The 138391-nt window shown below is 53.4% G+C and overlaps 5 protein-coding genes across 8 annotated transcripts; 1 reads left to right on the top strand and 4 right to left on the bottom strand.

The window, feature by feature from the left end:
- Nucleotides 1-532: 532 nt before the first annotated feature.
- On the bottom strand, nt 533-17574 carry STRA6 (signaling receptor and transporter of retinol STRA6). 2 transcript variants are annotated; one of them, XM_069866470.1, is made up of 18 exons: nt 17190-17574; nt 12472-12806; nt 10252-10330; nt 9219-9304; nt 8919-9058; nt 8604-8770; nt 8315-8440; nt 7381-7448; nt 7178-7254; nt 6369-6430; nt 5915-6095; nt 4958-5033; nt 4750-4883; nt 3397-3514; nt 3095-3196; nt 2104-2267; nt 1457-1594; nt 533-1117 (listed from the first exon to the last, which is right to left on the bottom strand). In XM_069866470.1, exons 2-18 carry the CDS (start codon nt 12600-12602, stop codon nt 939-941), a joined length of 2028 nt encoding a protein of 675 aa, XP_069722571.1. In that variant the 5' UTR covers nt 12603-12806; nt 17190-17574; the 3' UTR covers nt 533-938. The 2 variants fall into 2 exon arrangements, with proteins under 2 accessions (XP_069722571.1, XP_069722572.1); XM_069866471.1 differs by having other exon boundaries at nt 12472-12685.
- Nucleotides 17575-23452: 5878 nt separating this feature from the next.
- CCDC33 (coiled-coil domain containing 33) lies at nt 23453-74112 on the top strand. The gene is given in 24 exon segments (XM_069867044.1): nt 23453-23762; nt 24613-25073; nt 25939-26121; nt 38826-38989; nt 43926-44056; nt 46432-46541; nt 47327-47428; nt 47607-47698; nt 48851-48971; nt 52901-53030; nt 53138-53259; nt 54520-54591; nt 59761-59886; nt 70200-70306; nt 70621-70774; nt 71670-71865; nt 71978-72066; nt 72287-72418; nt 72623-72695; nt 72943-73064; nt 73294-73373; nt 73443-73763; nt 73853-73991; nt 73993-74112. Coding segments are annotated over 24 exon segments (3657 nt in total).
- Nucleotides 74113-74188: 76 nt separating this feature from the next.
- CYP11A1 (cytochrome P450 family 11 subfamily A member 1) lies at nt 74189-78723 on the bottom strand. Its single transcript, XM_069866758.1, has 9 exons — nt 78388-78723; nt 77718-77873; nt 77324-77523; nt 76143-76346; nt 75471-75631; nt 75227-75393; nt 75002-75080; nt 74633-74824; nt 74189-74542 (listed from the first exon to the last, which is right to left on the bottom strand). Exons 1-9 carry the CDS (start codon nt 78645-78647, stop codon nt 74420-74422), a joined length of 1542 nt encoding a protein of 513 aa, XP_069722859.1. The 5' UTR covers nt 78648-78723; the 3' UTR covers nt 74189-74419.
- An 8934-nt stretch (nt 78724-87657) lies between these two features.
- SEMA7A (semaphorin 7A (JohnMiltonHagen blood group)) lies at nt 87658-126901 on the bottom strand. Of its 3 annotated transcripts, none has more exons than XM_069866708.1 (14): nt 125719-126901; nt 100210-100343; nt 98980-99030; nt 98616-98711; nt 98158-98242; nt 97494-97604; nt 96115-96254; nt 95572-95750; nt 95256-95364; nt 94113-94311; nt 91990-92105; nt 91078-91229; nt 90062-90129; nt 87658-89649 (listed from the first exon to the last, which is right to left on the bottom strand). In XM_069866708.1, exons 1-14 carry the CDS (start codon nt 125741-125743, stop codon nt 89300-89302), a joined length of 1815 nt encoding a protein of 604 aa, XP_069722809.1. In that variant the 5' UTR covers nt 125744-126901; the 3' UTR covers nt 87658-89299. The 3 variants fall into 3 exon arrangements, with proteins under 3 accessions (XP_069722809.1, XP_069722807.1, XP_069722808.1); XM_069866706.1 differs by lacking the exon at nt 125719-126901 and adding an exon at nt 116229-116395; XM_069866707.1 differs by lacking the exon at nt 125719-126901 and adding an exon at nt 116229-116395 and having other exon boundaries at nt 87658-89646.
- Nucleotides 126902-131026: 4125 nt separating this feature from the next.
- UBL7 (ubiquitin like 7) lies at nt 131027-138012 on the bottom strand. The gene is made up of 10 exons (XM_069866719.1): nt 137779-138012; nt 137013-137132; nt 136279-136361; nt 136073-136157; nt 135350-135407; nt 134590-134723; nt 133947-133996; nt 133080-133247; nt 132720-132842; nt 131027-132389 (listed from the first exon to the last, which is right to left on the bottom strand). The coding sequence occupies exons 1-10, from the start codon at nt 137960-137962 to the stop codon at nt 132252-132254; spliced, it is 1143 nt and encodes a 380-aa protein (XP_069722820.1). The 5' UTR covers nt 137963-138012; the 3' UTR covers nt 131027-132251.
- Nucleotides 138013-138391: the final 379 nt, after the last annotated feature.

Below are 138391 nucleotides of genomic sequence, written 5' to 3'. Positions count from 1 at the left end.
TGAGCAAGGTCAGTCCCAACCATCACTCAGAGACACAGCTACGATGGTCCTCAGGTCCTTCCTGCCAGGTCTGGCTTATTTGGGAACAGCCAAGAGACCAGGCACACCCCCAGTGTAGGAATGAGGTATGCGGTTTATTAACCTTTCCCGGCTTGGCATGTCCAAGTGAGGTGTAAAACTGCTTTCTATAGATTCAAGCTCAGCTCTTGGAGGGTCACTGGCCCTGGGGAACCACTGGCTTTACCCAAAACAGAGTGGCAGCAGGAGGTACCAAGGGGATGGGAGTTAGAGGGAAATAAATGGCTCTGCAGCCTCATGACCCAGAGCAGACGGGGATTTCAGCCTTCACAAAATTGGGGAAAGAAAACTCCTAGGGTTAGGTGCAGTGCCTGAGGAGAGCCAGGATCAGACATGAAAGAGAGAAGCTGGGATGGGACTGGCAGCGGGGACCTTCTGCGCAGGGAGATCACGCTAAGAGGCAGGTAGTTCCTCATACTCAGTCTGGCTGAGGATCCCTACACCTCACCCCCCTTCTCCCTGTTTCCTTACTGCCCTGGCACCAGGTACTCGTTTGCCTGGCCACGTGGGAAAGGCAAACCTTGAGAACTGGTGGGCTCATTGCAGCAGTGACTCTTAAGAAGGTATTTCTGAGATGCTCGAGGGCTTTAGCTTGGCTCATCAACCGCTCTCTATTGAAGTCAGGCTTGGAGGTGATCCATTTGCCTCGGCTGTGTCTTCACCTCTGGACCATGGTAGTGGCCCAGCACAGACCTAGAACTAAAAACCAGCCCCTATCACCACTGGAGAGGGATCAGAGGCTGGAGAGGAGCAAGAGGTGCCCAAAACTCCTGCCAGCACAGGAGGAGAGTCAATGGGAGACAGGGATGGGATGGGAGTGTGTGTAGGAGGCAGAGAGAGGTGGGGGGCTGTTCTGGAGGTCAGGGCTTTGGGGGGCTGAGCTGGGTGCCGTTGGCCGTGGGGTCGCAGAGGGCTGTTTTCCGGCAAGCAGTCAGTGAGGGGTTGTTGAGGAGGGTGTAGGCCAGACACCACCGGGCTCGGCTCTGCTTGAACCTGGTTCTGCTTGGCGGTGCCTTCTTGGACTGCATCAGCTGGATGCCTGAAAGGAGATGGGAAGAGGGAACTATTTCAGCCCCATGTCCCCATCACCAGAGCTGCCTAGGTGGCACCTACACCCTGGGGTGAAAGCAGATGAGACTCATCCTGCCCTTGCATGGGCAGAGGAATGGGAGCAGCTCTTGGGATGGAGACATTCATGCACCAAAGGAGGTGGCATAAAAGCAGAGGAAGCAGCAGAACCACAACCCTCAAGCAGTCCCTTTACCCCAAGGCACCAACAGCACCTCTAGAGGAGCAGCAAACCCACAGAGGAGACCTCGATGCCACCCCACAGCAACGGCCATGCATCCTCCCCAACCTGGCAGTGAGAATGTCTCACCTTCTTCCACATTGCTGGCCTGCAGCCCAGGTGGCCCCTCTGGCTTGGTGAGCTGGAGGAGCAGCAAGCAGAAGGCTTTCATCACTGGGTGGGACTGGCTGACCTCGATTTTCAGATAGTGGCAGTAAGCGTGGTAGCCTGGGGGAACACAACCCACAGTAAACGTGTGTGCTAGGGCCAGTCTCCATGGCTCCCCCATCCCTCCTGCCCTAGAGCAAAGGGTACGGTTATTTGCCAGGCTTCATCTCTGCTTTGCCAGAGCAGCTCTGCCTCCAGAGCTGGGGATGAGCTCCTCTCCCAAAATTCCAGCAGGTAAAGCAGAGAAAGGGCTGAGCTCTCCTGCCTTTAGCACAGGAAAGATGAGGGTCCGCTGCTCATGGACAGCTGTGGCCACTGGTGAAGCCCACAGACCCCCAGCTAGGGCATCATCTGCCTTTGGGGATGGATGGAAAAGTGGGACCAAGTAGGTGTCAGGAGGAGCCACTTGCTCCTGTTGTCCTACCTGTTTCTGAATACAGAGCATGAAGACCTGAAGCCACCCTCACTATCAGCAGCTCCCAGTGATCCTTTGGCCAGAAGCTTGATGGCGAGAGGAGGGACCCCATGCTCATGGAGGTGCTGCAGTGGGACCCAATCCTGTATCCTACCTGGGTCAAAGGTCTCCACACCGCGGTTCAGCAGGCTGATATCCAGCTGGCAGAAGTGGATGGCATTATAAAGGCCAGAAATGACCATCCTCCACACCCCAGCCAGGACACCCACTAGGACATTGATGGGGAACAGCAGGTAGGTGACTATGTAGAGAGCTCGCCTGTGGGTGGAGGAGGAGGAGTAAGGAACACAAACACCACAGGACAGGAAGCACGGCCCTTCTCTGCCACAGAAACCTCTTGCCAAAATAAGCCTCTCACCCTTCCCTCCCTCCTCAGCAGACACAGTCCCTCTTTGAGGTGTCTCCATCCCATGGAGGGAAGCCAACACCCTTCAGGGTTCTTGGAGAGGAGAGCACCTGGTGCACCATCAGGACTTCAAAGTTTGGCCTCCAGCAGTCAGAGAGTCTCCGTTTCTGCTTGGAGGCTTAGAAACCAGACAAAACATGAGCATAGTGGTTTAGGATGAAGGACATCAGCTCCAGTGGAGGTCAGAAGAGCCTACAGTAGCCTCCTCACAATGCTGGGCAAGCGATGGTGGTGATGGAAATGCCTTGGTTGGACAGAGCATCTAGATCCATCTTTCACCCTGGTCTTCAACTTAAGGAGGCAACTTAGGCAGTGACACCATGTATGAGTGAAGGAGCATATCATCCTCTGGCAGTGTCTGAACCAGTTCAGCCAATCCTGAAGGATATGGGCCTCCTCTGAGGCTTGCAAACGGGTTTGTGGAGCAGGGAACAGACCCTGCCAGCTTCACCCCACCAAAATCATCACTGTAAACAGACCATGGCCCTCTAAAGCATCTGAAGAAACCTCTCTGGGAGCATGAAGCCACTTAAACCCCTCAGGCCCACAGGCTTCCCCCATAGGTCGTGGCACAGAAGGCACCAAGACAGCAGGGGCACATTGTAAACCCAACACAGTCCCAGGGTCTTGAACCTCAGGAGGGTCAGCTCTGCCCCAAGGGCCCTCCACATCCCGATACCTGTTGGTGAGCTCCTTCCGCAGGGGATGCTGCTCCAGGAATTGGTAGTGAGCTGCTAAATGCTGCACAATGACAGCAACAACCAGGGTCAACCAGAAGGGCCTGGATGGGAGGGAGGGAAGAGGCAGATTGGATACCAGGAAGGTCTTAAATATGAGACACCATCCCAGGCAGCAGAAACCTCTAGCCAAGCTGAAAGACCTCGCAACAGACCCACCCCTTGACCAAGTACTCCAAACCACACCATGGCCACGGCATCCCCTTGGGTTTTCCATCCCTCTCTGAGGGCTGCAAGCACTCACCACATGTTCTGGATGATTTTGAAGAGGTATGAGCTTGTGCCAGACTGGAGCGGGATTACGAAGAGGAAGGCAAATGCCACCGAGCAGATGAAAAAAATCACTTGCTGGATGAGAAGACCTGGGAAGGAGATATGTGGAGAGAAACCATGGTGGGGGAGAATGGAGAAGTGATTCTTGTCTTTGCTCTTATGCCCCAAACCCGTGCTCATTGCTGAGTGTGTCTTTCATTTTAATCCCTTAAAAAGCCTGAGACATCCTTACCTGCCTCCCCCACTCTGAACACAATGCTCCATACGGAATTTAATTACAAGTTCAGCATTTCTTGTCACTCCCCACATCATCCCCACAGAGAAGAGTCATCACTTGGGGCTGCAACTACGATGCCTCATCATAAAAATCAGCCTGAGCTCTGATTTCTAATCATAAATCACACCGAGATCAGCAGCAGCTGTAGTTCCTTGTGCTTCATCTCCACTGCTTTGCTTTAATGACTTGAAAAGCAAGATTTTTAAGCAGGAGGTAGATCCACGGCAGCACGACAAGATGCAGCTGGCTCTGCTGGGGATGCATCAAGGACTCGGTGGCCAAAACAAAGTCTCCCCAGAGCCTTCTCTTCTCCAGGCTCAACAACCCCAACTTTCTCAGCCTGTCCTCAGATGGAAGGTGTTCTAGCCCTCAGACCATCTTCGTGGTCTCCTCTGGACTCACTCCAACAGATCCATATCCTTCCTGTGCCGATCTCTGCAATCTGCCTGCAGAATAGGTCTCCTTTCCCGAGGGATGGTCACTAACCTCGTGGTTGTCACCCTGCCCTCACATCACCCCACTGCCCTCAGCTTGGCTCTCACCACAGACGCTGCCCAGAGTCACCTCTGATGGGGCAGGGAGGCCTTAAAAATGTCTCCATGCCATGCTGGGGTGAGAATTTCTACCCTCTTTGATGTCCTCCACCTATCTGTGTGACAGCCAGTCCTCCCAGCTAGGGAGACCCAGCCTGTGTTGGGGAAGATGCACCATGAGGAGCACCCAGGATGTGAAGACCGGGACTGGAGGAGACAGACGGTCCTTAGCACGAGATGCTGCGACAGCTTCTCAAATCAAAATACTTGGGCTTGAGCCAAAACGAGTCACCATTCCCCCATCCCCCTTTATTTCTGTCTAACCATTTGGTGTTCAGCATGGTCCTTCCTGCAAGGACAGATTGTGTTTGGGGAAAGAAGAACAAAAGCCTCGCAGCCACCCCTTTGTATAAAGGGGCAAATAAGGGTGAAGAGATGCTTAAATCTGAGGTAGACTGTGCAAGGTGGGGGTCCACCACCCATCCACCCCATTCTGCTCCTCAGCACCCTTTACCTAGGCAGGCAAAAGCTGTTTGGAAGCTGGCAAAGCTCATCCAGCAGACGATGGCTTGTCGGGATGGGCGGAGGATATGGGCTTTGTAGAAAACATCTAGCACGGCCCCTTGGTAGAGCGACTTCAGGTTGTTCCTGGGGAGAGAGACCAGCTTGCACCCCAGCTCGGTGGCAGGGTCAAGGCTGGAGGAACGGGTACCATCCTGTACCTGTGCATCACCAGCGTCCTCAGCAGCATGGCGCAGGTCAGCAGGCAGCACAGCACCAGCGAGCAGATGTAGCAGACTGCAGAGGAGCAGGAGGAGACAGATGGGTCAGAGGTGCCATCAGCCCCAGCACAGAATTTTATTGTTATCTCAGGAGCATTGTCAGGGCGGGGCTGACTTATGGGGCTGCATGGATGTGCTCCAAACGGGGCACTGTGCCTCAGTTTCCCTCCTGCCCCTTTCTGATAAAGAGAGACCCTTCTCCATCTCACAGGTGGGCTTAAGCTAGTGAGAAAGTGAATGGGAAGGGGAATGACAAGCAGCCAAAAGAAATACAAGCAGCAAGGCTTGCTCGGCGCTGGATAAATCGTTGAGCAAGCTGTGATAAGCAGGCAGTGCGATGGAGAGAGGCTGGGAAGATGCCTTCAGAAAAGGGAGTGAAGCAAGACGGGGGGAAGGAGAGATAGAGATGTTGGAAAAACAGGGTATGAGACGGGCTTGGTGACTCTGAACAAGCCATAGAAAGGACGCCTCTTGGCTGGTGGTACCCCAAGGTAGTGCTGTGGAGGGAGGGGGACACCTCAGCCTTCCCTGTGCCCCCCATCCAGGGATTTCAATTGTCCCGGGCATGGGGGACCAGGGGCCATCTGCTCAATTCCAGCACATATCAAAGCCCACGGCCGCAGGGCAGCATCTGCAGTGCGGTGCTGCCGACTCTCCCTGTCTCACCGCCTTGGCACGTGGCAGCTGCTTGGAGATGCCTGGCACAGCACCAGGCTCACGCATCCACCTTACATGTCTGCATGGTTGCAGCTTCGGCAGCTGGTTTTTAAGTCCCCATGGAAGCTGCCCTGTGAACAACCAGTTTCCTGGACCATCCTCCAGGCTAGAAATCTTTTTGATAAGTTCTGAAATCCTCCAAAAATCAACTATGGATGCAGAATCTGTCTGGGAACCCACCTTCCAGGGACCACAGGTAGTACTTGACGGTGTTGAGCTCCTTCTCCATGTCACCCGGGACAGCTGGATTCTCTGAGGGCACCAAGCCAAACTGGACCAACAATACCACAACGTCCTTCGTCATTCCTGCCCGCACAATCTGGATGGTGGGGATGACAGCTACCAGGAGCAGCAGGGCAACCTGTGAGGGAATGGTGCCACGTGAGCCCCGAGTCATGGTATCCCCACTGCTGAGCCATTGCCTTGGCTTAGACTTAAATCTGGCTGAGCCTAGGAAGCACATGGCTGGTTACTGCAGCTCAGGCAAGGGATGGTAATACCTTGAGGCACGCTAATGCCACCCCTGGAATCAAAATCGTGGTGTGGCAATGACCTTCGGGCTCCTCTGCCTTGAGAGGAAACACCCAAGAAGGCAGGGAGAGGATTCTGCTTGGCATTTAACCATCAGCATCACCTGGTAGACACCAATCACAGCCATGGTTATGGACAGGACGAGCTTCAGCGGGATCCGGAAATCTGTAAGGCAGAATTGGAGGGGTGGATCAGAGAGGAGCTGGGATGTGGGATCACGGGAGAGGAGTGGAGCAGGCTACGGGTCCACCCAACCCAATTGTGCCATAGCAAATACCCAGGGGAGCGCACTGGAACAGGGTGGTCAAGTATTAACTGGGATTTCCTCAGGGAAATCCTGCAAAGATATATAGCTGGGAGTGGTTTCTTTGTACTTGGGCTGGGTGGGTTTCCTTCCTTTTGGTCCTCCTTTCCCTCAAGCCCATGAAACCTTGTGCACCCACAGCACCAAATCCCAGCAGCTGGCTACCTGCCACCTGGGGAGTCACATCCTTTGGGGTGCACATCCCAGGACAGCCCCCGCTTCTTCCATGGGCAGAGGGGGTGAGGAGTAGTCCCCCATTCCTGGGATGCTAGGAATTTTATCCACTTCTTGTAGATTTTATTCCCTTTGCGTAAATTTATCGAGCATCAGATTGCAAATATTAGCACAACCCACGCCTGAACCTCGCTGGCTCAGCCCACCCGCATCCCCACGGAGGAGGGGGAGGTCCAGCTCCCCATCCCAAACCGCAACAGTTTGTGATAAGCTGAGGCGTCGCACGTGCGGCGGGCGGCAGCTGCCACGGCACAGATGCTTTGGGAAAGGAGCCAAGAAAGGCATTTGCTCTTCTCCCTGGGGAAGGGGAGGCAGCCTGCTCGCTGAGCTGCTGCCACAGCCAAGAGCACAGCCCGTGCCTGCCCGCAGCCTACCTTCCTCGGGAGCGTAGATGTAGGAACGCAAATAGGTCTGGACCCTTGAAAGTAGGCTCTCTTCTATCTTAGTGGAGCTGGAGGAGGAAGGAGAGGGTGAAAAGCGTGTTCTTTGGGAGCAAGGAGCCAATCTGCCCCCACTGCAAGCACTGGGCGCAGATGCTTGCTGGTCAGACAGAGCTATAGGAAGGTGTCTTCCTTACCTCCCCTTTTGCAAGCGTTTGGACAGGACAGCCTTTAAGTATTTCTTGTAATAACCTCTTCCTGCAACCTTAAGGAAAGCAGCAATAAGTTGCCTGCTTTGAGCATAGGGACGCGCTCAGGCAATCAGGCAGGGAGAGGTGACTCTGTCTTCTGGGAGACTCTCAACATAGCATCTGCATCCTACCCAGCAGCTGCCTCCTTGCCCTGCTGCCCACGGGCACTCGCCCATCACTAGCGCGGTGCCCCACAACACCCTCCAGACAGGACATGGGTGCTGGGCTCCCAGCCCTTGGGTGGATAATGAAAGGATCAGAGCAATGCTGGCAGCAAATCTTCTGGCACCCCAAGGGTGGTGATAAATCTGACGTGTTCCCATCAACAAAGCAGCCTGAAACTAGGCACACGGGTAGGAGAGCTGAAGCCCCTCATTCCCACCAGCCAGCTCCTTTCAAGAGGCCGGGGGTCACTTCAGTCCACGATTGGGCTGACCGCCTTTTTTTTTTTTTTTGGCTAAGTAGGTTTTCCCTCCTCTCTTCCCAACAAAGCCCATCGTTTCCCAAAGGGCTGGGGATTATCCAGCCTGCTGGGAAAACAAGGTGACCCCAGTCCCAGCCTGAATGGGACGCATTGATGCCTTAAGCCTCTTGTACTAAGAAGTTTACTCCAAAGATGGATTTTTCACTCCCTCTCTAAATCCAGCAAGATAAACAGGGCTGCGACCCATGCCGTCAGAGGGATGGAGTGGAGGCAGCTCCAGTGTCAGAGCGAAGTTGGGAACACGTGCCCTGGGAACACCCCAGTTCTGCCAGTCCCCCAGCCAGATGGGGGAGAGCATGGGCAGAGATGGGCAGGAGAGCTCCCAAAAACGTCTTGGTCCATCAAGAGTTCCTCCCACACTACCACCCCACAAGTCACCCCACGGATCTTCATTACCTCTTTATCCAAGGTCTCTTCCTGCCCAGTGAAGCTCCTGATGAGTAGGGTTGGATACCAAAGGCTTAAAAGCACAAGGCAGAGGATGATGGGGATGTAAGAAAGCAGGGAGTAGTACCTGTATATCTGGGGAGAAGCAGAGTTGTCACACATGAGACAGACCCCATTTAGGGTCTAGTCCTGGGCAAGTGACGCCTTGATGTCACTATAAGGAGATGGTGAGAAAGCCATCTCCAGCCCCCGGCCACACCAGCCTCCTCACTCCTTCCCCAGGTGGTGGGACACGTACCTTCGGTGACTGGGGACAATCCACCTTCTGCCAGATGTGGATCACGCAGTGGCACCAGGAGAGCAGGCAGCCCAGGAGGTAGCTGACCCTGTGCCGGACGGTGGCACAGGCAATCAGGGGGTAGTAAAAGGCAGGGTAGTAGAGCAAAGCCAGGATCTTCCAGTACTCTAGATGGGACGATGGGAAGAGAGAAGGGAAAGTAAAGCAGGCAAGAGAAGGTGGCACTCGGTATGGACCAGGGTGAAGAGGCTGCTCAGTGTGGTCCTGTGTGGGGAAGAGTGTGGTGCCCACAGGCCAGGACGGTGCTCAACTTACCCCGAGAGCTCTGGGAGGAGTGAGTGATGAGTGGCAGAGGGTCCTTGTCCAAGACCAGCACACACAGCGAGGAGAACAATATGCCGAACACTGCAGCCACCAGCCCTCGGTTGCCTTCCTCCTCCAGAAAGTTGGCTGGACTGCAGACCAAGGAAGGAATGAGCCTGACACCAGCTCGCTCTGTCCCCACCATCCTCTAGCCCAGAGCTGGTTTATCCCATGTTGCACCTCAGCATCCCTCCACCCACTTGGATGCAGGCTGAGAGGGACCCTGAAGACTGGGGTGGAGGGCCAGGGTACCTGAGCAGTCCTGGGACACCGTTCCAGCAGCTTTGGTAGAGACGCCTGCGTTTCACCAGCAAGGACAAGCCCACGAGCACAGCCAACTGCCAGAAACCCAATCAAGGGAGCAGTAAATACATGGGGGGTGACTGGGTGGGGGGCTCAGACATGCTGCTGTGGGATAGGAGTCTCCACAGAGACACCATCTCCACCTAAGACTTAAATTCAGACACAGCTGAGGCAGGGACACGTGCCTTTAAACTGCTCTGAGGGATTACGAGATTTAAACATCTCAGAGGGACCATGCTGGAAAAAATAAAAATAAATCATAGAATCACAGAATGGTTTGGACAAGAAGAGACCTTAAAGCCCATCCAGTTCCAGCCCCCTGTCATGGGCAAGGACACCTCCCACTGGACTCAGACAGCCCCATCCAGCCTGGCCTTGAACAGCTCCAGGGACTGGGAAGCCACAACTTCCCTGGGCAACCTGGGCCAGGGCCTCCCCACCCTCATCGTGAAAAATTTCTTTCTAATTTCTAATCTAAATCTTCCCCTGTCCAATTTAAAGCTATTCCCCTCATCCTATCACTCTATACCCATGCAAAAAGTCCCTCCCCAGCTCTCCTGAAGCTCCTTTCAGTACTAGAAGCTGCTCTAAGGTCTCCCTGGAGCCTTCTCTTCTCAAGGTTGAAGAACCTCAACTCTCTCAGCCTATCCTTGTATGAGAGGTGCTCCAGCCCTTGGATCATCTCCATGGCCTCCTCTGGACTCGCTCCAACAGCTCCATGTCCTTCCTGTGCTGAGGACTCCAGGCCTGAACACAGGGCTCCAGGTGAGGTCTCATGAGAGCAGAACATAGGCATAAAACAGTATCTCATGCAAGATGCGCAAGTCCCTTGCTAGAACATCCCAGCTGAAACCTCACTCCAGCTCAAGCTGAAAAGCCCAGATCTGCTATTTGGGAATGGATGGGCAAGACCTGAGTTGTAGAACAGCAAATATGATGTTAGGGCAAATATCCCACCCCACAGGACTTGGCAGGTACTTACAGAGATGGGTGCCATGCAGATGTGATACAGTCTGGGAGAAATGGTGGGGTCGCAGTCTGGGATTACACTGGGTAACATGCTGGGAAGTGGGGAAAAACATCAGATGCGGTTGTATTCAGTTCACAAAAGGCAAAGCAAAGACAGGATGATGCCCATGTACACGGTGGCAGCAGAGATTCCAGTCTGACACTGGGAAGAGACAAACCTCCAAAGAGCAGGGCTACGCAACCATCAATAACCAAGGATGAAGTCACCCTCACGAGACAACTTTATGTTCAAGTGAGAGAGATAACACCCAGGAGCGGCCCCAAGCTGATCTCCACAGGGGCTGGGAGACCTCCCTGCATGTACAGACGTGCCAAGGCTGAGCAGGGGATCAGCAATGAAGGGTGAACCCCCGCTTTACCTCTTTTACACCCGTATCTGTCCTGGGTCAGTCTTTTTGAGGGGTGCAGCCTGCAAAGCAGCAGCTCCACTTGCTGCCTAAGGCACTGCACTTATGTAATGCCAGCTGGGAGGCTGAAGACCCCTTGCAGGGTGTTTCGATGCCTCTCTCATGAAGGAGGGATCAGCCCCAGAGCTGGGGGGACACCGGAGTTGATCGCTGCCCGGGGTAGGTGCGTGCAGGATGGGATCCCAGAGACACATCCCCCAGCCAGCCAAAGCCAGCCAGGCAGGCGTGCCAGGCTTCACATTATTTATTCACTCTCTGGCCTCCTTTGCATCCCTTAATCTCTGCTTCACCGCAGCCCTCCTCCTCTCGCCAAGGCCAGGCGCAATCATACCCAGCCACTTGCATCCAACCCCAGGCAGCAAATCCCTGTGCCAGGGAGCTGAAATCCCTGAGCCCCAGAACTCGCAGGGGGAGGAAGGTCACATCAGCCCTCGTGCCCTCCCAAACCCCACAGCACCAGTGCAGTGGGCAGAGATGGGAGCTGCAGAGCTCCCATGAGCAAGGCTGCTGGGAAGGGTCTGATAGTGAAATCAGGATTTCTTGGGCGTCACATATCCAAAGGTGTCACAACCCTGCCAGAACAAGACCAGCTGCCATTAGCAAAGTTCTGGGTTTTGCCTTATTTTTTATCTCCCAACAGCTGGCCTTAGATAGACCAGAAAACTCCCATTGATCAAAAATGTCCAGACTCTAGAAATCCAGGAAAATCACCCATGTGGCTGAGAGACCAGGGAGACCAAAACCCTTTTTGGTATCACCAGGGCTTCAGCATCTAAAGCCAGAGCATCCAGGAGCCGTCAAATGGACAATACCCCCCCGGCACGGTGCTGCCTCCATCCCTTCACCAACCATGGCTTGCTGCAAAGGAGGACACCCAAGAAACACTTCAAAGGTTTTTAGCAGAGCTTTGGGTCATGCAGGTGGAGGTTTGCCTGGGCAAACGAGGGCAGGGCAAGCAGATTTCAAAGGCTGTTTCACAATGCAGAAGATTAAGGATGAAGAGGAACCCTTTGGGTTGGTCCACCACCGGGATCTCTTCCTGCTTACCCTCAGGATTAGGTATCAGTCAACTTAGTGGCATAAAACCCACCCACAGGGAACTAAGTCAACAGAGGGACAATAGGTGTTGATCCGTGGGCCTTGGGACGCCCAGCTTCAAGCCTTGTGGGACAACTTGGATAAATTGCCGTGTCACTCTGTGCCTCAGTTTCCCCTCCCTATAGCACTTCTCTTGCCCTCAGGAATGACGTTCAGCTAGGAGGGCATGAAGTGCTAGGTCCTGTCCCTGGAGCACACGCAGCCCATGCAGCGCTGCTCTGGGGGAGTCCATTCTGATAAAGAGCTGATCTTTATGAATGGAGAGGGACTAGGCTTTAAAATCCACTTACAGACTAATTTGGGAGAGAAGAAAGCAGGCAACCACACCTCCATGCATGCCCAGGGATGTTATTTGGCAAAGGATCAAAGGGCTTCAGAAGGGTCAGGGCAGCAGTTTAACACCATGAACTTGACTTTGTATTTTGGAGGCAGTTAAGCAAAATAAAGTGCATTTAGCAGAGGTGTCTGCTGCAGGATTTACTCCAACTCTTGCCAGAAGCACCCTAAAGAAATGAAGCATTTTTAGGGGACAAACCAAGCAGTTTTAAATCACCTCAGGGGACATTGCCCTACAGAAAGGGGATGGAGCAGCTAGGCAGGAGGCTTGCAGCTGCCCAGGGCGACCCCAGGAGGGACAGGGAGACACATCAGCAAGTCTGGACACTTACTCATCCTGTGGTGCGGATGGCTCCATGGTTTCATAGATGTACCAGTCAGAAGCAAGATCATCATCGGTGAAAAAGCTGTTGTCCAGCGGAGCATTGTGCATCCCACCAGAGCTGTTGGCTGCTACAGCCATCTCTTTCCTCTCTCCGTGGGCTGCGGAGAGATGGTGAGAGGCAGCAAGCAAACAGGCTTTCCCAAGGTGAGTCCTCCTGGGCTCTTGGAAATGCAGAGATGGAGGCGACGAGGAAGAGGTTTTATCTTCTCGGGTCAATCCCACAGCCGGGGGTGACTGGGAGTTTTCAAAATCCAGCGGTTCCTCCAAGGATCCAGCTTTTATCTGGACTCGGGAGGAGGGAAAAGGGATGAACACCCCCCTGCCCTGCACAACACGAGTGCTCAGGGCACACCTAGTCGTCCTCCGGCCGCTCCCTGCCCACTGCGGGATGCTGATAGACTCGGAGCCTTTGTTTGGGTTGTTTAACAGTTTTTACGCCAATGACTCGAAAACCAGCACAAGGGTCAAGTTTTGGGCTCGGCAGCACGGGCTGGTTGGCAAAGCAGGGATGAGACCTCACTGCAGCTGGGGAGCCCGTGACCTATGTCCCCAGTGTCCCTCTGTGCCACCAGATGCCCCACACAGCTTCCAGCTTCCCCCAGCCCCAGAAGAAAACCTCAGCCCCTCTCCTTTTGTAGCAATAAAAAGGAAGAAGGATTTGTCATGGTGCCAGACTCAACAAGCTATCCTTTCTCCTTCTCCTCATTATCTCTTGATGACTTTGGCCCAGACAGCCCCACACCCTCCATTGCTGTCCTGGAGCTCCATTGCAGAAGCTGTGACATGCTTCTACCATCACTATCAGAAAGGCATTGCCCAAAGACATCACTAAATGCCAGGAAGCCTCCAAGCCCCAGGAACTAGTCCAGGTCCTGGGGACACCTCATCCCACAGCTCAGGGGCATCACCAAACCCCTCCAGGCTGCACAATGGCTCCAAGGTGACAGGCTGGAAATGGATGACTGAGCCGGCAGCTGTGCTTGGGGCTGATGTTTGTACAGCTGGTGTTCACCCTCATGATGGATCTAGCACACCAGCTTCAAAGAGATTCCCCAAATGAGGTCTGTGATCCTGCTGGCAGTCGTGTCCCTAGACAGACAAGTGGCGCTTGCCACCACGGCCGTGCTGCTCCGTGGCCTGATGTTCTGCTGGATGTCACAGCCCCAGCCAGATTTTGGTTCCCTCCAGGGACTTTCTTTAGATGAGACCTGGGTCTTCCACTTCCCTTCCCAGAGGATCAAAACTCAGATCATCCCACCCCAGCGTTTGGTCCACATCAAAGTGCTGACACTATCACACTCCCTACAAGCACAGGCTCCAGCAGAGGAAGGACAGACCCCACCAGCCCTGAGCGAGGAACCCACTCAGGCAGATCCCAGAGCATGTCCTCAATCCACACAGCGTGTGTCCCATCGGCTCTCCAGCCATCTCTTGTTTTCGCCTGAGCAGAGAAGCAGCTCTGACCTCACCTCCCAGGAATGTAGCACTCAGTAAAAAGGTAGAAAGAGCCTGTAAAGTTCAGGGCAGTGCACACACACATCTACAAGTCCCTTTCCTCTCCTGTAGGGTCACCAAGGCTGGCAGGACTTGGAAGTTGGGGTTGGTGTTTAGGCAGTTAAAGCGAGCCCTGCCAGCCCTGGCATGGGGCAGCGTCCTGCTGGCGATGCTGTTTCTCCCACCATAAAGCATTTGGATGAAGAGTCAGCTCCAAAAGCCACCATGAGACTGCCTGTGCCCCTCTCACCTCCCCGTGGCGTCACTCAATGAAGTGCAACAAGCAGAAAGCAAGGTCAAGCTACCTGCCAGCCCAGCAGCACTGCCCCATGCCACCCACCTCCAAACAAGGCAGCAGATGCCACTTTGCTAACGCTCTGGTTTTTGGCTGCCTGGGGACACGGTGGCCTCTGAAGAGCAGGAAGGAAAGAAGAGAAAACCTCAGCCAGAGGCACATAAGGGAGCCCCACTGGGCAAGTTACAGCCTGAATTTGCGCTGGGCAGCAACATCACAAGACGGAGCTGACAAGCTCTCTGGGTGGCACGTCAGCTCCACCTTCCAGCACATCCTTGTGTCCTCTTCCAGCACACCCTCGATCAGAGGATCACACACACACAGCTCCTGGGGCTTTGCTGCCTGTCTCTCAATGGGTATGGGACTAAGGTTGGTCAACAACGTCCCAGCACCAGATGATGTTCAAATCCTCCAGCCCAACTTGCTGCTCACCATGAGATGGATGTTCTCCTGCTTCAGGGGAAGTTCCTCTTTCATGGCCCACCAAGCAGGGCGGCAATATCTTGGTCATCATCCACAAAAAACAAGTGTCTGGAGAAAGGAGGAGGTGCTTCAGAGCCTCCAACCTATCTGCTGGACACTATCAGGCAAGGCATGGCAGCACAAGGCTGAATAAGTGATGATGTGATGTAGGGACATCCAAGGCTAGACCCCAAAGGGTCCCCTATAAACCCAGCCAAGAGGGCTGGTGCTGGAGGAGGGACCTCACTGCAGATGGGAAGAAGCTTGTGATGAGGGTCTTCAGCCTCACCACAGCACAGGGAAGAGTTAAACCCCCTAATCCTGCCCAGGCTGCAGAGCCCGGTGACCTGGAGAAGGAGAGGCAGGTATGCCAAAACCTCAGCAGGATCAGCATCCCCAGCCAGGGCAAGGACACCGCTCTCCACCCTGCTCTGCAGGTGCTGGCTCCTGTGGCCAGGCTGAGCCAGGAGCTCCCTGGCTCCGCAGCCTCTTTCTTGATGCCCTGTGTTTCCCCGAAACCTGATCTCTTTGCTTCTCTGCGTAACCTCTGCCGAAACAGGCTGGGCCTTTGATCGCAGCAGCCTCGCCTGAGATTGATGGCTTCAATAAAGCTCCTTCATATTCCTCATTTCCCACTATCCATCACTCTCTGGGGAGCTTTTGCATCCCACCACTCTGAATTAAACTGGGGGAAGAAGAGGGGAGCCATAAGGGAATTACCCCCCCTTCCCTCCTCCCATGAAGCCTAATGGTGATGCCTTATGTACAGCTTTTAATAAAAATGATAAAGATCTCGTTTCACAACTGTTCAGGGAGCTCTTGGGCTGGAATAAGGAGGGGAAGAGTTGTTTAAGCGACATCTCCTCTAATTCAATTGGCATTCAGGAGCTGTGCTGGTGGCTGCTCTGCTGGTCCCCATGAAGCAGGTGACACAGGGATGGCCTTGGAGGACATCAGCAAAGAGAGGAGCTGGTGGTCCAGCTCATGAGATGCTCATTCCCCAAACTGGATTGAGAGGCTTCAGTTGATGCTTGGAGAGACAAGGCCCAGTCTCACATCAGCACAAGCTGAGCCAGATGACTTCAGATCCCAAAGTCCACAAAAATGAGATGAGAAGGGTTGATTTTCAGGCACTTCTGTTCAGCTGGAAAGGGCAAAGGGACGGTTGGTCCCATTCCTTCCCTCCACTGGTGACTTTGGAGCCCTTCAAGCACCAAAGATGCCCTTACCCACAGCTTTTTGAAGACTTCTATCATCTTTCTGGACATGCAGAGGTTTTTTGAGCATGAAGACCTCATGCTGTCCCCAAGTTCCCCAAACACAAGCGTCAAGGAGCTCACACCCTGGCTCTGGACTATCCAGTCAGTGGCTGGAGCCACTGGGAAGTCACTGCTCACCCTTCCCCCAGGACAGGCTCAACTTCAGGGGACTGAGGCCACCGAACTCATTGCACTGGTGAGTTGATGCAGGAAGCCTGGTGGCTGATGAACTCACTGCGCTCCAGCCTACAGCTCTCCCCATCCTCTTGGGAAAGCCCCTGCCCTGGGCAGGGAAAGGTCTGGAGGAAGTTTTTCATCCCATTCAGCCATCCCTCTCCGACAGCTTTTTCCTCCCTTCTCCCATCTCAGACATAGAGAAACCAGTTCTCATCCGAAACAGCCCCCTTTCTCCCCTAAATCTCTTCTTCACCCCAACCTCCACTACCCAGAAGAGAGCCCAGGAGCCTCGCCAGCTCCTCACAAAGCCTTTTCTCTGTAAAGCTGGAGCCTGCAGATAATAAATCCATCACAGAGATCATAAACACATCAGCAAGGCAAAGGAGAAGCGTCTTTTGCATTTTAAAAGCAAAGGCAGCTTAAACACTTAAGCCACGGAGGCTATTTAAGGTTATTTTTAGGCTCTTGATATCCCCCCCCTTCCTTCATTTCCAAGCGAAGGCAGCAGCACCTGCTGCACACAAACCCCCTCCACAAGGCAGCAAAGGGGGAAAGTCAGGAGTTTGCAGGATTGCACCAAAACCTGCTGACAAAGTCGTACATCAGCACGGAAAGAAGTGCCTGGGAGGGGTTCAGGGCAGAGCATCCCATAAACTCAGCTCCTCCGGTGCTGAGGGGGACAGTGAGCAACTCCTAGGAAAAAGCTTCCCTGAAGTAGGAGGAAAAATCCCTGCTTAAGAGCAGAGCTGGGATTCTGGGGGACTCCTGCACCTCCAGGGCAGGATTTGTCCCACCGTAAGGAAAGAGGTCGCAGAAAGATTCTTGCGTTTACAACCAACTCCACGGGTTCGTTCAGCCCGGCTTCCCCCGCCTTGCCAAGTTTGCAAGAAGTGATGACAAAAAAAAGGGAAAAAAAAAAAAAGAAAAAAAAAGGAGGGAGGGAAAGGAGACAAAAAATAGTAGTAAAAAAAAAGTTACCTTCTTCCAACCAGCAACCTCCCTGCAAGGCACTCAAAGGCTTGGCTCGACGGGAGAAGCGTAGCCTTGCTAAGCTGGGTCTAAAGCATCTGTTGGAGAGATCCTGGCGTGGATGCAGCCGTGCAAGCTTCAAGGCAAAGTTCAGAGCACCGGCAAGCGAGCGGAGGCTCGCGGTGGCTCTGGGAACTTTATCCCCTCCATCGCCAGGAGGCCTTGGCTGGGGGCCACCCTGGGGTTTAGAAAATCAAAAACAACCAACCCCGTGCTCCGTTCTCCCTTCGATTAGGCAGATCTTTTCGGGAGAGGAGGCAGCTCGACCCAGCCCCCTTCTTCCCCAGCTCTCCGCTGGTTGAAGCTGGGTTTTAGCTTCTCTCTCCACCCTCCCCGTGCTGAGATTTAGGGGGCAGCCCGGGGACCAAGATGCTGCTGTGTCCCCGCCCCGGGATGCGAACATCTCAGCTTCTTCCTGGGGTGAATCAAAGGGGCAGCTCTTTGCTGGTGTAAATGAGTCGAGCCCAATCTTTTGCACAAATCGTAGAATTATAGAATAACCAGGTTGGAAGAGACCCACTGGATCATCGAGTCCAACCATTCCATGTATATGTCTGTACATTTAACAAGGACGTGAGAGTAGATCAGAAGGACTGTTCCATTTAAACTGTCACAGACAGTGTTCCCATACAGAAATATATTAATTATCCCCCACATCTTGCAGGTTTCTTTGGTTCTGCCTTCACCTGGTGCAACTTGGGAAGGATTTGAAAGCTTTGGCACAAGCTTGGGGACAAGCTGGGTCTGGGGACACAACCACCAGAGAATCCTCCCTTCAGCCCCTTGGAGATGGCCAGATCCTGCTTCGGGCTTACACAGCAACAGTCCCACAGCAGTAGGAAACAGCCTGGAGAAGGTGGGAAAGAGATGCACAATATCTAGGCGTGCGAATTATGGGATAATTCGCCACAGGGATGAGGGCAGGGGGCAACCAGCCCTGATGGGAGCAGGGGGCTGGGAGGAACAGGCAGCTCTGCCACGCTGCCCTTACCACAAAATCACTAGGTTGGAAAAGACCCTCTGGATCATCGAGTCCAACCATTCCCATCAATCACTAAACCATGTCCCTCAGTGCCTCGTCCACTCATCCCTTAAACATCTCCAGGGAAAGTGACTCAACCCCCTCCCTGGGCAGCCTGTTCCAGTGCCCAATGACCCTTTCCATGAAAAATATTTTCCTGATGTTCAGCCTAAACCTCCCCTGGCGGAGCTTGAGGCCATTCCCTCTTGTCCTGTTGAACTTATCCAACTGCTTCTGGGCCAGCACCTCCTTCCCACCAGCTTACATATAGTCCAGAAGACAGCAGCTTACAAAAAAGAGGCTCTAATCCAGACAAATACACACGTGACAGCAAGTGAAGCAAAGGAAAATTAATCAAGGTTGAAGATTTAGCTTAATTTTTAGCCAAAACCTTGCGGCAATGCTGAACAAAGCGATCTTCGGGGATGTTTTTTCCCTCCTTGGGACTGTCTTTAAATGAGAAATGCTGTTTGTTCCCAAATGTGATTCCTGGGAGAGCTGAAGGACCGTGAAAGGGCTGACAGGGAGCGAAAAGGCTAAAATTCAGAGTCACAAGGCTTTTTTTCCTCCCTCCTAGACAAAAATAATCTGGCGATGTCCATCCTGAGGTGATTCTGCTCATCTGCTCTGGTGAGACTCACCCGGAGTCCTGGGTTCAGTTCTGGAGTCCTCAGCATAGGAAGGACACGGAGCTGTTTGAGACAGTCCAGAGAAGGGCCACAAGTCCCCTCCCTCACCCAGCTAGTAACGTTTCTGATGCAGCCCAGGACACCGTTGGCTTTCTGGGCTTCAGGCACGCATTGCTGGCTCAGGTCGAGCTTCTCATCCAGCAGCACCAGATGAAACTCCGCAGCCACAAAGAGCAAATCATTGCCTCTCCCCACACCCACAGGGACCCGTTCCTAGCGGAAAGGACTTTTACATGGAAGAACAGAGTTAAGGACAGCAGGAAGCCACCTTTGGCCAAAACATCCAGGTCTCATCATGAATACACAGCTTTCCAGACCCAGATCCTGAGCTCATCGTGCAGACAGACCTCCAGCCATCAAAGGCCACTTTTCATTGTACAGAACAAAACCCACAGCCTGCCAAAATAAAAAGACCTCACAGCATTCTATGAATCAACTTCATTCCCAGTAGAGCTGTGGACAACTGGTATTTAGCTTTGTGAGGGCAAGGAAGGATCCCCAGCCCCAAATTTGGTTCCTGATGCCACGTGAACACAATGTAGGTGGCACCTTCAGACCTGGTACAGGTGCCACTGGTACAGCTGAGAAAATGCTGCATGAATGAACAGTGGTTTAGATTAGATTATGCAAAAATTAGTCTTTGATGATGCTGTCATCAACAGTGCCTTCATAATGTGTTTGCACAAGGGCAGGGAGGAAATTAAACAGGCTTGTTAAGGATGAAATAGTTCCCATTTTCCTGCGTTAGAGCCTAATTGAGACAGAGACTTTCAGGAGCATTTGGGAGCTGAAAACCGGAGCATTTGGGAGCTGAAAGCCAGATCATCAAACACACACCAGTTTGACCACTGCAATTCCTCCTGCTGTTGTGCCCCAGGGTGGCAGAACCCAGCTCAGGGTCCCCCCCAGGGGAATGGGGGTGCAAGGCAGGGCTAGAGCGAGGCCCAGAAGTACAACGATGCCATCTCCAGAAGATATTAGCAGCCCAGACTGCCATTTCATAGAATCACACTCTCAATTCAAGCCATCCTTGTGCTCTCAGATATGAGATACGTCGCTTCAACATATCTCTGCTTTGGGAACAGCCTCCAGCCGTCAGGGGAAAGAACCACCAATACCTCCAATAGCGTTAAAAGCATTTATACTCTCCGACCTCTCAAGGAAGAAACCCAGCCATAAGCATTCCCGAGCACCCTGGAGACATTAGTGCTTTTCCCAACAAGCTTGACGGGAAGAGGAATGACTCCTGGTTTCTCCATTTCAACAGCTCAAGTTTAGCACCATACAAAGTACCCTTTTCTTCTGCTTTAAACCCAACACAATGCCCAAATCTCCCCAAATCATGACTCGTTTCCCTCCAGTCCTCATCCTGCCCTCCGCAGCATCCAGACCATGGCAGGAGATAAAATGCATAAGCCAAGGCTGCATTTGGGGTCAGTATTTCAAGCTAAGACTCCAACCTGTATTTTTCTCTCCCAAACAGAAACTGGGGAAAGACCAGGAGGGCACAACTGGCATCCCTGAAAGTAGCAATGAGCTGTGTGACAGCCCAGAAAGCCAACCCTATCCTGGGCTGGATCACAAGTGTGACCAGCAAGGCAAGAGGGGATTCTACCCCTCTGCTCTGGTGAGACCTCACCTGGAGGCGTGCGTTCAGTTCTAGAGTCCTCAGCACAGCAAGGACATGGAGCTGTTAGAGTGAGTCCAAAGATGATCTGAGGGCTGAAGCACCTGACATCTGAGGACAGGCTGAGAGACTTTGGGTTGTTCAGCCTGGAAAAGAGAAGGCTCCGGGGAGACCTCAGAGCAGCTTCTAGTACTGAAAGGGGCTCCAGGAAGGCTGGGCAGGGGCTCTTGATCTGGGAGTGTAGGAATAGGATGAGGGGGAAGGGTTTTCAACTGGAAGAGGGAAAATTGAGATGAGATCTTGGGAAGAAATGTTTTTCTGTGAGACTGGGGAGGCCCTGGCCCTGGTTGCCCAGGGAAGCTGTGGCTGTCCCATCCCTGGAGGTGTTCAAGGCCAGGTTGGATGGCTCTTGAAGCCCCTGATGCAGTGGGAGGTGTCACTGCCCATGGCAGGGGGTGGAACTGGATGGGCTTTGAGGTCCCTTCCAACCCAAACCGTTCAGTGTTTCTATGATTTTTAGTGAGTCCATTCATGGCCCATGCACCCTTCCAAAGGGATTCTTGGAGACTGTGATTTCGGTACAGGTCTCAGCCGGCTACTTTGCAGATCCCTGTGCTGCTCCTGTGCTCTCTCCCACGGTAGAAAACGCACAAGTCATATGCCGCAGGGTCTCAGATGCTGCATTATCCCCCAACCCGCTCCCCCTTAGGATATCCTTGTTGTTTCAAGCTTGCACCAGCGTGAAGAGACTGGAATGTGGCTTTTTCGATGGAGTGCAGAGCTGTCTTAGAGAAGGGCCATCTGGTAGCCCAGCTCTGGCTCACATTTCACTGGAAACATCCTGAAAGCTGTGGGAATGCACTATTCTCAGCGATGATGGGGAATAAGATATGACAGAGGGCTCCTGCTGAGGATCAGACAATGCTGTTCCACCTCCCTGCCCACCCCAGGTCACCAAAACCCTTGAGGTCAGTCCTGAAATATCCATGGTGGGACTAATTCCGGATGTTCAGCTGGCTTGGCAGCAGGTTTAGCAGGCAGGGGGCTCAGCTCCAGTTGCACCAGCCAGAAACTGGCATTCCTGTGTGGGAAAGAACAGCCCATGTAACGCTGAGTTGGAGGAGAGCAGATCTGGACTGAAACCCCTTCGGTTCAGGGCATCACCCCCAAAAGGCTTCCAGTCCACATGCAGGCACCCCAACAGCCCCAGTTTCCCTTCTGCAGCCTGACCGTGACTCTCAAGGCATCCCCAGCCCTCACTGCAGCAGCAAGATCCCAGAGCTGGATCGATTCCCATGTGCCCAGAGCCCAGTGAGCTCCTAGGCAGGCTGCAAGCAGAACTCCAAGCCAGGCACAGAGAGAGTCATTGCAATTGTTAGTTTTCATAGAACAGTTCAGGCTGGTAGGAACCTCAAAGCCCATCCAGTTCCTGGCCCCTACCATGGGCAGGGACGCCTCCCCCTGGATCAGGGGCTCCAAGCCCCATCCAACCTGGCCTTGGACACCTCCAAGGATGGGGCAGCCACAGCTTCCCTGGGAACGTGGGCCAGGGCCTCCCCAACCTCGCAGAAAAACATTTCTTCCTAAGATCTCATCTAAATCTCCCCTCTTTCAGCTGAAAGCTATTCCCCTTCATCCTACCCCTGCAGTCTCTGATCAAGAGCTCCTTCTGGGCTTTTCTGGAGCCCCTTTCAGTACTAGAAGCTGCTCTAAGTTTTCCCTGGAGCCTTCTCTTTTCCAGGCTGAACAACCTCAACTCTCCCAGCCTGTCCTTATACAGGAGGTGCCCCAGCCCTCAGATCATCTTTGTGGCCTCCTCTGGACTCACTCCAACAGCTCCATGTCTTTGCTGTGCTGAGGACTCCAGAACTGGATGGAGGTGAGGTCCACACCCAAACAGAGCGGAGGGCAGAATCCCCCCTCTCCATGCTGGTCCCACAGCTTTGGATGCAGCCCAGGACACAGTTGGCTTTGCACAGAGTTTTGTTGTGACACTTCAAGTTATGGGTCAGTTTCCATCTTGGGCTTTTCTGCAGAAGTACCAGGCATGAGGATTAAGTGGGTGAATGTCCCCAATCCCTTTTGGCCACAGGCAGGCACTACTGCCCTGGCTCATCCCGTTCCTCTCCCCTATCTTGCCCAGACTCACAGGGAGTCACTTCCATGAGCAAATCCAGATAAAAACATGCCTTAGAGACAAATCAGGTTTAGTTGCATGATCTCATCAGTGGAGGATTCAGCAAAGAGCCCATGGGTGCAGGAGAAACATGATTGTCCCATGAGTTCCAGCAGCACATGGGAGCAGCTGGCATGGCTCACACCATCCTCAGCTCACCGGGATCTCTTGGAGGCTCCGCAACATCCAGAAACTCGCTTTGTGGTGAATCACCCAAAGCAGAGGGCTCAAGGAGACATCAGGTCCCCAGTGCAGAGATGTACACACGCCTGTGTTGCATCGTTTGATATCACCCTGGATATCCCGGGCTGTTTGCTGGAAGGCAGCCACTGTTTCGCATCTAGTTACCTGGTTTCCCAGCAAACAAACTGGAGTTCAAAGCCCCTGTCCCTGCCATTGCACAGGAGCAGGAAAGCTCTCAGCATCTCCCTGAGGCACTGAAGGATGCTTTTTCAGGTACAGGGATTGCTTTTCTTTTTTTGCTGCCTTTGAAAACTGCCTGCAGAGATGTGAAGGCAACACATACCCAGGGGCACCCTCAGGCGCTTTCTTGCTGGAGAGGGGAAAGGGAGAGTGGGAGCAGAGCTGGCTCAGCTCAGAAACCTGCCACAGGCTGCCAGGAGAGCTTGTTCTGTGGCAGAGTTCTACAAGGTCCCTGCTATCAAGGTGGGTTCAACCACAGATCCCATCTCTGGCCCGATGGCAGGCAAAGCAGGGGAGCCCCGCATTCCCCTGACCCTGCAGCGCTCCCGGCTGAAGGCTGAGAAGAAGACCCTGGATTTTGAGTTTGAGGTGGTGAGTGTCCAGTTTAACCGGCCAGGCCGCTATGCCCTACGGCTCACTGTGGAGAACCCGCTGCTGCAGGACTCTGGCAGTGGCATCCAGCTCCGCATTAACAACGGGGAGGTCATCCAGAGCAGCACTGGCACCACCGACACGATCGAGCAGAGCTACCTCAACCAGATCTACTGCTTCCAGAGGAGGAAATTCACCTTTACCTTGCCCAGAGGTAAGCTGGAAAGCTGCCTGGCAGAAAAGGACATGGGGGTGCTGGTCGACAGTGGCTGAGCACGAGCCAGCAGTGGCCCAGGTGGGCAAGGAGGCCAACAGCATCCTGGCTTGGATCTGCCATGGGGTGGCCAGCAGGAGCAGGGCAGGGATTGTCCCCCTGTGCTCAGTGCTGGTGAGGCTGCACCTCGAGTCATGGGTTCAGCTTGGGGCTCCTCAGTCCAAGAAGGATATTGAGAGGCTGGGGCGCATCCAGAGAAGGGAACAGAGCTGGGGAAGGGTCTGGAGCCCAGGGGTTCTGGGAGCAGCTGAGGGACGTGGGGCTGTTTAGCCTGGAGAAGAGGAGGCTGAGAGGAGACCTCATCGCTCTCTGCAGCTCCCGGAATGGAGGTTGTAGCGAGGTGGATGCTGGTCTCTTCTCCCAAGAAGGGATAGGATGAGATGGAATGGCCTCAAGTTGCAACAGGAGAGGCTTAGATTGGATATTAGGAAAAATGTCTTTACTGACAGTGATGTAGCATTAGAAGAGGCTGTGCAGTGCAGTGATGGGGTTACCTACCCTGCAGGGGTTCAAGAAGTGTGTAGATGTGGCACTTCAGGACATGATTTAGTGGGCACGGTGTTGTTGGGCTGACAGTTGGTCTGGAAGAGATTAGAGGTCTTTTCCAACCATAACAGTTCTATGATTCTAACATCCCTACCCAAGATCTAGATGTGTCCAGGCTGGATAACCCATTGCTAGTGTTCATAGAGCAAAGCTAACCAGATTGCTAGTGGATGAGCCCAGGAAGATGCTCCTGGGACCACCAGCACTTGTAAGCAAGGCTTCACTTCCCCTCCATGCCCAGCAGGTTTCTGCAAGAACGACAAGAACCATGATGTGCGGCTCCACGTCGAGGCCCTGCACTTCCCAGGGAGAGCACAGAGGATTCGCAGGAACAAGCGGGTCGGTGAAGCCTTCTTTGCCATCTATCCCCGCACCAACCAGCCTCGGATGAAGCTCTCTGCGGGGAGGGATGAGGACTGGTACCGCTACAGCGCCGTGATGGCTTTGCTGCGGGTGGGCAGCGAGCAGCCAGCAATGCACTGTGGCCGGTTGGCTTTTGCTGCGTCCCTACACGAGCACCGGCCGCCCACCACACTGGTTTCACCACCCCCGCTCTCCCCCAGCGCCTGCGAGGAGGATCGGCGAGCAGCAGGCACAGCCACAGCATCCCCAGCCCTGGGCATCCCCGTCCCCAGCCGTTCATTCCACACACCCGAGTCCGCTTACCACTCGCTGCCCACCGAGGGCCGTGCCTGCTCCCCTGAGGTGAGGGAGCCCAAAGCTGGGGGTCAGAGGTCCTGCACTTCAGCAAAATGAGACCAACCCAGGCTGCTTAAGACAGTATTTGGCCCTAGGGTAGCTAGATAGCTCTACAGAGACATCAGATGGAATAGAGGAAAAAGGTAGAAGGTCTTCATGGCTTTCAGGAGTGTTTTTGGTAAACAGCACATCCTTGCCTCAGTTTCCCCTTCCTCATGTGCTAGCGTTGCTATGTAGAAGACCTACAGCTTGACCCAGAACCCACTCACAGTACTAGGAGCAAGACCACAACCTCCAGTCCATCTACTTATCCTACCTAGAGCCCCCTCACCTTCCTTACTGGTGCAGGACAATCCCTCCAGCAGAGACGCCAGGGAGGGTGAAGCAGTCTAGCAGCACCCTGCTGCTCCCTGTCTCAGGATTTTAAGGGCTGGGAGGAGCCAGTCCCCATCAGAAGCAGCTGCGAGCTGGGCAGGTGCTCCCTACAAAGGGTGGAGGGAAGGCTAAGCTGCTAAAAAACTTATTAATAAGATACCTTTTAAAATAAGAATAAGTTTGTTCCTCTCTTCTCCCACTGAAGAAACTGGGGCTGTGGAGGAGCAAACCCTAAGGAGGTATAGGGTGGGCTGTTGTGTTTCTAAGTCTAAAACAAACCTTGGTGGGGTGGTTGTGGCTGTTTTAAGAGAGGGGTTTATTTCTTGCAAAAGTTCAGTGCTTGAAGGCTGAGGTCTTGAGCCCAAGTTTTGGAAGATGGAGCTGGGATGCAGAGCAATCTGCCTAGGATGTGGGGGAAGATGGAATGTGGGACTCTGGGGGGAAAGGGGTGTTGGAGCCTAAAGCTGGGCTTTCAAACTGCTTCTCTTGCTCCCAGAGGCTTCGGGCTGACCCTGCGCTCAGCTCCTCCCCGGAGCTCCTGGGTGACTCAGCAGATGAGCATCCTTCCTCCTCCTCCTCTTCTTCCTCAGTGCCTGCCCCAAGGCCACTGCTGAGCTGCAGCAGCTTCCACCTCTCCTCCCCAAACTCCAGCCCGGATCTGGCCCCCTCACCGACACAGGTAAGTGCAGCTGGTGGAGAAGACATCATCCTAAACTAATAACAAAATGCTATTACTTGTAGTATCTTCCTATTAGAGCTTTACAGGGCTGGAGAGGAGATGGAGGGATGCAAGGGGACATGGCCACCTCCATCCTACCTCCAGCTCAGCTTGGGTACCAGTTCTTGCTTCCAGGATGCTGCTTGACCAGCCTAATTGTGGGATGGGGGAAAGAGACATCAAACTTCGCGCGTCTAGTACCAAAAGGCAGCCCTGCAAGCTGGCTGCCCCAGGCAGTGGATGATGTCACCTAGGAGCTCTTAAAATGCCAACTGTGGGTATCTGAGGCTGAAGCATCTTAAATATTTCATCTTACAGCTCAAGTCTGGACTTCTAAAACCTGCAGAAACCATAGGGCAGGGCAAACAGTCTGGGAAGCTGCTTTTCTCTTTCTTGTTATGCTAAAAGCTGTCTAAATAAAGGGGGGGGAAAGCCAGCCCTTACCCCAGGGGCTCTGTTTCCTGCATCTCGCTGTAAGAATAACATGACTGTTGATGAAGATGTTCTGTGCTGCTTTCAGAGATGTCTCATACACCTGTGAAAACATTGCTTGAGAAAGCTGGATTACAGCACCAGAGATGGGATTATCTCATCCCCAGGCATCCTCTGGGCTCTCTTCTCCTTCCAGGAAGTCCCTCGTGTCCTCTAGCCGGGGTGATGGGAGGTCTGGAGTTGGTGGGCTTGATGGCAAGGTCGTCTGCAGCCTCTGGGCCACCAAGAAATGCTGCTGGCTCATGGATTGGGCTGGCAGCCCTTACTCAGCCCCCTAGCTAAGAGTTTCTGCAGCGGAAAGGTGACAAGGGACTCTGCAGGTGTGGTTTATGCCTGTGGTGTTATCACCAGGATGTCCTGTATGCTGGCCCCTTGATTCTTGGTCCTGGTGATTCCATTGGTGTGGCTGTATGGTAAAAATTGGGCTGACATCCCTCTCCCCTGTGGCATAGTTGCACGGGGGCTACCTACTGCTGTAGGATGCCTTCATGCCTTGGCTCTTTCCCTTGTCCAGGGTAAATGTGTCACTGATGGCTTTGGAGCACTTAATCCATGTATTTTATGGGAGTTATGGGGTACTCAAGCCCCGCTGAGCTGCTCAGCCCCTCCCCAGGGCAGCCGCCTGCCTCTTGCACTGCAGGCAGGATGCTGCACATTGCAAACCTTCAGGATCCTGAACCAGCTCCTAGCCCTTTGCTTCGCTTGGTCTCTCTTGATTTTTCAAGTAGCTGTGCTATCCCCACCCTGATCAGCTGAAAATTTACTGGCCAGAAATGCTTATTAACAAGCCCTGATTGAGTTTGCTCAGCAAATGTCTCAACGTAAACTCTTTCAAGCTGCGGAAATCGATAGCAATCAGCTGGGATGTGGAGAGGGATGCTGCAGAGCTGGGCCAGGGGCGTAAAGCGAGGCATTAACAAATGCAATTTTGCTTCTGGGCCCCCAGAGGGAATGCAATAAATCACCTGCTGCTGATGTCACCTGGCAAGTATTTGCCAGGATGGGCTTTATTTAAAAATTAAAAGCTGAGAGGTGGGAGTATGTTGGCTCCCTGCCCTCCTAGGAGGGCTGGAGTGATGGAAAATGTGTTGGAGGATGGTTGAGCTGTGCTGGGTTATAGGGAAAGGGTGTAGGCCAGGTGGAGCTGGGAGGGAGTTCTACTTTCCAAAAGGCCTCCTGGGATGCTGCAGCCTAGAGCAAGCCGATGCGATGCGAGTTGCTTGTTAGTCTGCAGAGGGTTTGGCTCTTGGTGGTCCAAACCTTTGCATCTTGAAGCTGATCCTGCTGTGCCTGGAAAAGGTGAATCCTAAACTGAAGATTGAGAGCCTAAGTATCTTCCTAAGTATCTTTAGTGTTTGGTAGGAACGGTTGGACTCGGTGATCCGGTGGGTCTCTTCCAACCTGGTTATTCTGTGATTCTGTGTGATTCCTAGATTTAAGCAGGACTTGGGTGATCAGTAGTTTGTGGAGTCACTGACATTGGGACATGGAGAGGGGCAGATTCAGGTGGGTCCCATCGCAGGGCTGCTGCCTGGACCAGTGTCCTGAGCAATCTGGATGCCGGCATATGGCATCTGTTTGCTTTCCCAAATGGCAAAGACATGCAGGCGCATCCCAGTGGGGGACAAGCTCCTTGACTCGGCCTCCATGCTGCGCATCTCGTCTGCAGGACAGGAGGAGTGATGGATGGGTGCCGAGCTCCACCCAAAAGGCCAAGGCACAGGGATAATGATTTTTCTCATCTCACCGCAACCTGCAGATAATGTATTCCTAGGCACGAAGAGGGAGGCTCTGCTGGCTTTTCAAATGCCTCATGCATGTTGCAGAGCAAGACGGCTCCCTAACTGCCCCAAGACCTGCGCACAGCACTGAGCAGGCTGACATCAAGCCATGGATGATCTCTCAGTCACTAGGATGGCTGAGGCTGAGCCTTGGACCCAAGGATATCTCATCCCTCAGGGGTGGGGACTGGGCTTGTCAGGACCCTTGGGGACTTTGCAGCAGAGCATGGGACTTAGTCAAGGGGAAATCTCCCCCAGATCAGCAGAAGTCAGTCCCTTCCTGGGGCAACCATCCCCGTTTCCCTGGTGTTGAGGGGAAGGAGCCAGCTTTTAGCGATCCCCTTGGCAGCTGGACTTGGTTGCAAGCCCACAGAAGATGGTTTGTTTCCAGTCTCCCTGGACCAGCTGGCAGCAAGGCACCCATCCCAAAACAGCAATCTGTTGCTGTCAGGGTACAAGGAATCACAGCCTTTCCGTATCAAACAAATGGGTTTGCACACAGCGTGTATTCCCACTCTGTCTTGCTTATTTACCAGGATACAGGGGGTGTCAGGCAGCTGGGTGAGATGCAGCTGGTGCTTCCCATGGTAACCGCACCCCATCCACTCGTGCAAGGCCAGCTGTGACTTGTGGAGATCCAACAGGTCCTAAAAATTGGACCAAACCTGCTCCTGGCTTGGATTCCCCACGGAGCAAAACTGCTTCCCTAGCAAAGTGTGCATGGATGCAAAGAGACGTGGTGTAACAGGAATCACAGGGATGAGCAAAGGCAGTCCCTAGGAATAAGGCTTCTTTTTTTTGGGGGGGGGGGGGGGGGGGCAAGGATTCAGGCTGGGGCTGCCTTAATACATGCAGAGGGTATCTCAGAAGTCATTTCCCCACCAATCAGGTATGTTTGGCACATTGTGAGCTGCAGGACCTTGCTGGCTCTGGTGCTTTTCAGTGGGGGGCAGACCCTATCGCTGGCCTCTCCTGAATGCTCCAAATTAAACCCAGACCTGCTTGCAGGGCTGTTTCAACCATCTGGCTGTACTGAGGGGCTGGGGAATGGTTTGGGGCTGCAATCTTGCATTTCTGCCTGTTTGCAGTTGGAGGGGGAGCAGGGGTAAGGCATGGACGCTTGTGTTGGGATGCAGACGCTTGTGTTGGGATGCAGATGCTCACGCCGGGATGCGATTACCCTCACCATGTACCCCATCTTGCTGAGCAATGATGGTGGATAAAAGCTTCTGTCTTCCCATCACCGAAGCAGCGGGGCTGGGGCAGAGGTCTCTGTTAGCGGGTGATGGATGACGTGTGTCTTCCATTTGCTCCCTGGCTGGCTCATCCATCAGCCAGCCCGATGACAGTGGCCATCACAGGGAGCATGGCAGGGGTCCAGCCTGCTGCCCTGACACTGGGGTGAGGGGCTGGACCCGCCTCGACTCGCTGAAAGCCCAATGAGGCTGAAAAACAAACTTTGTTGTCAGGGCTCGCCCCAGGATGCAGGAGAGATGAATAACGCTGCTCTGGCAAGCAATTTGTAGGGCTTTGAAAAGCTGTCAGCCCAGGGAGGAGCGCGCCTTGACAGGTTCATCAGAGACTTCGCCTTCCTCTAGCAGCGCCCCAGCTCTCAGCATCCCTTGATCATCCCCACTCTGTGCCAGAAGAAGCTGGGAGCAAAAGGGGATCTGAGGCAAATAGCTTTGGAGCGCTGCTTGCATAGCTCTCTTGCACTGAAAGATGGGGAGGGGATTTTGAGTGTGAAAATGCGTGTTCCTACTGATGTATTGCAGGGGAACAATATCAATATCATAATCATCATATCATCAGGTAGCGGCCCTGAAGAGAAGGAGATGAGATCCTGGTTGATGAGAAGCTCAGCATGAGCTGTCAATGTGCGCTCACAGCCCAGAAACAAACCGCGTCCTGGGCTGCATCCGAAGCCGTGGGACCAGTAGGGAGGGAGAGGGGATTCTGCTCCTCTGCAGAGGAGACCTCACCTGGAGCCCTGCGTTCAGTTCTGGAGTCCTCAGCACAGGAAGGACATGAAGCTGTTGGAGTGAGTCCAGAGGAGGCCACAACAATGATCCAAGGGCTGGAGCACCTTCCATATGAGGACAGGCTGAGACAGTTGGGGTTGTTCAGCCTGGAAAAGAGAAGGCTCCGGGGAGAACTTGGAGCAGCTTCCAGTAATGAAAGAGGCTCCAGGAGGGCTGGGAGGGGCTCTTGATCAGGGAGGACAGGGATAGGATGAGGAGGAATGGCTTTCAGCTGAAAGAGGGGAAATTGAGATGAGATCTTAGGAAGAAATGTTTTCCTGTGAGACTGGGGAGGCCCTGGCCCAGGTTGCCCAGGGAAGTTGTGGCTGCCCCATCCCTGGAGGTGTTCAAGGCCAGGTTGGATGGGGCTTGAAGCCCCTGATCCAGGGGGAGGTGTCCCTGCCCATGGCAGGGGGTTGGAACTGGATGAGCTTTAAGGTCCCTTCTGACCCAAACCATGATTCTATGATAACACTGGTGAGCTGAGGCTGCTCAACTTTGTTCAGAAGTCCCGTTCTCCACATTCCTTTCCCTGCCCAGGTCGAGATCTTGCGTGGAAATGTGCTGGCGCACAGTGACAGTTCATATTTTCAAGCTAAAATGGAGAAAAATCTTCTAGGATGGAGAGAACAGATCCTCAAGAGGTTTTCCCAAGCTGCTTGTTGATTGGCTCATTGGTAAACCATAAACTCTTTGGATGCTCAGAGGAAAATGCAGGCAGGGGGAGCGGCTGCGAGCTTTAATTCCTGCAATTTAAGTCATCATGTCCCTTTAAGTGTCAAAGAACTGCCTTGATGAGAAAAGCAAATGGGGTTAAAAAGAGAAAATTGCTCCATTTTAAGAGGTGGGGGGGGAGGAAATTGCACTGTTGCCACTGATAAATATAGAAAGTGTAAAATTCTCCCAATCGAGCAGACGAGGCAATGCTGTGCTGCCAGCCCATTTAATTATTTGACAGGTGAATTGGGAGTTTGCTACATAAATGGAAGGCAAATGAATTTGGCAATTTTTAGCTCAAAGGGATTCCTGGCCAGTGGCAATGGGACTCCCCAGGGAAACTGGCTCGGAATCAGCAACCCTGTGTGGTGATGGGGAGAGCATCCTTCCTCCTGGCGCCCCAGAACCACCCTGTGATCTCTAATGAGCTCCCGCAGGGTTCCCTCAAGGAAACAACTTGCTTAAAAATAAGAATATATCAAGCTCAGCCCCGATCTAAGATAAAAATCCCCCATCCTTGCTGCTGGCTTGGAAATGGGAGCAGAGTGGCGGCGTCTGCCTGCAGCACTGGGGGCTGCGGGAGCGGTGGGGAGAGCTGAGGCTGGCAGGATGAAATGATGAATAAAACAGTGTTTGCTTTACTGCATCGCTTTTCTTCCTCTTGCTTTTGTTTCTCTGGGGATCTTGTAAAGGGTTTTAACCGCTCGGGTGCTTTTCCGTGGGTTTTAACCTGCTGTAGGAAGGTGTTGGGAAATACCCTTTGTAATACAGTGGGGTTGGCTTTGAAATCGAGCTTGGACTGCCTTGGGCCAGCAGCAGAGCCCAACTTCTCCAACCATATGGCTGTTTATCTTAGGGCTGTGTTTTCAGCAGCGCTTGCCAGAGTCTAGAGCCTTTGCCGTGGCGGGGAGGATGTGCTTGCTAGATCCTAGAAATGGAACCTGCGTGCACTCTGGTTCCTTTCATGTGGGAATCTGATTGCTGGTTGAGGTTTAGGCTGAACATTAGGAAAAAAATTTTAACGGAAAGGGTCATTGGGCACTGGCAGAGGCTGCCCAGGGAGGGGGTTGAGTCACCTTCCCTGGAGGTGTTTAAGGGACGGGTGGGCGAAGGGCTGAGGGACATGGTTTAGTGTTTGATAGGAATGGTTGGACTTGATGATCCGGTGGGTCTTTTCCAACCTGGTGATTCTATGATTCTATGATTCTGTTCTTTGTCTTATGGACCCATCTCATCATGGTCTAGAGGGAGCTGACCCTGTCTATGTCAGGGGAATTGGAAGTGAATGATCTTTATGGTCCCTTCCAATCCAAACCATTCTATGAGCCCCATTTCAGTACTGGAAGCTGCTCCAAGTTGTCCCTGGAGCCTTGTCTTCTCCAGGCTGAACAACTCCAACTCTCTCAGCCTGTCCTCAGCTGGGAGATGCTCCAGCCCTAACACCCAGCCTAATACGTCACCTCAATCTCCCCTCTTTCAGTTTAAAACTGCTCCCCTTTGTCCCTTTGCTTTAGAGGGGCAGCATCCTGCTGCAATCCCTGCTTGAAGGACCATGGTGCTGGGGACGCCCATCAGCACAGCTCAGTGCTCCTCTCCCACAGGTGGGAGCAGGGGTCAGAGGAAAAGGAGTGCTGATACTGGTTTAATCTTCCTTTTAAATGTAATTGCGTTTGGTCGGCTCTCCCAAGCCTGTTCCGGGAGATGCATTTTTTCCCAGCTAGATTGCTTTCCTTGTTTTGCTCATTGGAGACAGGCCGGGGCCTGTGTCATGCCAGCTATGCATTAATAGAGCCTCAAATGAGATTTCACAGCCTCAAATCTGATTAGCAACGAGGCTCCGGTTGCTTTGAAAAGCAGAGCAGACAGCCGAGGAGCCGTGGTGCTTGGGCTGGGGGGGTGCAAACTCACATGGATGAGGGATGTCATGCTGGACCCAACAGCCTGGGCTTGTGGGGACCAATGTGGAGCAGTAGACGCAGCGACACCATGCATTGTACTGCTGGGATGCATCTCCCACCCCCAGAAAAACCTAAATTCAGAGGTTAAACTGTGTGTTCAGTTCTGGGCCCCTCACCACAAGAAGGATGTTGAGGCTCTGGAGCGAGTCCAGAGAAGAGCAACAAAGCTGGTGAGGGGGCTGGAGAACAGGCCTTACGAGGAGCGGCTGAGAGAGCTGGGGGTGTTTAGCCTGGAGAAGAGGAGGCTGAGGGGAGACCTCATTGCTCTCTCCAACTCCCTGAAAGGAGGTTGTGGAGAGGAGGGTGCTGGCCTCTTCTCCCAAATGACAGAGGACAGGACGAGAGGGAATGGCCTCAAGCTCCATCAGGGGAGGTTTAGGCTGAACATTAGGAAAAAAATTTTCACGGAAAGGGTCATTGGGCACTGGCAGAGGCTGCCCAGGGAGGGGGCTGAGTCACCTTCCCTGGAGGTGTCTAAGGGACGGGTGGGCAAGGTGCTGAGGGACATGGTTTAGTGATTGATAGGAATGGTTGGACTCAACGATCCGGTGAGTCTTTTCCAACCTGGCAATTCTATGATTCTATGATTGTCCCTCACGCAGCACATTGGGAGAAAGCTGGGCGAAACAGTTTTATACTCCCACTGAGCCCTTGCAGGGCTGGTTGTGGCCTCTGTGTCCACAATTCACCTCATTCTGCTGCCTGATGATGTGCAAAATCCCTCTCCATGTCACAGTTCCCCCTGACCAGAGGTGGATGCTTCCTCACTGCCTGTGATGGGGCCGATCAGCTGTTAGCTGGCTGCTCACTCCCATCATCAGGAGACACTTTGCAGTGTCCTGGGGGTTCTTGTGTTCTCACATCCCGGAGCCCTGAGGTCCAGCCCTGAGAGGTGGCTGGATCTTCTAGGAAGTCCAAAGGGACACCCGGGGGTCCAGCATGCTCAGGCTTTGGGATGTCCTGGCCGTGTTCAGACCCCCAGTGGCACAGTGGTGGAGGTTTAACCTGTGGCCTGATCCTGCTGCTTGTTTAAAGCCAAGTTGCACTTTATTTTCCATCCTCTCAGCTACCAGGGGAAGGGAAGCAGCTTGCCGGTGTTTAGCTGCTGTAAGGAGGCTTGAAAGGAGCCTGGGGAGACATCACATAGGAAAACTCACACCAGCCCCAGTCCATCTTCGCTCATGGAACCTACTATTATTTTATGAAGTCTCAGGAGGAGGATAAAGCTGACACATTCCCAACAGCCTCTCATAAATTGCCAAGGGCAGGGAGGAGCTCAGGGCTGCGAGTGCTCCCAATATAGAGGAGTGGATCTTTGCTCCTGCAGCAGCATCTCTCCTGGCTTTCCCAGGGGCTGAGGGGCTTGTGGGGCTCACTACAAAGGACCAGGAGGGCTCTAGTCCTTACATGGTAGGGTAGGAGGTGGTGTCTTCTGCAGAGCAGCAGTGCATTGTCCTGGGGAGCACTGACAGGGCTGTGTTTGGGGCTGAGGGGTGAACGCTGCAGGTGTACAGCCCCAGGTGCTCACCTCCCACCTTGTGGTGTCCAACACTCAGGAGAAATCAGAATTCAAGGAGCATCCTGCAAGCACCGACCTTCTGCAAACGGGAGAATGCAGCTGTGGTCTCCAGCTGTGGAAAGGTGCTGAGCTGGGATGGAGGAGCCCCTGCAGTGCCATGGCTTGAGGTCCCAGCTGGCTCCCAGCCCGGACTGTCCTCCCCAAACTAAACACGGGGCTCTTGAGGCTATTTATGTCTTGTCAACCCACAGCCAGAAGCAATTTAATCTTGGCTGAGCGTTGCTGTAGAGGAGCTGCCTGGCCCCCGATGTTTCTTCCAAGATGATAAAGAGTTGATAGGAAAACAAATTACGATGATGGCAGCTCAGGCAACATTAATCAACCTCCCAGCAACATCGCAGTGTGAATAATTAATAATCACGGTTAAGGATGCTTTAAGGGCAGCTTGCGGTTAAGGTGCTGGATAGGGTAGTGGATTGCAGGAGGTGCTTGAGATGCTCTGCAGGAGCTGGTGATGCTCTAAGGAACCTGAGCATGTTTTAACCATGGTGTCCCCAGCCAAGACCCTTGGGGACAAAGGGACTTTATTTTTTTTTCTCCACCTCCACAAGCTACAGGTTGCAGACCCCTGGGTGAGAGCACTTGGCTTGGCAGAGAGAGAGAAGTTTTGCTTCCCACTGAGCAAGAGAGATGAAAAACAAGCGTGGGTTTTACCTGGAATCACAGGCACCCTCCTTTCTGGAAGAAATACTGAATTTCCTCCTGGCTTTGAATAGGGACTAGGTTGGTTTTTTTTTTTTTTGGTAGTTAGTCACAGCTTTGACGAGGATTTCAGGTACAGGTTGTCTACAAAGCTTGGCATTGTTCATGTCTGCTATTTTTAAGATGTTTTGTTCTCCTGCTGAGTTTTACTTAGCTTAACTGCTCATGAATTTGCTATTAAAACTCCTCACTAATTATTGTGCTGGAACCATTGCTGGCAGTAAAACCTACTCAGGTTTTAGGGAGATATAATTATAAGTGGGGGGTATAAAGAGGTGTGCTAAGTAACCTGCTTCTGTTATCTGGAATGTGAAATAGGGAAAATGCCCCCAAAAGAGTAAATTGGAGCTGTAAATAAGTGTATGGAACACCAATCCAACAGCACAGCCTGGGCTCCTCCAGGTCAGGGTTCCATCAGTGAGCTTGAAGGTGTTCATGCAATTCAAATAAAGGTTGTTTCCCGAGCTGGAATTCCTCTGGATTGGGTTTCAGGTGAGTGTTTGGAGTGCAAATATTCATTAAAACTGGAGGCTGAACAGATGATTTCTTTAAAGGAGAGAGGGGTCTCCAGGGAGGATGACCCTGCCCACCCTGCCAGGTCACCTGTACAGGCTCCCTGCCTGCAAATCCAAAACCCAACCTCTTCAAAGCCCCCAGCCATCCTTGCCCATCCCTGCCCATCCCATCCTTGCCCAGGATCCTTAAACCCAAGTCTTTCCTTTCCTCCTCTTCCTCCATCTCCATCCTGCATTTTATCCTCTTTGCCAACACTGGAATAGAGTAAAATTGCACTATTTTTTCTTTAGGATAGTGTGTATGCTCTTCCACATCCTCACCCCTCCCTTCCTCTCTGGAAAAGCCTTGGGAAGGTGTCAGGTCTTGCTGTGCTGTGCTTTTGCGAGTGCAGGGAGAGCTGATGTGCTTGGGCTGGGTGCTGAGGACTTCTGGCTGTCAGTGGGAAGAGCCTGTGTCCATGGGGGGATGACTTGCTGGTTATCATCTCACATCAGAAACTCTGTAATTTCCCCTCTCCATCAACATCGCTTGGCAGGGGGATAACTGTGACCGAGCCAGAGGCAGGGTGGGATTGGGATCCATCCCCTCCATCCACCCTGCAGGTTGGGGAATGCTCCCCTACTTTGTGTTTCTGGTGCCACTTTCTGGCTATCACGGATTTGGAGCCTGTCCCCAGCACCCTGGCTTCTGAGCTGACAGCAACAAAATAAGGGGAAGAGGGGGAGAGATGATCTAAATGGTTTTTTTTCCTGGCTGTTGGTGGTCAGAGCTCCCAGGTTTCCATCCCACAAGCCATCCTTAGGTATCCCCCAAGGGGAAGGGTCACCTCCCAGCTGCCAAGCCCATCACCACTGCTGCTGGAAGGAGAGACAAGAGAGAGATCTGGGCTCAGGATGAACCAGCCCCTCATTACAGAGTTTGGAGGCAAAGCCACGTGTCGGAGGGGATTTGCAGGCAGCAGCTTTGAGAAGCCTGCGGGGTGGAGGACAGGGTTGTTGCTGGGCTGGAGCTCTTGCTTTCACCCCAGGAGGTCAGAAGGATGCACGCAAGGTTTGCTTCTCAGGGTCTGCAGCGCTGGGTGGGTTTTAACCCCTTGTAGGCACAGGTCTATGCAATATTTGGTGTATTAATGCTGCACGCTGCCTGGGATGGTGGCACTGTGAGGATGCAGTCGGTGGGGGATGGCACCGTCTCTCACTTGGACAGGGTGTGATGGGTGTGGGGATGGTCTCCCCGCGGGCGAGGAGCGGCAGCTTGCGGCTCTGCTATTTCTTATCACATCAGCTGGTGGGAATTAATGAGATGGAGTGGGGGGAAGCTGCCACACTCTCCCCCTTTTCCCCCTGGATTGGGCTGAGATCCCAATTCTTGGAGTCCCTATAAACTGCAGAGATGTCGGGACTGGTGAGAAGGGGAGCAGGGGGAGTTGTTGGCAAGTCAGAGGGCCCTAGGGGAAATTGAAATTCTTAAAATGGTTAATCTGTGTTTTGGTGACCTGGCTTGCGGTCTTTGTTTGGGCAATGGTATAGTGGGCACCTGTGGGACCACACTGAGCAGGGACGCTGGGCTGGTTTCACCCCATGCAGGATGCTCTTATGTTGCTGGATGTCCTCCCAGAAAGCCTGGCCCCCGCTGTGGCCCTGCCATGGCGTGATAACATCCATGGTGTGCAGCCCCAGTTGGTCACTGGGAACAGGGAAGAGGCAGCTGTGATGGGGAAGTGCCAGGGTCATTATGTCGCCAGCTTGTTCTCCCCCATTCTGGCTCTCAGTGCTGAGCACCAGCTTGGGTGATGCAGATGTGCTGAGGACACCACCTCCCCAGCTTCTTCTCCCTCATCTGGGCTCAGCATTAAGCAAAGGTCTTGGGAACTGGCTTGGGCAATGGAGATGAGCTGGGGACACCATCTCTGTAGCTTGTTCTCCTCCATCCAGGCTTTCAGCATTAAATAGCGTCTGTAGGGATAAGCTTGAGTCATTGAGGTGGGGACATGGGGATGGCATTGGGGACATAGAATCATAGAATCACCAGGATCACAGACCCACTGGATCATCAAGTCCAACCATTCCTATCAAACACTAAACAATGTCCCTCAGCACCTCGTCCACCCATCCCTTAAACCCCTCCAGGGAAGGTGACTCAACCCCCTCCCTGGGCAGCCTCTGTCAGGGACCAATGACCCTTTCTGTGAAAAATTTTTTCCTAAGGTTCAGCCTAAACCTCCCCTGGCGGAGCTTGAGGCCATTCCCTCTCATCCTGTCCCCTGTCACTTGGGAGAAGAGCCCAGCTCCCTCCTCTCCACAACCTCCTTTCAGGGAGTTGGAGAGAGCAATGAGGTCTCCCCTCAGCCTCCTCTTCTCCAGGCTAAACACCCCCAGCTCTCTCAGCTGTTCCTCATAAGGCCTGTTCTCCAGCCCCCTCACCAGCTTTGTTGCTCTTCTCTGGACTCTCTCCAGAGCCTCAACATCCTTCTTGTGGTGAGGGGCCCAGAACTGAACACAGGATTCGAGGAGCGGTCTCACCAGTGCTGAGTACAGAGGGAGAATAACCTCCCTGGCCCTGCTGGCCACGCCGTTTCTGATCCAAGCCCAGATGCCATTGGCCTTCTTGGCCACCTGGGCCCCTGCTGGCTCATGTTCAGTCGCTGTCAACCAACACCCCCCAGGTCCCTCTCCTCCAGGCAGCTTTCCAGCCAGACTTCTCCTAGTCTGTAGCTGCTCAGGGTTGTTGTGCCCCAAGTGCAGGACCCAGCATTTGGCCTTGTTAAACCTCCTGCCATTGGTCTCAGCCCAGCAGTCCAGCCTGTTCTGATCCCTTTGCGGAGCCTCCCACGTCCGCAGCTTTGCAGGAACAGCCAGCCACTACCCACCTTGACATCTCTCATGCTTGCTTCTGGCAGGTATCCGTGTCCCCTGCAGGGACAGAGGAGCCTGGGCATGCACCAGTGTCTGGGGCTGGACACCTGGCCAGTGTGGGGAAAGAAGCCATCTCTGTCATCCTCCACAGTGCCAGCAACCTGCCAGCTACGCAGGAGGGCCGGGTGCCGTGGCCGTACATCGTGGTGTGAGTACCCAGCATCTGCAAAGAGGGATAATGGGGACCATGGGGACGCAGTGAAAGGGTTTAAGAACTGTTACCCTGCTATTATCTTTGCAGCCCCTGTGGAGGGGGAGACCTCTTTAGAGTCAAAACACACAAGCATCATCTCTGTGGGGTGCTCGGTGTGGGGAGAGGAGCTGGGAATCCTCGCTGAGATGGGGGAAAGCAGGGAACAGGGTGCTTTGGCTCAGTGGGGCGTCAGGAAGAAAGCATTCCTAATATTGGAAGTATAAAATGATGTCAAAGAATCCACAGGGTAACACTGCCTGAGTTTCAGGATGAGATCACAATAAATAAAAGAGAGATTTAATAAATAAAACAGGATGCTTGGGAAAGGAGAACTTGGCTCCTCGTGCATTATGCATGTGCCAGGGGACTCAATTAGCCGGTCATGCTTTGGTCTGTGTTAAGAGGGAGGCAGCTCTACTTGGTGTTGCTGTGGGGTGAGCCTGCGATCCCAAAGAGCCCTTCCAGGAGGCAGAGAGAGAGGCTTCAGCATCGCTTCCCTGAAATGGGGGGATAAAGCAGCTGTCAGTGGCTTCAGAGCATCACCTGACTGTGGCGTTTGGTTTCTCCAGGGCAACTCCAGGCAGGCTGGTACCCAAGTGGATGCATCAACGCCAGGGGACAATCAGCAGCAGGGCTGGGGCTCATCCACTAGGGACAATCAGTAGCCAGGTCTGTGAAAGCCTGCAAACATCTTCTCTGCAAGTGTACAGAGCAAACTGTTGCTTGCTGGGTGTTTTCCAGTGTAGAAACTCTGGATTGGAATGGTTGGACTCGATGATCCGGTGGGTCTCTTCCAACCTGGTTATTCTATGATTCTATGATTCTATGATTCCGTGGGGAAGGGGTCCCAAGATCCATCAGCATGACACAATGTGCCTTTTCTGCACGGTGCCCAGTGCCAGCCACATTGGACATCCCAGGGAGGGCAGGAGGGATGCAGCTCTCCATCCCTGGCTTTACGGCAAATGGGCACCTGCAGCTAAGTGGGAGCTGGCTGACAGCCCCCACTGCCACTCCTCCATCACCCCTCTTTTCCCACCCCCTCCATGCCAAGGCCCTGCTCTCTGTCCCGACAGCCTGAGTAACTCCACCGCAGGAGCTGTCTCTATTTCCATAAACCAATTATACCCAGATAATCTCAGGAGATTTAAACATCAATATCCTAAATGATAGCACGAGGGTGGCGTGTGATTGTTGCATCTCTCTTTACATTCTGGTGCTGCTCCGTCACCACATTGCCATGGTAACGGGAGAGTGATGGAGGGGAGGGTGGTATTAGGGATGCAGGACACATGAGGGGCCTTTTAGTAACCATAGTGAGGGAGCCAAGGCAGAAGGGAATCAGTTATTGTTTTGCTGGGCACTTGCTTTTGAAGGAGAGTAGCATGTTGCAGTTAAGAGGTGGGGTTTTACGGATAGGAAGGAGAGGCAGGGAGTGGATGAGCCGGTGGGGGTTCTGGTGCAACTGATGGCCCTGAAGTGGCTGAGTACCATCAGCAGAGCCAGCCTGAGCTCAAACTGCCATCATCCAGAGCATCACCCCCTGAAATCAGGAGTGGAATGAGAGAAGGGGAGCAAAAACACTCACATCAACCCTTTGTGGCTGGATGGGAAGGAGAAGCAGGTGGTGAGTGTGCTGGTAGGGATCTGGTGGCAGCCAATCCCCCAAAAAGTGGATGGGTACCACCAGCAGAGCCAGCCCCAGCTCAAGCTGCCATCATCCAGAGCATCCTCCCCAAAAACTCAGGAGCAGAATGAGAGAAGGGGAGCAAAACCATTCGCTCCAACCCTTTGTGGCTGTGCCCTGTCGCTTGTGCTCAGACTTAGCATCCCACAGCACTCCGTAGCTGTGTGCATCACTTCCAGCTCTCGATGCAGAGGATCAGGGAAGAAAAGGCTTAGCAGAGTTAATCGGAAAGACCTTGAGCAACAGGAGAGCCCACGCATACAACCCAATGAGCTTTTTTGCTCATCCCTGCCCCAGAGAGGACGGGCTCCTCCTTTGTGGATGCTCCAGGTACCTGGCAGCAGGTTGGCTCTGCTCTTCATCCTCTTAATGCTGAGCAAATTCCCCCTCCCTGCTTTCAGGGACACTTGTGGGTTTGCTCTGCATCTTCCTTTCACTCCTTCGTGTGCAGAGATAAATTGTTCCCGGACGAGTGTGATGCAGGGATGACCTTGGCGCGCCAGAGGCAGGTGTGTTTGCAATTAACGGCACAAAGCGCCTGGCTCCAGCTGGCTTCTCCTCTCCGTTGAGTACTGTGGCGGGTGAAAGTACCTCCTCACTTCTTCCTTGCTGCTCTTCAGAGAGAAGAAACTCAAGGTCGCTGCTGAACATGTCTGCTCCCAGCCTGGGGGATGGGGACTCCAATGCTCCCCTGCCTGCAGTCCTGGTCATGGTGAGGATGAGGTGCTCCACCTGGAAAGGGGTTAGGATGCTCCTACAAGCAAAGCAGGATTGGTTCTGTGATGTGCCCAAAAATAAACCAAGCGACTCTGCTCATAACCCCAGAAGGGGGTGTGAGAAGCAGGACCAAGCGGGGTCTTTTGCGGACCCCTTCTTGCCCCAGCACCCAGCTCAGGTCATGGGGGACTGAAGCTACTCAGTCCCAGCATCAGAGGGTCAGGAGAATTGGGTTTATCAAAGGGGAGGGGAATCCTAATTCTTCCTTTCTCATTCTGAATCTTGGCAGAAATTGCTCTTATAACTCTGTGATTTATTTATCCTTATTCATTTATGCAAATTGCACCCGAGGCCCCCAGGCTCAGCCCTGAGCACCATGGTGGGGACCAGCATCGCCTTCTGCCTGGGCAGATCCTACAAGCCCTGCATAATCAAGACCCCAGCTTTTGGTCCTGAAAACTGCATTTGTGTTGCACAGGGTTTTTCTTCCCCGAGAATGATGTGCCTGCACCATCCCGTTGCCTCTGCAGGGATGTTGGCCCCGAGCAATAATTCACCCTGTAGAGATAATAACTTCTAACGCTGGATAAATAAGTATTTGCAAGGGCTGGGCACAGCCCTTTGCTGGGCCCCCAGGTGTCACATGCAGTGGAGTGGCTGCGTGATGCTGTCCCAAGACGTTGATGTATAATATATCCCTGGGGGTGGCCGTCTTTATCTTTTATCTTTATGTTTTATCACAGCAGTGGGTGGCTGGTGCAGCAACTCACGGCAGAGCGAAGTGCCTGCCCTGGAGCAGGCAAGGAGGGATGTGGAGTGTCAGAGGAGCCTCTCTTAGTCCATTCTGGCCAATCCTGCCCCCAGGCTTGCAGCCTCTAGTGTCTGCTTGTTGGAGACTCCATCTCTTGCCCCACCAGTGCATCTGGAGCTGGCTGGGGTGAGGAGGAAACATCAAACCATCTCCATTCTCCACTGTTCCTGCTGCCCCCGGCCTATTCATTTGATTTTGAAGCACATCCCCATGTGTTGTATCATTACGGGTTGTTTTTTCCCCCTCCTCCCCACTTCACAGATCTTTTTGAATGCTCTCTCATCCTTAGGCAAGTCTATAATGAAGGGGGGCCCAGGGCAGTCAGTTCTCACCCTCCTCCTCCCACTCCCCTAGCCCAGGTCTGGCTTCATTCGGACTCTGAGCACGTTGCTGGTAGAGCAATCCCCCACAGAGCTCATTACTGGAGAGCCGATTTTCATCCAGCCCCTCCAGAGCAGAGCCAGCCCAATGCTAATTCCCACCTGCCAGAGCCAGCCAGCTTGGCTCCATCCCTGTGGGATGCAGGTGGGATACTCTGCTTGGGAAGGTGACACGTGGGAGATGGAAGAGGAGCATGGGGCGTGGATGCAGCTTGGCTGAGGGTCTGATAGACATGGATGGAGGTCTTGCGAGTGTGAAGTATCCTTTCATCTGGCTTGGGATGAACCTGCTCGGTCCCACCAGTACCTGAAGCTCACCCTGCAGCTGGAAGGACCTTTATCATCTCCTTTCCCCCAGAGATTGCGTGGCAAAGTGCTACCATCTGCTCTCAATCACCACAGTGCTCTGGTAACCTCTTCCTAAGAGCTGCATTGGCTCTCCTTCAGCAAGAGCTTTCCTGAAGGAACCAGCACTGGACACTTCATCATCTTAATATCCAGAGCAATCCATTGACAGGGCTGGGGCATCTCTGTCGCTTTGGCCTCGTGCCACATCACCGTCACCATCCTTCTTCACCCTGTGCTTGGGGGTGAAGAGGGTTCAAGGACACCATGTCACCAGGTGACAGGACTCTGCCATGGCCTTGGGACTCCCGGGACAACACCAAGTGTCCTGCTGGGCAGAAGAGACCCCCTAAAAGATCTGCCACCTCTCCTAATGTGGAGGGGGGGACAACATTTTCATCAGCCACACTCCTGAGTAATTGATGATCGATTGATTAAAGTGGGAGGAACAACCCCAAACCACCCTGATGGTGATGCCTCTGCACCAACACGCATGAAGAATTACCTGGGGCCGTAGCTGCTAGCTCCATTGTAATTATTGTTCAGCCTTGTTATGTGCCAGGTTTAATGACGGTGGTCGTTAACATTCAGTCTTCTCTCTCCTTTCCCAGCAGCCTCCTCCCTGTTCTTTCCTTCATCAATACCGCTGGATAATGAGCCTCTGGGGTCTGAAATAGCCTTTTGGATAAAAGGGGCTGCAAACTCTGTCACTGGGGGCCTGCAAGGGTCCAGCAGCCTGAAGGAAAACCAGCTCCAGACCCGCAATGTAGCCCCCCCCCACCCCGGACCATGGACAAAGCTTTGTTAGGGACGGTGGGAGGGTGGGTTGGCCACTATGAACTGCATCAAAAGGGGTCTGTGCTTAGCTCTCTCCCAGGCACAGCTCCCTGTCCACACATTTCCATTCCTTACCCAGTTAACCATCCTGTTTTGTCTCCCTTTCCCTCACAGTAAGATGAGCAGAGAGGATGAGCAGCATCCAGAGGTGCGTGCCACCCATGCATCCTCAGTTCCCACCCATGAACCCACCTGGGAGGAGGAGGTGACGGTGGAAATGGATGCTGAAGATGCAGCCTGTGCAGGTGAGAGCCTTGGTTGTAACAACAGTCTTCCAGTACTGAAAGGTGCTCCAGGAGAGCTGGGGAGGGGCTCTTGGTCAGGGAATGCTAGAATGGGAACAGGGGAAAAAGGTTTTTGACTGAAAGAGGGGAGATTGAGTTGAGATCTTAGGAAGAAATGTTTGCCTGTGAGGGTGGGGAGGCCCTGGACCAGGTTGCCCAGGGAAGTGGTGGCTGCCCCATACCTGGAGGGGTTCAAGGCCAGGTTGGATGGGGCTTGGAGCAACCTGATCCAGTGGGAGATGTCCCTGCCCATGGCAGGGGGTGGAATTGGATGGGCTTTGAGGTCCTTTCCTACCCAAACCATTCTATGGTTCAGTGATCTTCTCAAAGGGTTAGTCTTGAGATATTAGGTAGCCCATGCTCCAAAGGACCCTGAGCAGCACTCAGATAGAGGGTGACCACGAGGACAACCTGTGCCCTGAGCCTTACATGGCAGTGGTGGCTCATGTTTCCAGGTAGGACCAGGAGGGATGTGCCCCCAGACTCAGGGCTGCAGGTGGCAACCTAGGCATGCTCAGAAGCATCTCATGGGAATCGGCATTAAGTAGGAGGTCTCCAAATTTTCCCCACTGCTATCCTGACCCCAACACCTTGTATCGGTTGGGCACACATCATAGAATCATTAAGGTTGTAAAAAACCTCTAAGCCGGTCCAATCCAATTGTCAGCCCAACACCCCTGTGCCTACTAAACCATGTCCTGAAGTGCCACGGCTGCATGTATTTTGAGCCCCGCAAGGGATGGAGACTCCACCACTGCCTCTGCCAGTGCTTCACCACTCTTTCAGTAAAGGAATTTTTCCTAATATCCAATTTAAACCTCCCCTGGCACAACTTGAAGCCATTTCCTCTTGTCCTGTCACTTGTTACTTGGGAGAAGAGGACTGCTAAGTCGGTAACTGTAATAAAGCTCACGGCATTAAGGGCGGGGATTTGATTATAATCAGACCCTTGTAAAACAAACTCTGGGAGCCAATCTTCACATCATACCTAATCCCATTAGGCCCCGATCTTGATGAAATCAAGGAGCTTTTGATGTACTTTGGACCTGCCTCCTGTGGTACCAGGGGAAATCCGATGGGACCTCTGGCCCCACTCATCCACCTCCCAGCATCCCCCAGATGTTCAGAGATGTTCAGCCCCCAGATGTTCAGACCAGAGCTGCCTTTTCCTGGTGCAGATCACACCTTTTCTTGCCAGGCCTCAGACACACGGTGTGAATGTTGGGGTTGCCCTGTGCAAGGGCAGGAGTTGGGCTCAATGATCCTTGTGGGTCCCTTCTAACTCAGGACATTCCATAGTTCTATGGTTCCTTTCTTTGCCCAGGAATATGGTTGGTGGGGCTGCCGAGCATGATTTATCATCACTGTCGACTAGCAGGAAAGCCACTTGTCTCTCACTCAAACCCAGACCATTTTCCTTGGTGCTCTTTCTACAAGGGGCTGGGAGAAAAAGCAAATCTCCATATAAATCGATGACTTGCTGAGCTCGGATAAAGAATGAGCTCTGGAAACCATGGTCCATCCACTCACCCAGCGCATCCTTTTGATTTGAGGGACACACTGTGGTGCTGCTGAACCCAATGGGTCCGTGCACGCCCATGGCATCACCAGGTTGGCCAAGCAGGAGTTAAGGCGGGTGTCTCAGTGCAGTCATTAAGCTGGGGGAAGGGAAGCCCAAGTCTTGCTGGCAGCATAAAGAGAGGGCGGTTTTCCCTTCGATCAACTCGGGTTTTTGATGTATATAAAAGGCTCCTACTCTTGCTTGTCAACTAAATTACAGCTTTGCTTTAAATCTAGAGAAGAGCTGGGGATGCCAATGTCAGTTGGTGGGGGCGATGCTGCCCTGCTGGCAGACAGATGGGGACCGAGTATCCCGAGACGGCAGATGCTGGGAGGGCAAGAGCCTGCAAAACCCACCTGAGGGCTAACCCTGGGGCTGGGAGGGCTCAGGGCTGCTGAGCAGGGTGGGCTGGAGCCAGGGAGGTGGGTTAGGTGGATCAGTGGGAAAGGCCGGCTTTTTAAATGGGAATCTGTGCTTCGTTGGTGCCAATTGTTCACAGGCTTTTCTTTCTTGGGCATGCCTGTGATGTGCTCTCAATGGCTCCTTGGGGTGCATGTATGTGTGCGTGCATATAAACATAGGGTATGTTAAATCCTACCCCCCATGACCTGTGAGGGGAAGAGGTTGCTGAAAATGAACCAATTCACCCATTGCCTCTATCCTTTTGTCACCCAGACCTTCCCCAGCTCCCTCCCCACAGCCTTGCCTGCCCTCCGCTTCCTCAGACTCTGCAGACAGTCCTGCTTATCCTGATGGCTGATCCTTTCCCTTCCAGTTCTGACTCTCACCCTGGCAGATAAGGCCACCAAGGAGGCATTGGGGACCTTCCAGCTGCCAGTGCGACACCTCCAGCGCTTCCAGCTCCACCACTGCAGGCTGGTGCTGGTAGGTACAGCTCCTGCCACTCCATCCTGTTGCTTATTCCTGCCTATAACTCTGATTGTCACCCCTGCTGGAGCTGGGGGTTGTGGGTGAAGGGAGCCTTGTGTAACGGTGTAATCCCAGTGGGAAACCTCAATTTGGCAAGTCAGGGAAGGTGCTCAAAGAAGCTTGTGAGCAAGCAAAGAGCTTCCCAGGCTTCCTGTGAGATGGGAACAAGGGAAGCGTTGTACTGGGCTTTTTTTTTTTCATCTCCGGTGGGGAAAACATGGAGGAAAAGGGATGGGATTGCAAGCTGGGAAGTACTTTTTCCCTCAGCATCCTGTGGAAGGAGATGCAGGGCTGGGCTGGGTATCAGAGGGTTCATTAAACAGGTGCTGCTGTGCATTAATTAATGTAGGTGGGTGCCCAGCCCCAGAGAGAAGCAGCTTCCCAAGCACCTCAGTGAGGGTTTCTCCGTGCCAACATTTTAACAGTCCCAGGGTCTTGGCTGATGGCTCCTTGTATGCTGAAACCTGGCAAACTCACTTGATACTTCACCCCAGATCAGCCTCCCCTTTGCTCTGGCTGGCAGAAATTTCTCTTCCCTTCACAGCAATTGGGAGCGATTAAATATTTAAATGCAGAAGGATTTATTATATTGATCTTTTCCGGGAAGGCTCCAGGGGACAGTGAGCTTTAATTATCAGTTGGTGCTTTATTGCCAGTGATGGGCTGTCTGCACACCCAGCACCTTCGTTTGGTAGCCTTGACCCTTCCTCTTCCCATGGTTCCCTCTCCTCTGCAAACAGCCAAGGAAGCTTAACCCTACGGGGACAGTCCTGCATGTCACCATCACTCGCAAAGGGAGCTTCATCCCTCGCTGCGATGGATTGAGCTACGTGGCCTTAGAGGTGAGAGGTGGCCCTGGAGACAATGGGTGGCAGGGGAGATTTACAGGGTCCAGGATGGACCAGAGCATCTCAACTCAGAGAGGAGGATGCTGCATGTTGCCTCCTGCTCTGGTGGCTGTTGATACTGTTCCTCCCCCTGCATTTGCTGACCTCTCACCATGGGCTCCTCATGTCCCAGGTGCTGCTGCAGGGGCTGTCGAGCCGCCTGGCCACCCCCCATGGGGCCCTTGTCGCTGTAGCCAGAGTGATGACCAATGTTCAGGAGTACAAGTGAGTGACGGCCACAGGGGCTTGTTGGTGACATGGGTTGTGGGTACTGGGCTTGGGACAACCTGAGCATCCCTGGTGCCATCACCCCTTCCTTGGCTTGCCAGAAGTGATTGGGCCCAGAGAGTGGTGGTAAATCCAGCTGGAGGCCACTTGCAAGTGGTGTCCCCAGGGCTCAGTGCTGGGTCCAGCCCTGTTCAATGTCTTTATCAATGACCTGGATGAAGGCATCGAGGGCACCCTTAGCAAGCTTGCGGACGACACTAAGCTGGGGAGAAGTGTTGATCTGCTGGAGGGTAGGGAGGCTCCAAAGGAATCCGAACAGGCTGGACCGCTGGGCTGAAAACAATGCCAGGAGGTTTAACAAGGCCAAATGCCGGGTCCTGCACTTGAGGCACAACAACCCTGTGCAACTACAGACTAGGAGAAGTCTGGCTGGAAAGCTGCCTGGAGGAGAGGGACCTGGGGGTGTTGGTTGACAGCGACTGAACATGAGCCAGCAGTGGCCCACGTGGCCAAGAAGGCCAATGGCATCTTGGCTTGGATCAGACACTGCGTGGCCAGCAGGTCCAGGGAGGTTATTCTCCCTCTGTACTCGGCACTGGTGAGACCGCTCCTCGAATCCTGTGTTCAGTTCTGGGCCCCTCACCACAAGAAGGATGTTGAGGCTCTGGAGCGAGTCCAGAGAAGAGCAACAAAGCTGGTGAGGGGGCTGGAGAACAGGCCTTATGAGGAACGGCTGAGAGAGCTGGGGGTGTTTATCCTGGAGAAGAGGATGCTGAGGGGAGACCTCATTGCTCTCTCCAACTCCCTGAAAGGAGGTTGTGGAGAGGAGGGAGCTGGGCTCTTCTCCCAAGTGACAGGGGACAGGACGAGAGGGAATGGCCTCAAGCTCTGCCAGGGGAGGTTTAGGCTGAGCATTAGGAAAAAATTTTCACGGAAAGGGCTATTGGGCACTGGCAGAGACTGCCCAGGGAGAGGTTTGAGTCACCTTCCCTGGAGGGGTTTAAGGGACGGGTGGATGAGGTGCTGAGGGACATGGTTTAGTGTTTGATAGGAATGGTTGGACTCGATGATCAGGTCGGTCTTTTCCAACCTGGTGATTCTATGATTCTGTGAACCCTGCTGACTCTCCCCCTTTCCATCACCTCTCAGGCACCGCATGGAAAAGAATCCCATTGCCTGTCCCAGCATCAGCCCCACCACCATCACATTCCCGGATCCTCCAGCAGCAGCTTTCAGTATCGCCCGAGCTGCCAACCACAGCTGCCCACAGGTAAGAGGTTGGGCGCATCCGTGGGGATGCACAAGTCCAGCAGCATCCATCCCACTTGGGTACCAATCAGCATCCCTCCTTTGGCAGGAGAACTGAGGACCTGACACAGAGAGAAGCTTTAAGGGCAAAGCAATGCTTTGAGCATCGAAGACCCTCTCCCTGCATCCACCTTGTACTGTCAAACCCACAGGCAGCTCCTCCTTTCTGCCTTTATCCTTCATTTTCCCCCTTCTCTGTTCACACCTCTGGCTTGAATGACACCTCTTGAAGGCAGAGACTTTCTTCCCAGGACTCAAGTACCACTAGGAGAGCTAGCAACACACATCTTCAAAATAGCTGTTGCCAGGGAAACATATGCTTTCGGCACGCGGCATCATCAGCGAGCGGGAGGAGGGCCCCGCTTTTGTTCCTGAGCCCTGCCAAAAATTGGCAGGGAGGGAAGAGTAGGGAACTGGAGGGATGCTGGGGCACGGAGGAGGTGTGACGGGGCAGCCGAGCCAGAAGCCAGCATGAAGCTGCCACCCCTCTAAACCAGAATTGCTCCACCCCTTCACCTTCTGAAAAGTGCCAGCCGAAAGCATGGTGAGGGCAGATGTCCACCCACCCTGAAAAGACAGACCCAGCTGGTGCTGAACACCAGCAGAGCACACGTTTCTGTGTCTTGGTCCTTCCCCTCGAGCATTGAATTTTTATCATCTTGGAGCGTAATGCCCTGTATCAACACGTTTGGGGAGCCCATATATAAAATATCACTTAGAGGAGGCCGGCCAGATGCCAAGTCACCCACAAGATGGTGAATTATAAAAATTGTGTGTTTCATTCATTATAATAATTATTGGTTTATTGTCCCTGCCTCCACCTCCCTGGGTTGCTCTTTGCGGGTGAGGGGTGGTGGGGAAATGCCAGGGACCCCCTGCTCTGGGTCTGCACCCACTTTGGTTCCCCCCAGCATCCCAAGCCCCACCATGGCAAGAAGTTCAGGTTATGGGCTGCCCATGGTGACTCTGGAGCAGATACCAGGGGAGAAATTTCCCTGTACTTGTCCCAGCATTATCCCCCCATCTCTTTGCTCCAGCACGCAGCTCCCCAAGACTGCAATTTCCCAGCTGGTGCAGAGATATTTGACCTCTAAGGCAACTAAAATGCATTTCCTTTGGATTTACATGGATAAATTTGCACACAAAAACCCATGAAGGCATGGGACTTCAGCGTTGGGCGAGCCCAAGCTGAGTTCCACAGCCTTGGCACAGGTAGCAGAGCCAGCGCGGAGCCGTGGGAGCCCAATGCAGGAGGACAAGTGATTAAACTCAGCCATCTGGCCTGCGTGCACGCTGCTGCCTCCTCCTCCTCTTCCCCTCACCCGCATGGCTCTGTCTGTCTTTGCACATTGCCGAGGATGCTATCTCCCGGGATGCATGGACACGGTGCCCTGGGGAGCTGCGTAGCCCCCATCTGCTCTCTTCCCCAACCCCATCTCCTGCCTCGGTTTCCCCACCTGCAGGACATGGTGCCTTCCCAAGGAGGGTGAACTCCTAATGTGCGGGAGGAAAAGTTAGAGAAAGGCTGGGAGGAGGAGGAGGGAGTGTTGCTTTTCTGGTTCCAGAGGTTAATGGCTTTCCCCGAGCAAACTCCTGGGCAGGCTAATCGGATTCGATAATTCTGCCAGCCCAGCATGTCCTCTCGCCTGTCAGTTCCCATCAGTGTCTACAGACAACAGTGCCTGAGTTCACCTTCAGCAGGGTAGTGGCACCCCTCTTTCTTAGGGGGTTTTGGGGTTCCGGGGTGGTTAACCCTTCCCTGCCTGGCTGGTGGTCCCAGAGACCTGGACTTCCTGGTCAGGAGTTAACAGAGACCTGCACAGAGCCACGTGCGAGTGTGTTGGCTGCTCTCCTTGGGTGTTCTCCTTGGGTCAACAGCCCCTTTCTCGCCAAAACAGATGGATTTGGACACATTGGTGGCGATGACCAATCTGTGGGGTGCATGGGCACCAGGCAGTGCCTCCTACAGAAAACCACACTGCACCTGGCCTCCCAGCACCAAGCTCGAGCCTTTGTGGTGTTGGCCCCATCTAAACAAAATCTCCTTTCAGGCTCTTTGCCTTGAGGATCCTCCAGCTTAACCCACTTACTGAAACTTCTCATTTGCTCTTTTGGGGTCTGCATACACCAGGCTGGCAGCCTTGAGGACCACGGGATGTTTCTATCCCTTGGGAAGGCAGGAGAGATGCTGCGTGCTTGGCCATCTCTGCCTCTGCTTGCGACAACAATGCTGCCTTTGAAAGAGGCTTTGTATGGGAGATGAGCTGGGCTAGCAACTAAGGACGAAGGCGTCTCCTTCATCCTTCTCCCCACCCCTTCTGTCGTGTTCCTCCAGGTGGCCCTGGGCAGGGGCAGTTGTTTTGCCAAGACGTCTGCCCAAATCAGTGCATCGGCTCTGACGCCCCCGCACGGAGCATCCATCTGTCCCACCCAGCCAGTGGGAGACAGCCTGGCCCTGGCGAGGAATCCTGCTCCCCCCTAACCCCTCATGTCAGGGGGGAAAGCAGGAACGTCATCTCCCATCCCTGTCCCAGTCAGAGGAGCCATGAACCTCCGACAGTTGGGGTCAAATTAACAATATGCTCCTGCATTTGACTTTTCCTTTCCCTGCTGCGTCCAAAACGGTGCCATCTCGCAGCGCCTTAATGCCAGGAAAAGTAACTGGAGGCAATGTTCAGTGTTCTTCTGGAGATTTTCCCCCCAGATCAGGCTTTCTGAGGGTGACAGAACAGCCCTATGAGCCGGAACGCAGGCTGGGAAAGCAGAGAGGTGGCTGGAGGGTGTTGAGCCAAATCTGGCTGTTGGAGATACCCCAGTCCATGTGGGTTTTCCCTAAGCAGTTACAGGCACGGCCTGAGCTCCCTGCAGTCAAAGCAAGCAGCATCCCAGCTAAAAACCTCCACTTATGCTGGGGAGCCCCCGACAAATTCCCAGCCAAGACAGCCAGCCGGGTGCTGAGCCAGCACTAAGAGTGCTGCCCGATGCAGCCCATCGTGGAGGTCTTTTCAGGCTCTGAAGCATCTCAACCCTGCACTCCCCTTGCTGACAGCCCCCAGGGCTGGGTAATGCACCTCTGTGGGTCTCCAAGGTGCGTAATACCCATTAGCATCTCCAAACGTGAGCACAGAGACACCCCCCCCTTGCCTCGCCTTCTCCTCCTCCCTCCCCGACAAAGCAGAAATGTGCTGATGCAGAAAAGCCGATCAGCATCTCGTCCCCACTGGGCGATGCTGGCTGAGGGGATGGAGTAACAGCATTAAAACGGAGCCGTTGTCAATTATTGCTTGGTACTGGGCAGCCAGTGTTAAGATTGACCTTTGAAGAGCTGGCGGGGCTGGGCTGATGCCATTTCTAATGACAGCTCACGGCTCTGGGGACAAACATGCTGCCCACTGTTCGATATCAGTTGGAAGACCTGGACTTCACACTTAGGAAAGGAGTTTGCGATGATCTATGGAACCCAAAAACCTGCTAAGCAGGCTTTTGGAGTCCATATATCACCGCAAACTCCCTTCCCAAGGGCAAGCATTGGGTTGCCCAGCAGGTATCAAAAAGCTGACCCTGGAGTGAGTACAAATGATCTTCCAGGCTCTTCCCATCATGTTTTTAAGCATGATGAAGTTGGTCCATGTGCTGTTTTTCTTCTCTGGCTCTGCGAGGGAGAAGATGCTGGCAGGGATTAGTTGGAGAGAAGCAGCCAAGCTCAACAGCCCTGTGAGAGCCAGTTCAAACAACTGGGATTCAGGGTTGCTTTTGAGCCAGAAAAGTGATGTTGCTGCACAGGTTGTGCTTTTCTTTACCTCCACCTCTCCTTCTCCTTCCTATCTCTCTGCTTATTTATCTCTAGAGAGAGAAGGTAGCTGGAGGATAATTTTCCTGTTGTCTCCTAAGATGTCTCGAGCAGCTGGGCCCCCAGAACAACCAACCTGGGACACCTCCTTCCTCTTCCAAGGCCGAGATGTGGCCACTATCTTCTCTGAAGACACCGCCTTGGTGATTGAGTATTATCCACACAAAGCCAGTGAGTCTGGGAACCCCACTGGGATGCTCTCCCTCATCCCTGGGTTTGATTAGGCATAGGTCCTGGTCTGCCATGTCCTCAGCCGGTTTCTCTTGTCCCTTTTCCAGTATGGAATGCTCCAGGCACCCTCCTTCCCGTGGGATACTCAGTGCTGCCCCTCACAAGCCGTGTTTTCCGGGAGCTGGTGGCACAGGATGGTGGGATGCGCGTGGATGGCCTTGTTGTGCAGGTGAGCTGAGGGATATGGAATCATAGAATCATAGAATCATAGAATCACAGAATCATAGAATCACAGAATTACCAGGTTGGAAAAGACCCACCAGATCATCGAGTCCAACCATTCCCATCAATCACTAACCCATGTCCCTCAGCGCCTCGTCCACCCGTGCCTTAAACGCCTCCAGGGAAGGTGAATCAACCCTCTCCCTGGGCAGCCTCTGCCAGTGCCCAATGACCCTTTCCGTGAAAAATTTTTTCCTAATGTCCAGCCAAAATCTTCCCTGGCGGAGCTTGAGGCCATTCGCTCTCGTCCTGTCCCCTGTCACTTGGGAGAAGAGCCCAGCTCCCTCCTCTCCACAACCTCCTCTCAGGCAGTTGGAGAGGGCAATGAGGTCTCCCCTCAGCCTCCTCTTCTCCAGGCTAAACACCCCCAGCTCTCTCAGACGTTCCTCATAAGGCCTGTTCTCCAGCCCCCTCACCAGCTTTGTTGCTCTTCTCTGGACTCGCTCCAGAGCCTCAACATCCTTCTTGTGGTGAGGGGCCCAGAACTGAACACAGGATTCGAGGAGCGGTCTCACCAGTGCCGAGTCCAGAGGGAGAAGAACCTCCCTGGACCTGCTGGTCACGCCGTTTCTGATCCAAGCCAAGATGCCATTGGCCTTCTTGGCCACCTGGGCCACTGCTGGCTCATGTTCAGTCGCTGTCAACCAACACCCCCAGGTCCCTCTCCTCCAGGCAGCTTTCCAGCCAGACTTCTCCTAGTCTGTAGCTGCCCAGGGTTGTTGTGCCCCAAGTGCAGGACCCGACATTTGGCCTTGTTAAACCTCATGCCACTGGTCTCAGCCCAGCGGTCCAGCCTGTTCAGATCCCTTTGGAGCCTCCCGACCCTCCAGCAGATCGACACTTCTCCCCAGCTTAATATCGTCTGCAGACATGCTAAGGGAGCACTCGATGTCTTCATCCAGGTCATTGATAAAGACAGTGAACAGGGCTGGATGATGCTGGGCAGGGTGGCACAGTGATGTTACCTGTGGATGATGGTACCTGTGGGTGATGGTACTTATAGCTGTTGGCGTGGTTGGGAGGGATGTCTGCGGCCAGGTGGGCAGCCTGGTGTAGAGTCCCAGAGCATCCCATGGGAAGTGGGGATCCCTGCTCCAAACCACAGCCCTAGGGCCCTGGATGGCATCTGGGTGATGCCAAAGCCACCAGAGCTCCAGCAGAAATGCAGAGGGCAGCACAGGTTGTGACCCTTCCTCTGCCTCCCCAGGGCACGGACCTCAAAACTACATCTGGGGCCATCCCGACTGTGGGGCTCTGCCTGCAACTCCTTCAATCAGAGGTGAGATGCTGGGAATGGCAACTCTGAAGGGAGGGAGTGATGAGGATGGAGTTAGGGAGGGATTGATGAGGATGGAGTTAGGGCAGGAGAGGGCTCTTTGGAATTGCCACCTTCTTTCCAAACCCCTCAGGCAGAGATCAGCTGGGCTGGATCTGGGTTTTATCCCTTGTGCCTCTTGTCTTAGGGCTCTGGATTGCCCCACCGGGCAGCTGGGAACATCAGTGTCATTCTTGTCCTCGTGCATCCATCACATCCAGTCCTGGCAGCTGGACAGGCAGGGCATGGGCAGGGTGTTTGGGACAAGCTGTTCACTGTCTCCATGCGGAGAAGGGCCAGGCTGGTTAACCACAGTGGCAAACGTCCTGCTGTCTTTATCCTTCAGCATTTGTGGTCCCTAGAGATGTCACAGCAGGGAGGGAACTTCGTGGCTTTTCATCCTGGGGAAAGGGAGAAACCTACTTGACCTTGGCTGCAGGAACAGATCTTGGGCAGGTCAGGATGCGGCCACCAGCCTGACCAATCTAATTACTGCAGCCAGCAGATTCCACTCCCATCTGCAAAAAAAACCCTATCCGTAAAGTGAATTTGGGATCAGACTGGATGCTGCATTGGTGAACGTGAACCCCCATCCCCAGGGAAGCCGCAGAGGGCCGGGGACCGGCTGGTGGGGGTCTTTGGAGTGGTTGCCGGGGGGGGGGTCAGTGAAAAGGGGTCTGCATGTGATGAATTATTCACATGGGTGTCACTAAGTGCAGAATTAATCCTTTTGCTTCCAGCTGGCTGCTGCACTAAATTATCACTCGCAGTCATGCGGGAAAATGCTGCGGAATTCATTTAGCTGATTATTGTTTTGATCTGGGAGCTGTAATTTTTTTTCTACTCTTCCCGAACCTCTCCCTTTCCCCCCCTCCAGCCCTGCCTCCCTTAATATATGTAAGAGCTGGGAGTGGAAACAAAAAACAGGAGCGCCAGAGCCAGCCTTGGGCTCCACGTCTCGTTAATTCATCCAGCGGCAGCCTGGGCAGACGGACTCGGAGCGATGCAAATCAATGAGTGAGCTGCTGCTGAGCAGGGTGAGGGCAGGATTGGCTCTTCCTGGCTTTGAAGAGGGCTTTGTTTCTTGCCTGGAGGTCAGGATTTTCTGAGGAAGATGCCCCAGCTGGCTGGCTGTGATCCTCAGCACCCCAAAAACACAGCCCAGCAAGCAGGCAAGCTGCTGCCATGGCTGCAGAGGCAGAGCCTCTCTTCTCCCACTTTGGGCAGTCCCAGGCTTCAAGGGGTGCTTGACGGCTGGATTTCCAAGTCCTCAGCTCATGGTTTAGTCCTGAGCTTGGCTTTGGGACTGCAAGAAGTGGACAAGTGGGGACCAAAAAGCAAAGACAACAGAGGACCTGAATGGACCTGGTAAGGCATTTGGGCACCCTTCACACCAGGGTTGTCCTCGGGGCGCGAGGAGCCCCAGCATCCCTGTCCATCACCAGGGGGTGAGGAGCCCCAGCATCCCTGTCCATCACCAGGGGGTGATGAGCCCCAGCATCCCTGTCCATCACCAGGGTGCAATGAGCCCCAGCATCCCTGCCTCTTTTGCCCTGTACTCTCTCCCCACAGCTCTCTCCAGCCAGATGGCAAAGCAGCACAGACTCACCGAGCTCTCGTTTCTTTTCTTAGTGTTTTTTATTTTAACATAGAGAGCTGAAAATGCATAACCTAGATTGGTTGGGCTTTTTATGACAAACAGCAGCTAAATAAACCCTGGGCCATCTGCACTCCCCGGCACACTTGGAACCGGGTATAAATCCCAGCTGCTCTTTGGTGATTTTACCGTCTCCTGCCAGAGGTCTGGATGCTCCTGAGCTTGGCTTTGGATGCTCACATCGACTCTACATGCTGGGAAAATACCCTCAGTGGCAGAGTTTTCTAGGGATAAGGGGCTCCCTATAAACAGGACTCAACCCCTGGTATTTCTGCAGGGTCTCAATACACTGCTACATTTGTATCAGCAGTGGGGAAAGGGTCTGGAGGCTGTTTTATTAAAAGCCAAGAGGCCCAACACCAGAGATGAGCAAACAGGAGTTGTGATATCCAAGGGAAAGTGCAATGCTGGGCTGCCCCCCTCTGTAAAGCCACTGAGACCCCCGAGTTTGCCCCCACCCAGCCCTTTCTCCTTCTGCCTTCAGTCCTCTGCTCTCTCTTTCGAGCCCCGAACAAGAACAAAAGACTTTGATCATGTCAAGGAGACAAAGAAATCAAAGACTTCAGCAAAATGCTGGCGTTTTAGCAAATTACTGGCTGTCACTGAAAAACAGTTGCAGAGAGAAAACTTGCAACTGGTTTCACCCACCTCCATACCAGCTTGTGGCTCAAGGCAGGGCTCCTATTTTCCCTTCATTCTTCTTTTTCCACCCCAAATTGGGTGCCTCAGTGAGGAAAGATGAGTTTGGCCACACGGCAGCCAGCGGCAAATCCATTTGCAGGGTCAGTGGGATGTGCCTGGAGGATGCTGAGCCCCAGAAAAGGGCTGGAAAGTGTACACTGAAAGAATCTTTATTCCTAAGGGATTTATTCATCACCCCTGTTTATTAATCAGCCCTGGTTTATGCTTTGTTTTGGCACAGCCCCACCTCGCTTAGCCCATTAATTCAGCACATGGGACCTTCGGGGTCACTTCAAGCCTCTGCCACCCACTTTGCTGAGCACCCTTGGTCACGTCACCTGAGATGGGGTCTGGGGATGTGCTGGCATGTGGTGGCAGCCTCTGCAAAAAAATGAAAAGTGCTGTGTTTTTCTGGGCAAGGGGGGGAAAAAAAATCAACAGGCTGGCTATATCATTGCTTAAACAGCCTTAATTTATGTAATTGCTGCCATTTAAAACCAGAAGCAGATCGGTGCCTGGAGTAAATTGTCACAGCACTAGGGCGTAAATTGTCACTATGCCAGCCTGGCAGCCAGATCCCTGTTACGCTGGCACAAAAAAATGGATTTACAATTGGTTGGCAAAGGGGGAATCACAAAAATAAGGTTTTATAATTGGTTGGGAAATGGGGAATCAAAACAAAATGGGTTTACAATTGGTTGGCAAAGGGGGAATCACCATGTGTTTCCCGTTATTGCAGCCTGTCTGGCCAAGTTTACCCTCCACAAGCACCAAAATCAGATTATTTTATCCCCAAATCACATTGCAGGTGGTGAAAGGCTTGGTCAGGGGAAGCATCACCCTTCCCTGCTTGAGCATCTTCTCTCGGTGAGGGCGAATGCACTGAGGGTTCAAAGGCTCTGAGGACTTTGGGCACAGCCGAGCTCTTTCTTGCCAGCTCTTGATTGACACCTGTCCATCAAACACATCCCCTGTTCCCCTTATTGTATAGCAGATTACAAGAGGCATTACAGCATCTCTGCCAGCCAGGAGCATCCTTAGCTGGGGAGAGTTGAAGCAGCGAGGAACTGGGGGGGTGGAAAAGAGCAGAGAATGTCTTTGTTAAGGAGAATTTGTTGGTTTCCGCCCGCTGATCCCAAGGGAGCGTTCAGGGCAGTGCTAATTGAATTAAGAGCACGTGCGCTCCGGCGAGCAGCTCTCCAGCGGGCAATGAGGCCGCGCTGGCCATCGCTCCAGCGTGGCGGGCAGCAGCTGTAACACCGGCCCCGGTAATTGCAGGCAAAGCCTAAACTGTTGCATTTTGCATGATGCTGTTCCCCCAGGGAGGAGGGAGAGTGGTGGGGCGGGGGGCATCTTCACCCCAGCTTTGATGCTGGAGGAGCTCGCTTGACGTCAGGGCCGGCGGCGTAATGAAATGCGGCGGCACAGGGGATGATGATGCTGATGGTGTCAATGAGGCAGCGATGGGGAAGGGCACGGAGGGGCCCCCGGATACCTCATCATCCCCCCTGCTGCAGGGGGATGGATGCTCGCTGCCTTCATTAGCCGCACTAATGAGGCGAGGCCAGGCGTAGGCACGGAGTAATACCCAGCGAAGGCCACTTTGCCGCTGCCCATGCCCGCAGCCAATTTGGAGAGGGTGTCCAGCCTGATTGCTCCGCCTGCGAAGTAAAGGCAGCATCTGTCAGGTGGGGAGGCAAATCAAGGATTTGCCAGCTCACAGTCACCATCTCTCAGGTGGGAAAATGGGTGGGTGCCGTGCCTCGAGGCAAGGATCCCAGTGACAAGATCCCCATCAGCCAAACCTGCCCCAGTACTGGGAGCTGGGGTGACTGGAATGGAGCAAGGGTCCCTCTCCGTGCCTTTGCCATCGCAGGCGGTAGCGAGGAGTTTGCGGACTCCATCCTTTATTCCATTAGATCCGACTTCCCCCTCTAACTGGATTAGAGGGGAGTCTATAAAAGCCAGGCTGGGTGGAGGAGAGCAGGGCACACAGAGCCGGGTGCGGGAAATGAGGAGCAGGGAAATCACATTACTGCTGCCGGCAGCATCTGGCAGGGGTCTGGCAGGAGCTGCTGGTGTGCTGGAGGTGCCTCACCCAGCAGGCACTAAACTCAGGGGCAGCTTCAGGCAGAGAAGTGGCTTTTAGCATCCCTTTGCACCCACAGGGCCTGGGGAGCAACTCCTGCCCACCTGGGGAATGGGAGAGATGGGCTGAGATGGGCACAGACCTGCTATTTCCACCAACACAGGCTTCAGCGCAAAGAACTGCCTCCTTCTCCTCCTTCTCCTCCTTCTCCTTCTCCTTCTCCTTCTCCTTCTCCTTCTCCTTCTCCTTCTCCTTCTCCTTCTCCTTCTCCTTCGCCTTCGCCTTCTCCTTCGCCTTCTCCTTCGCCTTCTCCTCCTTCTCCTTCTCCTTAACCTTCTCCTTCTCCTTCTCCTCCGTCTTCTCCTTCACCTTCACCTTTGCCTTTGCCTTCGCCTCCTACTCCTCCTCCTCCTCCTCAACTTGTTGGTCCAGCACTGGTTCACCCCAGAGACCTCTTCTCTGCCCAAAGCTCCCCTTGCACCTTGCAAAGATGAGATGGATGTGGTCAACCCAACTCTCTCCCATCACACCATGTCCCGGTGGCAGATGGGGAATACGGATGCTGGGACAGGGATTGCAGATACTGGGATAGAGGACACGCATGGTGGGACAGGGAATAAGCAGTGGGAGCAGCTCAGGCCAGGCGCCTCCTTTCCGCTGTCTCTGCATCCCTCTGTCCTACAGACCATTGCCTCTCCCTCCCCAGAGACCAGCAGCATTCCTGACCCCTTCTGGCAGTGCTGCCCTCCCCAGCCTGGACTCTGCCATCACTGATGGATTCAAGAGGGGCGAAGAGCTGCAGGCAGCCCCTGTGCATCCATTTTATAGCCAGGTAAGAAGCCTTGAGGGCTGCCAATAACACCACACCAACACCCAGGCTGCAGCATCACCCTGCCAACCACTGTGAAGACGTGCATCATGCTTCCTAACAGTGAAAAACGGGCCTAAATCCTGAATTTTAATACCTCTTCCAAGTTATATATTGCTGGGAGCCGTGGGGTTTACCCATAGCCTAGTAGTAGCAATAATCTCTTGTATTGTACCTCTCTATCCTTTGTTCCCAGCTGTTTTGGGGTGGCACAGGGCATGGAGTGGGGACCGAATCCCATCACCTTGCTGGGGGTAGAACTTGCTGGAGCAGCCTGGGTGCACCAGCTTCAATGTAATTGCTCAATCCCAGATCCATTTAGCAAATTCTCTCCTATTACCACTGCATTACGTTGGAAACCCCAGGCACCTCCAGCTCATACCTTTTGGCTCCAGGAAAAAAGAGGCAGCTGTGCTCCTCCTCCAACCTTTTGTGCTGATAAAAGGAGCCCTTGGATGAATTCAAACCCAACTTTCATGGTCTTAATATCTTCCTGTACTTTAAGCCATCTGGCTTTAAAAATAACAGGTCATTAAACCCCAATTCTGCTTATTAAATAGTGGGGTGGAGAGGCCCTGAGCCACCCAAAGGACTGGTTATTTCCTTGTCAGTGGCTGCCCAAACCCCACCTTCAACTCAGCCCCTCTCCCTGCGATTCAAGCTGCAAAGCAGGAAGAAAATTAGCAATAAAATAACAACCATAAAAATACAGAAAAGCTATTTTTTTTCCTCCAGCTGTTTTAATTCCTCCAATCCACTGAGCTTTATTGCTTCCTTTCCCATAGCCACAGCAGCTGCTTTATTCCCAGCCTAATAGAAACCTGTAATGGGGTGTGCAGGTGCAGGTACCATGGCACAGCTTAAATGTGATAAGGATGCGAGGTCCAAAACTGATGGACCACACGGCCCTGGGGCTCCAGATAAACCCCAACACCCTTCAGACCCACACAGGATCCAGCTCTGGCATCATGTCATGCTCTGTGTGATGTGTTTTCACCCCTGGCTTTGCTGTTTGCTTGCATCAATGCCACGAGCTACCTCAAATCCACCTCACTGCATCCTCACAAGAGCATCCTTGTGATTTAGGCTGAACATTAGGAAAAAAAAATTCATGGAAAGGGTCATTGGGCACTGAAACAGGCTGCCCAGGGAGGGAGTTGAATCACCTTCCCTGGCGGGGTTTAAGGCACGGGTGGACGAGGTGCTGAGGGACATGTTTTAGTGTTTGATAGGAATGGTTGGACTTGATGATCCGGTGGGTCTTTTCACAGAATCACAGAATCACAGAATAACCTAGTGATTCTATGATTCTATGATAAAGTGAGGGAGGGTGGGAAGTGGTTTCAAGGATGCTTCCAGGAGGATAACTGGAGCTGGGGAGGCCAGAAAAGGTTTGTAGAAGCCTTGGGCACACCCTGCCCTGCCCTTTCTCTGGCTAAAAATGCTAGAAAGTTTTACTGGTAGGATTATAATTTCCCCCCACATCAACATCTGACAGCCATTTTCTTTCTTTTGCTTTTTCCTTCCCCCTAAAGCGCAAATAATTTTCACTCCGCTTGCATTGCAATGCAGGGGATTTGCTCGGAAAGCCCCGGCAAACCCATCTCCTGACAGCCCCGGGAATCAGGGCTGACACCCTACTAATGGAGCGTGCGTGCGGGAGGGAGCTGGGATATGACAGCCCCCCGCCCCGCAGTGGAGTCTGGGGGGGAGCACTCGGCTGATCACAGTCCTGTCACTTCTTCCCACTCCGCTCCAGCTGATCAAACCCCTTACCCTGCGGCTTGTGAGGTCCTGCTCCGCATCTCCTCGTTAATGCCTTCATTAAAAAGTGGGGGGGGGGGGAAGCAAGGAAAACAAAGCCATGAGGAATATTATGGGAGATGGGGTAACCTTTCCCTGGTCACACAGAGGTAAAAAAGCCGCCGTGCAGGTTTGTGCCGGGACATAAAACTCCACCTTAGCCTTGCCAAGGTTTGGGGCTGATTTTTGATGACCTTAGGCTGAGGTTTGCGCTGGGCTCAGCCTAACTGTGTTTTCCTACCCTTCTGCCCTCTCGCTGAATAGATTTGTGCCTCTCTTACCAGGCGATGAATAATTTACTAGCAGCACTTAACGATTAGGGGGGCGTTTTCTCCAACCTCTTCTAACATTTGCTTCTTCTTCCAAGCCTTTCTTTCCCTGCTCCCAATCATCTGTATTTCCCCGACCTGTCGATGTTTTCACAAGCCACAGGGCCTCTTGTGAGGCTGGGAGAAGTAAATGCCATCGTTTTGCCTTGCTGGCATTTTGTTCCCAGCACTGCACGTGGTCCATCACAGAAGATGAGAGTCCAGCCATGCAGGTTGTGCCCCCAAAACACACCCTGGGGTGGAAAAACAGGCAGTTTTGGTGAGTTAGGCAGGATTTCTTGCCTGCCAGCAGCATTGAAGCCCTGTTGCTGGACGCATTTCCAGTTGCTGGGTGACCTCCAGGGAAGGTGGGGGCTCCTGTGCCTGTTGAGTGAGATCTGCAAAGGTCAAGGGGAGAGGGGGATGCGAGCGACATGTGAAAGAGGAAGGTACTGGGAGGGGAGGAGGGGATGCAAAGGATAAGGACCCACGAGGAAAAAGGATTGTGCACGGGGAGAAGGTGCCACAAGAGGAGAAGATGCTGCAAGGGGTGAAGGTGCTGCGAGGAGGGGAGGAGGATCAGTAAGAGGAGGATGTGCAAGGGAAAAGGATGGTGAATGGGGAGAAGGTGTTGCAGGGGGAGAAGGTGCTGCAAGGGGGAGAAGGGATGAGAAGGATGAGGATGTGCAAGGGACAAGGGTGCTGCAAGGCAAAAGGCTGGTGCGCAGGGAGCAGGTGCTGCAAGATGTGAAGGTGCAGCGAGGGGAGAAGTTGCTGCAAGGGGTGAGGATGCAAAGGCGTGAGGTTGCTGCAAGGGGCTCGGGGGATGGGAAGGTTGAGGATGCTGCAAGGGACAAGGATGCTGCAGATTATGAAGATGCTGCAAGGGGTGAAGATGCTGAAAGGGGTAAAGATGATGCCGCGGCTGAGCGTTCTGCGAGAGACAAGCTCCCATGTGCAGCTGCAGCCCCATCTAGCGCCAGCCCCGCCGTGCTGCCGAGCCCCCCGAAGCCCTGCCGAGCCCCCCAGGCCCCTCCGAACCCCGCTGAGCCCCCTCTGAGCCCTGCTGAGTACCCTTGAGCCCTCCAAGCCCCTGCTGAGCCCCCCCCCGCGAGCCCCACCGAACCCCAACCCCCTCTGAGCCCACTCAAGCCCTGCCGAGCCTCCCCCAACCCTGCTGAGCCCCCTCCAAACTCCCCCAAGACCCCTGACCGCTGCTGAGCCTCACCTGAGCCCCCATCGAACCCCATGAACCACCCCATCCCGAGCCCCACTGAACCCACAAAGCCCCTCTAAGGCCCTGCTGAATTCCCCTGAACCCTTCCAAGTCCCTCCAAATCCTACCAAACCCCTAGTGAGCTCCTCAAATGCCACCCAACCCCACCAAGCCTCCCCAAGCCTTGCAAGTCCCTGCCAAGCAGCCCTGAATTCCACCAAGCCCTCTGAACCCTGCTGAACCCCCACTGAGCTCTTTGGAACCCCACTGGACCTTGCCAAGTGCCTCCAAGCCCTACCAAGACCTTTCATGGTCCCCCAAACCCTCCCACTGCTCCTCTTCCCAGGGCAGGGAGAGGCTGGGATGCAGGCACGAGGTCGCAGGGTTGGGATGCGGGGGCCCCGTTCTGCCCCAGATGAGGCTCGGTCAGGTTTGGGGTGAGCTGGGCACCCATGGGTCAGTAGCATTGGGCTGGGTGGGTTCCCCCCCTGCATGCCCATGACACAGGATTAAGCGAATTAATTAAAGAGGCCCATAAATAATGTGACCCCCAGGTGATATTTATACCCATCTTCCTTCTCGAGGAAATGAAGGATTCAGCAATTTGCTTCCTCTTTCATTTAATTCACTTCTGGCTCTGGTGATGCCAAGCCTAGTGGATGAAGATGCTGCACTGAGGGGGCTCCCCTGGTGTCCCCGCTGTGTGACACCAGAATCATAGAATCATAGAATCACCAGGTTGGCAGAGACCCACCTGATCATCAAGTCCAACCATTCCTATCAAACACTAACCCATGTCCCTCAGCACCTCACCCACCCGTCCCTTAAACACCTCCAGGGAAGGTGAATCAACCCCCTCCCTGGGCAGCCTCGGACAGGGACCAATGACCCTTTCCGTGAAAATTTTTCCTAATGTTCAGCCTAAACCTCCCCTGGTGGAGCTTGAGGCCATTCCCTCTCGTCCTGTCCCCTGTCACTTGGGAGAAGAGCCCAGCTCCCTCCTCTCCACAACCTCCTTTCAGGTAGTTGTAGAGAGCAATGAGGTCTCCCCTCAGCCTCCTCTTCTCCAGGCTAAACACCCCCAGCTCTCTCAGCCGTTCCTCATAAGGCCTGTTCTCCAGCCCCTTCGGCAGCTTCGTTGCTCTTCTCTGGACTCACTCCAGAGCCTCAACATCCTTCTTGTGGTGAGGGGCCCAGAACTGAACACAGGATTCGAGGAGCGGTCTCACCAGTGCCGAGTCCAGAGGGAGAAGAACCTCTCTGGACCAGGGCATGGATGGGGTGACTTGCAGTCACAAGCAGAGGAGAAGCTCTTAACGGGACATAGGGCATGGCAGAAGTCTCACAGGCACCCCAAAACTGCCTGCAATATCCCTGCTTCCAGCCCAGCTGGGCTGGGGGAGAGTAAAAGCAGCTGGAAATGTTTTCTTTATGGCGAGTTGGGGTGGCAAGGAGGGGGACAAGGTATTTACAGGGCAGTGGATGGTGATGGAGGGGCAGGGACCAGAGCAGTGGTGGCTGCCCCATCCCTGGAGGGGCTCAAAGCCAGGCTGGATGGGGCTTGGAGCAACCTGATCCAGTGGGAGGTGTCCCTGCCCATGCAGAGAGTTGGAACTGGATGGGCTTTGAGATCCCTTTCAACACAAACCACGCTATGATTCTAAAATGCATGTTTGCACCTTTGTGAGTCCTGCTCCAGCCCAGCCCTGGCAGCAATGCTAAACCCTTGGTGAACATAGCCCACAAAGGTTTCTCCACCAAGTTTAGTGACCTCTCAGCCTTTCCCAGTGCTAATTAATGAAGGCTGGGACCTGCTGGCTGGAGAGAAATCCTCGGTGGTTGGGTGCTAAGGGGGTGGGCGCTCAGGGCAGCGGGTGCTGCTCACCGCTGGATGCTCTTGGTGCAGTGGCTTGGGGTGTTGATGGATTTACACTCGCTGCTGAAATGCAATGGGTGTTTTATCAGCAAATCGAGTCAATACATAAGGAAACATGAAAATGGATGGCCACTGCACCAGCAATAACCCACCAGCCGGGCCAAGGACAAGTCACCACAGTGCCTGTCATCAGGGCTGAGCCTTCTGCGGCCACTTATTTTTCAAAGCCCAGGGCATGAAAATTCTTTGAGGGCACTTAAAAAGTGGGGGGCCAAGGGAGGGTATTTAACTCAGGTCCCATGCACAGGTTTTAAAAGGTATAATTGGGAAACAGGCTGTTTGAGAAGCTGCCAAGGCTCCCACTGGTATTGGGGTGGGGGCAGTGCGCAGGGGGAATATTTCTCCACTTCTTCACATCCCAAGTTGCTAGAAACCTGTTTAACTTAAAACACAGATATAGGCGTTTTCCTAGTAAGAGAAAAACTCTCAAAGACTCAGCAGGAACCTAGCGTAACAGCCGGAACCTGTTTCCCTCATTTTTTGATTTCAGGAGGGGGCTTTTTTAGGTCTGGTCCTGGTTTGTGGTCACGGGTGAACAGCAGCACTAAAGGATGCTCTGACCCACCCATCTTGGGAGGAGGAGGCTCTGCTGTCCTCCCCTTCCTCTCTTCTCCCCTGGTCACGAGTGAACAACAGCACTGGGGCAAGCTCTGACCCATCCTGGGAGGTTCTGCTGTGTCCCCTTCCCCCTGGTCACCATAGGCATCAGGACATCACTTGGGGACATCACTCTGGTTGTCCCCATGTCTCCCACAAGCAGCCCCACACAGTGGGATGCGGGAAGAATCATTTCCCAGGAGCCAGCAGCTGACTCAGACAGAGTTTGCTCTCCAAAGTCATCCCACCTCCTCCTTGCTGTCAATTTTCTTCTTTTTCCACCCCCACCCCCCCACCTCGCCCCCCCCCCGTTTCTTTTCTTTTTTCTTTGAGCAAAGTAAACCAGCAGCGACTCGCAGAGGAATCGCGGTCCCTGCTGGTGGCACGACTGCTTTCTTCAGCCTTATCTTGAAGAAGCAGGCAGGCGGGTGGGAGAATGAGGAGGTGTCATCTCTACACGGAGCATCTTGCCCCCCTTGAATTACCCAGTGTAATTCAGAGGCTTTTATTTCCTTGTTCTACATGGTATCAGCAGCCGGCAGCTGGGCCCGGAGCTCAATAGCGATAGTAATCACCCCCCCTAAAACCATCATCCCGGTGCGGAAGGGAGCAGAAGATGTGGTGTCTCTATTAAATCGAACTCCGCTCAGATTAAGCGCTTTTCAATGCAATCCAATTAACTCTTAAATTGAATTGTAATGCTTCGGCTAATATCCCCCCACCCACCCTCCCCTCAGCACGGCTCCCCCCACTAGCCCCGATGCATGGGAAGGGAGTTCAACCTTGGTTTAATCAGATAAAACACCGTTTATTTCCTGCCTTTCGCCGGCTGGTGCGTCCTACCAGAGTGGGTGGGACACGGCCAGGTTAAAAATCTCTGTATTTCCCCAAAGGGACCTGAAGCCCAACCCCACCATGTCTACTAAACCATGTCCCCAAGTGCCATGTCTACACACTTTTTGAACCCCTGCAGGGATGGAGACGCCACCACCTCCCTGGGCAGCCTCTGCCAGGGCTTCACCACTCTTTCAGTAACGAAATGTTTCCTAATACCCAATCTAAACCTCCCCTGGTGCAACTTGAGGCCATTTCCTCTCATCCTGTCGCTCTTCTCTGGGAGAAGGGACCAGCACCCACCTCGCTCCAACCTCCTTTCCAGGAGCTGCAGAGAGCGATGAGGTCTCCCCTCAGCCTCCTCTTCTCCAGGCTAAACAGCCCCAGGTCCCTCAGCTGCTCCCAGAACCTCTGGGCTTCAGACCCTTTCCCAGCTCTGTACCCTTCTCTGGACGAGCTCCAGCCCCTCAATGTCTTTCTTGGACTGAGGGGCCCCAAACTGAACCCACGATTCGAGGTGCAGCCTCACCAGCACTGAGTCCAGTGGGACGATCCCTGATCAGACCCATGCGGTACCCAAGACCCAAGGGGATGGGTAAGGTTGATAAGGGCACCAGGCAAAGAAAATGAAGACGTCGTTATCTCCCAATGGCTTTGTGAGTTTTTGTTACAGAAAAGAGGGGAAAATGGGATTTTTTTCCCTGCTCTGATCTCCTTAAGCTGCTGCTTTTTCTCTTCTTAGATATGTAAATCTGAGCTTATCCCATCTTCATAACAATTAAGGAATTGGGCTTAATACTCATCTGGGGAGGTGTTATTTGTTGAGCTGCAAGGAGATTGTGTTGCAGAAGAGGCTGCTGCGCTGCCAGGGACTCAAATACCTTCGTGCTCACAAGTGAAACAAGTTGGCCAGTCCTCAGCCTCTCACCGGGCTGCATTTTTGTCCCCGCCCCCAGCCAGAAATGGGGTCATACCACACCATGTGGATGCAAAATCATCTGACACACACAATTCTCAGCTACTTTTGACCCTTCCTGCCTCCTGCAGAGGTTTATTGCTAGCTCCCCCTCCTCCTCCTCCACCTTGCTTTACTCTGTGCTGCTTGTCTGGAGATGAATAGATTCCAGCAGTCGAAGCTAATCAGATACATCAAAGCATCTCAGGGCAATTTGTTAAGTAAATAAAAAAGATCTTGGTCAAGCAAATATGGGAAGGAGGGAGGCGGCTTGTCGGGGTGGATGAAAGACTCTAAAGGCAAGAGAAGCTTCAGAAGCTTGGAAAGGATAGGAAAAAAATATGAAAAAATAAATAGTGAACACCAGGAGTTTCAAAGCTTCCATCTTTTCAGACGCAGATTCTCAGCCTTTCATCCCAGACCCCTGCAGGAAGGAGAGATGTAGCTCTCTCCAGGTGGATTTGAGACAGGAGGTGTAGGGAAAAGTGTGTTTAAATACTCATAACTCTGACTCTGCCCCTGCCCCTGGAGATGGCACTGGGGGATGCTGGGAGAAGTCTGGGCAGAAATAAGGGATGGTGGGAGTCTGAGCAGTGTTAGGATCATAGAATCACAGAACGGTTTGAGTTGGAAGGAACCTCAAAGCCAATCCTGTTCCAACCCCCTGCCATGGGCAGGGACACCTCCCACTGGATCAGGGGCTCCAAGCCCCATCCAACCTGGCCTTGAACACCTCCAGGGATGGGGCAGCCACCACTGCCACCCCTCCCCAGCTTTCCTGGAGCCCCTTTCAGCGCTGGAAGCTACTCGAAGGTCTCCCTGGAGCCTTCTCTTCTCCAGACTGAACAACCCCAACTCTCTCAGCCTCTCCTTATATGGGAGGTGCTCCAGCCCTCGGATCATGTTTGTTGCACTTCTGTGGTTGGCATTAAAGGCTGGGGATGGTTTTCCAGGCTCGGCTCTGCAGGAAAAGCCATGGTTGAACCCAGCACCTTCCAGCGCAGGCAGAGAAAGCAGCTGCCCAGCCAGGGCGAGCCAAGTGCAGTCCTGTGCATTATTGATGGAACAGATAATTGCACACTTCCCACAGGTTCTTTGATGAAAAATTGATGGCATGGGACAAGGAATCAAGGGGCTCCATTGGCAGACACCAGCCTCTTTGTTTCTTAACAAACACCAAAGGGGAGCTGGATGCCGGATGCCGCAGCAGGTGGGAGGCATAAGAGTCTCTGTGGGCACCCCCAAAGAGGGACAGGACTGGAGTAGCAGTTGGAGCAGAGTATCTCTTGCCTTAATACACTATAAATTCTATCTCGGGATGAAAGCAAGTTTTGATCAGTGAACTATTCTCTGCTTGAGACCAGTCCAACTCCATAGCAGAGCCAAAGCCTGATGCTGCTCAGCATCTCCAAGACAAGCAACCTCAGAAGTTAATTGAGCGTTTGAAACATCAGAGGATCATGCTGAGAGGAGAGAGCAATTCCATGCCTGCATCCAAGGCATGGAAATGAGGTGTTTTCACTGCTGGAGTCACCCAGCCACACTGGGTGCCACAAAGTCACCTCCTTGGGTCTGCTGGGAGCAGGAGATAAGGCAATGGCAGCCCAAGTGAGGCTGGGGACCAAGAGGGAGGGCTGGGGACAGTGAGGGGCTGGTGTCTCAAAGGGAGTGCTTGCAGGAGCTGCCTGCTGGCCCTGAAAGCTTTGGAAGCAGCGATGGGATGTGAGACAGTCAGAGGGATGCTAAAGGGGAAGAGATGCAGGTGCAAGAAGCAGCAGAGCCAGCTGCCTGCACCCATCAGGGTGCAGCTGGGTGATTTTAGGCACCGAGCTGCTGTAGGGAGGAGCTGCTAAGAGGAAGGTTGTGTTGTAGCAACAGCTGCTGGCGTGCCAGCCTGCTAGGAGCCACAGAAATCCCTTTGCCAGCAGAAAGGGCTTGGGAAGAAGAGTTTTTCCTCATGCTACAACCCCCTGGCATCACTGTAAGTCCTCTGGCTGGGAGTTTGGGTGGCACCGTGGGGGTGGAATGTTTCCTGGGGGTGGCCAAACCACTGGGGAGTTTGTTTGGGGTTGGCAGAGCCTGGCAACCTGCCGGCAGGCAGGGCTGGCTGCTGGGAGCACCCAGGAGCAGGAATGATGCTGTACTACAGACCCTTCTCTTCCACTGTGAGTGCTGGTGGCAGTGGGTGGGGATGAGGACATCACCCTGTTGCTGGAGTCACCAGCAGTTTCTGTTACAGGGACAGCACCTGGTTGGGGTTTGTCTCAGTCATAGCCAAATTTCCTCTCGAGGCTGTGTGGCTTAATGGTCCAGCCATGAAATTATGCTCAAAGCCAGATTTCTCTAACTATCCCCACTCCAAAGGAGGAGGTCTTCCAGTCCTGTGGCCACACCATGTTGCATCCCAAAAGGGGATGCTTGAAGAATTGCAGCCAGAGATGGCAGAGGTTTTGGAGGCAGAACTGGATCCTGACCCTGAATAATGGCAAAGTTGTTTTGCCTCAGGTGGAAGGCAAGAGGGCTGCTCCTGGCTGTGAGGAAGAGGCTGAAGGAACTTGCTTCCCCTCTCAGAGGGATTTTCCCAGCCTGTTCCTCGTGTTCACCCTCTGCATTGATGTCTCCTGCCAGCTTCACCAAGATGATGCATCCCTCCCAGCAGCTGATGCCGTGGCCAGCATCTTACCTGGAAAACAGCCGTTCCCACACAGGACGGGAGCATTGTTGGAGAAGTGGGGGTATGGGGACCAAGCCAGTTTTGCAACCCCCTCCTTCTCATCTTCCTTGGGAGGGGTTCCTCCTTCCTCTGTTCTCCCTACTTTTCTCCCAGCAGCTTCTCCTCTTGCCCTATCACTGCCAATCTTCTGCCTCATCTCCTCCAGCTTTCTACCTTCCCTGCGCTCCCATCCCCACCAGCACCTGCTTTGCCCTCTCTCACCCTGAAAAGTCTCCTCTCTGCTATGGAGGATTCCCCAGCCAAGACTTTGTTAGTGGTTTTTTTTTCTGTTAGGAGCAGCTGGTCAAGGGTGTCCCTGCGTTCTCTGCTCCACAGGTCCCAGGATGTCATTGGAGATGAGCAGGAGCCTGTGAGCACCAGGGACATCGAAGGAGACACTGGGGACACTGGGAAGAAGAGCATTGTCCCCGAGGTGGGTCCTGGCTCCCGTGGGGACCGAAGCCAGGCTGCTGTCAGCAGGACATTGCTGGTGAGGGGAAGGGGAGGGTCAGCCCTTGTGTTTAGCTAAAGGAGCCTTTATCTTGAGAATGAACATAATCCTGGAGGAGACAGCTCTTGGGCAGATGGGGAGGGAGCAGCCAAGCCTCTGGCTGCACCTACCCCCCCTTCTCCCCATTCCCCAAGGCTGTAAGATGATGCTGCACCCCCTTCCCGTACCCTGTGTGTCTGTCACCCCCCACCCCACCCCCCCCAACCAAGGCCAGCCCCAAGGCTGGGAGCTGGGAGTCAGGGGAGCTGGAGGCACGTGGCTCCTTCTGGCCAAGGTCACTGCTGCCAGGATCCTTTCTGCAGCCCAGTGTGGCAGGGAGGGATTCCGAAGGGTCAGCCTGAGAAGATGCAAACCTTTGGGGAATTATTTCCTCCCTCCAGCATCACCTGGCAAGACCAACACAGGTGCTGAAAAAAACCCAGGCTCATCTGTATAAAACATTCATCCTTCCATTATTCTTCACCAACTCCTTTCTTTTAAAGACCTGGAAAGCCTTGTGAGGCTCAGACTTTGAGGGTGACCCCCAGCTCCAACACTGCACCACCCCACATCCTTGGGAGAGTTGTTTTTTTCCCCCAGAGGGGGGCGGTAGGAAGACATGGAGAATTTGTGGGGAGAGGTCTGCTGGGTGGAGGGAGAGGTGAGTGGTTGGAGAGAAGTTTTGGAAGGTCAAGAGAGAAGGATGGATGGATGGTTGGATGGATGGATGGGGAAGAGAAGGATAGATTCATGCAACAGGAGCAGAAAATCTGGATGTTTTAGTTCTTCCATGGTGGGTCTGACCCTCAAGACAAGCATCCTTGGCTGAGTTCTTGGTGCCAGGGAAAGCCAAGGCTGGCAGCAGGATGCCAGCAGCTCTGCTCTGGGCTAGCAGGAGGTGGGCAACTATCATCTGGCTCTGAAGCGGATGGCAGGGGACATCCTGTCCCTGCGCCAGCATGTCACCAGCCTGGAGGTGGAGAATGGGCACCTGCGGCGCAGCCTGGCCTCACAGGAGGAGCTGGGCCATGCTCTGCTTGCCGACATGGACCTGGACGTCATGACCCGGGAGGAGCTGCTGGACAGGCTTGGTGCGTGATGGGGACGGGGGCAGGAGTTGGAAATTAGGGGATCCCTCGCACTGCAAAGGGGACCACATCATCCCCTGAGCAGATGCTGAGGAAGTGGCATGGACCCTTGCAGCCACCTTCAAGCACAAGCTGGTGGCCAACACAAGGGAGATGAGGAGGCTGAAGGACCGTGTTCAGCAGCTGCAGAATGAGCTGATCCGGGTATGGATGCCAGGAGGAGAGGGCGGGGACTGTCAAGGAATGGGATGAGGGTGGAGGAGCAGGAGGGTGGCAGAGGGAGCATCACAGTACCCTGATAACCAAGAAATCCTGTGAGCCCCAAGACCTCCCCACCCACCCCACCATGAGGCTCTCCCAGTTGCCTCAAGGCTTGAGGCTTAGCATGGAAGTCCCTGGGGGCTTTTTCCCTTCCTCCCCGCAGAAGAACGACCGGGAAAAGGACCTGGTGCTGCTCCAGAGAGCTCACCAGCAACAGCAAGCCACACTGAGGAGGTGCCAGGAGAAGGCAGCCAAGGCAAAGGGCTTGGAGGAGACAGTGCGGCAGCAGGAGAAAGTAAATTGAGGAGAAGTGAGGTGGGGGTGAGAGGGACAGTTTGGGGATCATGAGGCTCTGTAGAGCAGACTGGACCCTCTGGCCCATTCCACCCCTCCGTGAATGCTACCAGGTCCCAGGACCATGATGGCTGGGGAGATGTGATGCTCACCACAGCCTTCCATTGAGCTGGTGGCATGGGGACATCTCTGCTCTCTTACACAGGTCATCAAGGCGATGGAGCGGGTGCTGCAGGAGAAGCTTGCCAGGGCAGGCAGGAGCACTGGGAAGGTGGCAGGTGGGTGCAAGAAGTGATGAGGACCCTCAGAGGGGAACCCATATACAGCTGCTGTGCTCCACTGGTGGCCTCCCCATTCTGATGGGTTGCACCATGGGATGGTCTGAGGTGGGGAATCAGCGCTGGTCCTGAGCTCTCCAACACTCATCCCTGAGTGTGGAGAAGGTGAGGGTTTGCTCCTAGTCCCCATCTCTGCATGGGGTGAGTGTAGGCCGCGTCCCAGTGGCCCCACCACCCCATCCCACAGGTGAAGTCCTCTCCAGGGAGGTGTATGCCATGCTGCTGGCTGAGAACCAGAGGCTGCGAGAAGAGCTGGCGAGGCCTCCCCTGCCTTCATCCCCCATCGTCCCGCAGCCCCTAGCCTTGCCGGTGAGACCGGGGAGGGGGGCACAGGACTGGAATGGGGAGTAGAGCCGTGACCCCCTCAAATGCAATTCCTAGGCAGGGACCTGGCATGTTGAGGGCATCACCCAGGTGGCATCTCTGACTCCACGGGGCAACAGCCACCCCATGGCTTGCTCCCGCCTTGAGCATGGGTGGGGAGGGTGGATAATTCTGCATTGCTTTTCCCCACTCCTGCTTGTCTCATGGCCCGCAGGGCGTTTTCAGGGGCGCGGAGAAGCTGTCTCTGCTGGCCAGGCTGGAGGAGGCACAAGCCCGTGGGAGGGTGCTGGAGAGGCAGGTGGGCATCTCCTTCCCATGCCCCACTTGATGCTGGGGAGCACCTCTAGCCCCCATGCCTTGGAGAGATCCAGCCTGGTTTGGGTCTGTCCCAGTTGAAGGAGGCGGCGAGGAGGTGGGGACGAGAGAAGCAGGAGCTTGGCACTCGTCTGCTGGAGCAGGAGCATGGTTTCCCTCACACCCCCATCTTGGTGAGCACCTGGGGGGACCAGGACCACCGGACAGAGGGGTCTGGCAGCTGCCATTTGTCGCTGAGAGGGAAGGAGTAAGACTGAGAGCTGTTCTTCTGCACCCAGGCAGATGGGGTGGGGGGATAGAGAGGGGCCTCCATGCCGGAATCTGTTCATCTCCATGCATCAGGGAGGATTTGCCTCAGTTTCCCTGCAGGTTCCACCCCCAGCATCCCAGGATCCCACCCCATCAGCCCCAGGAACCCCTAGTGCAGCCCTCATATCCACACCCAGTGCCCTCCAAAGAGGGGTGGGGATGAATTTACAGATCCCTGAAACCTTTTCCCTCTCCCCAACAGAACCTGCCAGCGATCTCCCTGAGAAGACCCCAGCCCCTGCTCACCCTGCCCATGCTCGGCGAGAGAGATGGAGAAACCTAATGCTGTAAAAGAGGAGCCGGTGCTTTTCGTATGGTGAAATTATAGAGTAAATTGGAAGCGAAGCAAAATTTTATGTGGTACCGAGGGAGCATGGCTTCAGTCCCTTGCATGACCCTTTGGGGGTGACCCAGGGACCCCCAAGCAACAAGAGGGGTGCAGCAGCCCCCATCCACCCATTCCGTGCTCTGTTGGAGGTTGCAGGGTGGTAGCAGGGCTGGGGTTGCTCTGGTTTATCTCCCCTGTGGTGTAAGCGCAGAATTGAGCAGGCTGGAGCGAAGGCAGGGATGTGCCAAGCCAAGGCTGTGGCCATGAAAGCTTCCCAGCTGTCCCCCAGATCCCAACCCCAGCTTGAAGCCTGGCTGGAAGGAACTGGAAGCACCTTGATCTGTCCCCACAACTGGGACTGGCTGGGTGTCACCAAGGAACAGGCTTCTCACGCCTGGGACTCAAGCGGCCGTAAGGTCAGGTAGATGGGTTTATCTGGGATCAGGATGAGATCAAACTTGGTCCCGACTTCCACTGCTCTCATAGTTTCGATCTTGAAGTTCTCCAGGAGCTGGGATGGAGGAGAAAAGAACGGATGGAAAATGCTGAAGATACCAACACCCATGAGCCATCTCCCCAGTGTCCCCAGAAGGATGCTCACGTGCATGAGGAAGAGCTGCATCTCCAGCTCGGCGATACGGCGCCCCAGGCACTGGCGGGGTCCAAAACCAAAACCCAGCCCCTTGAAGTGCTTGGGGCCATCTGCCAGCCAGCGCTGGGGGTTGAACTGCTCTGGTTTGGGGAACACCTCGGCATCCCGACCCATGGCGTAGAGACCAACCTGCACCAGTGTCTGCGGGGAAGGATTGGTCCTGTGGGTCTGGGCTCCCCACAGGGCTCCACCAGCACTCGGGGTGATGGTGCGGGGCTGGTTCCCCCACATCAACCGCTCAGCCTGCAGGTCCCACCTCTGCCCATAGCCCTGTGCAAAGCAGAGCAGGGGGAGGAGGGACCTGGTGGCTGTGCTCACCTTGGGGGGGATGCGGTAGTCCTGCAGGATGACCTCTTGCGTGGTGTACCTCTGCAGCGTCACTGCCACGGGGTGCAGCCTGCAGGGAGTACAGGTCCCAAGCACCTGGTTTTGGGCACAGCCTGGCTTGGCTGCGTCCCACCTCGATGCACAGAGTCCCAGCAGTGCCAGCAATTCAGATTTGGGGGGGACTGAGGGTGTTTTTCAGCAGGGGCTCCTCCTCACCTGAGCGTCTCCTTGATGGCGGCTTTGAGCAACCGGATGGTTTTCAGCATCTTCACCCTGTCTCCTGCTGCCTCCCGCTTGGCAGCCAGGACCTCTGCCCGCAGCTGCTCCTGGACCCCTGGGGACCGTGCCAGCTCAAACATGGCCCACTGCAGCGTCATGGAGGTCTGAAACAGGGCAGGACAGCAAGGCTCAACACCATCCAGGACCTTCTCCCTGCCCAACAACCCTGCCCGCTCCTTACCGTGTCCACCCCGCCTGCCATCATCTCGGTGACGCTGGCCTTGATGTCATCCAAGGGCAGCTTGTCCTGCATGATGAGGTTGCAGAGGATGCCCATGTACTCCTTCGTGCTCTTGCGTTGCAGCCGCAGGTCCCGGTAGACATTTTGTATGCATTTATCCGCTGAGGAGACAAGGAGACATAGTGTGGCCTTCCTCTCCCATGGCCATGATGTACGAAGGCACCACATGTGGCTTCCTAGGACATTGCCTTCCCATGGCAGTGGCTTTTCCATCGGAGTTGCTCCTGCAGCAGTTTGGGGCTGTGGTCCCTACTGCAGGACCCAGCCGTCAGTGGGTGGATGTAGAGGGTGGCAGGGTGAGGTTGTCCCAAGCTGGGGGACACCCTGCAGGAGAGTTGTCCCAGGTGACAAAAGCTCTCTAGGTCCACAAGACCATTTGGGAGAGCTGCTCTCCTTAACATGATGCCCACTGTCTGTCCTTCATCACTGCTGAATGGTTTCCCCACTGCCCCATCCCACAAGCTCCAGATGTGGAAAGCCTTCCAGGCCTTGGTGTCCGTGTGCTGAGTGACTGGACCCAAGAGATGGTCTCCACACTGGTGAGATGAAGCGGCACTACAAAGCGGAGCCCTCAAAGGGACCTTGGGAGGTGCAGGCAGGAGGAACTCTCACCCTGTGTGAAGATGGCATCCCAGGCCTGGACATGGTCCTGCCACGTCTTGGCATTGAGGTGGCGAAGGAGGGTGGGTGGCACGTAGAGCATGGGCGAGGTGGTGTGGAACATCAGGGACACGGCATCAATGAAACGCTGAGCCTCGGGGTCCACAAAGTCCTGCAGCAGCCCCAGCCGCTCCCCATATAGCACATGGCACACGGCTGCAAGCAGAGCATCCATTAGGCAACCTGACTAGGGGGGACCCTATCTTATCCCCTCTGTCCTCCCATAGCCACCTCCAGCCTTTCCATGACTTTGGGGACCTGGCTTGGCCTCCTGCTTGCTCCAAGCATCACAGGCCTACGGAGGCATCCCTCGTTGGGATCCCTTGTCTACCAGTTGGTGAGCAGTAGATGATAAAATGTTTTATTAACAGCGCTGAGTTGTTTTGGAGAGGGGACATCCCTCAAAACCCTCCAGGTTTTAAGGAGAAGTTTATTTATCCATCTCTGAGGATGAAGCCGGGGGAAATGCAGTGTACTGACTATCTCGGGCGTCTTGCAAAGGGGTGTCTTGGGGAGGGACATAGAATCATAGAATGGTTTGGGTTGGAAGGGACCTTAAAGTCCTTCCAGTTCCAACCCCCTGCCATAGGCAGGGACACCTCCCACTAGACCAGGCTGCTCAAAGCCCCATCCAACCTGGCCTTGAACAGTTTCAGAGGGATGGGGCATCCACAATTTCCCTGGGCAACCTGTGCCAGGGCCTCCCCATCCTCATCGTGAAGAATTTCTTCCTAATGTCTAATCTAAATCTTCCCCTTTCCAATTTAAAGCCATTCCCCCTCATCCTATTGCTCCATGCCCTTGTAGAAAGTCCCTCCCCAGCTTTCCTGTCGGACCCCTTGCAGTACTGGAAGCTGCTCTAAGGTCTCCCCAGAGCCTTCCCTTCTCCAGGTTGAACAACTCCAACTCTCTCAGCCTGTCCTCGGATGGGAGGTGCTCCAGCACTCGGATCATCTTCCTAGCCTTCCAACAGTTCCATGTCCTTCTTACGTTGAGGGTTCCAGGACTGGACACAGGACTCCAGGTGGGGGTCTTACAATAGCGGAGCAGAGGGCGAGAACCACCTCCCTCGCCCTGCCAGCCACAGAGACTCAGCCCAGGTTTGCATCAGGTGTCCAGCCCCTGCCACTCACACTCCAAAGCGAAGCGGAAGAGCTCATGGGTGAAGTCGGCTGTCCAGCATTCCCGGCCGCTCTTCCCCACCTGGGCTTGTGCCCGCCGGATGAAATCCTCGCCTACCTCACTCAGCAGGGGCACAAAACCCTCCACCACCTGCGGCGACAGCACCTCCTTGTTCAGCATCAGGCGGTCCGAGCGCCAGGCTTCCCCTTTCCTGCAGGACACCAAAGTGGGAGGGTCAGAAGGCGTCCCCCCCTATTCACCCCCTCGAAGGATGCCACCACCCAAACCACAGGGCCAGCTAACATCTCCATCACCCTCCTGGTGTTCCAGCTTCTCACCACCCCATCGAGCCAGGGCTTTAGCAATAGGACCTGGGAGCCCGTTTTGAGGGGATCCCTGACTCACTTGAGGAGCACGCCGTAGGGCTTGTTGCGGAAATCCCGGTAAGCCACCCAGGGGGGCACACTGAAGCGCTCTGGCAGCTTCCCCTCCACCTGGAAGAGGGTGGCAGCATCCCGGGGGCTGATGATGTTCACGCTCTCGTAGACACCCAGCTTCTCCCTGCCGGGGCACGGAGCAGGGTCAGCCCCACACCCTGACCCACGCCCTGCTGCAGCCCCTCATTTCCCCATATCAACCAGCCTTCCCTCAGCCCCCCCGAGTCAACCACCCTCCTCCTGGCACCCCTGAAGTCCTGCCTGCTTGTCCCATCCCAGGAGATGCAGTGGCTCAGCACCAGGATCAGGCCCTCCAGCACTGTGGGAAGTGATGGAGCAGAGAATCCCCTTGTCCCTCAGCTGCCTGGGGACCTCAGCACCAGACCCTGTGGAGACTGCGGGGGGGCAGAGCCCCTCTCCATCCCTGCCACCCCACACCCACATGTCCAAGCAGGTCTCCCCTCACCACGGCATTGAGCCTGGTGGGTACACAGCAAGATAAGTGGCTCTGGCAGCTCAGCTGTCGATTAACCCTGCTTTTCCCTGCAGCAGGGCAGGGAAGAGCAGGAGCATCCCAGGCTGGAAAGGCTGCCAGAGCTGGGGAGCAGAGGGAATGCCAGGACCAGACGCTGCCTCACCTGTAAATGGGCCCAAACTGCTGGAACTTGCGAGCCATGATGTGATGGACGTTGTGCAAGCCGCCCTCCTGCCAGAAACGGTAGAGGTTGAGCCACCCAGCTCGCCAGTCACCGGGCAGCTGGTTAAAGGGTCGAGGAGTTGACGGGATGGGAGGAACGTGCAGTGAGGATGCAGCCCCCTGAATCCAGCGGCGTCCCCCGGCTCGAGCAAGGGGACATCGCCACGAGGCGCCTGGCTTGGGCACAGCCCAGGCGAGCATGGGAGCAGGCAGCGGCAGTGGGAAACGAGGACGGCCTCGCTCTTATCCCCTCTTCGGGCGCTGCTCAAGGCGAGATGCTCTCGCCCGCCTCCCGATGAGTCACGGCCGCCCCAGGGACGGGGACAGGCACAGGGTGTTTTGCCATGGCACCAAGGCGAGCTGACATTGGGGAAGACAAGAGACCTTGCCAAGCATCTTCTCGTGGCATTGCGATAACAGGGTTTGCCAGGTGATATGGTGATCTTGGGTGATAAGGATTGACACTGGCAGGTGGCCCATGCTGATAAACAGGCATATGATATAGGGGAGAAGTTAGAAAGAACTTAGAGAAGGGCTTAGCTCACTAGAATTCGCACTGTTTGCTAGTAAAGGCCTTGAAGACCCTGGGTGTTGATAAGGAAGGAGCTCGTTCACAGACATTCAGTGATAAAGGAAAGCTGGAATGTGAGCAACACCAGAATAACCGGCTGCATCTTGCTCTCCAGTTCTGGAACTTGACCACAATGAGACTGTGCCTGCGTAGAGATTGAGTTTAGGGAAGATTCATGAGGAAGATGAAGCCTCCTTCAGCCCCGAGATCCTTGGCCACAACCACCAGAAGTCACTGCGCAAGCGCAGGGCTGGAAAGTTCCTTCTAGAACTAATTATAATATGAGGTGGGGAAGGCCACAAATACGTAGTAGGTGTTTAGGAACAGGCATGTCTTTACACTATAACTATCTGTTTGTTAGACCATATGGTGTGTGAGTTAGGATGATTACCCCCTCGCACCTGCCGGCAAATAAACACATACCTACTTTATAACCCTTGGTTGGACTCGATGATCCGGTGGGTCTCTTCCAACCTGGTTATTCTATGATTCTATGATAAAAATGATGTTAGGAACAAAATAGTGTGGGTTAGGCTTTATAAAGCTCAGGTCTGGTAGGTCACTGCGGGAGGCGACAGCCTTGGGGGCTGCCTGGCCACCACAGGGGTGTCTCGCCCCCACCCTGGCTGGGACAGGGGGTGCTGGGGTCACAGGACCCCCTTCCCTGGGCTCTCCTGCCCCACTTAGTGCAGGAACCCCAACCTCCTGCTGCCAGGAAGGAAAGGCTTTTTGGGGTGTCACAGTGCAGGGACAAAGGCTCCCACACCCAGCGGTGGTGGCAGACACCTTCCCTTGTCCCCAAGCCCAGTAACACCCACTTATGACCAGTTAGCACTGGGGTCTGGGGGGGATAAAGGAGAGAAGGACACTGGGGGGGTCACGGTGTCCTTCTGGGGCTACTTTTGGGGTGACGCTGGGGTTGGCCTTGAGGATCCTTGGGGCGTCCCTGGGGTGTTCCTGGAGGGGGTGCAGTGGAATTCCAGCCAGGTTCCTGGGGGCCTCTGGGTTTTCCTTGAGGCGACTTGGGAGATAATATTCCACGGTCTTAAAGGTCCGGAGGAGGGGGGCTCTGCCGGGATTATTCTGGTTCTAAACAGCCTCGGGTAAACTCGGAGGAGGGAGGGACGAGGCAGCGGGGGAGGCGACGAGGATGCTGAGCCGGGCGCTGCGGCGGCTGCGGGAGCGGCGATGGGCACCGGGGGGCGACACCGGCCCGCAGAGCCCGGCCCTGGGAGCCACGGAATCACCGGGTTGGGAGAGACCCACCGGATCATCGAGTCCAACCACTCCCATCAATCACTAACCCATGTCCCTCAGCACCTCGTCCACCCGTCCCTTAAACCCCTCCAGGGAAGGTGACTCAACCCCCTCCCTGGGCAGCCTCTGCCAGTGCCCAATGACCCTTTCTGTGAAAAATTTTTTCCTGATGTCCAGCCTAAACCTCCCCTGGCGGAGCTTGAGGCCATTCCCTCTCATCCTGTCCCCTGTCACTTGGGAGAAGAGCCCAGCTCCCTCCTCTCTACAACCTCCTTTCAGGTAGTTGTGGAGAGCAATGAGGTCTCCCCTCAGCCTCCTCTCCTCCAGGCTGAACACCCCCAGCTCTCTCAGCCGCTCCTCATAAGGCCTGTTCTCCAGCCCCTTCACCAGCTTTGTTGCTCTTCTCTGGACTCGCTCCAGAGCCTCAACATCCTTCTTGTGGTGAGGAGCCCAGAACTGAACACAGGATTCGAGGAGCGGTCTCACCAGTGCCGAGTCCAGAGGGAGAAGAACCTCCCTGGCCCTGCTGGTCACACCATTTCTGATCCAAGCCAAGATGCCACTGGCTTTCTTGGCCACCTGGGCCCCTGCTGGCTCTTCCATCTGTCCCCTCCTGCCCCATGCTCCCTGACCCTTCTCAAGGCACAAGGTCTGTCCCCTTCTGCCTCATCCTGCCCCATGCTCCCCGTCCCCTCCCGAGGCACCAGCTCTGTCCCCTCCCTGGGCATGGGGTTTGTTCCCTCCTGATCCATAGCACCTGTCCCCTTCTGCCTCCACCACCCATGACTTGTCACAGCTGTCACAAACTGCATGAAGATTCCCATCCTGGGTAAGAACCCACCAGCTCCCTGTGCACCCTGGAGCAGCCCCACACCCTGAGGATGTGGTGGCAGCGTGTCTCCCCAGTGTCCTTCAGCCCTGCCCTTGCCACTGTCCTTGGTGGGACCTGCTGCCTCCCTTCCAGCTACAGGAACAGGGTCAGTCTGGAGAAGTTTGGCCACCTTGATTTTCATAAAAACACAGGTGAGGGCCCAAGGGACATGAAGGGATCTGCAGCCACACGGTTGGCCACTAGCTCCAGCCCCAAGAGAGGACAGCCACCCGTCACACTCAGCATCACCTCTGCACCCTCTCTTTCCACCATCTCCCCCACGCGTGGGGAGCCACTTCATGGGTTCCATCACCCCATATATCCAAGAGGTCCCACTCACATCCTCCACAGGGGCTCTTGCTCTCCTCCCTCCACACCCCACCCACCCCTAGAGATCTCCAGATTTTCAAAGCACCTCCCCAACCCCTACAGCAAGAATACTGTGGTTTTCTCACCCCTATATCAGCCCCTGAGCACACTGCTCACAGAGGAAACTGCAGGCTGCTGCGGTGAGCACAGGAACCTGTGCGTTTTGGGGGGTCACTGATGGAAACTTGGGGGGCAGGAAATGGGTTGGGGAGGTGCTCAGGAACCCTCCGTGTCACTCTTGCCTCAGCCAGCAGAGGTGGCAGCGGGAACGGGGCTCCGATGGCCTCCTCTGTGATGAGCAAAGCGGGTGGCACGTGGATGGGAGGAGGCGTCTCAGCCACCACCGCAGGCAGCAGCTCGCCCACGATGCCCGCATGACTCAGGCCGATCCCCTGCTATTCTTGGATGAACCGAAACAGAGACTCTCTCTATTTCCTGCTGACCTTCTCCCCATGCCACCCACGCTGGGGACAAGAAGGATCCAGCCGGTGGGGCTTCTTACTACTGAGAGGTGGCACCTGTAGACGTCACACTCTTGCTTTCCATCCATGGGGTTTTCTGGGTGTATCTCGCCTGGGGAGTGAGCAGGGTGACTAAGCCTGGCCGCTTCACACCTTCCCCCAATATAGCACACCTTGAGAAGCTGCTGAGAAACCTCCTGTGTCCCCACACTCCCTGCCCCCTCCCAGGCCACAGTGTCTGTCCCCTCTCAGGGCACAGGATCTATCATTTCCCAGGGCACAGACTCTGCCTTCTCCTGCTCCCTGTCCCCTCCTGTCCCATGCTCCCTGCTTTCTGCTCCATGGTAGGAAACCCCACTGAGCCAGCATCTCAGCCCCAGCAAAACCCCAATCTCCCTATAAAAGCCCCATCCTCCACCGTATCCTTCGGGCACTAGGAGCTGGGAATGCCAGAACTGCAGTGATTTAGCAGAGGGAAGGTGTTGTGGTGGAGCAGCTCATCCTTTTGACGTGGTATTTCTGCTCACCCTCAAGCTGATGGGAACCGGCTGGGATGGAGCTGACTTCAGACATGGTGATGCTGACAGTGGATCATGTTTGGGAGAGGGAGAATAAAGTGCCTGCATCACATCGCTGGGATGAAGAGCGGCGTAGAGCAAGCATATCAGTAGCTGGAACGAGGGCACAGGGCTGACGGCCTTGCTTTCTTACCTTAAAAATACAGCCCACATCCATACCTGGAACCATGCTGCTCATCTCCCAGTCCATCGCACTTGTCCCTTGGGAAGGATGATGGTTTTCATGTGTTTTCCAACAGACACTTTTATCTTCTGCAGTGATTTCATCCTGGGGTCTCCCCTGCTCTCCGTGTGAGTGAATCCATTCATTGCAAGCTTTCAGCTCCTGCCTGCGAGCAGGTGGTTGGGAAAATTTCAGTAGCAAAACTCCTGCCCAGAAACCCCCTGTGATTCAGTTCGGGGCTGGAGGGGAGGGGAAACAATTCATTTTCATATGATTTTGTTGAAAAAGAGAGAACTTGCAGCTGCAAAGGGACCATAGTCATGAGCAAGCAGCATTTGTTGAAGGGTTTCTCCTGGGAGCAGAAAGGATGGAGTGACCCAGTGTGTGTTGGGCAGCATCCCTGAGGAGCTGAGTGCCTGATGCTTGAGGAACTACCAGGGGCACTCAGAGCAGCTCATCTCAGCAGGAGCATGGACCCTTAAATCTTGCCAGGACAAGATTTAAACTGCAGCAAGTCCAGCTTGGTTTTATTGTCCTGCACTATTAAACTGAATCTGCCCTTACTAATTTATTGCATGCCATCTCAGACCTAAAACTTGATGGGCTGATGACTGGTTTTGGGGGTCCCCATCAAGCTGGGGTGAGGTATCTCACCCAGATGGGACTCTGGATATAACTGTCCCTTGGGGATCTCAGAGTAGAAATTCATGGCTAGAGGGGAAAAACTTTTGCGTGTGTAGCTTCATGGAGGAGGAACATGGCCACGTGGGAGGAAGGCACACTGGTTTACTTCGGGTTTAACTTCCTCCAGCATCTCTCAGGTCAGCTCATTTCTAGTAAGCAGCTAAATTTCCCACTCATATCGCTTTCCATGGCTGGCCCTGCCTGGCTTGCTGGTGTAACATCACCCAAGCTGCATCCCCCATGCCCCAGAGTGGACCACAAGCAAATTGAGCCCAGCAACCTTGGGACTGAGGATACTCTGAGCAAGTTTGCCCACAACAAGATGCTGTGTGGTGCTGCCGACTCAATGAAGGGAAGGGCTGCCATCCAGAAGGACCTGGACAGCCTGGAGAGGTGGGACCATCTGAACCTCATGAAGTTCAACAAGACCAAGTGCAAGGTCCTGAACCTGGGTTGGGGCAATCCCAAGCACAAACAGAGGCTGGGAGAAGAAAGGATTGGGAGCAGCCCTAAAGAGAAGGACTTGGGGTGCAGGGGAATGAGAAGCTCAGCCTAAGCCAGCACTGTCTGCATCAAGTGGGATGGGCAGGACAAGAATGGGAGAGCCTGTGGCTCCAACGAAGGGTGGGATGAAGGGCAGCACATGCTGGATGAGCTGAGACCAAGATAAAACACGAGATAAGAATTACACTGGGGGAGGGCTCGGTGTGCTCTCCTCCAGGGGCTGAGGAGGATGGAAGGTATTACCTTGGTATGGGAACATACTGGGGTTCTTTAGAAACCCAGAGTGGCTGTCACAGCATCCCAATTCCAGGCTCCAGCTGGCTCCTTCTGTATCGCTCTTTACCCCCACCCCACCAGGAAAATCTGCCCAGGGGGATACTGTGGCTGGAAACAGCATCTCAGATGAGCCCACGATCAGTTTAGACCCCAAAGTGCTTGCACAGAGCAAGCAGGCAGCTACTGTGGGATTCCTCACCAGCTCTAGCATCTGATTCAGGCGGATACATGATTTCCTGGATCTATTGTCCTCCTACAGCAGCCACCAAGGCTGCTGGTGAGGTCAGAAGCAGAAATAGCCCCCAAAAACAGTGCTGGGAAAAACTGAAATGCTCTCTAGGCTTTTGTTTCAGGCATGCAGCCGTCTCTGCCTCCACCTGCCAGCGTGGTACCCAACCTTCCTGTGTTTGCCTGCTCCCATCAAAAATAGGCTTCCAAAATAACTCACTCAAACAATGTGGCTGTGGTTGGTGACGTCTTGGCTTTCCCCTCCCCATACACACCTTTTCCCCTGAAACCGACAATAAACCAGTATTTGCTCAGCAACCCCGAGGGTTTCACTTCATTGTATTCCTAGGAAACAGCCGGCGACCAGGGGAAATATGACCCAGAACAAAACAGAACCTAAATTGGGCTCCATCCAAAGCAGTGCGACCAGCAGGGAGTGGGATGGGATTGTGCCCCTCTGCTCTGCTCTGGTGAGACCTCACCTGGAGCCCTGAGTTCCAATCTGGATTGCTTAGCACAAGGAAGGTCGTGGAGCTGTTGGGGTGAGTCCAGAGGAGGCCACAAAGATGATCCACCTCCCATACATGGACAGGCTGAGAGAGTTGAGTTTGCTCAGCCTGGAGAAGAAAAGGCTCCAGGGAGACCTTAGAGCAGCTTCCAGTACTGAAAAGGGCTCCAGGAAAACTGGGGAGGGGCTTTTAATCAGGGAGTGCAGGGAGAGGATGAGGAGGAATGGTTTTCAGCTGAGAGAGGGCAGATTGAGATGAGATCTTAGGAAAAAATGTTTTCCTGTGAGGGTGGGGAGGCCCCAACCCAGGTGGCCCAGAGAAGCTGTGGCTGCCCCATCCCTGGAGGTGTTCAAGGCCAGGTTGGATGGGGCTTGGAGCAACCTGATCCAGTAGGAGGTGTCCCTGCCCATGGCAGGGGGTTTGGAGCTGGATGGGCTTTGAGGTCCCTTCCAACCTAAGCCATTCTATGATTCTATGTTCAATCTTTGCTGTGTTTCTCAGAAAATTTAGAAAAAGGCTCCCTCTTTCATCCTAGCTGTCTCCGGGGAGAAGGGACAAGGGCTGGGCTGGGAAAGGAGATGCTGCCACAGCCCCTGCCTCGTTCTGTGGGGTCTCTGTTACCCTTGCAATGCTCGGTTCCAAACTCTCAGCCTGCTTCTTGGGCAAGAAAACCAAGCCTAGGCAGCCCAAACGGTGTTATCACAGCCCTGCACCCTGCATAAATCCAGCTTATCACTTCCAATCCGCTCCCGGAGGGGGTCAGCGTGGCCATTGTGCACTGCTCCCAGCCCTCCCCCTCGCCTCTTCCCAGGATACCACAGAACACTTTGGTGCTTGAGGTTTTAGTGAATGTTTTCAGAGCTTTGGCAATCCAATACTTGGCAGCAGTAGAGCTGGACTTGCAAACATCTCACCGTCTGCGTACAGTGCTGAGCAATAACGCCTGGGCACCAGGTTTCGTTCGCTTCCTGCCCTGGGCAAGTTTCCCCACCTCCTCTCACGGCAGAGCAGGAACTGCCAGAAATCCCAATTCTTGTTTCAGCTCCCCCCAAAACCCGCCTGCCTTTTGGGCTCATTTCTCCTTCTTTGTGTCAAGATGCCACTGCCACATATGCTGCCGGCGCCAGCAGGGAGGTTTCTGCCAAACCCTGTGCTAAGAAAGAAAGGAGGTGGGGAGGTGGGGGGGGGTTGACTTTCAGCTGCCAAACCTCTCACTGCAGATCAGGGACCTGCAAAACCCTCCTGCAAAACCTCTAGGGGCAGAGGTGCCTGTCACTGCTGTCCCTGTGCCACCAGCTGGGTCCCCATCACCTCTGAATGTTGGCTCATTGCTGCATCGCTGCAAACTGGGGCTGGAGCTCATGGACTCCTACGCAGCCGCCAATCCCTGGATATTTTCCAGCAGTACCTGCAGGAGCAGGCCCAGCAGCGAGCATGAAGAATAACACACACAAAGGCTGCAGGGCATGGGTTTAGATGAAGCTGCAACCCTTTGAAAGCCCTGCAAAAGGCAGCTGAGCACTGCGACAGCTCTGCTGGGCTCTGCAACCGGCCCTGCCTTTGTGCCAAAGAGCTTTGATGGAGGGTTTGAAAGAGAGGGGGAGGTATTGTTCTCTTTTGCTTTCGCTGGCACGTTTTAAAAGCTTCGATTCCTATTCCCTGCTTCACTCCATCCCAAGCCTGGCCTTTTTCTGCCTCCCGGCTGTCAACCATCAGCTCATTTTTCCCCCAAAACCAGCAAAAAGAGAGCTGCGAGTTCAGCGCGACTTCATTTCGTGGGCTGTCAGCCAGGCAGCTCACGTGTGCACTCCTAAAAGCCATTCCCAACGTCAAAGGCAAGGATATGCGGGAGCATCGCGATGCCTGTCCCAGCTCCCAGCGAGCAGAAGGTGCTGGGACAACTCCGCGCCCGCAAGGACCCACCACCACTATTTATAGCCCTCGCTTTCTGCATGCAGTGGGCGGTGATGAGCAGGGTGCTGCTAACATCTCCCTTGGGACTCCACGGTGAGAATTTGCTCAGCTTCTTGCTCCTCACCAGCTCTTTGGCACGGGTGAGGCTGCATCTCAAATCCTGTATTCAGTTTTGGGCCCCTCAGCACAAGAAAGGCATTATGGAGCTGGAGCGCGTCCAGAGAAGGGGAACGGAGCTGGGGAAGGGGCTGGAGCCCAGGGGTTCTGGGGCTGGTTGAGGGATCTGGGGTTGTTTAGTCTGGAGGAGGCTGAAGGGAGACCTCATCAGTCTGTGCAGCTCTTGGAAAAGAGGTCGTAACAAGTGGGTGCTGATCCCTTCTCCCAGGTAACAAGTGACAGGATGAGAGGAAATGGCCTCAAGTTGAACCTGGGGAGATTTAGAATGAGTATTAGGAAACATTTCCTTGCTGAAAGAGTGGTGAAGCACTGGTAGAGGCTGCCCAGGGCGGTGGTGGAGTCTCCATCCCCGGAGGGGTTCAAAAAAAATGTGACCGTGGCACTTTGGGACACGGTTTAACAGTCATGGTGGGGTTGATTGGGCTGACAGTTGGACTGGATGAGCTTAGAGGTCTTTTCCAGGCATAAGGATTCTGTGATTCAATGGTGCCAGCCCGAACTGGAATTAGCAAGCGCATGCTGGACAGGTAGGCAAGACATGCTAGATGGTGGGGGGACCTCTTGGCCATGGAGGAGGAGGAATGGGGGATATCCTGGGGCCACCATCACAGCAGCATCAGCTCCTGGTGAAAAACACGATACTCGCCTGCTCTTTTCCATTCTTTATTTCAACGATCACATTCTTACTTTGGTCACAGCTCTGAAAGGTTTTTTTGGTAGCTGTTGTGTTGGTTGTTTTTTCTCTTCTCTAATTGGAACCCACTTTCTAGAATATTATAAAATTATACAAGTACAGTAATCGCCAGTTGATAATAAATAGGTATTTGTTAGTTCACAAAGTTAAAGTGCTTTGAGAAGGGACTTAAGAAGCTCTATCCTAGACTTGGAGGGGGTTTCTCAGAAATGTAGTGCAGTAGGAAGCTCTGGCCCATTGTCCATAGTCTGTGGCCACGAGAGGCACGTGGCATCTCTCCCCCCTTGCCAAGACCCCTCAGGGAACTCCTGAGTGTCTTCGAGCAGGCACGAAGCAGGAGCTGTGCCAGGTTATTGGAAGCATGAGATACAATGCCCCCTCCGTTACATGACCCAAATTTGGGGCATTTCTGCAGTCGAGAGGGCTGGGAAAGGTTTGGACAAGGTGTGGGATCCCCCCTGGCGTGCAGGCGCAGGGAGAGCATCCCGGTTTTCACAGTTTAATCTTGCTCGGAGACCTCAATACACAAGGGAAGAAACCCTCCCCTGGCCCTTCAATGCAAGGGAGAGAGGCAAATCTGCTCGGGGTGGTGGGGACAGGCACAGCCCCCTGGAGCCCGTCAGCATTGCCCTGAGATTGGCAGCGTGACACCTCTGTCCCTGAGGAAGCCCGGTCCCCCTCCCGCAGGAGAGGCGCTGGGAGCAGGGGCTGCCTGCTGCCCACAGATAAATGCCCTTAGCTGCCTGCAGAGGATTTGTGCGTTTAAAACATCTTCCCGAGGCCACCCAGGGTTGGTTTGGGCTCTGCTTCCACCTTCTCTTCCCGTCTCATTTGCTCTGTCCTTCCCCACATCCCAAATCTAGTCATCTTCCCAGGCTTTTCCATGCAAAAAGCTAACTTTGTGCCTGGCCTTGCTTGCAGGTTTCCAGTGCCAGGACCCCATCTCCCTCCCACGTCAAAGCCAGCTGTAAAACAAAAAAAAGAAACCAAACCCTAAAACCCCTCCAGAGCCCAATTCTCCAGACCAGAAGGAGACTCACATGTGACACTGGGAGCGTTCCAGTTGCTTGCCAACCCAAACAGACATTAGCCATAAATCTTGGAGGCATCAGTCCCCGCTTGGAGCGAAGCATGGATCAATCAGTTAGAAAGGCCAAGGGCTGGCTCCTCCTCTTCATCACATGCACGTTCCCAAAGAGAGGAGTCATGGTGCCCTGAGGATCAGTGCATGCACATCGGCAGAAGTCCCCTGAACGTCCACACCCCAGTTAGGCTCAGGACGATAATCGGTAGAGAGCGACCAGTGCGAGCTCGGGGAGAGGCTGACACCGCTCCCTTCGCGTTGCTGGGTGCTGTGAACGTTCCCCTTCCCTCCCTGTCCCCAAACCCTGCTCCATCTGCCCCACAGTCGCTTCTTCCTCGCTGTGACTCTTCCACCAAGGCCAAAGATGGAGGGGTTGCTGCCCAGAACCCCTTGTGGGACAGTCAGAGATTAATGTCCAAGGAGCGACTAAGAGACGATCTTGCCTCAGGAGCAGACAGCAAGTGCAGGAAGAGCAGCAGCAGCCAGGATGGTAGGAACACAGTCCTGCTGTGTTCAGTGGAAAAGCTCCACCAACACCACCATCAGGAGGAGCTGCAGCCAAGAGCCAAGTGTCATGGTGGCCTGCCCCTTCTGGGACATGAACCTGAGCTGGTTTACCAGGCGCTCCTTCACCAGAGCCTGCTTGAAGCCATCCTCCTCCGAGATGCAGACATAGTGGCCGTAGTGAATGTGGCTCACGTTCTGGATGAAGTGGAAGCAGTCCTGCTGGGGGTGCGTGGTGTTGCACGTCTTGATGAGGCTGTCATTGTGGTACCAGTTGTAGGTGGCGTAGTGGGACTCGATGGGACAGTTGAGGTAGTAGCGGGAGAAAGGGACAACTGAGATGTTCTGGTAGTCACCTGCTGGAAGAGATTGAGAAAGGGAGGATGAGACAGGCATCTCCAGGAACCACAGATTCCCCAAGTCAGGATGAAAGACTGGTTGGGTGTGAGGGGATGTTACACAGCCATTTAACAACAATGGTAGAAGCTGACCCACACCTGACGAAGCCCATGGGACTCTTCTCCCAGGACATGAGCTAACACAGAACTTAAGCTCTCTCACCCAGCTCTGAAATACATGACCTAGTGATTAATTCCAGGCTGAGACTTGCCTGGTGTCTTGATCTCATCGATAGTCTCAGCATGGTCATTCCCAGATCCTCAGCAAGGCGTTGCAACACCTGGCACAAGCCTTAACAAAGACTTGGGAATCGGCTACCCTGCCCCAAACATCCCCTGGAAACATGGCCTACAGCTCCAAACCCTTACGCACCTTCCTTAATATCTGCCTTCTGGCACTTTCCTCGCCACGAATCCAAGTCCAGGTTCTGCCGCACCTCCCTAGCAGATAGGAACAAGTATTAACAAAGCACAAAGGTCAGAGAAGCAGCATGTCAGGACTATGAATGGAATCGCCCATAAAGGATCATAGAATCATAGAATCACCAGGTTGGAAAAAAACCCCACCTGATCATCGAGTTCAACCATTCCTATCAAACACTAAACCATGTCCCTCAGCACCTCGTCCACCCGTCCCTTAAACCCCTCCAGGGAAGGGGACTCAACCCCCTCCCTGGGCAGCCTCTGCCAGTGCCCAATGACCCTTTCTGTGAAAATTTTTTTCCTAAGGTTCAGCCTGAACCTCCCCTGGTGGAGCTTGAGGCCATTCCCTCTCATCCTGTCCCCCGTCACTTGGGAGAAGAGCCCAGCTCCCTCCTCTCCACAACCTCCTTTCAGGTAGTCGTAGAGAGCAATGAGGTCTCCCCTCAGCCTCCTCTTCTCCAGGCTGAACACCCCCAGCTCTCTCAGCCGTTCCTCATAAGGCCTGTTCTCCAGCCCCTTCACCAGCTTCGTTGCTTTTCTCCGGATTCGCGATGTGATGGATCAGATAAAGAAGGAAGTTTAAACCCCTGTACCCCCACTTTGGATGCTGGTGGGTGGCAAATGTGAGACGCAGCAATTCACCACAATCAACTGCTTTAAGTAGCGTCACAGTCAGCAGAGCTCCAGATGTTTCTAGCAGCAAAAGTGGAGTTGGGTGCTCCAAAATCAATGACCACTCTAAACGCATTGAGCTCTCCCTCCCCGGAGGAGCAGTGCTGTGGGAGGGACAGATCCCCACAGAGGCACAGTTTGGGGGGACAGCACAAATGTCTGTGCTGTTACTGCCTGCACACAATGGGCTCATTACTCTCTCTGATTTATGATGGCCTCAAAACCAGGTATTTCTCCCATGAGAGCAACCAGCCAAAGGCGATGGAGAAATAGCAAGCTGTTGGCAGCACGTACCGGTTGAGATAAACTGACTGGCAACTCCCATTGAACCACCCGCAGTACGGGTCTCTCGCCAGCAAGCAGCTCTCACAGTTATTACGATACACCCTGCACATGTCCATGGGTATCTCCACCACTTTATTTGTTGAGCCGACGTACAGCATCGCCTGCAGGAGGGAAGCAGAGGGGCTGATCATCTCGGCACCATGACCCAGTGCTCTAAGCATCCAGCACTTCTCCTACAGCTTCACTGACGTTGCGGTGGTTTTCACCCACAAGGTTGAGAGATCAACAGGCAATGCAGCCATATGTTCCCCTCAGAGGAAGGGAAGCAGCCATCCTTCCCCCACCAGTGACAGTAGTGTTGTCACCTCCAGGATGGAGCACCAGTGCTGTCTGGCAGCTCATCTGCCAGCAAGGCTGGACAATGAGAGTGCAACTGCACATGGAGGAGAACAATGTGCTGGGATTTGACCCAGGGAGCAAACAGCTTCATTCTTCCCTTGCCTCCAGAGGAGAGGAGGTGTCCATACAGCTCTGGAGCCCACTGAACACACAGAAAGTTACTCAGGACTGGGGACATCAGCCCGATGAACAGTGAGAGGGAAACTGCACATGGAGAACACTGTGCTGGGATTTGGCCCAGTGAGCAAACAGCCCTGTTCTTCCCTCGCCTCTAGAGGACAGGAGATGACCGCAAAGTTCCATTGCTCACTGACCACACAGAGAGTTACCAAGGACTGAGGACATCAGTCCAGCTTGTAGGATTTATGAAAGCACACTGTGGAAACACCCACAAGCCCACCCAGAGGCCACTCCCAGATCCAGGGGCTGTCATTAATCCATCTGTTCCTGCCTCCCTTGCTGCCTGCTTTTAAAACTTCAGCTTGACCCACTGTTCTCTCTGTGAAGCAGGTAGAGACCCACCCTCTTGTGGTCCAGGATCATGGACTGGATCGGGTCCTTCTTTGGGAAGACCTGGAGCTCCATGATGTTCTGCACCCCATCTGGCAGCTCCACGATCTTGTGGATGGATCCCTTGTCTGGAAAGAAGAGGGGAGAGGCCTGAGGAAGCATGCTGAGAGCAGAAAGGCAAGGCAGAGAGGCTGCAGGCAGAGGAGAGGAAGCCAGGCAGACAACTGGCTCTGCCTCCAGCCCTCACTGTGGCAGACAATGCCCACTTCAGAGCCAGACTTGACTGGATTCCTGAAACCAGCCACCCAGAGAAGATGGGACCTTTCTCACGAGCCTGTTTGCTCTGTTAAGAAATGATCCTCCAGACAATAGTAATTCCTGCAGCAGAGCCTTATCATTCTCCCAGCCAAGAATCATAGAATCATTAAGGTTGGAAAAGCATCTAAGCTCATCCAGTTCAGCTGTAAGCCAACACCACTGTGCCTACTGAAACATGTCCCGAAGTGCCATGGCTACATGCTTTTTGAACCCCTCCAGGGATGAAGACTTCACCACTGCCCTGGGCAGCCTCTGCCAGGGCTTCATCACTCTTTCAGTGAAGATATGTTTCCTCATATGCCATCTAAACCTCCCCAAGCACAATTTGAGGCTGTTTCCTCTCGTCCTGTCACTTGTTACCATGGAGAGGAGACCAGCACCCACCTCGCCACAGCCTCCTGGTCTTGCATGAGCCTCATATCACCACTACCTAAGGCTGAAACTTGAGTTTGCCTTTCAGCTTTTCTAATCAAACTGACTCCCCTCCTCAGTTAAACAACTCCAAACTGTCGATTTAAGAAAATGAGTCACAGAATCATAGAACGGTTTGGGTTGGAAGGGATCTCGAAGCCCATGCAGTTCCACCCCGTGCCATGGGCAGGGACACCTCTCACTGGATCAGGTTGCTCAAAGACCCATCCAACCTGGCCTTGAACACCTCCAGGGATGGGGTCAGATTGGGGGGGGAAATGGGGCTCAGGAAGACTCATCGTTTGCCCTCTTAGTATTGCCATAGTTTCTCCTTCTGAAATAGCCACTCCTTTCTCCATCATCAGTGAAGGGAGGTGAAAGATTTAAACCAGGTGAGGCAGGGATTAGGACCCCCCAGGTGCCTCCACACTCACCCCAGCGAGGGTGGGCAGTCACCTTGCCATCTCTGCGTCCTGGGCCAAGCTCCCTGGAGGGATCTACAAGGCATCAGCTGCCTTTAAGCTCAGGCTTTGGGCAAGATCAGAATAATCGGAGCATGTGTGGGACCTAATCCAACCCAGGCCACCTACTGAGAGCTGTCTGCAGTTTTTTTAATCACAGAGTAGGAAACAAAACCCCCAGAAAGGCCCTCCATAAGTACCAGGAATAAATTCCAGCACAGGGCAGGAAAAGGGATGTCTTGTAGGGAGCAAGCTTGAAGAGGCAGGCAGGTAAGAGAGGGAAGCACAGGGTAGAGACCTTTGCACCTTCTGGGCAGTGAGGACCATGGGAACACAAGGAAGCAGATAAGACCTCTGGTCTTGCCGGTGGAGGTCAGACCTGACTGAGCTTGCCAACCTTTTGCTCCCCACCTCGTTCACCTGCAGCCAAATTGCCTTGGCCCCAGCTCTGCAGCATCTCCAGCTGCCCCAGGACCACCAGCAGCTCTGATCAGCTGGTTGGATCTTCAGCTAGAGGTGCCAGCCTCACAGGGAGTGTGTGTTGCTGCACTAGAGTGAGCAAGGACAGGAGATGATGCAGCATGTCCCTTTGCAAAGGATTTCTGCTTGACAGTGGAAAGCTGCACCTGAGAACAGCTATGCTACCCCTCCCTTGCCCTAAAAACACTTGCCCTGAGACCTACCACAGGCTGAAGCAGCCCAGCTAGGTAAATGCTACATGCTGGGACTCCGCTTGCAGCCTGCTTTTGCCTCTGCAGCCAAATCGGATGTATTTAGCCATACTGGGACTTGGCAGCTCTTTGCTGCTTGACAAGCATATGCCAAACTGGGAACACAGCCCCTTGCTTCGCTCCGTACTGGGGGTCTCATCTGCTTCCCTTGTGTTCCCTGCCCTCGGGGAGAAAGCAAACTCCACAGAACTCCAAAGGAAATGGTGTCCAATACCTGTTGCCAGATAAAGCACGTTGTAGCGGCGTCCGTCACCCGCAGAAACCTCATGCACCCCAATCTTCTGGTAGCGGTGCTTGTTGTGGAATAAGGGGCTTTTGGTAGGGGAGAAGGGCTCCACTCGGTCCTCCACCTCCGGGTGGCTGTCAGCTATCTTGAAGGTCTCGCTCGGGGTGTGCTGTCCCGAAGAAACACACTGCGGCAAGAGGGGATAAGTGCCACCATTAGAGTCAGACAAGTCGCTGGGGATGAGGCTCAAGGGCAGGAGAGCAAGGCAGGGCACAGCGCAGACACCCCAGCCCAGGGTGGGCTGGGGATGTCCAGGCATCCCAGGGGCAGGAGGATGCCCAGGCATGGCACACAAGCCTTCTCTGGGGTTAAGCACAAGTTCTGGGTCTGCTGCGACTGTGCTCATACAGTCATAGAATGGTTTGGGTTGGAAGGGAGCTTAAAGCCCATCCAGTTCCAATTCCCCTGCCATGGGAAGGGACACCTCCCACTGCATCAGGGGCTCCAAGCCCCATCCAGCCTGGCCTTGAACCCCTCCAGGGATGGGGCAGCCACCATTGCTCTGGGCCTCCCCACCCTCACAGGAAACCATTTCTTCCTAAGATCTCATCTCAATCTGCTCTCTCTCAGTTGAAAACCATTCCCCCTTGTCCTATCCCTGCTCTCCCTTGATCAAGAGCCCCACCCCAGATCTCCTGGAGGCCCATTCAGTACTGGAAGATGCTCTAAGTTCTCCTAGCCCGCTGTTTGCTGCCAGGTCGTGTTCCAGCTGTAACTGCATGGCTTGGCTGTAGGTTGGCTGGTTGAAACCCATGGGGTTGGCAAACAGAGGCAAGACATTGCCCTCCAGCATCGCACAAGAGCTGGCAGACCTGTTCTCCAAGGCAGGCAAAAGCCTGTCTCCCCTTGCTTTCTATGAAGTGGTTGGACCTTATCCAGCCTCACTTTGTTTCCAGCAACAAAGCTCAGATCCTTCCTGCAGTGCCTACAACCTTCCTCAGTGCCCCAGCTCTCACCTGGCTGCTCAGTGGTGGGACAGTCCCCTCGCCGGCAGCAATAGAACAGACACTGGCTCTCCTGGCCTCAGGAGACCTCTCCACTTCATGTGGGCATCTTTTATCACTCACTCACCTGCCCAGGTTTGATCTCTGGGTTGGGACCATTATAGCCTTTGAGTCTGGATGTCCGAAACACGTTGTCAATGTCCTCAAAGGAGTAAACGCAAACAGCAGAGCTTCCCCTGTGAGCAACAAGACAAAGAGAGGGTCAATGAGATGTTGGACACCATCCCTACGGCTGGGACACAGCTGTGTGCACAGCACCTTTGCTGACCATGTCCACTCCAGCTGTTTTCCACCCACACACCTGCCAGGGAAACCAAAGGGCTGAAAGAAAGGATTTGGCCCATGGGATGGGACATTCCCCCCGATTTTGCAAAGACCCTCACCAGGTGTTTGTGAAGAGCCCATAGACTTTTGAGTAGCGCCAGTTACTCGCAGGGACAAAGAAGACATCTTGCAACCAGTTGAAGTTGCCCTTGGTGACTGGGTCGACACAGATCAAGCTGGCTTTCAGGAAGGTGGTCCACTTGGAAGCAGAGAGCGAACTCGTTCCCCCTTTATCTTCCTAGGGGAGAGGGAAAGCAGGGAGTCAGGGTTTGGCAGAGAAGAACATAAAGTTCCCTTCCGTCCAGCATCTTAGACGGCTCATTAGGGGATGGTTTGGAGGTATATTTGATGCTGGTCACTGCCACAATCATGTACCCTTCTAATATCCCAGAGACAGAATAGGGCTTTCTCTCCCCTGAAGGCAAGATGAGGGCCAAAGGATGCAAAGGCCAAAGGAGGTGCCCCACACAAACGGTGTGGCAGAGGAAAGAACTGAGCCAGAGGGGCCAACTCATGTGCCAGTAACACCAGGCGAGCTGGTATGTCCATTTGCCACCCCTGTAACACTCTTGCCTTCCCACCACACACTGTTCCGGTGGTACCTTACACAGCTGGGCCACTCGGGAGATGTTTCTAGGGGCCTCGGGGCTCTTGTCTGGGTTGTCTTCACGGAAGAAGTAGTAAATCTTATCTTGATAAGGCTCTTCATGCCTCAATGTGGTCGCTTTGACAAACTGAGGGTCTGAAAAGGGAAGCGTGCCGTTAGAAAACCTAAACACACACATTTCATCTGAAAAGCCACCAGTGGGGACCAAACCAGCGTGCTCTGCAGGCAGCCACTCACCCTCAGACAAGATGAGGAAATGCAGACGTTGTCTGTGCCTCAGGCAAAGTACAAGTACCAGCCCATCCCCTGTAGCCACCTCCACGTCCCTCCTTCCCAGTGGGTACCCTTCCTCTCCCTCCCATCCAACTCCACACACTCATTCCCTTGAAGGCCAAATCTCCAGAGCCCAGTGAAGACTCAGTTGCTTCGTGGCAAGGAAAACCCGTTCTCTCTTCTTGCACAGCAGAGCTGTTACGGAAGAGGAAGGCTCCCTCGGTGGGAGGAAGCTGCACTGTTGTTTACATTTAGTGTGGAAAACCCAGTGATGCTCTTCCTATTAATACACTCCTGCCCAAAGCCTGCCCCACTCCCGCAAGCAGCAGGGTCCCTCTGAGCCTCGTTAGCTGGTGTCCCCACAGCAGGGAGCTCTGTGATGCATGGAATCAGCTTTGCGGCTCTGCATCTCTCAGGTTTGTTTGCTTCCTCTCCCCCTTTGTTGCCCTGCATGCAAAGTCCTATTTTGCCCTGGTGTCATTTTGATTCGAGCTATTGTCTTTGGCCAGGAGTTCAATAATCTCCTGTTCCCCTGTGTCACTGGGGAGGCAAAGCAATAAGCTCATGGAAACGGAGGAAGCTCCTTTCTCTCTCTCTTCCCCATGCACAGCTCAACATGTTTCAAGGTCTTGGTCTGGCTGGGGATTTGGAAAGAGTCACTGCCCAGGGTAGAAGCTGTTCTTCCTGTTTCCACCACAGCTGACGGGCACCTTTACACAACCATATTTCCTTCCAGCATCTGACAGGGGATTTGCCACCCATTTCTCTCTGTTTCCCCATCTCCTCACCCTGAGCAAGAGGAACTCACTTGTCAGCTGTTTTGTCCCAGCTGCAGAGAAGTGAAATTCCCCCAGCTGGCAGCAAGAGAGCTGGAGGGAACCACTGGGTCGCTCCTCACTGGCATTGAAGTTGGGGACCAGCTCAGTCCTCATCCCTCTCTAGGACTGACCAAATCCAAGCTAGGAGCTCTGGAGCTACATTCCAGCTGCACCCCTCCAAGCTGTGCTGTGTACTTAGTGTGGTCCACGGTTGTGGGCTGGCCAAGAGACCAACTTATCTCCCTGGTGGATCCTACACCTTCAAGGTCTCCCCTGTACTCACTCTGCATCACCGTGTCGCTCGTGTAGAGCTCTCCACCCCCTCTCACTCGACGGAAACGGGGTATCTTGCCATTCTGCTGGCTCTTCTTGATGGTGGAGTAGATATCATGACCTGTGGGTTACGAAGGCTCATTTAACAGAAGGCTATTTCCAGAGCAGGTAGAAGGGTTTTTGAGGAGAAAACAAAGAACCAAGAACTCTCTGGGCACACAGATTCACACAGATGGTGGACACAGTTCAAGAAGCCCAATCCCCACTGCCTAGGATTGAGGGGACTTGGCAGAACTCCCCCAGTCCTTTTCCTTAAAGAGCGGCAAGGATGAATTCTTGCTCTGCCTCTGGGAAGGACCCCCATCTCTCCCCCTGCCAGGTGCAGAGCAGTGAAGTTACTGCAGGTCCCTCCCTTCCCTGCTGTTCCCGTTCCCTTCTACCCTCTCCCACACAGACTCAACCCTCGTGCTCCAGACAGGAATAAACAACCTCACACCATGCTCTGTCTGAGAACAACATGCATTTCAGCAAGGCAAAAGCAAGAAACACTAAGGCCAGTCATCATCTAGAGAAGACAAATCCCTTGGAGCCACCTCAAGTGCCCATTTTGAGTGCAAGAGCCCAGATTTCTTGCACAGCACAACGACTGAAAATATGCGAGCAGTCAAACTTACCATCGACTACAACGAGGGTGTTTGAGTCAGGAGTGAAAGGAGCGATGCCTCTCCCATCCCATGGAGTGCTCTCCTTCTTCTGTGTCTGGAGAAGGACAGAAATGGTCCCTAAGCGTGATCAGTTCAAGGAAGGCAGGGGAGCCACGTGCCCACATCCACCCCCAGGGCAGGAGCTCTCCTTGGCTGGCACAGCCCAAAACAAGGGAAGGACGTGGGCCACCTTCAGCAGGACCAGGCAGAGGCATCACTGCAGCTGAGGAGAGAAGGGCTATGACAGCTGAGCATGGACCTCATGCAGGCTGTGCCACGCTGTCACAAGCTCCTTGAGGGAGCTGGCATTTGGGCATTTCAGAGCGCTCAGAGAAGGATGGGGGATCAGGGCACCATTTACAGATCTAGACAGAATGACACAAAACAAGCGTGTTGCTCTGGTCCCATCACGGGAGGCCACAACATACCAAGTTCCAGCAGGTGGGAGCACAGGCACCAGTCCCACACACTAACATCCCGTCTCCATACTTCTCCACTAACGTGAGGTAATTTTTACTATCATCCTGCAAGAAGAAGAGGAGCATGAGCAGCTGTGAATGGTAGAGCACAGTCCCACAGCTCTGAGCCCACAGCACTACCAAGCTCACTGCTAGATGGCTTCTTGGCTCTTTCATGGGTCTTAAAACCAGAGAAGAAAACTGGTATCATCTCATCTGGCCTCCTGCTCCATATGCACTGGAGGTCTTCACCCAGGAAAGCGTACACAGTTCCTTCCCCATTGGTCCTTCAACCGTAACCCATCCAACTGCTCCATCACATGGTAGGACCTACCGAACTCACAGGCATCATGCACTGTCCTTCATTTTTCACTGGGAATTCTTCCTGGAATAAAAAGGAAAGAGAGAGGCTTTAGTTCCTTCCCTCTAAAAGCCAACAAACGTGGGCTTAGTCCCAGGCAACACACATTTAGTCACTCCCTTAGAAAGAAGCAAAGCAAGCACGTTTAGAAGGCCATTAAACACCACAAAGTAGCCCTTTTCCCCACCCTGGCATTTGGAAAGCCCTGGGGAGGTAGGACTGGATCTCTCAGGCCCTCAAGATAGTGGGGAGAAGTTGGGATGCAGGGCCAAAGTGATGGGTATGATTGGCAGCAAGGCTGGGCTGGTCTCCAAAGGATTTTGAGAGGGGATTTGTTGTTGTGGGGAACAGGTGTTCCATGGTGTGTGGTGGTGTCCGACAGCTGGGACACTACACATTCCTGGGAACAAGAAGGGAAGTTCTTGGGCCCAAACTTCAGCAACCAATTTGTTTGCAAAGTACAAGAAGGGGTCATGAGAAAGCCAACTGGGGGGTATCCTGCTGCGTTAACTCGGTGCTCAGCTGATCCAGAAGTTCCTGCTTTTGAGGGAAAGCAGCTGGGACTCTGACAACGGAAAGGGATGAGAACATAGCTTCTCCCCAGTGGCATGAGTCTGAGCATCCCTTCTCATGCTAAAGAAAGGGAAAGCAAAGACCTCAAGAGGACCATTGCCTGGGAAGAACCCACCCACAAGTAACATAGGAGACTTGCCCCTTACTGTAGCCATTCATCACACTGACATTGAGACTTCCCAGATGGATGGGGCAGGCTGGGGGTGCCTGAGGGACCTGGGGCTGTTTAGTCTGGAGAAAAGGAGGCTTAAAAGAGACCTCAACGCTCTCTGCAGCTCCTGGAAAGGAGGTTGTAGTGAGGTGGGTGCTGGTCTCTTCTCCCCAGTAACAAATGATAGAATGGGAGGAAACAGCCTCAAGTTGTGCTGGGGGAGGTTTAGATTGGATGTGAGGAAAAATTCCTTTACTGAAAGAGTGGTGAAGTACTGGCAGAGGCTGCCCAGGGTAGTGGTGGAGTCTCCATCCCTGGAGGAGTTTAAGGCACAGGCAGGTGAGGTGCTCAGGGATATGGTTGGGTAGTGGACAGGCATGGTTGGACTCAATGATCTCAAAGGTCTTTTCCAACCAAACGATTCTATGATTCTATGATTACAGGGCTCTGGGGCCGAATTTGTAGCAGAGCATCCTTACCGTGTAGTTCTCATAGGTTGCAAAGTCGTAGTAATAAAGCCTTCCCTCTCCGCCAATGTAGATGGCTGAGCTGTTTTCTTCATGATAGAAGACAGGGTACTTCTCACTCCTGGGAAACACATACTCTTTCACACCTAGGAACAGCACAGAGGAGACACTCATCAGGGCAACTGCAGGTGACTGCGAAGAGCACTCACAGCCAGCTCAGGCCGATCAACTCCCCTTCCGTGTCCTCAGTGCGAGTGACGAGAAAAACAGGGACATGGGGCTGGGGGCCCTCTGGGATGGCTGCCCCAGAGCCAGGCAGGCAGGGAAAGGCAGCTTCCAGGCTCAGAGCGGAGCTATTGTCCCCTCAGCCCCAGGGGACAGGAGAACTGCACAATGGAGCAGCCAGCCTAGCCCCACAGGGCTGGTGATGGAGGAGGAGGGGAAACTTTGCTGCAGGAGCTCTTGCAGGAAAGCAGAAGCTCAAAGTGACTTAGAACTGGCTCTGCAGCAGCCAGGTAAGTGCTGCCTTCCCTCCTGCTCCAACAGCCAAATGTCTCTTCCCTCGAAATTAAGGGCTCCCTACGTTCTCTCATCATTCTCTGACAACCACTCCAGGCAATTGCCTTGAAGGTTTGGCTCCTGCAGACTCCTGCATTTTTGTGCCACACTTTGGGATCTTTTAGAGGCTTAGTTGGAGCTATGAGCTCTTATCTAGCTGAACGGGAGAGGAGCTGCTGCTGGATGAACCTCCCTGTGCCCAGCGGGTGGATCGTTTCCCATCAGCCACAGCCCAGTATTACACCTCTCCTCTCCACTCTCCAGCTGCATCCTCCTTCTAAGGGCCAGGAGGGATGGATTTGGACCCCCAGGGCCCAACTCCTGGGCTCCACGCCCCAGACCTGAACAAGAAAGGATCTGCAAGACCCATGTCACAACCAGTTGCTGCAGTCAAGATTTCTAGGCCCAGCTAGGAGGAAGAACTGCCTGTCCTCCCCTCTTCTCTTTCTCTTTCACCTTCTGGCTTTTCCAGCTCCTCTTTCCTAAAGATAAACTCCCTTCCCCTCTGTGTGGGCAGCTCGGATGTGGGAGGCTGACTCTGCTCCGCAGTCGTAAGCCTCCTCCCAAGAGGCTTTTGCTGTCCCTCAGTGGGGTCCACTGGTCCTGCATCCCTCTCCAGGATGGTGGAGCCACATCTGGGCAGCTGTGAGCAGCGGTGCCGGGGCTCAGTTCTGTGCAGGGTGCAACGCAGGCAGCAGATGGTCACTGCTGTAATTTGCAGAACGACATGAGAGGAATTGCTCCTCCAAGGGGGAGAAGTCTCCAATCAGGCCTGACCTCTGCTTAGCATGACGGGGCACTCCATTTTCATCTCTCCCTTTTTTTTTTTCCCTTTTCCAAAGAAGAGTGGGCCTCTCTCCTGGCAAGTGCTGCTGCTCCCAGCAGACAGAGGCTGAGTCTTAGCTGGCTGCCTGCACAGACAGGCAATTAATCAGTGGCACGTGTCCCTCTCTATTTATAGGGGCACTTGGCAGGACAGGCAGAGGACAACCCTTGCACGGTCCAGCACTCCCCCTCTGCCCGGAGTGTGCTGCCTAGGGGTCCCACCAAGGCTCTACAGAGCCAAAGTGAAAAAGACTTATGAGAAGTCACTGAGGTTACTGAATGCCTGCTTGATTTGTGGTGCTCTTCTCCACTTCATTACACCAGTCACACCTCCTCAGACTCTCTGATCTCTGGCGGGGCTAAACAGCACCCAGCCAGCCAGGCTTTCCCATCACCAACTCCATGGGGATGCTGCCAGGCACCACCTTGTGATGGGAGAGCCAGCAAGAGCCATGGGTGCTGTTTCACAAGGGCACCTCAGCCGCAACGAGAGAGGGTGGATGTGTGCCAGGGGACAGAAACCATCAGCCCACAGCTTCTCACTAACACAACACCTCTGGGCTGTCCTTCCCCTGCAACACGGGACAGAGTCCATGGGGCGGCGAGGCAGCAGAGGGGGCATTCGGCAGCTGGGACCCTGCACCACAGTTGGATCTGTTAGAGCGAGTCCAGAGGAGGCCACCAAGGTGATCCAAGGGCCGGAGCACCTCCCTTCCGAGGACAGGCTGAGAGAGTTGGGGTTGTTTAGCCTGGAGAAGAAAAGGCTCCAGGGAGACTTTAGAGCAGCTTCAAGCACTGAAAGAGGCTCCAGGAAAGCTGGGGAGGGGCTCTTGATCAGAAAGTGCAGCGATAGGACAAGGGGAAATGGTTTTAAGCTGAAAGAGGGGAGACTGAGATGAGATTTTAGGATGAAATGTTTTCCTGTGAGGGTGGGGAGGCCCTGGCCCAGGTTGCCCAGAGCACTGGTGGCTGCCCCATCCCTGGAGGTGTTCAAGGCCAGGTTGGATGGGACTTGGAGCAACCTGATCCAGTGGGAGGTGTCCCTGCCCATGGCAGGGGGTTGGAACTGGATTGGCTTTGAGTTCCCTTCCGATCCAAACCATTTAGTGATTCTATGACCCTGCAACTAGGAAAGCCCAGCTGCATGGCAGTCCCTGCACACTCTCCACGTTTCCTACAGCCCAAGCACTGTCCAAGGACTTGGAGAAACTCTTGAGCATGTGCTTTGCCTCTGCAGATGCTGGCATCAAGTCTTTTCAGAGTGACTACGCAACTCATTTGCTTAAGTGGCCCTACAAATGGGAAGCCAGCTGGGCATGCCAGCTAGCCTGGGGAATCTCACCAGCCACAGCCTCAGTCTGTGCTTGCTGGGAGGAGAGGACTAATCCTGTTTTCACCACCCCTTTGCCAGCAGTCCTCAAAAATCCCCTGTGGAGCAGGCAGGCAACAGCCCATGCAAACAGGAGCCCATGAAGCCCTTTCCTCCCTCAGCTACCACTAAAAGCACAACCCATCACCACCACGCCACGAGCAGGTCTGACCGGACTTCAGCAAACTTTGTTCTTGATTCCACTCCTCCAGCCCAGCCCCTAAATTTGCTGCTAATGCAGGAAAACATACACCTGCAGTCATTCTCTGTTTCTCTCACCTCACCCTTTTGCACACTTCAGCCCCGCAGGCTCCTATCACCTTTGCTTTAGTTTTGAGGGTTTTTCAGCATCGCTGCTGCTTTCTCAAGCTCAGCTCCAAGAGCCGCGCCAACCTGCAAGGCCACACTTCTCCCCAAACAGCCAGAAACAAACCAGCCCAAAACAATAATTTGGTTGGCGCCAGCGTATTATTTATCCTGCTGCTCCCCAGGGACTGCCCTGAATCGCTAAGCTGAGAGTAAACAGCTCTGCTCGCCAGAGCCCAGAAGCGTGTTTGCAGCTCTAGGGCTGATTTAACTTCATCTGGAAGGGAACCTTTACAAGGTGTTTCCGTGAGTGGGTGCCGGGGTCCCTCTTCCTCTGCACCAGCCCTCAGTCTGACCTGCAAAGCTGGACTCCAGCCCTGCTCTGCCTCAAACTGCTCAGCTTAGGCAAGTGCTCTGATCCCCCTCCCTAACTGGCAGGATCAGGGGAAGCATCCCTGCACCCCCAGGCTAGGAGGCTGGGGAATCAATGGCTTCAAGACCAGGGATGATAAGGCAGAATCTGATCATAGAATCGTAGAATGACCCGAGTTGGAAGGGACGCAGAGGGATGATCAAGTCCAACTCCTGTCCCTGCACAGGACAACCCCAACATTCACACCACATATCAGAGGGCGTTGGCCAAATGCTTCTGGAATATTGTCAGCCTTGGCGTCGTGACCGCTTCCCTGGGGTTTCAGTGCTCCACCACCCTCTGGGGTGAAGAACCTTTTCCTAATGTCCAACCTAACCCCCGATGGGACATCTTCCTGCCATTCCTTCAGGTCAGAGAGAAAAGCTCAGTGCCTATTCCTCCTCCTCCCCTTGTGAGGAAGCTGCAGATTACAATGAGGTCTCCCCTCGGTGTCCTCTTCTCCAGGCTGAACAGGTCAAGTGACTTCAGCTGCTCCTCACACTATGTCCCAGAAGAAGAGGATTTGCCTCTTCTAGGCTGCTTCTGGCACTGCAAAGAAAGGCTTGTCCCCCTGGAAGGGGGAAGACATGACCTTGCCCCAACCCTCACTCTGAAATCGAGTCCAGAGCTTCAGAAGACACTTGGCTTCTTTCCAGAGCCTCGCTAACCCTGACGAGTCCCTTTGCCTGGCATTTATTGCAAACCCCACCATTGCCTGGCATTTACTGCAAATCCCACTACCAGCACACAAATCAATGGCACGATTGTCAATTGAAATGCTAACCCCGGGCCAGAGGAATGAATGGGAGAAAGAGCCGCTTTGTGCTTCGCAGGCGCGATGGGGAGCACCGCACCAAATCGAAGAGGAATGATATTAAAGGAAGGAGAAGGAGGGAGCCTGGTGCGTCTCAGAAGGATGCCTGCAGGGTGAGGTAATGGAGGAGGAGGATAAGGAAGAGGGAGATGATCTGGATGAGATGAGGGCAGGGAGACCCTTCCTAAACACACAATGCAGATAACAGATGGAAAATAAAATTAAATGGGTCTGCTTCCTTAGACATGGCTTGGGCAAATCTAGCTTTAAGGCCATGCCAAAGGGCTCTCTGACTCCTTTTGGGTCCAGGAGCCTGGGCAGCGCCTGGCCCTCCCCAGCACCACAGCAAGGTCTGATTCCCAGAGCATCCCCAAGCTTCGTGCAGGGGAGGAGCATGCCCCCCACCTCCAGAACAGATGTCCCACTAGAGAAGCAGTGTGGGCGCGCAGCCTCGCTGCAGACAGACTCGACAGCTCAGCTTTCATCCTGGCTGGAGGGCTGACTCAGCTACAGTGGTCCTTCTCCCCTCCACACTCCACCATTCCCCAGTCTGGCAGCCGGCTCCAGCACCCCAGACGTTCGGCTTAGTCACTGGCTTGCACAGCTTCCAGCACCAGTAGCACGAGGCTTTGCAGGTCTCCGATTCACTGACGCTGGGGGAGGAGGACTGCGTCTCCCTAAAATGGAGGTGATGGTTCAAACTGCTCTGATGCCAGCATTTTAAAGTAGGGAACTGAAATAAAGCTTGGGGAAAATCATAAGGGAAGGAGGATGAGATAAGAACCCATTGCTTCTCTGATGGAGAAGAGAGGCAGATCCTTTACTTGCTCCTCATAAAACCTTCATGAAGTGGGATCCCCCCTTGGAATACAGCTGTGCAAGGTTCCACTTAGGTAGCATTGAAGAGGGAAAACCAGGTAGGGTATGGGGTTTACCTTCTCCCTGGCATTTTCCGCTACACAGCACGGGGCCTGTGCTGCCCTGAGCGAGGAAGCTCTTTTAGCCTAAGCTAAAAGCCTCTCTCTAAGCCTGTGTTCTCCCAAACTCTCCTGCTGCTGCCATGGGATAGGGACACCAGGCTGAGCCACCCACCGAATGGCAGAACAGCATTTAAACTGGTGCAGCGCCAAGCTCGCCACCGCAGCGAACGCAGCCAAGTCTCTGCCGTGCTCCCTGACGCCCAGGCAACCCACCCGGCAGCCCCAGGAACTCTTCGCGCTGTAACACATTATAACACCATCAGTTGTCACTCTCCCTGGCACAGTGCTGGTGACACTGCCACCTGCTCTGCTGCCTGTGGGTTCAACAGGGAACACGCTCCTGCCTGAGTCATGGCACTGGCTGGACCATTTCCTGGCTCCTCCTTTTCCAAACAATTTCTCATTTCCCAGGTTTTATTTCTTCCTTCCTTTTTGAAGAGATTGAATAGATTGTGAACTTGATAGTGGCACATCGCTGCTATAATCCAGCTGGGTTTTGCTCTGATGGCAGGAGAAGCTGCCTTCTCGATGCTGACTCACAGACCAGCATTGCAGAAAAGTTCCTCAGGTCTTGTCTCCTACACCTGTGCCAGAAGCCTCATCCCTAATGATGTGGGCTTGGCCGTGAATCAGGTCTGACTGCGCTCCAGGCTCTTGCACATCTCCTGCTACTGGGAACGGGAGAGCCATCCCAACCCAATGACATCAATCCCTCTTCCACTCCCTCAGCGCACACAGGATGCATGACAAGCAGCCCAGCACAGGCTGTTCAATTGCTGTCTTTGAAGGACCAGGAATATGACTCATGTCCACTACCTTAGTGACCCACAGGAGCTCTAATCCCAGCCCTGAAATCACTCCACACGGCAGTTCCACTTTCACTATTCTCTCAGGCGAGACCGAGAGGACAAAACGTGGATTTCCCACCTTCTTGGCCAGATACCAGCTCCACAAGCCTCACCAGCAGACTCTAAGGAGAGCGTGAGAAGTCAAAGCAGCCACCCCAGAGGGATGGAAACACCCTACAGGGCTTCCTTGTGTCCACTCTGTCCCTGGGAGAAGGAGACTGCTCCCATCCTAGAGCCACACTGTCTATCTCCCCAGCTCCACCAGAGCACCCACCCCAGAGGCATGGAGACACCCTACAGGGTTCCCTCCACCCCTCAGAGATGGACTGGACTGAACCACACTGCTCCCATCCAAGAGCCACACACTGTTTGTCTTCCCAGCTCTGCCAAAGCACCCGCCCCAGAGGTATGGAGACACCAAACAGGGCTCCCATGGGTCCCCTTCATCCCCAGGAGAAGCACCAGTCTGAACTGCACTGCTCTCACCCAAAAGCCACGTGTCGTTTGTCTCCCCAGCTCTGCCACAGATACCGGCAAGAAGCCAAACTGTGGCGGGTTTTTTTTTTTTTAGATGATCTATAAATTCCCAAGTTGAGACATTTTGAAATGAGGAAGCATACCTCCAGGGAACTGCTGTGCTCACCGAGTAGCTAGGTTTGCCTTCCGCTCTGAATTTGCCCAAAGGGAGCAATGTGACAGAAGGAAACCACAGTTGGGTTGAGGAGGAGCTCCCCGGAGCCCCTGCCGCCCCCAGCCATCCCCTCCCCAAGGGATGGATGCTTCGAGCAGCCCAGCGGGCTTCTGGAACCTGGCAGGTCCTGCAGAATGAGGGTTTTTTCATAGCAGCAATTTGTCTCTAGTAGAGGTTTGCTCTGACCTGCCACAGAGTGACTGTAGGGCTGTGAGTTGCAAGGTGTCCAACCCACAGGCTGGAGAGCATCAGGGGGTTGCATAACCCCAAAACCTTCCAAAGGGTTCTATGCACAGAAAAGAGAGGTCTGAAAGCACAGAGAGCAGATACACAACCGGAAAGCCCACGTTACTCAAAGCCAGACCTGCTAGCTTACACATTTCACTCCTCTTTCTTGTCTTAAGTTCGCAGAAAGGCAGAGCGGTGGGTTTAATCTGCTCAGTATTTCTCATCCTGTCTCTTCCCCAAGACTGTTTGGAGACAAGCAGCATTTAATCATCTGTCAAGAAACCTCACGCTATCTTTTCACCCACCCCTCCCTGACTGCTTCTTCCTCCCTCTAAGGACCCCTCCAAACTCTGGAGTGAGTTCAGAGAAGAGCATCGAAGCTGGTGAAGGGGCTGGAGAACAGGCCTTATGAGGAACGGCTGAGAGAGCTGGGGGTGTTTAGCCTGGAGAAGAGGAGGCTGAGGGGAGACCTCATTGCTCTCTCCAACTACCTGAGAGGAGGTTGTGGAGAGGAGGGAGCTGGGCTCTTCTCCCAAGTGACAGGGGACAGGACAAGGGGGAATGGCCTCAAGCTCCACCAGGGGAGGTTCAGGCTGGACATTAGGAAAAAATTTTTCACAGAAAGGGTCATTGGGCACTGGCAGAAGCTGCCCAGGAAGGTGATTGAGTCACCTTCCCTGGAGGTGTTTAAGGCACGGGTGGATGAGGTGCTGAGGGATATGGTTTAGTGTTTGATGGGAACGGTTGGACTCGATGATCCGGTAGGTCTCTTCCAACCTGGTTATTCTGTGATTCTGTGATTCTGTGAGGTGTTTAAGGCACGACTGGACGAGGTGCTGAGGGACATGGGTTAGTGATTGATAGGAATGGTTGGACTCAATGATCTGGTGGGTCTTTTCCAACGTGGTGATTCTATGATAGGAAAGAACAAGGCCATAGGTTTATTGGCAGCATCTATGTCCACAGTGGGACTTTTCCACCCTCGGCCAAGCTACGCACCCAGCCACCACCACACAATGCTGCTCGCCTTTTCTTTGGCTTCTGCCCCAACCGCTTCTGAAGCCCCTGCAATCACAGGGTGCTCATGCGGCTGCTTTCTACCACCCTCGAGAGATCCCTGCCATCAATAGCAAAAGCGCTCTGGAGCAGAGGAAACAATTCAGCCCGCATTACTAGGGAAATATCCTACAAAAGCTCTCAGCCTGTGCGCAATCCAAATGCCCGGGAGGGCTGCGCTAGCACAGCAGAAAGGCTCGAGCTTGCAGAGTATGCTCTAACTAGATAAATGTGCTTTTTTAGAGTTACACTACAGAAGGCAAATATTCTGGCGCATTAACAATTTCCACTCTATTTCTGGTAAGCTCTGGAGCGTCTTGGCAGCAGGCAGCAGTATTCAATGCAGGGGTGAGCTAGGGCAGGAAGAAAGAAGGGGGGGAAAAAAACCCTCTTGGTTCACTAACCCAGCTGCTGGGCATCATCATGCCTACTCAAAAGCTCTTCGGAGAGCTCTGCAGCCTACATCCCCTTCAGAGGGGCCTCCAAGCCGGAGGCAGAGCTGGCAGCAGGTCCAAACACCCACTCAGAAAACAACAAAGGCAACCCCTAACCTGCAGCGGGGAAGGAACAAACCTCGAATTCAAAGCCATCAGGGAGGGCTTGGTGAACACAGGCAGCTCTGCAGGGCTCCGCTCACCCTCTAAAGGCTCAAACCAGAGTGCTTTGCACTCCAGGAAAGATAGGTTTCTCCTTTTTATACACAAAATGACTATATGACAGGCATAATAGCGTTTGCTATGCATGCTAACGCTTTCCTGATATCCCCTGCCCGCCCTTGCCTGCTCATCCCCCTCCCCGAATTATGCAGCACTGGAGCCTGTGCCACTGCAAGATGAGTCCGGAGCTTTGATTTCACGTGCGGCTCGTAGCAAAGCTTGTCATCTCGCAGGTACTTTTTTCCTTCCCGGCCCTGAAGCCGAGCCGCTGGCTGCACCCTACAGATTGCAGGTGCTAAATTTAGAGCCAGGTTTTGTTACTTTCCAAAAGCCGGTCTCCGTAATGACAGTCCCGAACTGTGCCGTGTTCCTGCTGGAAGCTGGGGAACTTTGGCCTGTGATTATGGTATTTTATTATACGGTCACTGGAACAACGGCAGAACAACAAAAGGATGCTTTTAGCAGGAGAGCTGCTATAGAGCACGGCTGCTTCATCCACTAGGAAGATCAGTTCCCAGAGACTGATTTATCTTAAAAAGCCTTCCAGAATAAAAATTGCCCCAAGCATCTTATGAGCATCCACCAGCAGAACAGCCGCTCTACCTTTTAGCTTAATTGGCATCCATCTCCTCTCTCCCTGCTGCTGCCTAGGGCAGGGCAGCTGAGAAACCCTTCTCGGCCACACATCCCCTTCTCCCAGTGCAGGGAAGGTGATGTAGGAGATGGACACAGGGTAAGGTGTGCCCTGTGGAGCCTCTAACCTCTGCAGAGGTTTCAACGTGGGGACAAAGACTGGCGGCTCTGCAGCAAGAACAAAGTTTCAGTTCCCTACAGAAAACAGATAAGATTACGCACACAGCAAGGGGACTTTCTCAATAGACTGGGAAGGGCCCTGTCACACTCTCTGCAGCCCTCTTATCTCTGTGATGGATATCAGCTAGGTGTTAGCCAGTTTGTGCCAGGGAAGGCCACAAAGACCTTCTTAGTGTCCCCTTTCTGCCTGCCTGACCCCTGCCAGCAGGAACACTCAGTATCCATTCTTCTCACGTCCATCGTTGGCTGCAGCACCGCATTACTCAGCCTTGGAAAGCCAAACCACCGCATTAGAGTTACCCAGTCGAAACCAGACGCTTAGCTCAGACTTTCCAAAACTTCTGTTATCCAAGATATGAGCAAACACACAGCCACAATTGTTGTGAGCAGCTCAAGGGCAGGTGCCTGGCTAGGACTGCCCATGCATTCCCCAAGGACATTCCTACAAATCCTTAATCTGGTGATGACCTCTCCCTCCCCGTCCACACACAAACTTGGTAAAGGAGAATAAGTTAACGCAACTGGACAATTATATCCAGAGTCATCGCTGCAGGAAGATGCTGACACCAATCAACAGGGTTCAAACCAGGGACTGGTATTTATAGCTTGAGAGGAGCAGAGCTGTCATTAAAGGCAGTATTAGGTTTATCATACAAGGCCTGTTGCTCCAAACATAAGCCGCTCTAAAATCAGTAGAGATGATAGGAGATGTTCCACATTCAGCTCTTGTGGCTCGCTTACAGCATTTCTCCATCACACCAGACACGGGAGGCAGTTTAGATCCAGCCTGCTACACCGGGTGGAGCTGGGATGGGAAAGAAAAGACTGCCCAACAGGAGGAACAAGTCCTATTCTGGGAGTAACCAGGAATAGCCACACACCAGAGGATGTATCTCAATAGGAGAGGGCTGGCTGCAAAACAAGCAGTTTCCTCCTTCCAACTCACCTTTTTCTGGATACGAGCTTCTTTAAAAAGCATCTTGTACTCACTGCTTAGATTTAGTTTGCACTCAAGTGCTCAGATTTAGATTGAATTTGTCCTGCTTTAAGGTACCAGGATGAACTACATCAACTACAGAAAACCTTCTCAGGTCAATTTTCTGCAATTCTGACTCTGAATGAGCCCGCGGGCTGGCTCGGAGATGGGCAGCAGGTCAGCAATTTGCATCTGGCTCTCTTTCCCAGCCCTGAGCACTGCAGCACAGCAGCCACAACTTCTATTAGTTCAGCCATGCCTGGTGTTTTTGTGTCGTGCTCTTGCAACAGGAGGTGGCTGTGATTCACTGGCTTGGGTTTGTTTGGTTTGTTTTTCTTTTTTTTCAGTCTGTGCAGAGCAAGAAATGTTTTCAACCAACATTTTATGATCCCAGCATCACCCACCCTGTGAACATGAGCCGTCTGCAGAAAATAGCACTGCTGGGAAAGAGAGAAGCTTTCTCCTGGAATACTTCCCATGAAACTGTCCTATAAGGATGTTTCATACCTGTTCCCCAAGAAAACAGCACCACTGCCACTGAGGAGTAAAAGCTGGGGTTAGAACCACAATCTCTCAATATGCCATCACTCCCCATTGGTATGAGTCCAGCCTCATCTCTGGTCAGCTCTCTTCTTTTGCCAGCTGAACATAGCACCCGTGGGCATGGAATGCTCCTAGAATAACTCCTACAGCACTCAGGGGTGCTTGCTGGCACCGTTTTCCCAGGCACAGAGAGGCAGCTGAGCTTCCCAAAATCCAGGAGCTCCTATGTGAAGCGTGGACCATTTCCAGGAGCTACCATTTCGACTCCCCCTCGTGACCCAGGGCAGGCTGGAGTCAGTTTGCTCAGTTGAGGCAGTCAAGAGTCAAGTGTATAATCTTACTTTTCCCCTGCGGGACGTGCTTCTCTCCCATTAGCTACACAGCAGCTCAGAGCCTGTCCCCTCCAGCTTCCAGGCTGATCTGTTATTGAGAAAGAGGGGGATAACAGTGGGATTGAGTGCACCCACAATAAGTCTGCTGACAACACTGAGCTGTGCGGCACAGTCAGCACAGTGAAGGGAAGAGGCTGCCATTCAGAGGGACCTGGGCAGGCTGGAGAGGTGGGATCATCTGAACCTCATGATGTTCAACAAGGCCAAGCACAAGGTCCTGCACCCAGGTCGGGGCAATCCCAGGCACGACCAGAGGCTGGGAGAAGAATGGATTGGGAGCAGCCCTGAAGAGAAGGACTTAGGGTGCAGGGGGTGAGAAGCTCAATGTGAGCCAGCAAATTACGCTTCCAGCCCAGAAACCAACAGTGTCCTGGGCTGCATCCAAAGCAGCAGGACCAGCGGGGCAAGGAATGGGATCCTAAACCCCTCCACTACGCTCTGGTGAGACCTCACCTAGAGCCCTGGGTTCAGTTCTGGAATCCTCAGCACAGGAAGGACATGGAGCTGTTGGAGTCAGTCCAGAGGAGTCCTGGAGAAGAGAAGGCTCCAGGGAGACCTTAAAGCAGCTTCCAGTACTGAAAGGGGCTCCAGGAAAGCTGGGGAGGAGCTCTTGATCAGGGAGTGCAGGGATAGGACAAGAGGGAACAGTTTTGAGCTAAAAGAGGGGAGATTAAGATGAGATCTTAGGAAGAAATGTTTTCCTGTGAGGGTGGGGAGGCCCTGGCCCAGGGTGCCCAGAGCAGTGGCGGCTGCCCCATCCCTGGAGGTGTTCAAGGCCAGGTTGGATGAGGCTTGGAGCAACCAGATCCAGTGGGAGGTGTCCCTGCCCATGGCAGGGGGTTGGAACTGGATGGGCTTTGAGGTCCCAAGCCATTCCACGATTCTATGATCCTATGAATAACTAACCAGTTGGACCCTATCCTGTCGTACTTGAAGGCAGTAGGCAACTAGAGAGCAGCTGTGAGTTTGCCTCAGATCTACATATGTGCAAGTAAACAGGAACAAGACAATCTTAAGCATGACAATCGCTAAAAATTATTCCTCTGCTGCACCAAAGGCCTTAGGCTACGCTCGCCTGACCCAGCCCTGGGGCTCCTTGCTACCCTCTCCGCAGTCCTCTGCTCTCCCGATGCTCGGTGACTTTCCGGTCATGAGACAGCCAGGCTGGGATGCCACCCTCCCACTCCATCCAGAGGGGCTGCGTCTGCCTGTTTTGTCACCGAGACAGCTCTGCCCAGCCCCAGGACACAGCGTTCGCTGTCTCTGCAGAGGGATCAGGAGAGTAAACACAGGATCCGTGCTGACAAGCAAAAGCTCCGTGTGGGATGTGAGCGCACCTCTTGCAAAGCAAAGCCCAGCTGGTCAGCATTCAGTCAGAAAAATATGCAGAGGCAGGGGGAGAATGGAACTAAAAGGGAAGATAAGCAAGGACATCGTGCAAGGTTGAAACGCTTCTGCGTCAGTCCAGGCTGAACTCAATCCCACTCCACAAATCTCCACAGATAGGGACCTCACACTGTACAGCCCTCCTTCATCGGGATGCTGGGGAGGGGAAGAGCCAGAAGAGACCTTGACCCATCTGCGTGCTGGGTCAGCTGCAAAGGGGAAATGGGGCAAAGTCCTTGTCAGTAAAAAGGATCTTCAACACTCCCGCTCTGACCAGTGGGCTGGAGATGACCTCAGCCCTTTGCTCCAAGCGCCTTTCCCCTAAGAGGAAGAAATCCTGCAGAGTCAGATGTGTCTTCAAATAACTGCTTGTCCAGACAGCCCCAAGCGCCAGCCACCTGCGCCAGCTGCTGGGAGGGCTCCGGGGATCCCTCACACTCTGCCTTCGCTGGCAAACTCTCCCAAGCATGTACAGAAACAGGGGGAAAAACATGCCCCTTCCGTGCCCTCCTGCACTGCGGCATCAGGGAGGTGAAATAAAGGCAGAAGAAGGCCTCGGGGCTGGATTTACACGTGCTCCATGCAGAGAAAGGCAGCTCTGATCTAGTGGGAGGTGTCCCTGCCCATCAGAGGGGAGTTGGAATTAGATGATTTTTAAGGTCCCTTCCAACCCAAACCATTCTGTGATTCTCTGCAGAGCGTGGCGCTCAGCCACCCACCGCCGCAAGCCCAACTCCCCAGGACTGTGAAACTACTTAAACCCTGGCAGCTCCAAGCTCCGAGTCAGGCCAACTTGGCTTCTTTGTCTCCAGATCTGAGCTCAGGACCGTGCCATCTAAGCCCAGTTCTGGTTTCTTTCCAGCTCGCAGCATCCCCTCACCTATTTCTTGCTATTAAATCAGGTAACGAGGACCGCAGGGCAAGACAGCGGAGTAGTTCAGGCTGCCTGCAGCAAGGGCAGGGCTCTCTCCTTAGGTCTGGAAGGGTCCTGGTGAGCAAAGCAAGGCTGAGAGACGCAGCTCTGCCCAGCACCATTTCCCTCCTCTTCCCCAGCACCGCAGCCCAGAGAGGGATCCCACACAAAGTACTCTTCCCTGCTGGAGAGAGCTGGCTCTGGCCAGTCCCAGGAATCTCTCCCTTCACCCGCTGGGCTGTAACATCTCCAGGTGCCTTTGCTGAGGCTGCCGTACCTGGTGCACGTAAGACATTTTATTATGTGAAGAGCTGCCAGGCACACAGAGCCCAGGGCTGAGGCCAGCGCTGCAGCACTGCAAACGCAGCCCAGCCCTGGCACAAACCTCCATGCAAAAGTCCCGCACTGCTGCTCTTCTCCATCCTGCTGCTCCCAGCCTCCAGGACTAGGACTGGAGCTGCAAACCAAGCCCTGCAGTGCAAGAGGTGAGGGCCAAGCCTCTCTACCCAGATGCAAATCGCAGCAGCGTGCTGACCTGCAGGTTTTACTAAAGATGCTGCACTTGCCTTTCACTGTGCCTGGAGCGATGGGGAAGTTCAAGAGGGCTCCCTGCCACCCACTGTGCCCGCGTTGCCCCTGTGCCATTCCTTCCCCCTCCTCAGAGCCTCCTCTGCACCCCGCTCCTCACCCACAGACCCAGTTCCTACAGGGCAGAGTTTACACCGAGGAAAACTCAATCTGCTAAATTGTTAAATAGGACATAAGTGGCTCTTAATGAGTTTGCCACACAGCTACCTCTGATACCTCCCCAGCTGAAATCCCTCTCGGCCTGTCCCAGCTAAATAAAGAGAGAAACAGAGATAAGCGTAAGCTGAACCCCTTGCAGGGAAGTGTCCTAACCCTAAATGGCTTTGGTGCTTCCCGGTGACAGATCCTTGCCGTGGTCAATGCCGGGAAAGCCACTGTCTGACACAAATGCAGGGAAAGGCCAAATGACCAAGCACAGTCCACAGAGACTGGTGGGAATCAAGCAGTTGAGCCCGTTCTCCCCCCTCGGCACAGTTGTACTCCAAGACCGGCATTTCCAACCACACCAGAGCCTGTAATTCCACTTTCCTCTCCACTCCCCCAGCGCTGCAGGGAAAACACCTGCATGACCCCATCCTCTGCTCTTCTGCCTTCTCCCCCTCTCGCATCCCCTTTTCTGAGCTGTTTCATTTCCCAGTGAATAAAACAAATGATGCAATGCTAGGAGCAACCTCTCACTGCCCTCCCTGCCGGTGTCTCTCCCCTTTGTGGGCAGGTAGAGGCCACCTCCAGTCCACACACCCACCACCCTTCCCTCCGCTCTCAGCCCTTCATCCGCAGGCAGCGATCGGCCTAAAGAAGAAGGGGGCAATAAATAACAGCAGAGGAATAACAGATGGCGCAGAATAAACCACGGGAAATTCGTGTCCTCTGAAGTTGTCGGCGAATAGGAAACACAGAGGAGCTGTTGTACTGCAGAGCAGCGTGAGATCTGCAGCTCAGCTGAACCCGCCGGCTTAGCCAAACACCAGAACCGCCGGGGACAAGACGGGGTCTTTTGTTAAAGCCTCCCTGGAGGGAATTAATCACAAAGCTTGGAAGACACACGATAAACCCAGTAAACGTTAGTCTGCTCTTTTCAACACACGAAGCTTGGGCTCTGCTCTAAGCTCACTCCTTGAAAACATTTCTTTGTTCAGTTTCTGCCAAGATCAGATGCGGTTTTAAGTCCTTGCGTGCCATTCTGGACATATATATTTTCTCAGAGAATAGAGATCGTCTGCAAATATTTACTCACAGAACTCATTTGCAGCAAACAGGGTAAGGACATCAGATGAATAAGAAAATTAACTGTATTATGCAAATGCACTTCTCCATTTCCCCCAGCAAGTCAGGGGAAACGGTTACTGTGTCTGTTTGGGGGCTTTTTGACAGCGTTTAATATACCCAGCTTGTAGGAAAATGTTTTTAGAATATCTAAAGGAAAGGACTCGGCAAGAACAAGGATCTAAAAATTCAATTAAAAGCAATCAAGGAAGCCAGAAGCCCCTTCCTGAGATCACAGGCATTTTAGCTCATTTTAATGAGAGCCAAAAGTCCCCCTGAAGAGACAAAAGAATTAAACCCCCCACAAGTGTCCCCAAAAGATAAGACACAGGTAGAAAATCCCTGGCGCGGGGAGTAGCTGTCAGCTGCAGAGGCTGCTGCTGCATCTCAAGGTTGCAGGCAGGGGCTTACCTTGGGGAGCTGTGATGATCCGGGGGTTCACCTTGGAGTGCCCGGTTGCCCACGAGCCCAACTGACTAGCCCACAGGGCCACAAAGAGGGCAACCGGCGACCTCCTGCCCATTTCTACTTATTCAGCGAGCCGAGATCATGAGCTTGTGAAGCTGACAGCTGTATCGCTTGCCTTATACAAAAGCCCAGGCAGCCAATGATTGAAACAGAGGGCGGGACTTCATTCCAACTTAATAAGAAGGAACCCTCATAAAAAAAAAACCAGCGTCAATCTTATTTAGCACCTAAGCTTCAGCAGCTGGAAACTGTGGGCTTTGCTGGGGGTTTCAGAGCTGGGGGTGTTTAGCCTGGAGAAGAGGAGGCTGAGAGGAGACCTCATTGCTCTCTACAACTACCTGAAAGGAGGTTGTGGAGAGGAGGGAGCTGGGCTCTTCTCCCAAGTGAAGGGGACAGGATGAGAGGGAATGGCCTCAAGCTGCACCAGGGGAGGTTTAGGCTGGACATTAGGAAAAAATTTTTCACAGAAAGGGTCATTGGGCACTGGCAGAGGCTGCCCAGGGAGGTGGTTGAGTCACCTTCCCTGGAGGTGTTTAAGGGACGGGTGCACGAAGCACTGAGAGACATGGTTTAGTGTTTGATAGGAATGATTGGACTCGATGATCCGGTGGGTCTCTTCCAACCTGGTGATTCTATGATTCTGCGAGGGGAAGGGGGAGTCTGAGTCTTAAGGCTCTTGAGCAAAGCTGTAGCTGCCCCAAGCTTTGCAATCAGCTCATCACAGAAAGCTGCAAGAGGAATATTAAGGCCGATATAAATGAAACAAGAATGAAAATGTGAGTAAGAATGTGGAAGAAGCAACAGCAGACGAAGGTCACAGGGACCAATAAAAAAGGATTGCCGCTCCCTCTTGCGTAAAGAGGGCTGTGTCAAGGCCAGAAAGCCACGCTCAGACATCGAGGCAGCAGGAATGGCTCACCTTTTTGAACACAAAAGGCTGCAGATGTTCACCAGGTCTGTCATGCTGCATGTGTTTCCATGGTCAAGATGGAATTGGGAGACTGCACATTCTGACACAGAGCATGGAAAATCCGCTATTAAATCCCACATGTGCAGGGACCCTGTTGCAGGACAGACCTATGTCCCGCAGGGCTGGGACACAAAGTATAAATGTCATCACAGAGCTTTGGAAGACCAGAGTTCTGCCATCAGGAAGATGCAGCAAGGCTGCGGCGTATGCTCTGTGCCACCCGTCTTCCTGCTGGTGCCACAATTAGATAAGAGCAAAGAGCCGCTCCTAGCAAAACAGAACACTACCCAGTAATTTGTCCCTCATTACAAGTCCGGAAGGTTACGAGACAAATACCAGAGCCACGACATCTCAGCCGTGTCCCTGTGTCACACCCCCTCGCCAGACCAGTTCAACTCACACCGAGGTGCTCCGGAGCGTGCCATTGTGGGAGGGAATGACATCTCAGAGCATGGGTGGAAAACCTACTTGGAGCTGGGGTGAAGAATCACTCCCTTTCCCTCAGCTCTTGCCCTAACTTTTGTGATGGTAACATTCTCCGGAAGGATGGGACGCTGAGCGCACCCGCTCACAGGGGTGGGGCACAACCTTTGGAAAGTCAATTGGCTTTGCCATACATCTCCCCATCCTCCCGATTCCCCATCAGGAGGCCAGGAAGAGCTGACAGGCTTTGTGAAGCGCTGTGAGGTTTGTTAATGAGAGGAGCAGGGCATTACGTGCAAGGAAAGCGAGGTCGGACGTGACCAGAATAGGAGAGCCCCACGGGGAACTCACAAGGATGAGAGACGCAGCTGCGCTCTTTAAAGTTGGTATTGCAAGCAGACCTAGGGCTGCTCCGCTCCTGAAGGGGATGAACAGTGGCAGAGCGAAGGGGGGATTTTATAGGAAGCAAAAAACTAATGAGCCAGCTAATAGTGAATATTAAGGACCCACAGGAATTTCCCATCAGCTCTAAGCATGAGGTTTCACCTTTATTTTAACCAAATATCTGCTTGAGTAATTAGACTGTGACAACATACAGATCATCTCTGCTTTTTCACTTTTGGACACGGTGATTCCCTGTCTTGAACCATTTTGTATTGCTGCTCAACTCAAAACAACTGCCCATTCCTCCCCAGAGGTGACTGTATTTAGAATCATAGAATCAAGCCTACTAAACCATGTCCTGAAGTGCCATAGCCACATTTTTTTTAACCCCTCCAGGGATGGAGACTCCACCACTGCCCTGGGCAGCCTCTGCCAGGGCTTCACCTCTTTCAATGAAGAAATGTTTCCTCACATCCAGTCTAAACCTCCCCTGGTGCAACTTGAGGCCATTCCCTCTCATCCTGTCCCTTGCTACCTGGAAGAAGAGCCCAGCACCCACCTCACCACGAGTTCCTTCCCAGGAGCTGCAAAAAGCGATGAGGTCTCCCCTCAGCCTCCTCTTCTCCAGCACAAACAGCCCCAGGTCCCTCAGCCACTCCCAGAACCCCTGGGCTGCAGACCCTGCCCCAGCTCCATCCCCTTATCCAGATGCACCCCAGCCCCTCAAGGTCTTTCTTGCACCGAGGGGACTAAAACTGAACCCAGGATTCGAGGTGCAGCCTCACCAGTGCCAAGTCCAGAGGCACGATCCCTGCCCTGCTCCTGCTGGCCACCCCATGGCTGATCCAAGCCAGGATGCTGTTGGCCTCCTTGCCCACCTAGGTCACTGCTGGCTCATGCTCAGCTGCTGCCGACCAGCACCCCCAGGTCCTTTTCCACCAGGCAGCTTTTCAGCCCCTCTTCCCCAGCCTGGGGCTTTGCATGGGGTTGTTGGGACTCAAGCGCAAACCCCAGCACTTGGCCTTGTTGAACCTCATACAATTTGTCCCGGCCCATTGATCCAACCCACCCAAGCTAGATTTTTCTACCTGCCCCGTTGCTCTCAGAGGTGCCAAACCCAGTTATCGCTTGTTTTCTTGCTGAGGCGGCTTCCTGAAAAACATCCAATTCATTAAGATCCTTTCACACCGTTAGGAGCGAAAAAGAACTGGCATTTGTAAATCAACAGCCTAAGCCATTTGACCTATGCTGCTTCCTCAATAAAATGGGGGCTTAGCATTTTGCACCCACCCCAGATATAGGCTGCATACATTATTATCTGCTTTGCCTTTGATGACAGGACACAGTTGGCAGGCTGGTAAAACGGCTTTCAACTCCCACTCTTGACAAAGTTGCCAACTGGAAACACGGAACAGTTTAGATAAGATATAAATGAGGAGAGTTTATGACTTACTAGAACAGTAAATGCGTTACTTTTCATTTTTCCTTGTCCCTAACTAACAAAGCTAAGACTCTGCATGGATAGCTTTTAGGGATTTTTTTTTTTCCACCTACAGCTAAATACAATGCCCCTGTGTATAAAATCCAGCTTCAAACTCCCTCAGGACTTTGAAAATGTTCAGCTCTAGGCTCTTTCTGCTTCGACACGTGATACCCACGCCATCTCCTAGACCAGGAGCTGAGCTGCCCCATGAACATGACCATAGTGTGGTCCTGAATTCAGAATGATGCTGCAGTACCTTTTGCTTTTGCTAAGCAAAGACTCAGCAGACAGCTTGGTGTGTGTCAATGAAAGACAAAGCTATGCGAGATGTATGCATGCCAGCTCAACAGCCAAGAAGCCTGCAGCAAAGGAGAAGAGAGAGACAGTGGTGGAACAGGCAAGTGCACGTAAGCATCTCACCCAGAACGTTGGTTACAAGACCATCCGTGTGAAGAGTTTATTGAAACAGAGCTTTCACCCAAATGCCTTTGCTCCCTCTAGAAGCTACAGCTCCCCTTAGCGTCCTTTCTCCTCCCCACAAGCTCCTTCAGGGCAGCAGCATGACTGATCAGCTGGGGTGAACCTCATTCCCACGTCAGATACAGAAACTTGCATTGCACAGTATGACATTGGGAAAGTGAGATCCAGAGGGTGAAGGGAGTGGCACGGCGCAATGCATTGGGAAAAATAACCCTACTGTGAGGCCCCATAGGGACACAGAAAGCCCTGTAATGCAATGTTGCACACATTTGATCAAGGAGCATCCCAGCTTGTACGTTTCGGAGGACGGCAGAGCTGATTTCATAGAATCATAGAATCACCAGGTTGGAAAAAAACCCACCGGATCATCAAGTCCAACCATTCCCATCAAACACTAAACAATGTCCCTCAGCACCTCATCCACCCATCCCTTAAACACCTCCAGGGAAGGGGACTCAACCACCTCCCTGGGCAGCCTGTTCCAGTGCCCAATGACCCTTTCTGTGAAAATTTTTTTCCTAAGGTTCAGCCTAAACCTCCCCTGTCAGAGCTTGAGGCCATTCCCTCTCGCCCTGTCCCCTGTCACTTGGGAAAAGAGCCCAGCTCCCTCCTCTCCACAACCTCCTTTCAGGGAGTTGGAGAGAGCAATGAGGTCTCCCCTCAGCCTCCTCTTCTCCAGGCTGAACACCCCCAGCTCTCTCAGCCGTTCTTCATAAGGCCTGTTCTCCAGCCCCTTCACCAGCTTCGTTGCTCTTCTCTGGACTCGCTCCAGAGCCTCAACATCCTTCTTGTGGTGAGGGGCCCAGAACTGAACACAGGATTCGAGGAGCGGTCTCACCAGTGCCGAGTCCAGAGGGAGAATAACCTCCCTGAAAGGTTGTTCCAACCCTGTACTAGTTTGCAGGAGGTGCTAGACCCACAACAGTGCCCTGAATCCAGGCAGAAACTCGCTGTGTGTTAAGTACACGCACACCCATCCTAAAGCAGCAGGCAAGCACTTCTGCAAGACTGTTTGCTCAGGACCTGCTCAGCCACTTGCCATGTCCTCCACCACCCAAGAAGGAATGCTTACACAAGGGATGAGATTCCAGACATGAATCTCTAGCTCAGCCTCCTCCTGCGGAAGTTTCCATCTGCTTCACTCGAGTATCAAGAATTCCACAGATATGTGTGGTTTTTTCCAGATCATGCTACTCAGTTCCAGCATGGATCAGAAGACAGCTTCTTTCCCCAAGCATCCTGTAAAAATCATAAAGCCCAGATTTTCCTTAAGAGGAACAGTTTTATTCATTGCCACAGAGGAGAAAGACCGCTGGGGTGTTTGTGGCCCAGGCAGTCCCACCCTTATGAAATCTCCCGTTTCGGTTGGTACCTTTTCATTCCATGAGAGCAGGTACGCAAGAACATCATTCACAGGAATGCGATAAATACCTTCTGCCAGCTCCAGGTCAGGAATGTGACCGTGGGAAACAGGGCATGATGAGTTTGAACACAGATAAATCCTTCATGGGTAAAAACACATCAAACATTCTTATACCTGCAAAAACCGAGCAGATCTTTTCTCTGTCGGGCTATCTCTTCTAGAAAGCTGGCAAGTTGATCTTGATCTCTGGCAGTTATCAGCCACGGCAGCTTCAGCAGAGGACAAAGAAGGATCTTATGAACACCCAAAGGGCTGAAGATGCTCACCAGGTGCATCACGCCACACGTGCACGTTTCCACACTCCGTCCCAAGATGGGATTGGTAGACTGTATGTTTTGACACAGAGCGTGGTAAATCGTCTGTTAAACCTCACCTCTGCAGGGACCCTGCAGCAGGACAGACCCACATCCTGTGAGGCTGGGACACAAAGTATAAATAGGCATCATAGAGCTTTGGAAGACCAGAGTTTCAGTTTCTTACCCCTTGTATTTTGCCTTTGGGAGCAAGCAGACCCACAGGCAAGGACTTTGAGAGGAAAAACAACTCCACTGTTTCTTTTGGCACTGTCCTCAGATGGCAAAAACAGGTGGGAAGGAAGCAAAGTGGATCATGTATCAGTAAACTGCTACATTCTGCTTTCAACACACAAATCCTCCCCCCAGCTCGCATTCCTCAGACAGCTATCACAACCTCAACCACCCACTCCTAAAGCCACAGCCCTGTGATGGCCATCAACCCTTCAGCCTCTGTAGGCACGCTGGTTTTAGGGACGCTCCTCTCCACCAGCTGTTTAAGCTGGACTAAGTCGAGGGGAGGGTGATCAGTTGGTGTACCTTCCCCTCTCCGTTCTGCCCATGATGCTGAAAGACAGCATGGTAAATCTACTGTCCTGAGAAGCATCACCACAGGGGTTAGAAGCCTCCTTGTGCTAAATGCCACTCCCAGGGCTTTAAAAGTGAATCAGAGAAGGGGAGAATGAAGCATGTGCCCCAGGATGTCTTCTCATAGAATGGTTTGGTTTGGGAAGGACCTCAAAGCCCATCCAGTTCCAACATCCTGCCACGGGCAGGGACACCTTCCACTGGATCAGGGTGCTCAAAGCTTCACCCAACCTGGCTTTGAACATCTCCAGGGCTGGGGCAGCCACAGCTTCACTGTACAACCTGTGCCAGGGTCTTACCACCCTCCCAGGAAAGAATTTCAACCGCTTTGACTTGCCAAAGGAAAGGTGTGCTAGAGCCATCTCACGTTCAGCTCCTGGGAGAGCAGAGGAAAACCCCTGGCTGAGGTTCCCCTTCTCCCACACTTTCCCCCTTGGTGCTGAAGAAACCCCAGGCAGGACCTCCTAGACCAGAGCTTCATGACCTCATTCACTGATCCCTGTAGCTTGCAGAGCTCCTGCCCTAGGAGTAGCCACAAACTCACTCACCTCATCCAGATAATTCCAAACCACACCTCATCCTTTCCATTGCAAATATCCATTTGGCTGGCAAATACATTTCACCGGAATGCTTGTCATGCTAACAAGCAGCATAGTCAATAGTGATTCAGTGAGAACTCACTGACCAAGCAGGAAAGGAGGTGACACAGATGCACATCCTCAAAACAGACTACCAAAAGCACGCCCGCCCCTCAGACAGGGGCACCAAAGGCTTCAGGCAGAGTAAATAAACCCTAATGCAAAGTCCTTCCCAATTATAACACAGGGCTCAGTGCGGGGTCCAGCCCTGTTCAATGTCTTTATCAATGACCTGGATGAAGGCATTGAGGGCACCCGTAGCAAGTTTGCGGGTGACACTAAGCTGGGTGGAAGTGTGGATCTGCTGGAGGGTTGGGAGGCTCCAAAGGGATCTGAACAGGCTGGATCGCTGGGCTGAGACCGATGGCAGTAGGTTTAACAAGGCCAAATGCCGGGTCCTGCACTTGGGGCACAACAACCCTGTGCAGCTACAGACTAGGAGAAGCCTGGCTGGAAAGCTGCCTGGAGGAGAAGGACCTGGGGGTGTTGGTTGACAGCGACTGAACATGAGCCAGCAGGGGCTCAGGTGGCCAAGAAGGCCAATGGCATCTTGGCTTGGATCAGAAACGGCGTGGCCAGCAGGTCCAGGGAGGTTCTTCTCCCTCTGGACTCGGCACTGGTGAGACTGCTCCTCGAATCCTGTGTTCAGTTCTGGGCCCCTCACCACAAGAAGGATGTTGAGGCTCTGGAGCGAGTCCAGAGAAGAGCAACAAAGCTGGTGAGGGGGCTGGAGAACAGGCCTTATGAGGAACGGCTGAGAGAGCTGGGGGTGTTCAGCCTGGAGAAGAGGAGGCTGAGGGGAGACCTCATTGCTCTCTCCAACTACCTGAAAGGAGGTTGTGGAGAGGAGGGAGCTGGGCTCTTCTCCCAAGTGACAGGGGACAGGACGAGAGGGAACGGCCTCAAGCTCCGCCAGGGGAGGTTTAGGCTGAACATTAGGAAAAAAACTTTTACCAAAAGGGTCATTGGGCACTGGCAGAGGCTGCCCAGGGAGGGGGTTGAGTCCCCTTCCCTGGAGGTGTCTAAGGGACAGGTGGACGAGGCGCTGAGGGACATGGTTTAGTGATTGATGGGAATGGTTGGACTCGATGATCCGATGGGTCTTTTCCAACCTGGTGATTCTATGAAAATGAAAAGGATAGAAACAAGTTGCTTTGTGGACATGGATCTGCCGTGCTGCCACTGGGAGAGCTGCACATCACTGTATTAACGCTGTACAGCACATCAGCTCTGTCTCCCTATGACAACCCAGCAAGCCAGCCTGTGGTTTGCTCACCTGAACTCCTGGTGTCTCCTTTCTGAACCAGTGCCCTCCTCTGCTTCCTGGCACCGCCTGGATTTCAGGACAGCATCGCCACGTGCCACAGAGCAGCAACCACACTCTCCTGTGGGAATGGCTACATTCCAGCAGCGGGCAAAGTAGCCTCCTCAGCAAAACCAATTCCCATGTCTGCCAGCTGCTTTGAATGATCCTAAGAAGGGTCCAGCACCCACCACCTCATAGACAAGCTTATCAACCCCCTTTATCAGCTCCATTAAGCACAAAAACTCCCCCTGGTAACACCCAAGTTAAGGTTCACTCTCCTTAATCTGCTCTCCCATCCCCTGCAGGTGGAATTTAAGTCTCTGGGGAATCAAGTCACTTGGTTCCCAAGAAACTGCTTCAAACCACTGTGGAGAAAAACGCTACCCAAGCTGGCCAGACACGTAAGATTAAGTGGAGGCTACTCAGGAAAGTAAACTATTTTAACGATAATAATTTGATCTTGCAGCATTCCACTAATTCCAGCAGTGATAGGTGTCTCGCCAGGAAGTGAGGGACTTCTTAGAAGTGATCTGTCTCCTGCTCTGCCCTCCCACTTTGGCCCCTGCCAGTCAGCCCTGGGCCAAATGACGCAGAAGGTAAGTGCCTGCACTTCAGCACTGTCCTTGGCTCGAAATTCAAAGCCCGCCTGGTGTCACGAAGGCTCGGCGCCACAGATGCACTGTTTTCTCTTTCCATCAGCCATGGGAATCCTGCCATCTCTTCCAGCAGGAGAGGAGGAACAGCTCAGGATCTCACCATGTGCTGGACCCGTTTGACTGAATTTTCTCTGGGACCTGTCAAAACTCTTGAAAGGGACAAGGGCCTGGGCAGGGAAGAGCTCCTCTTTCTTCCTGCCTCTCATCTTTCCTTCCTTGTCCAGGCTTCGTGCCTGTCACCTGCTTCCTGGTTATTCTGCATCCAGCCAACTCCCACATGGCTCATTCAGGAAAGCGATTGCAGGAAGCCATAAACAACCAGGTCACAGGCTTTGGGAGGGGAGGAAAAGAATGGAGAATGAGATGGAGGAAGAATAAATGGACATGAACTTGCGTGACCAGACACCAGCTGGCAGGAGCCACGGGATGATTACAGCAGGCGTAGCTGAGGATCCTTTGGGATCAAAGCATTTAAAGCCAGGGAGCTACACCTCGGCAAGGGAGGCTCTGGAGACAGCACTGCTTCCCTGGAACAGGCAAACAACCCGGCTGAGGTAAACAGTGTGGAGTCAGCTCTGTCAGGGCAGCATGCCGAGCACTCTGCTGCCGTTAGCAATCCTTCTGCTTCAGAGAGATTAAGTGACAGTTTTCCCCCTGACTGCCCGACTCCCCTCCACTGTCCTTGTCACCCGGTGCTACTTCAGCAGCCACAGCAGTCCCAGGCCCCCACAAAAATCAAACCTCAGAGCCTTACTGGGACCAGCACCACTTCAGTGTGACAGAAGTTACCTGCGCTGCAGTCCCACGGCTGCATGTCACCTCCTCCTTCCAACTGATGAACACTCTTGTGGGTCACAGATCATGAACCTGTGCCTAAACCACAGGGCTCCTTGCTGCAGGGGCACACGGAGGCCACCAGTTTATCTGTGTCCAAAGAAAAACATCTAGGATCTATTAATTAACATCCCCTTTCTAGCTTTAAAACTCCCTCAGATCACTGGATGCTGGGAAATCTATTAGGGATGGATCTTTCTCCTCTTGCCAAGCTGTTCTGCAGCATCTGTTACCAGCCACTGCAGGAAGACTCTCTGATCCTACACCGTCTATTTGATGTCTTTATCACCCCTGCAGTGAGAGCCCACAGCTCTTCACCTTCTCCCTAAAGCTCAACACCTACCCTAACGCACCTTACTGAACGCTTTTAAATCAGGAAGGTGTTCATTTTAGTTGTAGGAGGGAAATAAAGTCTCAAAGTGATTTTAGGACAAACCTTCTGCTTGTTGGAACACCCAGGAGTCAGCTGGAGACATTATGCAGTCAGACGCACTCCCTCAAATCCTTGATCTCACCTTAAAAGCACTGGGTTTTTTGTTTTGTGTAAAGTTTCCAGGCTCAGTTGGGGGACGAGGGTCAGGAAGGTTCGTGTTCAAAGCCAGTGGCTCAGTCATTGTCTTGACTTCAACGGATACACCAGAGGATGTTTATCTTCTTCCCTCTGAACTTTCCTTTTGCTTACCATACTCAAACTAGAAATACGTGCACTACTATACATCACAGGATTATTCATAAACACTGTGAGTTATAAATACTATGATATTATAAATATAGAAGAAAAAATCAGGAAATAAATATTTTCATGGCCTGATATTTTCAGTGCATTTCTGATTCCATCAAGTTAAACCAGATTCAGTTGCCTTAAGACCACACTGGTTTATTGTGCTGTTCTCCAGTTCACACCACATGGACTCCTAGCTGCAAAAAACACAATTCCTTAAATGGACTCTTTGATGACTGAAGTCATAGAATCACTAAATGGTTTGGGTAGGAAGGGACCTCAAAACCCAACCAGTTCCAACCCCGTGCCATGGGCAGGGACACCTCCCACTGGATCAGGTTACTCCAAGCCCCATCCAAGCTGGCCTTGAACACCTCCAGGGATGGGGCAGCCACCACTGCTCTGGGCAACCTGGGCCAGGGCCTCCCTACCCTCACAGGAAAACATTTCTTCCCAAGATCTCATCTCAATCTCCCTTCTTACAGCTGAAAACCATTTCCCTTCATCCTATCCCTGCACTCCCTGATCAAGAGCCCCTTCCCAGCTTTCCTGGAGCCCCTCTCAGTGCTGGAAGCTGCTTCAAGGTCTCCCCAGAGCCTTCTCTTCTCCAGGCTGAACAACCCCAACTCTCTCAGCCTGTCCTCCTATGGGAGGTGCTCCAGCCCTTGGATCATCTTTGTGGCCTCCTCTAGACTCACTCTAATACATCCCTGTCCTTCCTGTGCTGAGGACTCCAGATCTGAACACAGGGCTCCAGGTGGAGTCTCACCAGAGCAGAGCAGAGGGGCAGAATCTCCTCCTATGGGTCACAGACTGCTGGGAAGCTGCACTGTACCATCTGCCCCGATCTTTGGGCTCTCACTCTATTCCTGACCAGTTGTCCCAGCATCAGTAAAACTCTTTCCTCCTTCCTCAAAGGTCTGCCCAAGAAAGAGTAACACCAGCATTTTATTATCACCAAGGAAATCCCACCAGGTCCCACTGCCCCTCTTCCCTTTGTCCTGGCCCCCTCAGGAAGACCATTCAGCGCATCAAACCAACGCAAAGCTAACTTTAAATTACGTGTTCCCTGACACTTTGGCATTCCCCACAAGGACAAAGCTGAAAGCAGCCAGGAAACCACTGAGTCCTTTGCAAAGAAAGCGAGCTGACGAGCAAGGACTCTGCCAGGCAAGTTCCCTGCTGCCGTTCACAGGCTGCCAGGCTGCCAAAGCTGCTCTAGCAAATCCCAAGGGAGCCGCTGAGCCGCTTCATCCCGGAGCGCTGGAGAAGGTCACCTTCACCAGAACCGATGCACTCAAGAAGAGGTGGGGACCAATGTGGGTAGCTCCGCACTGTGCTGGGGAGGAGAGAACACTGTTCTCCCAGCTCAGCACACATCCAAGGAGAGCAGGGGCATTGCGACGATTACTCCTCTAGCTTGTGCACATTTGTTTGTGCACGGAGCTAGAGCTTAAACCACCAACACTGGTTTAAGGTGCTCTGCCACTTTGCCCAGATGGCGAATTGGTTCCTGTGCTGGGGCCCTGCAAGCAGGGAACACGCGGAGCCTCTGTTTGGCTCGGGGAGCAAGGAAGAAATATTATTCTGAAACACTGAAGACATGTGAGAGGATGAGGAGAAATCTCTCCTCTCATGATTGGAAACCAGGAATCAAGGCTGAGGAGTTTGAAACTAGGGTGGTTTATGATGCGATCCAAACCACCCAAGCACGCCCACAGCAGAGAGACTGCGTCTACACATAAACAATTTACCTCAAGCATAAATGTTTACTCCTGGGATAGATCTTGCCAGTTGTGTTCACTTCAGACGTGGGAAGGCTCCAGCACCATTGTGACGGAGGTGGCAGTCACACTGGCTGGGGTAATTCCGAAGCCATCACAGACAAAGCCTGGGATTCTGCTCCATCTTCATTTCACCCTTTCACTGGAAAACCACCCCCCAACACCAGCGCTTTGCTCCTCACGGAGCCAGATAGCTCAGGACCATCTTAGGCAGGAAAAGAAAAGGCAGAAACAGTGAAAAAGCCATCAAGGCAGGCAAAGGAGAAAAACAGGGCATGTATAGTGAAGAGCTGAGATCTCAGCCAAACTGCCAACCCCTGCAGGTGCCCCCAGTCCACCAGCACTGATGGTCAAGGAACCAGAACAAATGACAAGGTTAATGAAAGCACAGGAGTACAAACAGCTGCTCCCATTACTACTGCAAACACCTGCTGCCACCGCTTCCCTTGTCAACTCCACTGCAGGCAAAGGAGAAACTGAAGCAAACATTTCTCTTTGATGTCAGAACCAGAAAGTTGTTATTGAAAGCGTTTACGTTGGGGAACTGGGGTCTGACCTCCACCTCTGCCACAGGGTCAGTCGAGCACCACCCAAGCTGCTCCCGCAGCAGCACTGGCCACAGACACTTGGCTGGTGAACAGAGCGCAGCGGAGGCTGAGCAGACAGGCAGGATACAGATAAGCTGAGATCCAACACAAACGGATGCACCCAAGCATGGGAGTAGCGAGGAGGAAGAGGAGGGGAAAGTGTCAGGGCAGTGGCAGCAAGGATGGACCACGCAGAAAGACAGCACATTGCAATCTGCTCCCAAAGAGCAGGAGTTGTCTTCAGCCACTGACAAGTTAGTTAGCGCCTGGACTTAGTTGCTTTCTCAGCAACCCATGGATATCATCACCTCCCAGAGTCACTCCAGTTTTGTTCAATCTCTCTCAGGATATACACTCCTCCGATGACTGTAGAAGTCAGGACAGCTGGCTCAGACAAGAGACCTCATGCAACATCCCCAAAAGCCACATTTAGGCTGCTAAACCTAAGGAAAGGGCCTCTCCAAGCAAGCACGTGCCTCCTGCAGCCTCCCCCCATCTGGTTTCTTTTCCTGAGCTTTCTCTGCACACAGAGGTGGCTGCTGGCATCGCTTTCCTCTCAAAGCTGGGAGGCACGAGGCCATTGGAGCAGGAGTGAAAATAGCACTCACCTGGCTGCTGCAGAGCTAGTTCTAAGTCACTTTGAGCTTCTGCTTTCCTGCAAGAGCTCCTGCAGCAAAGTTTCCTTTACTCCTCCTCCACCACCAGCCCTGCAGGAGCCAGGCAGAGCTGCTCTTCCCATCTCTGCATCTCTAAATTTGCCTGGTTGCTGAGCATGTCTATTCTCGGCAGCCAAAGGCAGGCGAGATGAGGGAAGCGAAGCGCACGCATCAGCCGCGTCGTGAACAACAACGGTGCCAAGTGCTTCTCTGCCGGTTCAGACAGAGAATGTGTCTGATGCGGTACTGCAAGCCAAGTAACACAGTTTGGGAAAGAAATGGGAAAGAAGTTCTTTGCATACCACACATCCAGGCAATTCTCAATTATCTGGGGGCATAGGAAGAAGCAGAAATAGTCATTATAACAGAAGAAACTATTTAATCCACAATACGGGTCAAAATGATCAAATAAGAGCAACATCAGACAGAAGAAAAATACCATTTAGGGACACTAAACCCCCACATCATTCTGAACAAGTTGCCCTGAGCCTAAAGCAAGTCCTGCCAGCCCTGAGCAGGTCTGTGAGAGTCTGCAAAGGCGATTTCCTGCTCTGGGCAGCAGCATCTGCGATACAGCTAATCCCCAGCTAGGCTGGGAGGATTGAGGGTTGACAGCAGGGCTTGTCTCCCTGGTGGGGAAGAGAGGGAGGATGCTGTGTATTGGGCTTATCCACTCCCCTGGCAAAGCAAAGAGTGGAGGCACCAAGGGCAGGCAGAAATGAATCAGTTTTCATAGGCATAAAACTACAGCCATCAGCTGGACTGGGTTTCCAAGGCAGGTACTGAAGGCACTAACTCGGACACAGTATCAAGTCAGGAAAGCCACTTATGTCCATCACATCTTATCTCCTACATATTGAAAAATAAAAACAGTCCCTCCCTCCCAAGAGACTTAATCCTCTAGAGAGGATTAAAGTCTATCAGTCAATGGGTTACCCTGGAGAGAACAATCCAGCACAGTGATAGCCGAGATCGTATCAGCAAGTGATCCTAGTGCTTGGAGAGGAATTAGAGAGGGAGCACAGGCAGCCTGGAGGTAGGAAAGCATTTGTCTGCTTTTAGCTTCCCTACTAACGCATGGTGGCATTTCAGGCAAAGCAGTTTTCATGCCTTGTTAATCTCGACAGCACAATCGGAGCAAAGCCAAGCCCAGCTCTGGTTCTGGCTGCTCTCAGCTCCCACTGGCTGTAATTCCAGCCTTTGATTGTCTTCGTGGCTCAGGTCTGAGGTGCCTCAAAAGGAGCACCCAGGATTAGAAGGCACTTTGGAAAACCCTGGCTGCAGACGGACTAACCTGTGTTGGAGAGAAAAATCATAGAATCAGTTGGTTGGAAAAGACCTTTGAGACCGAGTCCAACCATACCTGTCTTACTACACCATACCTCTGAGCACCTCATCTTTTAAATAGAAGGCATTTCTCCCAAGTTATCTGGCAGCACTTCACACTCTGAGAATTGCCTCAACCCTTGTGCTTGTCATTTTTCACTGACACCTCGCAGTGGCCGTGAACTCCTGTACTTTGTCAGCTTGAGGACACCCCCAGCCTCACCAAACACAACTGAGAACAAACAAGTTTCTGCTAAGGAGGAGACTCTGCTTCTCCACAGCTCTTTCTTGGAGAAGATCTGTAACACAAATAGTTCTCTTGTATTGGCCTAACTGAGGGCAGGGGGTCTACGTAGGTCAACTACAGCCCAGACTGGAGTGTGCACAGAGAAAGGCAAGGAAGCTGGAGAAGGGGCTGGAGCACAAACCTTATTAGAGGTGGATGAGGGACCTGGGGTTGTTTATCCTGGAGAAAAGGCAGCCGAGGGGAGACCTTATCACTGTCTACAACTGCCTGAAAGGAGGTTGTAGCGAGGAGGGTCCTGGTCTCTTCTCCCAAGTGACAGGCGACAGGACAAGAGGGAATGGTCTCAAGTTGCACCAGGAGAGTTTCAGATGAGGCATCAGGAAAAACTTCCTCACAAAAAGAGTTCTCAGACCCAGGCAGGGGCTGCCCAGGACAGCAGTGTAGTCTCCATCCCTGGAGGGGTTTAAAAGACAGGCAGATGAGGTGCTCAGGGATCTCGTTCAGTAGTGGACAGGTATGGTTGGACTCTATCTCAAAGGTCTTTTCCAACCAAACGACTCTGTGATTCTACGAAACACTGCTCTCTTAACAAATGCAGGTTTGCTCTGTAAGAGGAGTGCCCTCTGGTGCCCTGGAGCAGGCACAGCCTCTCCTCAAGTCACCACGTAACAAGCACATCACCTTGAAGACGTGGAACACAACCACCCAAACAACAGGCAAGTGAACTCAGTGCATTTAATAGTTAACTCAGAGGGAGCACAACAGCAAAACAAGCTCAACTGAGGCACGGCAGGCAGGTGAGAAGGAAACAACAGGCAGGAGAATGTGTTAGTAGATCTAAGGCTGCAGAACCGTAGGTTTCCAAGACACAGAGCCACCTCTTTCCCTGTGCTGGACAAAGTTCTGAGGTCTCATCCTTTGGTGACTGGAAGGAGGAGACTGGAGAGGGGTCTCTGGAGCTGGAGAGGCTGTCCTCAGCATGGTCAGTGCTCTCAAACAGAAGCACACTGCCCACCTGCAAGGAAAGGAGCAGCCACCCCAACTGCTCCATGCTGCAAAGAGGAACCCCAGGGCAAAGAAGAGGTTTCAGGGCCAAATCCCAGAATAAGGAATGTCACACAGCTGCCCCAGTGCAACTCACCAGTCCAGCCTCTCCTGTCCAAAACCCTAGGGAGCCCCACCAGCAAAGATGAGCTCCAAGGCAGCCTGAATGTCCCCTCCAGTGGCCTGCAGGGCTCGGAGACTTAGCTCATCATCATGTATGCCCATGTCTCGCAGCTGCTGAAGTTGTGGCTGCCACTGGCTCTACAGACAGGAAACAAAAGAAGGGTAGGTGTGAGAGTCCAAGCAGAAACAAAACAGCCTTTTCCACAGCTGGATTCCCCCACCTCTCTTCTAGGTGGGAGAAGCTCAAAATCTTGCTGCAAACTCCTCAAACCCACGCCTTCTCACTTCAACTCGGTACTTTTGCATCAGTTGGTCATGCCTCCTGCAAGCACCACCTCATGAGTGATGTCCCTTTCAGCCTAATGTCCTGGTCACAGGAGGTGGCTGGAAGAATCACCTCCACCCTGCGACACCCGATGTGATACAGGGTTTTCGTGGGCTTCCAAAGGAAGAGGTGACAACACTGACCTGCAGGCTGGGCTGCCCTGAGGCCTGCAGGGCGTGCTGCAAGGCCTGGCTGAAGAGGTCGTTGGTGATGGGCGTCCCTGACTGGACACTGGAGGACATTGGGGAGGTCCCAGAGGAGTGACCCTAGCAGGAAAAAAGTTGGATACAGATCAGAACATTTGTCACAGGAACCAGTGCCCGCACAGGGCAACGCCTGCTGCACCCTGACTACCACACCTCCCCAAGCCCATACAGAGGAGACCCCAGCTGTAAAAAAAATAAACCAGCAAAGACTTCCAGACCTAAGTAGGGCTTGCGCCAGGTCGAGCACTGGGTTTATTGCCCAGGAGGATCTCCTTACCTGCTGCACTGTCACTGTACCTGAGTGCCAGGGGTGGGCGTGTGGGAGCTGCTCTCTGGGGTGCTCGCCAGCGCCAGTGCAGTCGCCAGCTCACTCTGAGTGATCGGCCGGGGGCCAGCAGCCCCGGTGTAGCCAAGGGAAGCTGGCCGGGAACCAGAAGTGCTGCTGGATGGTGTAGATCTTGTGCTCTGCATGGAGAAAAATTAAACCCCCACACCTCTGAGGTTGCTGTCCACGTCCCCAGTAAAATCTGGCTCTCGTGCTAATCCCCAGGGACCACTTTCCTACAATACTTGAGACTCAAGTGCGGAACTTTTAAAGAATAAACACAACAGACTTGGATGAGGTTTTTTCCACAACCTTGGCTTTTACAAAGCTGGCAGTAAATCTTCTAATATATCACACATCAGCTTAAAAACAAAGTGTTATTGGCCTACAACAAAACAGTTCACTGCTGACAGGCACTTTTTTTGCCTCAACGTGTAACTTCTCTTGACCAAGTACTTTGGAGAGGGAAACCTCCCTACATTACAGAAGGGTAGGGATCAACACTCCCAGGCTACTCAGTCATGCTCACCTGTGCACAAATCTGGCTCTGCATCAATTCAACTATGAAAACGTTCACTCTGAGGACAAGCGCTGTTACAAGTTATGCTTCTGCATTCTTTTCTTGTGACCCTACCTCAGCACTCAAGAAAATCCTAACACGAACAGCATCCAAGCACACCACAATCCATGTGTTTGTCTCACCATGCTCCCAAGAGCCAGAGCAGCTCACACCATTCAAGACACAGGAGAAAATACTTCTGGGTCTCTAATGGCTACAAGTTATATTGATAATTGCAAGTCCAAAACAGCCGTTCCACTCAACTTGGTCACTCACTTACCTGGTGGAAGTCGTCTTCGTCGTCAGAGATGCCTTCAAACAGAAAGCCACCTGCAACAGAAAGAAGCATCAACAGATGCAGAAAATGGGTGCTGGCAGGGATTAGGACGTGGATCTGCTGGAGTGAGTCCAGAGGAGGCCACACACATGACCCAAGGGCTGGAGCACCTCCCATACAAGGATGGGCTGAGAGAGTTAGGGTTGTTCAGCCTGGAGAAGAGAAGGCTCCTGGGAGACCAGGAACTATTCTGTGATTCTATGATTAGAGGAGAATCCAGTGGAGTCCCTGGCCATGCAGGCAGACTCAGTCCAAGCTAACACACCGGTTCAAACAGAGGCCTCGGCACCTCAGTGCAACAGGTCAGAGGAAGACAAGTCAGGCCCACTGTTTGCACAAAACAGAGGTTGCAGCACTCTGCTACCAACAGTCACTGTGCATGCATGGTTGGGAGAGTTTCTGATGCTGAAGAGGACCAGATGAGTCTCACACAGCATAATTTGTCAAACCACAGTGTACATTCCCAGTTCAGGAGCCCAAATTTCTCTTTCTCACAGCCTGGGGATGACTGTGTGAGCACAGCACAGATTTTTCAGCAAATCCTGCAGCACATCATCTCTGCACTCATCTGAGCAGCTGACCGTACCTGGCATGTCCCGGTAGGAGCCAGAGGACATGCCTCGAGAGGATGTCTCCGGGGCTGGGGGTGGGGTACTGCCAGCCACGGAGTGAAGAACAAGCACGATGGCGTTCACAAGCGCAGGGTGGGCTGGGATCAGCCTGGAGAGAAAGAACGGAAGAATGAATTGCATGTACAGGGCAACTAAGAAATCAGCAACTCAATACCAGCAGAGAACTTATGTCAGGAACTGCCTTTTGCTGTCCAGCAAACACCTCCTTAGAGCAGCTTCCAGTACTGAAAGGGGCTCCAGGAAAGCTGGGGAGGAGCTCTTGATCAGGGAGTGCAGGGACAGGACAAGGGAGAATGGTTTTGAGGCTTAAAGAGGGGAGATTGAGATGAGATCTGAGGAAGAAATGTTTTCCTGTGAGGCTGGTGAGGCCCTGGCCCAGGCTGCCCTATCCCTAGAGGTGTTGGAGACCAGGTTGGATGGGGCTTTTAGCATCCTGATCCAGTGGGAGCTGTCCCTGCCTATGGCAGGGGAGTTGGAACTGGATGGGCTTTGAGGTTCCTTCCTACCCAAACCATTTAGTGATTCTATAAATATCCTTCAGTCTAATCCTACAGTGGAAGTAGACACGTATCAAAGTCTCAGTTCCCTCTGTCCTGATGTGTCTGCACTGGCCGGCAGAAGCTGAACTCCCTCTCTCACCCAGCAACAAGTGATCTCACACAACAGTGCAACAAAAGCTTTGCTTAGTCACTGCACCAGCTTCCACAAACTTACGTGTCCAGCATGTTGGGGTCTGCAAACACTGAAAAGAGATCCTTGTCCTGGAGGACTCCTGGGAGGGACCAGGAAACACAGTGAGTAAAGGACAGGATATAAGAAGCAGGAGCCATTCAAACAAAGCCATGGGAAAAACCAAAAGAATTAATTGTTTTTCAGGAACTGAGTTACTAGCAGACATCAAAAATACTTCATGACCGTTCTCTCCAAAGCCTATTGCATCTTCCTGGAGCGACTCTAGACCACAGCCACATATCCAAACTATGGGCTTTCCCAGCAGATCTCACAGGCTGTGCTCCAGCACAGCTCCACCTTAAGGACAGGATCAAATGTGGCACCCGGGTCACTCCTGCCAGGCTGTGACTGCATCTCACATTCCACCCGTCTCATAGCAGTGTGCCAATAAAGGCTGGGAACATCCTGGGCCTGGAAAAGCGAGCTAGATTTAATGAATGTTTCTGTAACAAGCAGAAAGCACCCATCCCCACTGCTCTCCTTTGGGCTCCTGTTCCCTAGTCCTTGTGAAGCCAGCTTCCATCCTCAAACATCACCCACAGAGCACAACTGTGACACCTGAGCATGCGCTTACGCTCCACAAAGGGACCAAAAAAGACACTTAGTCCAGAGACAAGGAATTCTTATGTTCCCCGTGTCAGGAATTAAACAATGCTTATCCTTATTTGGCTTTCCTCAGATCCTCTGGTACACTTTCAGACTCACCCAAAGCAACAGGGTCACTGCTGAGGCCGGGAGTAGCCACAATTATCTGGTCCAGTGACTCCTTGTTCCCCAGCATCTTGAAGACCTGCCGGAGAAATCAGAGCAGATCAGCAGCATCACACAATGAGGCTCGGTGCTGGGACTCTCTTCACTCAGAGGGGACAGACAAAAGGCACCCAGACAGCTAAGCCCACAGCCCCACTCACAGCATCTCTGTAGGCAGGGCTGCTGTGCAGGGCAGTGTGGAGGACCCGGAACTCCCGTACTGCTGCCACCTTATCCACTGGCTCTGAGGGAGGAAAAAAACAGAACAAGACACAGTTCTCCCTCTGCCAGCTTCACCAGCTGTTTTAGATGCCACTGGGACTTCTTCACTGCATTAGAAGTTGTGATTCTTTAATTCCCCTGGATTTGACTGGCCCAGAGATGAAGGACACAAACTAATGACTGCAAATGCCTCAGTACAGTGACCACAGCACTGCAGGGAACTGCATTCTCAGCTTGTAGATGCGTAAAAATACATAGATCTACCCTCCTACACATACAAGAGGAGCTGTATCAAAGTAACAACTCTAAACTAACCTATTTTATACTACAGTCGGGCTGATGAGGAACACTCATCCCTCAAGTTGAGTAACCAGTCGCTTTGCTCCCAATTAACTGGCAACACCCTAAAACTGATTATAGTCAATTAGGAGAAGGATGCTTTCCTTATTACACAGCTCATTCCTTAACACTCACATCAGCAAGACAACATAACACTTATTTCTCCTGTTAGAGGTAGAGTTCCAACACAACACATGGATCAATTCCTCCTCCAAATCTCACATCAGCCACTCAGGAACAAATCACAAGAGAAGGTGTTCCTTGGTCACAAGGGACCTGCAACAAACACATCCCAAGGAGATCGAAGCAGTAACGCACAGCACCTCCTCCCTACCCGGTTTCTGGTCAGGCTCAGGCCAGGACTTGCGTAGGACATGGACAGTGGAGCCAGACTGGATACCATAGAAATCAAGCGTCTGGTCATCCCTCAGTTTGCGGCCACAGTAGATCAGATCTAGGAGGGAGAAACAACCAAAGGTAAACATCAATGGAAGACTCAGGAAGGGCCTGGGGGCTTCAGGAACTGAGGACTGCCTGGGAGTTACTGCTCTGCACGCGCGGCTGCTTCATCTGGTCAGAAGCACAGGGACTACGTAACACAGGGAAATCACGGAGCTGAGATTCACAGAATCATGGATGGTTTGGGTTGAAAGGGACCTTAAAGCCCTTCCAGTCTCAACTCCCTGCAATATGCAGGGACACCTCCCACCGCATCAGGTTGCTCCAAGCCCCATCCAGCCTGGCCTTGAACACCTCCAGGGATGGGGCAGCCACAGCTTCCCTGGGCAACCGGGGCCAGGGCATCCCCACCCTCACAGGAAAACATTTCTTCCTAAGATCTCATCTTGATTCCCGCTCATCCTATCCCTGCCTTCCCTGATAAAGAACTCCCAGATTCCTCTCCAGCTTCTCACTTCCCAGTCTGTCTGGACATCAAGGGTTGCTGTTTCCCAGCACTTGCCCTATTAAACTTCTTGCAGTTCATGATTGCCCAGCTCTCCAATCCATCCAGATCACTCTGCAAGGCCTCTCTGCCTTCAAGAGTGTCAGCAGCTCCCCTCAGTTTTGTGTCACAAGCAGTAGGACCCACAGGTACTTACCGATGAGCTCAGGGTCTGGCACGGACTCTTGCAGTTTGCCCGTGATGAGCTGTTTGAGGTTTGCGATGCTGCACCCACCCAGTGGGCACTCTCCCAGCTCCGTCTCCGGCAAATGTAAGATGGATTTGGGAGCCAGCGGCTGATCCGCCAGCTTCACTGCAATGTGCCACTCCGGCAGGGACATTCCAGCCTTCTCACTGTGCAGCACCAAATCTAGGAGTGATGCACAGAGCTCTGGAAAGGGAAGAAAACAATTTAAAGCAAGATTCTGTCCCAAGCAGACAATAAAACCTTATAAATTCAGGGGAGGAGTCCCGCTGGGAGCACACAGGTAAGAGACAGGAGGACACAGACCACTGCGTTGAAGCTTCAACTTCAGCCTGGAGTGGAGCAGCAATTGAAGGGACAGGAGGCCTAGAGCACTCAGAGCAACCGTGCTGAGTCCCCTACCCCAGCCTGGAGCCACAATCAAAGGGACAGGAGCCCTAAAGCCTCCAGATCCATGGCATTGAGGCTCCTGTTCCAGCCTGAAGCACTCAGAGCAGCCGTGCTGAGGCTCCTTACCCCAGCCTGGAGCACTGAGAGCTGTGGTACTGAGGCTCCTACCTCAGGC

This window comes from Phaenicophaeus curvirostris, chromosome 12, assembly GCF_032191515.1.
Source record: "Phaenicophaeus curvirostris isolate KB17595 chromosome 12, BPBGC_Pcur_1.0, whole genome shotgun sequence".
NCBI classification, from domain to species: domain Eukaryota; kingdom Metazoa; phylum Chordata; class Aves; order Cuculiformes; family Cuculidae; genus Phaenicophaeus; species Phaenicophaeus curvirostris.
The sequence above is the reverse complement of the archived record's forward strand: the minus strand, read 5'-3'. Positions and strand labels throughout refer to the sequence as shown.

What these genes read in the sequence shown, in the direction of transcription:
- STRA6 (XM_069866470.1), bottom strand. Translation starts at nt 12,602, where the DNA reads ATGGCTGTAGCAGCCAACAGCTCTGGTGGGATGCACAATGCTCCGCTG. An exon ending in CATCTACGCTCCCGAGGAAG is followed by an intron (nt 6,431 to 7,177) that starts GTAGGCTGCGGG and finishes TCTGCCTTACAG; the next exon opens with ATTTCCGGATCCCGCTGAAG. An exon ending in GGCCAGCAATGTGGAAGAAG is followed by an intron (nt 1,118 to 1,456) that starts GTGAGACATTCT and finishes ATCTCCTTTCAG; the next exon opens with GCATCCAGCTGATGCAGTCC.
- SEMA7A (XM_069866706.1), bottom strand. Translation starts at nt 116,340, where the DNA reads ATGGGCAGGAGGTCGCCGGTTGCCCTCTTTGTGGCCCTGTGGGCTAGT. An exon ending in GCATGATGCCTGTGAGTTCG is followed by an intron (nt 98,712 to 98,979) that starts GTAGGTCCTACC and finishes TTCTTCTTGCAG; the next exon opens with GATGATAGTAAAAATTACCT. An exon ending in CGTGCTTTATCTGGCAACAG is followed by an intron (nt 92,106 to 94,112) that starts GTATTGGACACC and finishes TCTTCTTTCCAG; the next exon opens with ACAAGGGATCCATCCACAAG.
- CYP11A1 (XM_069866758.1), bottom strand. Translation starts at nt 78,647, where the DNA reads ATGCTCGCCTGGGCTGTGCCCAAGCCAGGCGCCTCGTGGCGATGTCCC. An exon ending in CCCTACGGCGTGCTCCTCAA is followed by an intron (nt 77,524 to 77,717) that starts GTGAGTCAGGGA and finishes GGTGTCCTGCAG; the next exon opens with GAAAGGGGAAGCCTGGCGCT. An exon ending in TGGCAGGCGGGGTGGACACG is followed by an intron (nt 75,394 to 75,470) that starts GTAAGGAGCGGG and finishes GCCCTGTTTCAG; the next exon opens with ACCTCCATGACGCTGCAGTG.
- UBL7 (XM_069866719.1), bottom strand. Translation starts at nt 137,962, where the DNA reads ATGTCCCTGCCGGAGTGGCACATTGCAGTGAAGCTGGCGGATCAGCCG. An exon ending in CAGTGACCCTGTTGCTTTGG is followed by an intron (nt 135,408 to 136,072) that starts GTGAGTCTGAAA and finishes GGTCCCTCCCAG; the next exon opens with GAGTCCTCCAGGACAAGGAT. An exon ending in GACCCCAACATGCTGGACAC is followed by an intron (nt 134,724 to 135,349) that starts GTAAGTTTGTGG and finishes CTTTCTCTCCAG; the next exon opens with GCTGATCCCAGCCCACCCTG.